The following is a 143287-nucleotide window of genomic DNA, read 5'->3' on the forward strand; positions in this document are numbered from 1 at the left end:
AGATCTGAACTAGAGGCTCCCAACAAGTAGTTCCATATTAGGTCTACACTTCAGTCTACTGGCATTTGAAGTTGGGAGGGGAATCCAGTCAATATAATCTCTTCTACTACACTGTGGGAACTGACTGTCAACACTCAACCCCTTCCCTCCCCATCTCATCTCAAGGTTCTCCTTTCTCACAAAAATGCCACACACACATCCCTGGAATACCATGCTGTTCCTCGCACAGAGCCAAGTACCCAGACAGGTACTTCAGTCTTGGAACCAGCCTACACCACATCTCTCCAGGGTGTAGGTGATAACCAGAATAGAAAGCTTTCTGAATCAGAGTTGAATTTTGTAGAAGCCTTTATTTCAGTGATCAAAAGAATGCAGTAAATGGAGTCTACGCTGATTAACATTAGGCATGCATCTCTACTTGAAACTGCTGTTAGTTTCTGACTGGCCTAAATCTTTATCACCTATTTAGGCACATCTTTGAATATTTTGGACTCTGATATACAGGGTAAGTAAGCTTCTTCCTTGTGGCAGTTTAGTAATGAGAATTATGCTCACCTGCTAGATTCCTTTATAACTAAAGATCTCTAGACACTCAGGCTACCTGTACTACCTTGAGACCATACCTTACACATTAAAGTAAGTCACAGCGTAAGGGAAGGAGAGAATCTAGAAAGCTCAGTGTATTGTTTAAATATCCCATAGATTTTTTTCCAGCACTGATAGTCAAAACACTAGATAAGGAAGCCTACAGTTAAGTACCAAATTACTCTTCTCCCACTGCTGCCCTTTCTGAGAGACAAAAGGTGTATATCCAATCTCCCCAGAAATCTGAAATGAATCCACACAAATGACAGATTTTACCTTATGTGGTCCCACAATCAAATTATAGAAAGCAGTTCCACTATCAAAATTATACGGAGCAGTTACTGGGACTTTTGAGAAAGCACAGTCCCACATACAGTAATATGCATCTATTAGAGTTTTCCATTCATCTGTCAATTGTTTTCACAAGATTAGCATTAAAAAACACAACCAAGTACACATATGAACCTCAAACCCCCCCCCACACACACACACGTGCGCGCGCGCGCACACACACACATATTGGTCTTTGTTCATTCTCAGATGACAGGATGTCCCAAGAGTGACAAAGGTGGGAGCCAATTCCCCCATAGCCTTTTCTTTAATTATCCCATCAACCGCTCTTCATTTCTTGAAGTACCTTCCTTTTCCAAAGACGTAATGCTGAGATTAGTCAGAAAGGCTTTCTGAGAAAACTGGCTTGGATTTCTGGGTCTGTTCCAGTCGATTCAAGATGAACTGGCTTGTATCAATGAAACGCTCAACACAGTTCACAAAACAGGCCTCAGCCCGACTGTCCAACTTTGGCCCAGGCTTGTCCATGCACTTCTCCTGCCCAGGACAAGATACAGAAACACAAAGAGAACTTGAGAAAAAAATCAGGAGGTGGGGAGGGAAAGGTTACTTCTTGTTATTTAGAGGAAAAACTTCACCTAAAAACAGTATCTGATATGTTACTATTTCACATTTGACATGTAGCAAGCAGTTATCTAGAGCCTTACATTAAATTCTCCCAACAATCCTATCATTAATCCTCATTTTACAAAGAGGGAAACCATGGCAGAGATATCTTACCCATAGTTATTGGAACAGAAAATGGGGGGGGGGCTATTATAGAGCCAAAAAAAAGGAGGGGCGGGGAGAAGCAAAATGCAAGTGAAGTAAACTTTCACTGAATTTGGTTTTAACTCCAGAATGCCGCCACCATTAAATGCCTTTAGAGTAACTGCAGGGGAAAAAAAAGGGTGAAAGAATAAATCACAGCAGTGACACCCCAAAACCTACCAAAGGAAAAAAGGAATCTATTACCCAAGATTCTATAACCTTTTCTACTTAAGCCAGAAATTCTTGAATGCTCTCAAGATGAATGGAAAATTATATATAAATTATTCCTAAAGGGCCCAGAGCTTACAAATTCTTAAAGGAGTCCTTAACCACATCCCCTCCCGGCCAAAATGTAATGAATCACATTAAAAAAAAAAAAAAAGCACCAAGGAGTATATAGGTAATCATCTGTCAGGGGTCAGAGTCCAACAATACCATAATCTTATGTGAAAGGGACTATAGAACTGATGACTACATTCAGTTCAAGATAAGTGGTTCAAATGAATTTTCTTCGTTATTATCTGCTGTGTGCACAAGTTTAACACTCTCCACTTCCAAGAAAATTATCCTTAGCCTCTGAATACGATGAGGGTTATTTTTTTTTACCCCCCCCACAAGGCAGGGCAGTTATGCTGTCCTTGGCAGCCAGAGAACATTTTGATCCCCAGCTGCAAATGCCTTTCCACCCTTCTGCCAAAGTCCCCTGACAGGGCATACTCAATTCCTCAACCTTCAGACCTGAAAGAGCCTGGTATTACACAACAAGAAAGCAAATAAGTGTGTGGGGGGGCTGGGGAGGGTAGATAGATTACGCCACTTTTACAGTTACTGGGCTAGAGCCACTCATTTCTCATGGGCGATGGTTAAAGCAACTGGGTAATCAGGTAAACCCCGAGTAGCCCAGGAACAGGAGACTCACTCCCTGGGACTCGGGGCTCCAAAAAAAAAAAAGAAAAAGAAAAAATCTCTGTGCTGGTGGCTCTCATCAGTCTTGGTGGCCAGCACTAGGCAGCTTCAGCCTCAGGTGCCTAATGAGCTGCTTGGGACAGGGGAAAAGTCGGCTGCGATTCCCAGTCCTCTGCAACAACAAAGCCAAGGTCTGGGGTGAGAGTCCCCCGAGAAGCGGAGTCACCTTCACCTTTTCTATCTTCCGGCTTGATCTGAGAAACCTGAGGAAACCAAGGGGGTGCTACCGGGTCCTCCCGCTCCCCGAATCCCAGACGTCCTGGGCAGCTCCGCCGGGCAAGAACAGGGGGAAAGTAGGTACAGTGGCCACGTCCCAGCCCCAGGCTGCTTACCCAACAAAGTTCCGTCATCTGGTGCACCAGTTGCTGGAAACGCTGCTTCTGAGTCTCCACCTCGATGAAATGTTGCAGCTGAGGGTCCACCGAGCCCAAACCCGCTGCGGACGAAGACGAAGAGGAATCCATCCCAGCGCCGCCACGCTTGCCGAGACAAACTCCGTACCAACTCACCGACCTTCACGTGTCTCCACGACGGAACCGGAACCACAACCTGACTGTCTCTGGGCCCGCCCCGTGAGCGCACTGCGCTGGCGCGCGGTCCTGAGCGTGGCCCCGCCCGCCGCTCCTCCCAGCCTCCTATGCGCCCGGCTCCCGCCCGCGACACCGCTGTGGCGCTTCAGGTGAGCCCTGAGGCCTCACGGCTTGCAGCCCAGTGCCGCGGTGCTGACAAGAAGCTTTCCGAAGAGAAAGGGAAAAAAGTAAAAAAGGAAGTTGCCTAACATCACGTGGCCGGTTTCCGCCGGCCCAACAGCCCCGCCCCTACCCACTTCCAAATTGGCCCGCGCTTTTCGTGTTACAGTGCTGGTTCTGCCAAGGCCCAGACACTTGCCCCATCTGTTAGCCGTCCCGGGGTTCCAGTTTTCTTTGAGGGTGTATTCCCATGTAACGGAGGAGAAAGAGACTCCAAAGGAAATTGCCCCCAACTTGCGGTAATATTCCGGTAATATTACATGCCTGCTGTGTGCCAGTTGCTTTGGTGCTGGTGCTTTGCTTGTGAGTTTGTCTCTGACTCAGAGCAGGGTTAAATTGCTGAGGATCTTGTGGAGTTCTTAAAGTAGAAATGTGCCAAACCAATGCTACACAACAGTTTTCTGGAACACTGAGATAGGGCGCTTCAGGGAGGTTGCATGACTAATCGAGATAGCAAGAAACCCTCATGCTTTCCAGTAATTTTTATTTTATCAAAACACCCTCCCCTCCCATTTTTATGACACCATTTTATTCTTGCCAAATTCTGCCTCCCTCCCCCCAAGCTCTAATGCCTACCCAAAGATCTGTTGGACCCCTTGTCAGGCTATTTACACCCCTCCCTCCCCCAAACTTTGCATCCCAAATTTCGTCCATCCTGACGCCTGGAAATTGGAAAATTTTCTCTCTCAGGTCAATACCAGGCACAGAAATTCCTTGGTTTTTGCTCAGAAGGTACTATCTCAGAGAATCAAAGAAGAGAGTCATTCTTAGATGTAGAGAGAGGCCCTTGTGTATTCACTGAGAGCATGGAAGCTCCAGGACCTGTAAGCCTGGGATTTCCTCTGAAGAAGTGAAATTGGGGCTTGTGGAGGAGAGGAATGGAACCAAGAAGCTTATTGGTGAGCTCAGGATTCTTCATCCATGACATCTAGGATGTTGCTCAGAAGAACTTTGAAAGTGGGCCGTTCCTCTGCTTTCTAAAACCAAAGAAAAAGCAGTGTGTTACAGTGGGCTAGAATCCAGAATTCAAGGGAAATGCAATGAGTAAGCAGAAATGTTTATTAAGTATATACTATATGCCCTTTTGTATACCGTGTCAATTACACACACACACACACACACACACACACACGAAAGAAAAAGGAAAAGAAATAGAAGTGCTCCATGAAGTCCTTGTTCACTTTTCATTTTTAGTAACTGAGGTTATTAATGTGATGATGACAATTTGCAGATTAAACTGACAAACACTGATTAAAAACTGAGGGTGAGGGGCACCTGGGTGGTTCAGCCATTAAGCATCTGCCTTCTTCCACTCAGGTCATGATCCCAAGGTCCTGGGATTGAGCCCCCATCCCATCAGGCTTCCTGCTCTGCGGGAAGCCTGCTTCTCCATCTCACACTACCCTTGCTTGTGTTCCCTCTCTCGCTGTGTCTCTCTCTGTCAAATTAAAAAAAAAAAAACTGAGGGCGAATTCATTACAGAATTGTACAACAGTGCATCATTATTTTGGATCCTCAAATGAAAAATGGCTACTAAACAAGTTTAAATGTTTGCCAGAACTGAAATCTTGTAAACTTTCAAACACCGTTTTCTCATCCCATAGCCGAAGTTTTACAGAGGAATTAACATTTCAAGACCATGGGCTGCATCATTGAGCAGGGATCCTGAGCACCTGGGACATTTTATTACCACTGTCTGGCCTGTAGACTGAGGCCCTTTGTGACAGTCATGGTCCATAAACCCCTGAGGTATTTAGTGATTCACAGCATCTTCATGCTAGAAGGGTCTCAATCCATCAGAACCAAAAAGTCATCAGTTTCTTGTTCCTTTGAATCAGTGGCTCTTAAACCTAGCTGAGTATCAGAATTTCCTGGGAAGCTTAATTTTTTTTTAGATTTTTATTTATTTATTTGACAGAGATCACAAGTAGGCAGAGAGGCAGGCAGAGAGAGAGGAAGGGAAGCAGGCTCCCCGATGAGCAGAGAGCCGGAGGTGGGGCTCTATCCCAGGACCCTGGGATCATGACCTGAGACAAAGGCAGAGGCTTTAACCCACTGAGCCACCCAGGCACCCCTCCTTGGAAGTTTAAAAGGGCATTTCTGGGTTCAGCTTCAGACATACCTAACTGGAATCTCTGAGGATAAGGCCCAGTCATTTGCACTTTTAATTAAGAGTTCCCCAGATATTCTGATATGCATCCAATTTCAAGAGTATTACTTTAAACAGGCTGTGGAGAAAGGGCCTGTCTGAAACAGTTAAACTAGCAGAGTGAGGATGTCCTAGCTGGGAGGGAGCATCATCAATCCCCCTTAATCCTGGATGGCACAGGAGAGAGAAAAGGGAAATGGTTGTCCCTTTCTCCATGCTTCCTTTGTGACCTCAGTCATTTGTTGAAGGGAAAGGAGCCATGCTCTGATCCAAGTACCCACTTTTCACCCCACCAAGAGGGCTCCAGATTCACATATGTGCTTGTTGGACACCGTCCTGCCCTGTTTCTACTGGTGCAGCATTCATTTCCTACTAGAGGTTTCGGTTGCCAAATTAAGGTTGCCAAGGAACTACTGAAAAGTGGAGAAAGCACCTCTGAAATAACCCAAGTTCAGAGCACCAAAACATTTTAGTAATAGTGGGACAGACTCCTTACTTTCAAAATACCACACCTACCCACATACTCCATGATGTACCCTATGTTAAAAAAATGAATAAAATTAATTTTAGTTCCCTTTCAGGAGGATTTTTTTTTTAATTCCAGTAGGACTACAGCCAGAAAAGTTGGCAGCTAGTTAGTAAAGTCGAAGAAAGGTCTAATGGCTTCCAAAGGAATTAACATAAATTCTAATGGCTTTTCTTTTTATGTGTCCATACATTTACCTGAGTGCCTTTAGCTGCCTGCTTATGCTAGGGGATGTGGCCTCACAACATCACCTCCCCTAAAGCTGAGTTGGTAATGGGGTCTGCTGAGACAACTCTAGTGAGAACTAGATAAACCTGGGAAAGTCTCTGGCCATCAAAGGAGTGGGGTACAGGCGGGGTTCCAGAATGTGTGTGGCTGTTAGTGTGTCCCCAGCTGCCACACGGCCAGGGAGAGTGGGGACTGGGGGCCTGGCTGGCTAAATGGGAAAGGAGGCTCAAGGAAATAAGTTAAAAGATCCCCCCCAAAACGCTTACCTCATGCCAGCAGCTGTACATGATGGTATATACCCTTTCTGAAGCCAGATGAGGCCTATACAGGCGTAAGCCTTGGGTGATATGTTCAGCGGTTTCACTGTTAGAAAATCTTTCATATGGCATCTTCCCCAGAGAGTAAATTTCCCACATCAAAACCCCTAGAAAATGAAAAATGTAGTAAGCTGATTTGCAGTCTCTTTGGGTAGTTGGGATCCTCGTCTTCCTAGATTAACCTCAAATACTAGATTCCGCTGATTCCCTACTCTGTGAATTTTACATTTCTTTCAAACTTCTTCTCTAGTACTGACCACACTGGAGGATAATCAGGGTTGTACTGGACAATTAGCTCCTCTGGAGTGAGACAGCCTCTTATTTGTCTTTGTAACTAGCCAGTCTGGCAGAGTCCGTTGGGACATAATCAGTATTCAGAATCTGTGGAATACTGAATAAATTGTTTGTTCCTCTCAATATATTGCTTAAGTTCTAAGAAAGCAGGGATCATGTCTAGGTTACTCTTTTTATCCTCAGGAACCCCTGTGGTGCCTGACAATAGTAAGCACTCCCTAAGGATTAGAAGCGGGAAAACAACACATAATAATCTCTCTGTGTGGTTACAAAGTGCCAATTTCCCCATTGCATTCTTCCTTTGAGCTGTGTAATTTGTATATTTCCTCCACTTACCAAAAGCCCAGATGTCAGATTTGCTGCTGAACTTGCTATACATAAGGACTTCTGGTGGAGACCACCGGACTGGAAATTTGGAGCCTACTGAGCTGGTATATTCATCATCCAGGACATACCTGCCAAGGGTTCAGGACTTGTTACTGTTACAATTTTGAAGAGCTTGACATTTACAATTTCTTGGCACAGTGGCAGGAGCCGCACAAATACATGCTTGCCGGCCCCACTGTCTTTTACAAATGTTTAATGTACTCCTGTTTTCAGATCTGATTTAGCTTTCCTGATGGACAATATGGTTACAGCAAGGATGACGTGAAATAAGATCTATTAGGTACTCCCTTCCTCTTCCCTGTCCCCCTCTCTGTTTTATCCTTCCTTCTATTCTGCCATTGCCAGTGGAATTAGACTGCTTAGGAAAGGAGGAGGCCCAGGTTGGGGTGGGGGTTGCTGGTAAAGACAACAGGATTAACAGATCAAGGTAAGGTATTGGGGAATATTCGCTTGAAAAAGAGGGAGGGAGAAAGGCAAGGAGAGGGATATTACAATAAACCAAGAGGAGGAAAGAAGTGACTTAAAGAATTCAGAGAAAGAGAAGGAAGAGAAAGAGGGTGAAAAAGACTAGAATGAGGGAGCAACCAGAAAGGGAGAGGATACAAAACAATAATGCTGTTTCATGTATGTACTGTGCTATTTTTCCTCTTAGAGGGAAAGATGAAAAAGGCACACCCACCTGGAGAGGCCGAAGTCAGATACTTTAACAACTCCTTGATCATTTACCAAACAGTTTCGAGCCGCCTGTAATAACAATAGGTACCAGTGAGACTCTGTCCCTGGCACACGGGTTAAAGGCACAAAACTCCTGCCCACCGAAGGGAATGAAGTCAGGGAAGCCTCATTTCTTTCAGCTCCAGACCTTTTCCCACCCAACAGGAGTCAGGTGATGCCACTGAGAAGCTCTGATGTGTTGCCACTACATCTAAAGCAACCTGCTGTCTAGACAGAAGTAAAGTACCAGAGCGCACGCAGAATGATTTCGTTCACACCGACAATTCTCCAACACCCCATCCTTTACTGAATTGCTGAGAGAATGAGGGAGAACCAAAGGCAGGTGTGTTTTGTTTGCTTTTCTGCCAGTGGGACTAAGACACTTTGAGCCTTGGTCTGGCTGAAATAAACAGGGCCACAAAACTCTGATGCCTCCAGAGGCCAGGCGGGCAAAGTGATAGAGGGACTCAGAGTGCAGGAAAATTCAGAGCACACCATTGGGTCTGTAAGAGAAGCTGCTCCTGGGCTCCAGGCGACTGTTAGCATGGCCTATGAGAATGAGCCTGGTGTTTCAAGATGGCCAAGACTGTCAAGAGAAGCTGGAAATTCAGGTTTTTTAAATGTGTTTTTAAGTGTTTGCTAGCTAATAAAAAAGAAATTAAAAAAAAAAAAACAAAAAACAACAAAAACGAATGACTGATGTAACCAAACAATGGCTCTGTGCCAGGAGCAGCCCCACTGAGAAGCGGGGTTGCCCTTCTGTCCTGGGTGGGGGACCCCACCATTTCCTTGTTGCCGTTGGGGGCGGGGCGCGAGTGATGGCTCCCACTCCCACTATGGCTCGACTTGTAGCGTTGAGGCTGGAGATCCTTCACTGGCTGACCACTGGGGCACAGGCCCACCTAACTCATAATGTTTTCTAGATAAAACTGAGATGATGATCCCGGCCACCCTCCTCATCCAGGTACGATACCTCTTCCACTGTTACTTCCACCCCCTCAGTCCTTGATCTCAGACCAGTCCTTCTGAGGTCCTACCAGGTCCCGGTGAAGGAATTGCTTTGACTCCAGGTATTCCATGGCTTCACAGACATCCTTGCACATCTCCAGCAGCTGCTGAGTCTGGAAGCGGTTGCGCATTTCCCTCAGGTAGTTCAGGAGGCAGCCATTGGCCATGTACTCAGTGATGATGAAGATGGGGCGCTGTTTGGTGCAGACGCCATACAACTGAACCAGCTTCTCATGGGAAAGATTCCTATGGGAGAGGCAAAGACCCAGTCCTCCCTTTCTGGCTCTCCATACTAATGAGAAAGGGGCTGGAGAGGAAAGGGGCTGGTCCGGAAGTAGAGCATCAGATAAGGGACCGTGATAACAAGTGGAGTTTCCTCCTTCCCACCCTAAACCCCAAAAGTGCCTAATATGTGAGGGCGGGGCAGGGATACAGAGCCCAAACAGAACAGAAAATAAGCCCAGGGCTAACTGAACACTAAAGCTAGTCAGAATCTGTCTTCTCTTTGAAAGTCTCATTTTTTAACACTTATCACCAAATGCTACTGAGCTAGTACACACCCAGTTCCGACACTGCTATCGCCAATCAAGGCAAAGAAATGGTTACCTTAGCAGTTAGTACTTCTGCCAATCAAAGATTGATCTCAGGCCCTGGCCCCAAATCTCTCTCACTCCAAGTCACCTTAAGCCACGGTGGAAACTGTTCCGGTAATTCCTAGACTCCAGCAACTGGATTGAAGGTTGAGTTTGGGCTGTAACTCACATCATGACTTTGGCTTCTTCAATGAATTCATCCTCGGACATGGAGCCTTCTTTGATCATCTTGATGGCCACGTCGTACTGGCCTCTCCATTTCCCATACTTCACTACCCCAAACTGTCCAGTCCCCAGCTCCTTCAAGAATGTCAGGTCCTTTGGATCAATTTCCCATGATCCTATAACAGCAAAGCCTAGATATGATTTTTTTGGGAATTGTGTATGTATAGTTCCTATAATAGTTAAGAATCTCTACTAGGGGTAGAAATAGGCAGGCAGTAAAAGGGAAATGCTCAAGAGTACTAATCTATCTTTGCTCAGATAAATGTCAGGGACAGGGTGGTTACTGGTTGGAGGGATTGGAATTTTAGGTGCCAGGCAGCCATAAAGGAAGGAGAAAGTGGACAACCTCTTAAAAGCCCTTTATGATTTTTTTTTTAATCACACAAGAAATAATCCCTTCATGAATCGATGTGTTTGCAGTGCCTGTAGGAGCCACCAGAGGGAGAAAAATTATTAAATAATTTGCTTGGCTCTGCCCTAATCTTCCTCGAGGCAGCTAGTGCAGAGCAGTGTGCTACAAGGTCTACTTGGGTCTGCCCAAGGAGTCCTTGTCACTGGCCCATCCACCCTCCCCTAGAGAAATAAGCAGTTACCGTAGCCCAGGCCTGCAGTGGAAGGTGCATTCTTGTTTTGTTGAGACACTGGATATTTGAGTCTAGATATGAGCCCTGAAACATACAGAGGAGACGGTCATGTTGCTGGTGCAGTGTAGGAGACGGGATGATGCACACACCCTCACATAAAGCCTCACACTTCTGACAGTCATCCTTCTGGTACATTGTGAATCCCAGAAGATCTCCATGAACCCAAATGTTTCTGGAAGCTTCTCCTCTCACAAAAGAATTTTCAGAAGAGAGAAAAAAAAAAGACAGAAAATACTCATTGATGTACACTCCTCAACTAAATATATCCCCACCTCCCAGCCCAGACTTAGCTCACATCTAGCTTCTGCTTTTGTTACTAAAATGACAGTCTTGACACTTGACACTTGACACTGCCTTGCGTGGAGGTAGCAGAAAGCAGCAAGTCTTCCCAATAAAGCTTATCCCATGTCTTCATGTCCTCACCAATCTCCAGGTTTTTAAATGTCTACCCTACTTAGAAACTGTCTTTGGGTATTTTCTAATCTGTATGTTCTCTGAGGGCAAGGACCTTGACTGATAATTTCACTGTGTTCTCCTCCGGTACCGAGAACATTGCTGTGTATACAGTAGGAGCTCAATGAGTACTTGCTGCTTTGTTAATTACCAGGATCTTCTATGTCTTTCCTTTGCACTGAGCATCGGTCACCAAATAAAAAGTCACTCACTACTTGCTGTAAAGTCATCCTTTGACTTCCCCTTTACTTGATCTTGACCTGGCATCCTACGGGTTTTCTTTCACCAAATTTGCACTGCCCTGTGAGGCTTTTTCTTCCCCTCACCACTTTGTCCGGAATTGCCTTTCCTGGTTCTTGACATGTGCTTCTTCTCTGGTGCCTCTGATACTCACCGGCAGAGTTATGCTGATGGTAGTTGATGAGCTCAGGTATGGTGCTGAAAAGGTGCTTCTCTGCCAGGTAATACTGGCTCTGAGGTGTGGAACACACAACATAATGGCGGATCACCCCTTGAGGGTCCCTGAAGAAGTGGAGGCTGGGTCAGTGACTTGGGAGCAAGGGTCAGCAGGACCCAAGAAGTAAAGTGAAATGAATTTTGCGTGTAAGGGGCAGAGACCATAGGAGGGGCACACCATGAAAACACCTCTGTCCTTTGTCCCCAGGGCCTTGACACAGTTAACACTCACCCTGTTGATTTTGCAAACACAGACACGGTATATTTTCCAGCTTTGCTGGAGTCTCTGACAATGAAACCTCCTTCTTTCCCCTGAAACAACAAAAAAGAAGCCAACTTTAAGGAGGAAGTGGCACTCACACCTGCATTCTGCCTGCCCGAACTTGAGAGAAAAATTGAAGACTGAATTTTACTGCTGAGTGAGTGCCATGTTTTAGCAGCAACATCACTGCTTTTGATAGTGAAAAGTCTTATTGAGACCACCACCCCCCATAATATGACAGTCTTGACACTGCCTTGCTTTGAGGGGACATAGAGCAGAAAGCCCTCACTTGTTGTGCAAGGAGAATGCCATTTGCCTGTGGTCACACCCTTACCTCTTGCTTTAGCAGCTGTTCAGCTTGACTCCGGGTCATGTGTTTGGAATACCACCTGTAAAGGGAGAATGTTTCAGTGGCTCTTAGGCCATGGCACTAGCTGCTTAGAGGTTAGAGCGCCTTCCACAGTTCATCTATGCCAGTGGTTCAATCCAGTTCACTCAACTCCTACTTATGGAGTACCTATCATGTGCATAGTACCCTGCATCCCTTTCCCAGAGCCTGGTTGGAATTGAAGAGTAGAGGACAAAAGGCAGGTGGCAGAGGGATGTAGGGACGAGATCAGGGACAGGGCACCCAAGGACAATCCATTTCCACAATTCAGGAGAAGGGACAGTGACAGAAGGTTGACATTTTCACCCTTTCAAATGCTTCCTATCCAGCCGTCAAATCCTTTTCCTTGGTTCTTCTGGATTTGGGGGGAGGGCATGATGATCTCTCCAGCTCTCATAAGCAAAGGGTGTTTGGAGTGAGGGTAAGACATAGCTACTAATTTAAGGTGGTGGCATCATTTGACCCAGTTGGTACTGACTTTAATAAGTATCTTGAAATAACATATTGAAAGTATAAACATGTATATACTGTATTCAGTTCCTCTGGGAAGACTGTGCGCTGGGCACATAAGCATACTCACTCATACATTTCTATGGAGTCTTCTGCTTCGGTGACATAGTTACTAGGGATGTAGCCTTCCTGCCTGAAGAGGAGACAATGTGGTAGATCACCCAGCACTTCCCATCCTTGTGGGTGGAGGGAGGACAGATTCATATGCACTCCATATCTCTGAGCTCAGAACCAATCTCAAATGGAGATCTATAAGCCACTCCCCTCCCTCAAAGAGGATCATGCCACTGATGCATGGCTAGGCCAGTGAAGTGTGTGGTTTCTGCACATGCGACACTGATTATATATGTACATGACAACATATGGCCCAGACCCTATAGGCTTAGAGATGTGGCCACAAGCAAAGCACTCTGGGAAGGATTTTGCAGGACAGCATATTCCCTTTGGGGTGGAAAGAACAACTGCTGACTGGGATACCACGTAGGGGAATTAAGCTGCAAGCTTCTGCACACGTGTGGAGAGGGTTCCAGAAGAGCTGGAGTGGACTCACCCATTTTTATCCCGTGCTCGCCACCAGGGTAAGTTGCTCTCCTCCAGGATAAAATACTCGTCACCCTTTCGTAGCTGTAGGTCATTTGCATTCATCGGCATGTAATCATAAAGGGCTACAACCTTTTTCAGCTCACTTGTAGAGACAGGTGTTGCTGTTGGCTCAGGGGGCAGTGGCTTTTTCAAGATCTGTGTAGTTGGGGGAAAAAGTAGGGGTGTTTGGCTAGATATGAAGCACCCACCTCTTATCCCACAACTCTCTGGCTTACTCGAAACACCATTCTAACCTAAATCAGGCATAAACAAAAAAGGTTTATTCAGCATTCATTCAACAATGATTCTCAAGTATCTGTGCTGGGCTCTCAGCCTCAAGTGCACGTTGGAATCATCTGGAGAGTGGTTAACAATCCCGGGCAGTTTCCTATACCAATCACGTCAAAATCTCAGGGGTGGGGCCCAGGCATCGGTATTTTTAAGGCTTCCTGGACAAAAACCACGAACAGCCACGATCAAGAAAGCTTGGCACTGAACTAGTACATGGATCTGCTAAGTGGCCCAGAATCTTGGTTTCCTTGTTTGTAAAATGAGCATAATAACTCCTACCCTGCTTACTTACAAAGTATGAGAAAGTGCTTTTTAGACTTCAAAAAGTAACCAAAAAACCAACTTTTAAAATAATATATTAGTGGTAGGGTCAAGTATTGGGTATATGGGTGTTTACTGTTAAATTCTTAAAACTTTGTTTGAAAAATATTTTTTATTTAAAAAACCAGGTTTTGTTTTGTTTTAAACAGGTGATTGGATTAAATTGTTGCCAAGAACATCCTAACAGACCCCTCTCTCACCACCAAAGAGTGGTAAGATTTGTCCTATTCAGGACAAATCCCATGTCTCCACATGAACATCAATTAACACTGCCAAGTCCCATGGGAGTTCTAAGACAGGTGTGTTTTCAGAGTGTTACTGTAAGATTCCTTTTTTTAATTTAAATTTTATTTTTAAAGTGATCTCTATACCCAACATGGGACTCGAACTCACAACCCCAATATCAAGAGTCACAAGCTCTACTGACTGAGCCAGCCAGGCACGAGTGTAAGTTTCTATTTAAGCAGTAACAGCATAATTTCCCTGTATACCTGGTCCTCCTCAGGCGTGGGAGGAAGGGGCTTTTTTGTCTTTCTGTGCGAACTCCCAGGTTTTAAGCCTGCAAAGTAAGAAACCAGTATTGATATAGAATGCATCTTAGGAAAGGGCCAGGGACAGATTTGCTCAGGGACTTAGCTTTTGTACACAGTTCCTTTAAGACAGTTCGGAGAAGTCTGAGGGGGTACAGCCTTGTGCCAAGTCACATGGTTTGGAGAGCAGAGCTCCAGTGGTATTTGCGCGCCGACTAATCCCCTTCCCCAGGCCCCTCTGTGCATTGGCCAACCCTTTAAAGAGTGACGGATAGAATCCAAAGAGACAGAAATTTATCTTGATCGTATCTCTTACTTCCATTCCGGTTCTCCAGAATTTGGCAGCCCATCGCATTTTTGGCTGTCTGAGAGCAGCAGAGATACTGCCCATCTATCCAGAAGCAAGGGTGGTATTTCTGTACCAGGTCGCTATTGTACCGGATTACTGTAAGAGGGAGAAAAGAGAGAAAGAGATCACATCTGATGTTCTGAAGAATTCACCATTTGCATGTTTTCCTCTTTGACAAAGTGTAGTGGTGAGCTTCAAATAACTCTCCCTTCCTCCCCCACCCTGAAGGAAAGCAGACGACAAACCAGTTAGCTCACATCCCTGGCCCTGGAAAGTTCGTATGCAGTTCTCTGCAGTGGGCTGTCATGATGACTGTCTCCTGACTACCAAGATAAGAATATCTGATGTCTCCAGAGCCCAAGAGAAAAACAGACACACACACACACACACACACACACACACACACACACACAGAGTCTGTTTTCCCAGTAAGCATTTCAATCCTCTTGTAAGGCAAAGTGTGGATGACGGTGTTCTTTTCCAGATACAGGAAACAATGTGCCCAAGCCAAACTCTTACTCCAGTTCTTAGCATACCAGTGTTCCAGCCACCTGAGTGATCTTTTATTTTATTTAAGATTTTATTTATTTATTTGACAGACAGAGACAGGGAACACAAGAAAGGGGAGCAGCAGGCAGAGGGAGAAGCAGGCTCCCAGCTGAGCAGGGAGCCAGACATAGGACTCTATCCCAGGACTCTGGGATCAAGACTGAGCCACGCAGGCGTCCCCTAAGTGATCTTTTAGAGATATTTGCTTTAGTGAGAATGTCTGCATCAGGCTTTCGGTGTTCAGAGAATAGTCAACAGAATGGAACTCAGGAGCAAATGAAGTGATTCTTCCTGGTTCCATTCTTCCTAGGGCCACTGAAGTGGCCTGAGCTCATTGTGGGAGACAAACACAGCACCTCCATTTCCTTCACAGAGTCATGAGGCTCAAAAGAGGTCCCAGAAGCCAGTCCTTTGTAAAGAATACAATGGTTTGCAGATAGGAGGAATTGGCATCACTTTTTTTTAATACTGTGGTATCTCTAGGATCTTAGCATGAAGTCAATTGGTCAAGTCCTCCTGGGATCATGTTGTCAGATAACAGAGAAGCAAAGACAACTGAAATAATTGACAACAGCTAGCATTAGGACAAAAAGACCTTAAATGGTCTAAGAAAATGCACATCTGAGGGGCACCTGGGTGGCTCAACCGCTTAAGGCATGTGCCTTCAGCTCAGGTCATGATCCTGGAGTCCTGGGGTTGGGCTCCCTGCTCAGTTAGGAGTGTGCTTCTCCCTCTCTCCCTGTCCCTCCCTGCCATGCTCTTTCTCTCTCTCAAATAAAAAAAAATAAAAAAATCTTAAAAAAATACAATGTGTACATTTGAGGACCTACACATTTCAGTGTTTACTGCTAAGAGGAAGTCCACATAACTTCTTTAAAACATTAAAAAACAAGTAAAAACTTTCCTCTATAGAGAACAACTCAAGTTCTTAAGAGCTTGCTAGTTAAGACTTAAGACTTTGGGGGAAGCCTAGAAGCTTCTGATGGCCCAGCGCATTTTACAGGCAAATGAACAAACGTGCTGGTTTTTTTTTTTTTTTTAAGTGCTATTTTAATGCTTTTCTAAGAGCATTTGAAGACTTCTAACCATCAGTCCCAGTCCATCCTCACCCCTTACTTTCTCAGCACTCCCTTTCACCATAGTACCAAGCACAGTGTGGTGGGAGCTATTCAGATAAGGAGTTGCATTGTCTGTAGAGAATTTTATTTTATTTAATTTTTTAAAATACTTTAAAGATTTTTATTTATTTATTTGAGAGAGAGAGAGAGAGAGAGAGCATGGGGGGTGCAGAGGAAGAGGGAGAAGCAGACTCCCTGCTGAGCAGAAAGCCCCACAATGAGAGGCTCCACATGGGGGCTGGATCCCAGATCCCAGGATCCTGAGATCATGACCTGAACTGAAGGCAGAGGTTTAACCGATTAAGCCACCCAGGCACCCATCTATAGAGGATTTTAAAACAATAATAAAACCAACCCAAAGTCTTTCTTTTATTATTACCAGCCACTGGCAATTCTGAACCATGTTCCAGATATCAACCGAACTGATTGCTCTATTTCCACTCTCTGCCCACCCTCCCCCCACCATTATTCTTCACTCAGGGATTTGAAGACCCTCTGGTCAGGCCTAGACGTTGGTAGACCTGTAAAGAATTGTTTCTCTCTCTCTCTCTCTTTTTTTGGGGGGTTGTATATAAGAATTTCTTTTTTTTTAAATTAACATATAATGTAATGTTTGTTTCAGGGGTACAGGTCTGTGAATCATCAGTAATACACAATTCACAGCACTCACTATAGCACATACCCTGCCCAAGGTCCATTACCCAGGCACCCCAAACCTCCCAGCCATCTCCCCTCTAGCAACCCTCAGTTTGTTTCCTGAGATTAAGAGTGTCTTATGGTTTGTCTCCCTCTCTGGTTTCCTCTTGTTTCATTTTTCCCTTCTCTCCCCTATGATCCTCTGTCTCATTTCTCAAATTCCTCATATCAGTGAGATCATAGGATAATTGTCTTCTCTGATTGACTTATTCTGCTTACCATTAATACCCTCTAGTTCCAACCACATTGTTGCAAATGGCAAGATTTCATTTTTTTGTTTTTGATCTGCCAAGAATTCCTCATCAACCCCTGGCTACTCTGATAAACTAAGGTATGCGAATAAGCTAATGAGGGCACATAATGCTTTCTGCCCTCTCTACTTCCAGCAGATCATAAGGAGCTCACCCTATGTTCCCAAATACTGCCTGCCTCTTAAGAGGTCCCTTGAAGATGACACCTTTTCCTTTTGTTGCCCAATCCAAAGCTGGTATTTCTAGCTACTTAGGTGAGAATTGCCAAAGTAGAGTGTTTGTCATGGACTGTGTCCCTCCCACCCCCGAAATTCATATGATAAAGCCCCTCAATGTCATGGTACTAGGAGATGGAGATTTCGGGAGGTACTTAGGTCATAAGAGCAGAGTCCTCATGATGGAAATAGTGCCCTTATAAGAAGAGACTTGAGAGAGATTCTCTCTCTCTGGCATATGAGAAAGTAGCCATTCTGCAAGCCAGGCAGAGAGTTCTCACCAGAAACCAAACCCACTGGCACACCGAACTTGGACTCCCAGCTTCCAGAACTGTGATAAATCAATATTTGTTGTTTAAGCCACTTGGTCTATGGTATTTTTTTTTATTAACAACCCAAGCTGACCACCACTGTGTCCAAGTGAGAGCGCCAGGAAAGACTACTGCACTGATGCAGAGGGCCAGTCCTGTCTGGGAATATTAATGGTTGGTGCACATATCCTAAGTACTTGATGGGCTGAAACTCTGCTTCAGGCATGCACGAAGTAGTCCTCCCTATACTGGTTGTTGGAGTTTTGCCAACGCCCCTCTTTCATTATTGGTGAGCTCACGCCCTTTGCTTATTTTTGATATTACAATTTGGAGAGCATCTATTGAGCTTGACCAAAGAAAGATTCTAGAGCAAATGCAGACACCTATCTGCGGTGCTATACCATTAAAAGTGTGCACTGCTGTGTTCAAGGAAATGGAAGAAGAGAGTGCATGGCTACGTCCTCAGGGATGCAACCTCTGCATGGAAGGTGCCACTGAAAAAAGATGGCAGCTGGATATGGGGCACCTGAAGCCCTACTTTTATTTTTTTATTTTTATTTAAAAATTTTTTGTAAAGATTTTATTTATTTGACACAGAGAGAAAGAGCACAAGCAGAGGGAGCAGAAGGCAGAGGGAGAGGGAGAAGCAGACTTCCTGCTGAGCAGAGAGCCTGAGGCAGGACCTGATCCCAAACTCCTGGGATCATGACCTGAGCCCAACATAGCCACTTAACCGACCGAACCACCCAGGCATCCTGAGGCTCAGATCCAGGACTGGGGAAGTTTCCCTCATGTACTTTCATAGCTAATACCCCTGCAGATGTAGCCAGTACCCTGATGAAGTCTCCTTCTCATGTTAGTGATTTGTAGTTGGTGCATTTCATCCTACAGTAGGAAAACTCAACCCCGGAGTAGGATTTTATGCTGGCTAGATTAGTTCATGACTGGCATTGCCAACACCTGGGGACATTCTGGTGTTGTTAGAACTTGCACCTAAATCTCCTAGCAACTGTGGTATTTGTTGCAAGGTCCTTCCTTTTTGGGTCATGTTGTTGGCCCAGGCAGGCTCAACAAGACACACACCCAGGTCTAGAACAACTGGAAATGAAATGCCTTCCGTCAAATGCAAGAGAGAGAAGGCGACATTGCACTGTAACCCACACTAACCATCCACACTCATAACCCAGTTGAAAGGGTGGTGTTTTCTGTTTGTTTTGGCTTTATTTTTACTGTTGTAAGTTTACCTGCCCAGTGAACTTTAATAATAGTGTATAACCAGAATGATAGGTTTGCCATTTGAGTCAGTAAACCAAGTTTACAAGCTGAATATTCTTATCCTCTGTCATTGCTCATACCTTGAATGTAGAGGGCACTCTAGAAGTATTTGTTAGGCTAATCTATGACTGGTTTTGAAATTCGTCGTTTAAGTGTAAAGGAGTTACTAACTTGCACATGTTACATTTTTTTTTTTCTTTTCTGGTTCTCCCTCAGTATGTCCCATCATCCCCTATCTCCAAACTAAATCCTAGCTGTCCATCAACATGGAGCCCAACTACCCATGGTGGTTGTTTACCCTTACAGAAATATCTGTTGATACAACAGATATGCTCCCTTTCTGTATGCAAGGCACTGTATGACACACTGTGAAGAAAATCAAGGAAGTGCAAATATACAGGCCCTCTGTGTACTCGTTTTGTACCCCTAGGGCTAAAGCAGGCCTCTTACTTTAAAACATGCCAAGAATTGGACTTCGTGGCACAAGATAGCACCAATTTGCAATCTCAACATGGCCTTCCTCTAGAATATCTTGCAGCCAACTACAGGTGTACTTTCTGGACTTGAGAACACCCAAGCAGCATGACCTAGGCAATAAGCTTAGGTTCTGGAGTCCTACAGACAAAGGGATGTGGTGAAGACCCAGGCTTCACCTCTCTGCAAGTCTCTGAGTGTGACCATGAGCAGGTTACTGAACCTCTCTGAACCTCAGTTCCCTCATCTGTAAATAGGGGAATGATACATACTTCATAGGCTTATTGTGAGGATTAAAAGCTAGTATACTTGAAACAGTGGGCACTGAGCCTGGAACATACTAAGTGCTCATTAAGTGAGTAATTAGTAATTACTATACGATTGTCTTGAACTCAAGGTAGCTGTGGGAATTCAATGAGATAATAAATGTAAGATATCTAGCTCAGTGTCTGGCATGTAGCAAGGATTCAATAAATGACCCCTTTCTTCCTTTCTCCTCTCCTCTTTCAGCTCGAAAGATTTGGTGATGTTTATTTTGGCCAATCAGACTTGCATTCAAGGGAGTGAATAAGGGTGGTACAGTGAACCACTGAATATCAGAATCTAAATGTTAAGACAAAGGGCTGTCGTGCAATAACCCAACCATGCTGTTATCAGTCTGCCATCCTTCCTGTTTCTCTAGGCAGCCTTTCCTGATGTCAACTCAACCAGTTAATCTCTCAGTCACTTGACATGTGGCTATATATACACACAAATATGTCTGCATGCATCCTGTGCTGCAAGCCTTTAGAGTCAAGTTTATCTCAGCACAGTGTATGGGCTATGTCAAGTGCTGAAACTGTGTTCAAGTTTAAGTCCTCACAAAGCAAGGAACATGAACATGTTCCTTAGAAAATATTTAGCCACAGTGAAGAGATATACAGTGCTTTCCTGTACAGTGTTTTACAGTTTTCTATGGCTTTCACACACATTACTTCATTGGATCATTCGGACAACCTTGGAGGTAGGTATGGCAGACATTGTTATGATTTCTCTTTCAGAAGAAGAAATGATGCCTTGGAAGAAGCTCCTTGGCCTACTTTCCAGAGGTCACCCAGTTTATTTGTGGTGGGAGAGGGCTTGGAAGGATATTCCCCACTGTAACTTCAAGCATTTTTATGATAATCTAATCACCGGAACTAGGTATTTTATATTTAGGACTTGAAATATTGCAATGACCATTGAATGACACACCACACCACCCTCAAAATTGGTGTAAAGTGTGGGACTGTTTTATAGATAGAGAAATAGAGGTGCCTACAATTGTAGAATTGCCCTAGAGAGATAGTGGTAGAACTGGGTTGAAACCCTAAGTCTAGCACATTATATTTTATTCATAAAAGGGAATATGAAACTCAATTGTATCACTAATAATGGAGAAAATGCATTCTACCATCCTTGCTCTCTGTCATCCTCCTTCCCCCTCCCTCCTCTCTTTCCTTCCTTCCCTTCTGCCTCTTCTCTTTCTCCTTTCTCTCACCTCCCTTTTTCCATCCATTCTTCTTTTCCCTCTCCTTCTCCCTCCATCCGTGTCTCTTTCTCCTTCCTCTCTTCTTTTTCTCCCTCCCCACTTTATTCCCTTCTTTCTATGGAAACTAGTTTCTTTTCCAAGTAGTTCTCACCATTTTTGAGCTGGTGAATCCAACGCTTCCGCAGTTCTTCAGTTGGGGAGAAGACATAAAGAGGCCCTTCATCATACACAACCTGAATGAAGCAATGGACACACAGACTTCAGCAGTTAGGATTCAGAAGAAAGAAGAAAGTCTTTGAAGGAACTAATCTTAAGCTACAATTTTGTATATCCATAGTGGAAAACAAAGAAAGGTAGGGTCTTATGTCAGTATCCAGGGTTGTAGGATTTAGAAATTCTTAGCTTTTTAAATAGTCCCAGATCCTCATGACTTATGTTTCAGTTTGTGTGTAAACTTAGTTCATAATATTTCCCCCAGCCTTGGTGGAGACAGGATTTGTGTTTATTCAACAAAGAATATTTTATGATCTTATTAAAACTTGAGTTTGTATAGAAGAGAAATGGAAGTAATGATTTGTATAACTTAAGTCTTGTTTGGTAGATGAGGGTTATTCACTTGGATAGTATGAAGCAAAATTTTAACTTATGGCAATTTTTTCTCCTACTGCCTAGTGGCCTCCCCTTGCCAAAACAAACCAAGTTTGAAACCACAAAAGAGTAAAGTATATATCTACTTCAAAAAGAGAAAAATATATATTAAGCATTGCCTTCAGATCAAACAGGCAGTAATTTTTTGAACATTTCACACGTACAAGGCATTGTGTTAGGCGTTCTGGAGGTTCATGAAACATGTGGTTCTAATCCTCACAGACTCAACAGACATTACGTACTGGATTCTGAAATCAAATGTAAATTAATTTGAATTATCTGGTATTTGGCATTACCCACTAGCCCAACCAAACAACATCTTGTTGAAAGACGGTAGTAAAAATTATGTCTAAAACACTCCTCCTTCACAGGTTTTGTCGACTTTGATATAGTCAGGGACATGAACAAGATCCTTGCACATTTTTCTCTTTGGTTCTTAATCTAGCTGTGCTCATAAATCCATGACAGAAAGCCCCCTCCCCTGAGACTTTCCACTTCCTTTTCTGGCTTTCACTGTTTGCAGAGGCTGCTATGTTCACAACATGTGACCTACAGAGTTTTTAGGACACAAGCAAACCAAATTGTAGATTGAATATGAAGCTTTACTCTCCTTCATGGGTTACAGTGCATCTCTGAAACAGATGTCTATGTGGCTATTCAGTTACTTCAGACTAGAATAGAATTTAGGTTTATGTGTAATGTAATGAGCCTTCCCCATACCGAACTTCCTAATAACTACTCCTTCCCTCTCCTTTTCTGTCTTTTCAATCCACATGACCACCACTAGACAGATAGGCAGAACCAGAAGGAAGTGAAATGCTCACCCAACAAACAAAGCATCTTTCTCAATGCAGTTACCATAGACAAGACACACTATAATAGAATTACTGCCATTATGGATTCTCTTTGAGGTGTAGGGACTAAAAGGTACCATGTTAAATAGGGAAAAAAGAAAAGAAAACAGTCTTAGCCCATGTCAGTCTCATTTCTCTCTTCAGCTTCCTTGTCTACCTCAAATTCTGTTCACTGGGACCTAGTATTCTTCACTGTGCCCTGCACCCCAACACTAATTATTACATTACAGGTACCTTTGAGAGCTGGTGAGAGAAAACACTTTACCTGGAATGGGTAAGGGAACCTTTCAATGATTGAAATCTGCTCCATTTCACTGGACTCTTCACCCCTTCTCTGCAATGAAAGATGAAAGCATATGCCACTGTAGAAAACAGTGTGGAAATTCCTCAAAAAGTTACAAATGGAGCTACCTTATGGCCCAGAAATTTCACTATAGGTACTTACCCGAAGAATACAAAAACACGAATTCAAAGGGATATGTGCACCCCAGCGTTTACAGGAGCATTACTTACAAGAGCCGAGATATGGAAGCAGCCCAGATGTCCATCAATTAATGAAAGTATAACGAAAATGTGATATATTTATACAATGGAATGTTATTCAGCCATTAAAAAGAATGAAATCTTGCCATTTGCAACAACATGGATGGAGCTAGAGAATATAATGCTACATGAAATAAGTCAGAAAAACACAAATACCATATGATTTCACTCGTATGTGGAATGTAAGAAACAAATCAAACAAGCAAAGGAAAAAATGAGAGAGTCAAGGCAAGAAACAGATTTTTGAGTATAGAGAACAATCTGATGTTTACCAGAGGGGAGGTGGGTGAGTGGGTTAAATAGGTGATGGGGATTAAGGAGTGCATTTGTGATGATCACAGGAAGATGTATGGAACTGTTGAATTACTATATTGTACACCTGAAACCAATATAGCACTGCACGTTAACAAACTAGAATTAAAATAAAAACTTAAAAAAGAAAGCATAGTTATTGGTTGATGCATTGTTCTTTTTTGGTTTTCCTTAGGTATTGGGAGTCCTCTGTAGTCGCTCCAGAAGAATTTCCTGCCTAGACAATGCTAATTATTAGAGATTGCTTTCTTTAACCCAGTAGGGACACATGTCCATAAGATCCAGCACATACGTGTTCAAAAAAAACCTCAGGCATCTCAAACTATCGAGGAAAGGGAGGTTACCACTACTTCTGGTGTGTGTGTGTGTTGGGGGGGCTATTTCACACCATACATGAAAGTAAATTCAAAAGCTTAATGGATGGATTCAAAGCTTAATATAAAAATGGGACAATGAGTGGACAGAGAAAAGAAATAAATGACTATATATAATTTTATGGGAGACAAGACTTCCCACTATAATGCTAAAGGTTAGACTCATTAAGAAAAGATGAACTAATTTGATGACATAGATTTTAAAACCCAGAATGGTAAAAATGAACAATTAAAAAACACCATAAAGAAAGTTCAAAGATAAATGAAAAACTAGGGAAAATATTTTCAACATGTATTATAATTAAGGATTGATTCTTTTAATATATCAAGATCTCTCTTTTTTAAGATTTTATTTATTTATTTATTTGACAGACAGAGATCACAAGTAGGCAAAGAGGTAGGCAGAGAGAGAGGAGGAAACAGGTCCCCTGCTAAGCAGAGAGAGCCCAATGCGGGGCTTTATCCCAGGACCCTGAGACCATGACCAGAGCCAAAGGCAGAAGCTTTAACCCACTGAGCCACCCAGGCGCCCCTATATCAAGATCTCTTAAAAAGTACTAGCAATAAGGTAAACATTTCAGTGGAAAAATGGCAAAAAATGAACAGGCAATTCACAAATGGAAAAACATAAATGAACTGTAAAACATATAAACAAACGTTCAACCTTATGAGTAACCAAATATTGAAAAATAAGTCAGCAATGAAATATCACTTTTCTTGGCTGTCAAATTAACAAACATATAAAATATCTGGTAATGGAAAGAATGTAGAGAAATAGAGATACTCTCATGTATAGCTTGTAGAAGTGTATAAAATTTAAATCACACTGCTAGAAAATAAAATTGAATAAAAAGATAAACATAACCAAATTGTGCAGATTTAATAAAGAGAAGAACAATATTTTACTTCTAGGAAGTTATTATAAGGTAAAGAATAGCAAAAGTTCGTAAAGATGTATGCAAGGATGTTCTCAGTGTGGTTATAATATCAAGTTGGAACAACTTAAATATGTAATAGTAAGAGATTGGTTAAACAAATTGCAGTATATTCATAATAGAGAATACCACACAGCCATTAAAATCACATTATTAAAGATTATTTATTGTCATGGGAAACATTTCCATATATTGTTAAATTGAAAAAGTACATTACAAATCAAGATGTGTAGTATGATTCTAAGTTTTAAATACCTAAGTACATAGGGGCACCTGGCACACTCAGTAGGAAGAGCATGTGACTCTTGATCTCAGGGTCCTGAGTTTGAGCCCTACATTGGGTGTAAAAATACTTAAATAACATTTTTAAAATATTTATTTATTTATTTTAGATGAGAGAGAGAGTGGAAGAGAGGGTGCGAGTGGGGGGGAGGGGCAGAGGGAGAGAATCTTCAAGCAGCAGACTCCCGCCTGGGCCTGGAGTCCATCACAGGGCTGGATCCCAGGACCCTTGAGATCACGACAGGAGCCAAAACAAAGAGTTGGATGCTTAACCAACTGAGTCACCCAGGTGTCCCCTAAGTAAATAAACTTTACAAAAATAAATACATAATATACATATTAGTGTGAACATATGTGTTGCAAGTGGAGAAAAACAACTGTAAGTCTGTATACCAACATACATTAGTCATTTCTTTTTTTTTTTTAAAGATTTTATTTATTTATTTGACAGACAGAGATCACAAGTAGGCAGAGAGGCAGGCAGAGAGAGAGAGAAGGAAGCAGGCTCCCTGCCAAGCAGAGAGCCCAATGCGGGACTCAATCCTAGGACCCTGAGATCATGACCTGAGCCACCCAGGCGCCCTACATTAGTCATTTCTAACTGAATAATGGAATTATGCATGATTTTATCATCTTCATTGTGCTTTTTTGTATTTTCTAGAGTTTCCAAAATAGGTACACACTACTCTTGTAATTAGGAAAAAATAATAAATTATATTTTTAAAAGACTCAACTCGGAAATCCATAGGCATTTTGCCTTGGAGAGGCTCTGAGAAATGAGAGGAGAATCAAGAGTGAGTTGTTAAAGAATCTCATGACTCAGGGGCGCCTGGGTGGCTCAGTGGGTTAAGCCTCTGCCTTTGGCTCAGGTTGTGATCTCAGGGTCTTGGGATCGAGTCCTGCCTCGGGCTCTCTGCCCGGCAGGGAGCCTGCTTACTCCCTCTCTGCCTGTCTCTCTGCCTGCTTGTGATCTCTGTCTGCCAAATAAATGAATAAAATCTTTAAAAAAAGAAAAGAAAAGAAAATTTCACATATTGGGACTCCTGGCTGGCTCAGGCAGTGGAGCATGTGACTCTTGATCTCAGGGTTGTGAGGTGGAGCCCCACGTTGGTTGTGGAGATTCCTTTTATTTAATTATTTTATTTTTTATTTTTAAAAATAATTTTATTTTTTTATGTTAGTCACCATACAATACAACATTAGTTTTTGTGTAGTGTTCCAAGATTCATTGTTTATGTACAACACCCAGTGCTCTATGCAATACGTGCCCTCTTTAATACCCACCACCAGGCCCACCCACCCTTCTCCCCCCTCCCCTCTAAAACCCTCAGTTTGTTTCCCAGAGTCCATAGTCTCTCATGGTTTGTCTCCCCCTCCAATCCTCACCCCCATATTTTCCCTCTCCTTCTGCTAATGTCTGGAGATGCCTTTTTAAAAATAAAATCCTTCCAAAAAAAAAAAAAAGAGAGAAAATTTGATATGTCTTCGTAAAATTGGTATTAGAACTTTTCAACATTAAGTGAGTTGTTCTGCATCTGGGGGAAAAATGCTGAAACTCAGTATAACCAAGAACAGAGTGAAGAATTTTGTGAGGGAGCTTTAACACATTGCACAGCATCACAGGTTTATTTACAGAGAGTTGAAGTGTTCTAAGTTTCTCACCACCTGTTCCTGCTCTGACAACGGGCTCTACTTACTGGAATCTGTCTTTCAGGGGGAGGATTTTTTTCAGGAACCACTGTTTCAACGCAGGTGATTTTCTCAACGTCTATCGAGCCCTTCTTACTGCCTCTTCTCTGAGAAAGAGAATGAGGAAGAAAATGGAGAAAGATTAGGAGTGACTAAGCAACCAGATAATTAGATTTTGTTATCTAATCATTCAACATAGTGAAGTGACACCCACACCCTATCCATCAGGACCTGCCATTGGGGGGGGGGCGGGGGGGGAGCAAGGACACTTCCAGATCTATTAATCTAAACTTCCTTGACTACCAGATAGAGGGCAAATACTATAGAAGAGTGGATGACTGTGTGTGCCTTTACCATAAAAAATAAATAATTTTTGAGACTTGGATTTCCTTCTCAACAATATTTAATGAATGATCACCAACTGTAAGATTCCAATGGTAAGATTCCCCCCTCCTTGCCCATGGCTTCTTAGCACCTTTGAATTTTTGCTCCAGTGTGCCTGCAGTTAGTTCTAGGCTAGGAAACATTTTTCTGAGTTTGAAATAGACCTAGGTCCCTACCCACCTCCCTCTTCCAACCAAAAAGTTATCTACCTCCTCAAGGAAGATCTAAGGCCAAATCCTAGATACTCAGGTTTCACAGCAGAGAAACTTACCCCACGTTCAAAGTCATACTCATAGTAGGAAAGTTTGTGCACAGTCAAGAGAAAGAGGCGCTTCTTGAAGTTTAAAGGCGAGGTCTTCTTTTTCTGTTGGGATCGCTTCAGAAAGATGCTCTCCAGTATCACGGCAGCCATAGCTTCTTCCTGGAGCTCACTTGTGTGCTGTTGATAAAGAAAGTTCTTGAGCACCCAGCACATAAATCCTCATCCCTCCTGGTTTCCCCTCAGCCTGGCCACTTAGTTTCAAATGGAACAGAATCGTGCAAAGCTAATGAAGAGCCTTCCTCCTACCTTCACATCCTTCTTCCACAGCCTCCATCTCGGCCAGTCTTCAGGTGTAATAGATGCGCATTGAATAGGGAGGATGGGTTCAGCGTGAGTTCATGTACACTGGTTTTTTGTATAAGATCATGGAATGCTCTGGAGTCAAAGGCCATGTACCTGTGTGCTTGGTAATGTCTGGAGGCCATTTTATACTAACCACCCTTTATTGTATGTGCAGGATCTGTGAACAGCAAAAGTCTCAGTGCAACTGTTGATTCTGATATCCCCAGAAGGGACAATGCAGGTGCTAGAATTCCACTGAGGCAGATATTGGACTTTCAGTTCCCAGTTTCCTAGACAGTGAATGCAGTTTTTCAAACAGTGTCCCACCGGGTCTGTAACCCAGGGGTCTAGTAAGAATATGGAGGCTGCACCTGCAGTTATGGACGTATACTAACTGCCGCCCAACCAATTTTGCCCATCAGCCACTGGCTGAGCTACAAAGGATACAAGCTTTGTTCTAAAACTGAAAAACAATTTTGAGGGAGGCAGTTATTGGTTGTTTTTGTTTTTGGTTTTGGTTTTGGTTTTTCCTCTCCTTTTTTTCTTAGATTGGTTCTTGTAGACATTGTCATACAGAAGTGATGTAACTGTCTTGCTCTTATGAATGCCATCTCTGATTATTTACAAAAAGTAACTTGTTTACCCTCTCTAAACTCACAATACTCTAGAAAGACTCAGTTTAGGTAACTGAAGTACAGAAGTGCAAAGAAAGTTATGAAAAATCACCACTGGCTCTTTTGATTCACGCAAAACATGCTTCTTATTAGTTATTCACTTAAAGTTTATGCACAATTGCATAGTACAAATTCCAAACCTTCCTTAGAAAGATAAAGTGAAAACATAAATACTGTCACAAAATGGGGCACTAAGTAAGTATTGAAAAAATCACCAGCTCACCTCAAATTTTGTTACATGTGGGTTTTTCTTAAGGGGGGAATAGATGGCATTTTGTAAATCTAAACTCCTTGTGCTTCTGGTGGCACCGTGGATTCTGAATAAATAAAGTCAGCATCATTTTTTACCTGCCAAGCACAGATTATTGCTCACACCAGGGAAGCAAGGGAGTGGTTTTTATCAAAGTCTGAGGCTATCTGCACCGTTATTTTGCTCTTTCCTGTGGTGTAGAAAATTCTATTACCATACTGGGGAGACATTAAAAATAGGTTAAAGGAACACCAGGGATGTTCAGAATGATCACTTTGCCACTTATTCACCATGTTGATGCAACTCTCTTCTGGTGCTGGATTCATTCAATGGTTTATAAATGATCTTTTGAGAAAAATTAGGCCACGGAGCGTACCTCTTCCCACACCTTGCCACACAGTTCCCTGACTCCTTGGTTTAAATGGTCTCCCGCAGGAGTGACGAACTGATAAGACCGAAGGACTTTCTAATGCTCAACACCCACAGAGATTTCTGTCAAACCTGAAATTATTCAATTATTCAGAAGTAGTGGTAACCAAGTAATGATACTGTATTCTCAAGAACTGTTAACTTATAGAGATCCTTGTAACAATACCATTTTTTTCCCACAGTGAATTCCGATTGAGTACCTCTTCACAATCAAAAAGACTCCGATTACAGAGGAAAAAATAAAGCCTTAATGAAAGTGAGTAGCATGAGCAGTAAATTGGATCAGAAGCCTCCCAACAAACTACATCCAGTTTTCTTTCTGTTAGCTGAATAAAGCATACCCATCATTTTACCTTCAGTTTTGTTGCAAGCTCTTGATGGACACATTCCCTGCTCTGTCCCAGCATCCGCTTTAGTCTTGGCCTCTGCTCTTACTTCCTATAAGATAGGTCCTTCTGGAAGCTGCCTCTGCTCTTTTTCTCTTTTAGAACAAATCCAGTTTGTACAAGAGGACGCCTTCCTCTCTTTCAAGTGTCTATTGGGTTAGGGTTCAGTGCTGGTCTAAGTATGAGGAAGTAAGCGAGTCTCTCAATAGCCATCACCCCTCAGAGCAAGGGGTGAAATGGCCTCTACGGTTAGACTATTGAGTTAAAGGATTGCCAGGATTTCCAAGGTCTGGTTGCCCCTTCTTTGACTGCTTTCCCCTTAATTCCTTGTGATCCAGTCCAGACACACAGCCTGAAAATGTGGTAGTTCCTTCTTAGCCATCACCGATCCATCCACCAATATAATGTGAAAGGAGGTGAATCTGTCTTTATGTCTTCCTGAAGGTTGGTGTGTGATGGACCCTCTGCACTGGAGGGCAGCTGCAACTTATTTGTGGAAGTTTCTAAATTTTTTTCTAACCATATCAGCAGCTGACAGTCAATTTGACCACAAAGGACGCACCGTGAGGGCTGACCCTCCACTTCACTCAGACAGTGGGGGTGGGGGTGGAAACCAGAAGTAACATGAATATTATACACACACACACTAACACACACACACACACACACACACACACACACACAGAGTTGTTCATATAAAGAAAGAGGAAGAAAAATAATAGAAAAACACAGAGCTCTTCATTTAAAATACAGAATTCCAGCATTAAAATGTTCTCTTTATTATACTACAAATGCAAGGATTTTCATGTAGCCACATTTGCAGCCTCCCAGCTCCCTGTGGAGCAGCAGAATTCATAAAGAGAATGCTTGTAAGAGCTCAAACATCTAACAAACTTCACTATGCCAAGGAATTGATACAAAAAGCACCTGCAGGATCAGTAAACTAAACCTTTGGTCCTATCATTTGGCCTTTGGCCCTATCATTGCTCAAGCTAAGAGAAACACTATCAGGGACAACACCAGAGCAAAATTCAGAAGACTGCACAGACTGTTTATCATTGGGAAGAGTCCTGGAGATGCTAGTTAGAAATAACCAGTCAGTCATAGTTCAGATAGCTACTTAGCCAGAATATCCAAGAAATATCATTCTCTCTTTATTTCTCCTTTAAAGCATTACTCAATTGCCCAGAGCCTATCTATTTGGTTTTCTCCCCAGGGAGTGGGAGGAAACTTGTGTTTCTTTCAGTGCAGTCTATACTCATTATTTATACTCATTATTTCATTTATTTCTCTCAACACAGAGCTGAGAAAATGAGACTCATGGAAGTTGTGTGACTTGCTCAACCTCATCCATTTATGACTCCATAGCCCTTGCTGTTTCTGTGATACCTACCTCATTGCCTCCCGGATATATAAGGCATATATATATATATATATATATATATATATATTCATATTATATGAATATAATTATTATTTTTTTGCCTTCAATGAGTTTTGATGCTATCTACTTCAGCACCCTGTAATCCCCCATGGTTATCATCAAAGAGTAGTTGGGAGAGACCCTCTGCATCTTCTAGGAACATTTGGCAAAAGAGGAAATGGTGGTAAATTCAGGGGATGAGAGAGATTGCAGGGTCCTGGAGCATTTTCCTCTGCAATAATCCTCCAAGTAAAAAGGATGATTTAGCCCTGTTAACTGTCAACTGTACCTTCTCCCACATGTGGACTCTTTTTAGTCATGCCAGATTTTCTTACGTTTTCTTTTAAATCTTCCACAAGGAGATCCTAACTGGTGTTACTTGCTGTTTTCTTTTCAGGATTTCTTTTCATTGTTGATGGGATAAAAGCATAAGATTAGGTGAAACACCCATCCACTCTTTGTCCCTAGGGTTGTTATTGCATCCTGTGAATACAAAATTTTGATCAAATGTATTTTCTTTTACACTATAAAATGTTGCAAATAGATGGTATAGAGAAGAACAGTACACTCAGGTACTCACCAAGCTCTAATACAGTCTTAACATTGTGCCATAATTGCTTCTGGTGTTTTCAGAAATAAAATACTACCCATAGAGTCAAAACCTCTTTGGATACTCCTCTTCAACCAATCCCCGTCCTTCCTCAGAGGTTAACAATATCTTGAATTTGGTGTTTATCATTCCTAGGCATGTTTTTACATTATTACTGCATATATAAATATCCACAAAAGATATTTAGTTTGGTTTGCATGTTTAACATTTTTTTAAAGATTTTATTTATTTATTTGACAGACAGAGATCACAAGTAGGCAAAGAGGCAGGCAGAGAGAGAGGAGGAAGCAGGTTCCCTGCTGAGCAGAGAGCTCAATGCGGGGCTCGAACCCAGGACCCTGGGATCATGAGCAGAGGCTTTAACCCACTGAGCCACATATTCTTCAGCAGCTTGCTTTTCTTCTCAGTATAATTTTTTAAGAAAGATTTACTTATTTATTTGAGAGAGAGAGAGAGAGAGAACACACTTCGGTGTGAGTGGGGCGAGGAGCAGAGGGAGAGAGAGTATCCCACACAGACTCCCAGCTGAGTGTGGAGCCCTGCATGGGGCTTGATCTCACCACCCATGAGATCATGACCTGAGCCGAAATCACAAGTGGGATGCTTACCCTACTGAGCCACCCAGGTGCCCCTCCCAGTATAATAGTTTATGATTTATTTATGTTCGTAGCTCTAGACTATTTCTATGTGTTTAAAGTATTCTGTATGATGAATTCATCACATTTGGTTTGTCCATTCTCCTACTGATGGATATTCAGATTGCTTGTTTTCAATTATAAGTGATGCTGCTGTGCACATCCTTGTGCAAGTGATCATGGTTTTCCACTCTCAGAATGAATTCTCAGTTACTCAGACGAAGTGGCAAACCCAGGTCTGGCTTATCTGTTGGCCTATGTGCTTTGTGTTATCCCTTGTTCCCGTTTCAGTCCTGTCTTCCTGAAGTTTTACTATGGAATCTGGCAGAATTAGCAACTGTCTGAAATTAGAATAGGTATGATGGGCTAAATTTAGCTTCTCCCCGAATCTCTTCTCAGTCCCAAGAAGCATCTCTCAGGTTCCGATTGAGATTTTCACTGAGAATTCCTTGGCCTGGGAACCAGAAGAGACATCTTCTTTAGAATATAACCATAGCAACAAAGAAACCAAATTACTCTTGCTAAATTCCCAAGAAGCTCTAGTCATTATTTGATAAACTTCATGGTCAGTGTAACAGGTGACCAAATTTGTGGTGAGGCCCTCCAGCCAAAATCAGTTTTCTGGCTGTGTGTTTCCCAGGGAACTTCTCACCTCCTGCAGTCCTCTCTAAGAGGTCTTGGGTCTCTGGTTCTTCTTCAGCTTCTTGTCATGTTAACATTGACCATGAGAGCCAGATGGTTAATCTGAAGTCTGCACTCAGCATCAGACTGGTGGTAATACTTTCAGCACTGTCCCTCTGCTCTGAGGGTGACTCCTGTGGTGTCCATTTTTAGCTCTGGACTTGAGAGGCACTTTGGCCTTCTCTTTAGGTTCAGTTTTTGTTTTCCCTGGCTTAAACATATGCTGTGTTTTCTCTTTCAATAGTAAATGAACACATTTAATTATAAAAAATGTTTCAAGGATAAGAATATTAAAAAGAAAATCTCAATTACAAGCTCATTTTGCAAAGGCATTAATCTTGGGGCATATTGCGTGCATTTTGCATTTTGAAATATATTGACAAAGTAGTTTCCAGAGGTATTTTATCAATTTCCACTCCAGACAGCAGTTTTTGAGAGTCTGCTTTTCCCATTCCTTTATTTATTTTCAGCTCCATTTCTAGTCAGTTTTTTCACTCTGTTTTTATTGCTGACTAGTCTGCTTTTTCATTGAGCCAGTGATCTGGAACTCCAGTGTATTCCAACCTACAACTTGTCTAAAATTTAACTTATCTTGACTCTCTAGAATCTTGTCTTCTAAGGATGAGCTAATTGACTATAGTTTATTGTTTTTAGGGATGCAAGGCTGTGAGATGAGCTTGACGTTCAGATAAGCAACATTAACTCTCAGGGCATCTGGTTGATGCTTCTCCGAGAGTAAGAAGGAAAGCCTGGGATTAAGGATTTTGTGTTTCAAACACCCTGTGTCAGTGCACATGAACCTCTATAGAAACTGAAAGTCACACGTGGCCTATTTGTTTCAGGGTCCTCAGAGGAGTTCTCTCTCTCCCTCCCCTGATGGTTTCATTTGCATAACCAAGCAGCTTTGGAGTGAATTAGGTCAATGTCTTGTTTCTAGCTTCTTGTTGAATACTGCCTCACTGAAAATTCTAGCTCTCCCTTATTCCCAGGAGTTAGCAATTGGCCTCAGCGTAGCATCTTTGGGCAAACAGCAGCAGGGATCTGGCAACTTTTTGGAGAACATCTGAACTTGTTTTCAAAAGGCATGTCTTCCCCTTACACCTAAGTCACTTCCTGGTATGGGTTGAGTCCGCTGAAAGGAAAGTCTCTGTAGGAGATTTGTTCAAATGGAAATAGTATATCATGGTGATGATAATTTAAAATTGCACTGAGACCCTTGAAGTGGATGGAAAATTGCACTGTTTCTCACCATAAAGAGTTCACAAAGGGCTCCAGACAAACACATCACTGGCCATAAGCAACAGAATTTGGGCTTTAACACAAACAGTTTAAACAGTTTGGCTATAAAGGAGGTCAGAACAGAGCAAACAGGGTTAGCCTTAAGGGATAGTGTTTTGGTTGAATGTTTTAGGTTCCATGAGTATTTGCATTTTGTGGCTTATTAGGAGGATGGCATTGTTTTATCAAATAACTGAGGCTCCCAAGAGGCTATAGCACCCTGGTTTCAGGGGCTTGGCATGCAAAAGGAGGGAAGGAGCAGAGCTAGAACACAGCTAACAGTACAGAGGACAGTCCCTCAGCTTTATAGAGCCCACCTCTGGGCTTTGCTGCTGTTCTGCGTCTGGAAACCCACAACATGCCATAGAGATTTGGAGCTTGGAGAACTGGGTGATCAGGACACTGGGCCAGGACTGGGGCGTCTGGGTGGCTCAGTAAGTTAAGTGTCTGCCTTTGGCTCAGGTCATGGTCCCAGGGTCCTGGGATCGAGCCCTGCATTGAGCCCCACATCAGGCTCCCTGCTCAGCTGTGAGCCTGCTTCTCCCTCTCCAACTCCCCCTACTGTGCTCTCTCTCTCTGTGGCAAATAAATAAATAAATAAAGTCTTTTTAAAAAAGTTAATTGGGGATGCCGGGGCGGCTCAGTTGGTTGGGTGGCTGCCTTTGGCTCAGGTGATGATCCCAATGTCCTGGCATCAAGTCCCACATCGGGCTCCTTGCTCCGCAGGGAGCCTGCTTCCCCCCAACCCTCTCTCTGCCTGCCTCTCTGCCTGCTTGTACTCTATCTCTCTGACAAACAAATAAATAAAATCTTTTTAAAAATAAAAATAAAATAAGAAAGGAAATTGGACCAGGATTCCATTTGGAGGTCTAATAGCTCATCCAAGGATGTCTTGATCAGGGCCACCAACCACTTTTATTCTACATGCCACACCATCTGCCCTAGGCAGAGCCGCTCAGGCAGTATAAAAATCAGAGCAAACATGGAGATATTAGCACTTACAATTGCCAGGCTTTAACCGTTTTGTATATATTAACAGAGTTACTATTCATGACAATCCTATGGGGAAGGTACTAGAAAGGGAAAGGAAAGGGCAGGAATAATCTAATGCAATTCAACAACTGTTCATTAAGCTCTGAACCTATTCCCGGGAATGCGGTAATGAACGAGATAAAAGGAGGGTGTATAGGAAGATGGAATACAAGTAGAGAGAGTAGGGGGAGAAAAAGGAGTAAGGGGACGGAGAGGGGGGAAAGGAGAGGAGGAGAGAAGAGAAAGGAAGAGGAGAAATGATGAAGACAAAAGAAAGCCGTGCACATGGCAGGCAGTGCTAATAGGAAAAACTGGCCCCATGACCTCAGGGGTCAGCCCCACTGTTTGGGCTGAGGATGAGGCTAATTTCTTCTGGCCCAGTCTGTCACCCACATCACCACGAGGCTGGCACACACAATCCTTCCAATAAGCCAGCTCTGCTCCTGGCAACAACGGCCCGAATTAGCCCATGGCAGGCAACTTCCCCCCAGGGTTAGCCTGGGCTTCTCCCCAGTTTACAAAGGCACGTGAGCTTTTACTGTTCTCTCAATGTGCCTCTTAGATTTTCTTTTCCTAAGGGCCTCTGGACACAAATCTACCTTTTGCATCTTCAGGCAGTATTTGACCAAATGGCACATTTGTATCCTCCTGCCATCGCCAAGATTCCTCTTTTGCCAAGGTTTGCAAGGGTGTCCACTTCCAACAGTTGCTACCTGTTCCAGTGGTACCCTCATGTCCCTCTTTGCTCTTCTTCTTCCCCCCACAACCTGACTCAGAAGGAACCCTTCAGTCCCTTCTGATCATCGGGAAGGGCTGCCAGGGCCTTGCACTGATGACATTGCTACCCTCTGTCAGCCTCCTTTTCGGGCAAGACTATATGGCACGAGCCATGCTTTCTCTCCTGCCTTGGGGGGCGGTCCCCATGAAAAGGATTTGCGGCGGCTGCCCAGCCCTTGCCATACCCCAGACCCACCTCAGTCCTGACTTAATGCAGGTAGCTTCCCAGATGCATTGAGATGCCAGGACTTTGAAGGTGTAATTCGATCTCAGAAGACACTGGCCCTGGAGACATATTCTTACAGTCCAGAGAGGAAGGACAGTCTGAGCAAACCCCACCCTTTCACAGCCACTCAGTTCCCTTTTTTTGTTTCCTGACTTAAACCAATGCCTTTTTTTTCTTCTTCTCAGCAGCATGGTATCTGGTTCCCTGCTGCTGTCCTTATCCCCCCACCCAACCCCCAACTGTCCCCGCCCTTCATTTGCTTGGGACCTCTGACACTCCTGTCTTGAATGTGCTCTTGAAAGTGTTCTGCTCAACATTACTGGGGCCACTGAGACTCTAGATGGGGCTGGGTTGGCAAACAGGTCACCATGCTGACCTCCCCAAGGTAAAGGGACCTGGTACCCTAAAGATCTGTGGGGATAATCAGCAGAGAGCGGAGACTTAGAGGAAGGACAAGAAATGCAGACCTGCAAAGACAAAACAAAGGGTCTAATGAGGGAGAATGTCTTCAGAGCCTCCTGTCCTTGAAGGCAGTGGACATTGGGGGGTCACACCGTTACTCTTGATAAGGAAAGATGGAGGGTGCTCACAAAAGGGACCCCAAAGTGCAGAACCTGAGAGAGAGAGGTAGAGACAAGACTTCCCCCTGCTGAGTCATTTTCTAAGAAAGCCTTTTTTCCCCCTACAGATAAAAATGTCTGAATGTAAGCCCACACAAAGACTTGTGCCCTTCCCCATTTTCTGTGGATGTTGATTTTCTCCCTTTCAAATTTGGCCTCAGGGATTAACTCTTCATGTACACCTTTCTCTTTAACTCTGTAAACCCATGAACCCAAGTAAACACGTCCCTCAAAGCCCGAATGTGTCCTCAGCTACTTCCTAGCCTATGTCTAGCCATAGTCATCTCTCGGAGCCTTCTCCTAGAAAATGCAGCTGGTCGTGGCTGCCGACCAGGATGGCAGCATGGCCCCGGCTGACTGGTCTGCAAGCCCACCTTGACACAGGGGGCATGGCCATGTTCTCGCCCCCAGGTGCTGGATCTTAACATAGGAACAGATCACAGATCTCACCAGAAGTCTGTCTGTCAGAGTTTTTAAGACAACAAGGTGTTTTTTTTTTTTTCTAAAGCATTTTGTAGGAATGGTAGAGTGGGTAATCCTCACATCTGCACAAGATAGATGGGCAATAAGTCTTGCATGATCTCACTATATCATTGACAACATACATCGTCTTACTAGCCACCTCTGAACAGCTGCTCTAGTCTCCTGTCTGAGAGTCGCCATCACAGACATTTTCCTTCCCTCCCCCTTTCTTCAGTCAGATGCTCACTGTTGTCACCTGGCCCATCTCTTCACAAGATCCATCTTGGGGTGGAGATTGGAAATTGATAGGCATACAGTGGAGGATCTGGACAAGGGAGAATGGGACAGGGGATAGGGTAAGATAGACCTAGGCAATTTTTTTAACCATCTTCCCACGAGCCCTTCCTTAACACACTTGTCTAGATGATCGAAGGGCTGCACCCAAATAGTGCAAATAAATGGCCTAGTGTCACCTCAAAAGAGTTCCAAGGTAATATAAGGTTCTGGTTTTGGTAGTATCCTGCTTAACATTTTTCCTAATGAGCTTTGAGGAAGATACAGAAAGTAGCCTAGCTAATTTGTGAATGCTACAACGCTCTCGGGGGCAAGACTGGGTGATGGAACCAGAGCAATCAGTTTGTAAAAAGATCTTGATCACCTGGTATGAAGAGCAAGTGTATTTTACCAGAGCTAAGGGTCATGTCCTGTAATGGGGCACTGAACTGAACTTTAAAAGACTCCAGGTGAAGGTGGAATAGCAGTAGGATTTGTGCAAATGGTTCAGAGGTTTTTGCTGATAGTAATGAAGAGAAACGTCATGTCAGTAACATGGCTGCCAGAAAATCCAAGGTGAAAATAGGCTTCCTGTAAAATATCTAGATAGAGGAAAGTAAATAGGCCACCTACTCTGCAAGGTCAGGCCATATCTAGACTCCTGTGTTCAGTTCTGGCGCCTCATGTTAGGGAAAATTAATGAGCAGGAGCATGTCCAAAACACAGACCAGGATTAGTGAAGGGAATCAAAGCCAAAGCCATGCCATACAAGGTGTGATACAAAGATCTAAGGTTGACTAAGAGGGGCCATGTTCACTGTCTTCATAATTCCATGTTACTAACATCAAAAGCCTCTAGAAGCCCCTCAAAGTCCAGTGAGACTGCCTAAGAGCCCAAAGAGAAGAATATGCTGAAACTATGGGCTGGCTGTCCGGCAAAGAAACTTTTAGGAAATGTAGTAGCAGGTAGGGGTACTGTTTTCATTATCTCCTTCCCAGAGACCACCCAACAAAAAGGGGATAATCTGAGAGTCAGCTCTGGACCCCTGGGTGTTCCTGGAGAATTATGCAAGCAGGAGACCCCAGGCTTTCATAGTTCCTTAGCCCCTAATCACTGGTACCCCTTCCTGAGTCCCTGCTCAGTTCTTCATCAACCTCTACCCTGGTTGCACTGTGTGATGACATGGTTAGGTGCAAGGCTGTGGTGCTAGAAACTACCTGGGATGAAATTCCAGCTCCACGAAATAAACACCTGTGTTGTGCCTCAGTTTCCTCACCTGTTAAATATTAGTAATGGCACACAGTGCATGGGGTGGTTTGGATTACAAGAGGTAGTAGATGAGGTGTTTAGGAAAACGCCTGGTATATATTAAGTGCTCAGTAATTGTTAACTATTATAATTTCCAGGCCACAACAGACATACTGTATAATGGTAAAGAAACCCAGGCTCTGGAATCAGATCACCTGTGTTTGTGTCCTGGTTCCACTAAATACTATCTACAGTGGGCAAAATGTTGATGATCCTACGGCCTCAATTTTCTTATCTTTAAAATGGGTATGATAGTACCACCTACATCCTGGAGTTACTGTGAGAATTTTATGAGACAATCCATTTTAAATACTCAGTACCCTGCAGTCTTTCTCTGCTACACTCTTGAAACCTAGCACATGACTTCTGCCAGGTATGCAGGGAAAGGAAGAGATGCTGGATATTTTTTTTTTATCTCTTGGCCTGTTGATTGTTATTGTGCGAGCTGAACAATTTCATTGTCACGTTTCAGGGCAGCCAACTTGTTCCTTCAATAAAAGGGGGCTGCTTGAATGCCGATCCTTCATACTGTTTTACAAAGTACTTTCTAATTATAAATTTATGAGACTGATTATTTTGTTACCGTGTCCCTGCCCTAGCAGCCCAACACAGAATAGGAATTCAATTAACATTTGTGGGATGATCCAAACAGCCATGTGATAAATGAATTAGAGCACTGGCTCCCTCCAAGCCTTCAGTTAACCAGTAGTTCCCTGTCAAAAATAGTCCCAGTGTCCTTGATATGAAACAGTAACAGAACCTGGGTGTGTAGGGCTCCTCCCTTTGATCCTAGTCCTCGCTTCCCTCGGAGATTGGGACAGGGACGCCCAAAGGTCTAGAACGAGCACTGTTTCCCTCGTTCAACGCTGCTCCCTAGCGGCGTCCGCCAGAAGCGATGAAGTGAGGAAGAACTGCAAAGCTTGGGCACCTGACCCAGGTCAAAGATAGGATCGGCCTCAGGCCTAGCCCTTCCTTAAGCTCCTATCCACGGCTCCGAAGCGAGTCCTCTCAGCCGCCAGAGGGCGGTGCTCACAGAGCCTTAGACTCTATGGTCCTTCTCGCCACTCCCATGAGCAAGAGCGACCAGAAACCTCCTATATACTTCCGTTTCCGGGCACGTCTCTTTCTTTCTGTGTGGATTGCGCTCTCGCAAACATGGTAGGATTTGGGGAGCGGGCCTGGTAACATCCAGCTTAATCTTTCCACCCCCTTCGACGGAGGCCGACCCAGGCTGGCTTTAGGTCCATTCGCGGACTCGTTGTACCAAAGAAACCCAGCGCTGCTGGGATCGGCCCCGAAGGCACTGGGCTTCGGGGTCAGGAAATGAAGTGATGGGATCAAAGAGGTAGACTAAGCCGGGGTTGGAGGGAACATGCACGCTCTCCACTTCGGGGCCCAGTGAAGGCCGCTGGACCTGAAGCACATGGCGGCTGTACCACCTTCTAGTCAGGTGGTGTGTGCTCGTGAGGACTGAGAGTCGAGCCTTCGGGGGAGGTCTTAGGTTCGGCTGGGTCGTTAAGGGCGTTGTGCAAAGGGTATCTGATAACGCTGCTCGTTCTGAACGGTTTCTTTACTAGGTGAACGTTCCTAAAACCCGCCGGACTTTCTGCAAGAAGTGTGGCAAGCACCAACCCCACAAAGTGACACAGTACAAGAAAGGAAAAGATTCTCTTTATGCCCAGGGTAAGACGGCCTGTATGTAATTTGGTTTTAATTATTCAGGAACTAGTGGAATACATACACCGTGCCGTGCCCCGTCCCTCACTGCCACTTGGGTATTGTTTTTCTGCTGGAAAACCCAAGATAAAACGTGTAAGAAGACTTCGTGTGGCAGTTGTGATTATCTTTGGTATGTTGTAACAAATAACCTCATTCTTCCAGGAAAGCGGCGTTATGATAGGAAGCAGAGTGGCTATGGTGGGCAGACGAAGCCTATTTTCCGGAAAAAGGTTAGTAGTAATTACCATTTGACATGCTTCTGTAGTAAAGACTTTGCATTTTTCTCTAGCCTAAATACAGTACAGGTGTGTGTTTTCATAGTTTCAGCGATTCCCTACGTTACCTGCAGTGACCCATCTAGGAGGCAGTGTAGCTATGAGCGCAACCCCGGTCTGACTCTAGTCAGACTCTAGTCTACAATCTTGCAATATCTTGGTGTTTTATTATTTTTGTCCTAACCTTTTTGAAGAGGCAAAATTAAGTTAAGAGGAATGTGCTCTAATTTCCCAAGGACTGAAGTTTCAGTACACCAGTGAATCCTTTCTTCGTTACCTTTCATACCCTAGTGAATCTTCAGCCCTTGCTTGCAGTGAGAATTGCTCTCTTACTTTGCTTCTCAGTTCAGAAGCCTGCATACTGCAACCAATCTCGTGAGGCTTTCAGAGTTCTTAAAATCATCATGTAAGCCTTCCACTGCACTTCTGAATTCTCCTGTCCTCATCCAGGCCAAATGAGTTTCTGTTCTGCCCTAGGTGATCTGGTGCCCCTTAAAGTACATAGTGCCTGGAACAGCATTCCTGTGAACACAGCATTTCTTTTGGTGCTTTGCTCATTCAGCCTCCTGCCAGAAAGTACTAAGGAATAACAGTTGTGTTCATTTAGGTGCCATAAATGGTTTGAGCTCAAGGTGGTAAAGATTGCCTTTTCGCATTTGGCTAACTTCTTTAGAAGGTGGGAAGATTTTGCCTAGGCTTTGGTTTTTTGGAGAACTGTGAATAGGCAGAAGTAGAATTCTGATTATAGGAGTAGTCTTAAAAAGTTGATTCCTGTACCTTGAGTTAAATAGATACAGTTGAATACACATAAATTGTAGACATAATTTTAGGTAGTCTCTAGAGAATTGATAAATCTGAAGTAACAATTATTAAATTCTGCTTATTGAGAAAGTTGTGTTCAGTTCATGGTTTCAGGGATTTGGTTGACCCATTTTTGTTTGTGGGGAATACAAGTATGTAGAGCTGGTGAAAGGCCACAAGTTCAAGGTGGTGTGATAAATGACCATTTGGAAAGAAGCTCTTCAGGGTGTTTGATGGGAATAGAGGATTTGATGGCAATTAGATGATCTACCTTTGCTATTAAATTTCTTCTTAAATGCACTGATTCTCACATTTCTGTTTTCTCCCCATAGCTAAAGACAAATTGCTAAAACTGTCATTTGCAAAGCTTCCCTTTAAGTAGTACTTAACCCAACAGTCCTCCGTTTTGAAGAAAGATTTTCTGCAGTGATTTATGAAAGGATTGACTTCATTTTTTCCAGGCTAAAACTACAAAGAAGATTGTGCTGAGGCTTGAATGTGTTGAGCCCAATTGCAGATCTAAGAGAATGCTGGCTATTAAGAGATGCAAACATTTTGAACTGGGAGGAGATAAGAAGAGAAAGGTATATAATTGCAGGTGGAAGGGTGCAATCTTTCCTGTTGGGTGAGGTGAACATTTCTCTCCACTTAACTGATGGTGGAATCCGGAACGGGGCAATCCTCATAAAAATAAGTAGATCCATAGCTGAAGGTATGAGGTTTTGGTATAATGGTTTTGGTGTTGGTTTTGGCATGAGTAGTAGAGGGATAATGAGGAGACTTAATTAAAAGGAGGTGATCCCTTTAGGGGGATAATTGTGTACTTGAGAGAGTAGAGGTTCTTTGCAAAATTAAAAAAAAACTCACTTTTTTTTTCTGTTCCATTACAGGGCCAGGTGATCCAGTTCTAAACTTCATATTTTTATATTATGAAGACAGTAAAATCTTGAGGTTATGTTCACTTCATTTGGTTGCAGTTGGTCTTTTAAGATGGAAATAAAGTACTGGCATCAATAAAATTCCTCTCATGGGGCAGTTTATGCTTGAGTCTTCTGGGTACTTTATTTTGGATTGAATTTGGTGGTTGAACATCCAGTTTGGCACTTAAGTTACATGAGCTTTCATGGGATTCCTTTTGCTGTTAAACAAGGGTTATTATCATGGGATGTAAGTAGAGTCCCATGGTAACTATCAATTATACCCATAGTGAACGTAAAGTTTACCTAGAGTGAAATAATTTCTCTCCTATACCCTTGCTACTTCAGTCCTTCAGTGAGGAATTTAGGCTGTTTTTATGCACAGCATACTGTATGGAGCACACTATATTCTATATTCTCAGACTTAACGCTAACATTGTTCAGACCTTTTGACATAACCCCCCAGATTTCAAAGTAGACATAAATTCTCATGTTGAAATAACAGCAGAAGATAAAATTTCTAGTGAATTAAGCTGCCTGGCAGAATTTAACAGGGATATATGCTGATTTTTAAAGACGTCTAATCATTGCAAATTTTATATTTTTTAAGATTGATTTTATTTGACAGAGTACCAGTAGGCAGGGAAGCAGGCTCCCTGCTGAGCATAGAGCCCGATGTGGGGCTTGATCCCAGGACCCTGAGATCATGACCTGAGCCGAAGGCAGAGGCTTAACCTACTGAGCCACCGAGGCACCCCTGTATACTTGATTCTTTTTTATTTCATTTTTTAATTTATTATTTTTGTATACTGATTCTTAACTGATGTTCAGCTTTTCATACTTGTGCAGCAAAACTGGAGGCAAAACATAGAAGCTATACCTTTTGGTGACCAAGTACATCTCAGTGGGATGGAGCAGTTCCAAACTGCCTTGTTTCCGTGGGTGATTAAGTCTGGGCTTGCCAGTTTTAGCAAATGATTACTCCAATTTTATTTACAATAAATGGAAATCACCTGACCGGCAAAGGAATTGTTAACAACATGCACTTTGTATTTGGAGGGTCCCTTGCTAATTTTGTGCTATTGCACATTCAGATGGTGGAGCTGCTGCCTTTGGTTCTGTGAGAGAAGGCTCATTGTGAATGGAGAGGGGATGAGCAGGCTTGAAGCTTTGACTACAGATTGGTCCTCAGGCAAATGGTAGGGAAAGAAGATTCTAATGTCTGGAAATGCCTTTAAAATGATCCATTCCCTGTGGCACCTGGGTTGTTCAGTCACTTAAGTGTCTGACTTGATTTTGGTGCAGGTCATGATCTCTGGGTTATGAGATCGAACCCCACATCAGGCTGGGTGCAGGGCCTGCTTGGCATCCCCTTTCCTTCTGCACCCCCTCTTAAAAAAAAGGATCCATTTCCACATACCCCAGGCTGAAGGTCACTGCCTCGTCACATCCTGGAAAGGAGGCAGCTTAAAGGGGAGAGGGTGTTCTGGCCAGAGATCATAATGGAGCAACTACTGCTTGTGAAAGTAAGCCACCTGCATTTGTTGGCTCTAGATTGCAAAAAACCTTAGGATTTAGAAACCTGTGTGGTGGAATGTTTGAGATGGTTCCATAAAGATTCAGTAATGTGGTCTCTTGGGTTGCCTCTGTAGGTTATTCCTGCTGGGGTGTTAGCTTTGTTTTTGTCTTCCCTTTGGGCTAAGATTATACTTAAAGAGTGCCATCCAAGCACCTCAGTAGGTAGTAGTTTAAGGGTTAAAAGTCTGGGCTGAAATCTTGCCTATAGTTGTGTAGTGGATAAGTACCTACCTCTGTTGGTGAGGATTCAAATGGCTCGATAGTTCATATATCTAGAACAGTGCCTGGCACATACTATAGTGCCCAATAAATTACAGCTATTATTTAGCAATTTGTTTCAAAAGCCTTTCCCCAAAATGTTTAGAAATACCTTTGCAAGTTTTTCTTACGGTCCACTGTGGAAAATTTTATTGAAGGAAAGAAGGACAGCTAAAGTGGGAATGTAAGGGAAGGGATACACCAGTGGGGGAGTCAGTTTGGCAACAAAACACACATTTTTTTCCCTTTTAAAGTAGGGGCTTAAACTCATGACCCTGAGAGAAAGACCTGAGCTGAGACAGAGTCAGACACTTAATCAATGAGCCATAGGAGCCACAACAAAATACGTTTTAAAGAAGGTTTTTTAGTGTAGTCTAGGTTGCTGCCAGCTGAAGTAAGACGGTGCCTGTGGGATTTATCTTGGTCTTTAAATCTGAAGTCCACTGATAAAACCCAAGCTCTCTCTTCTCAGGCAGGAGCTGTGTGATCATGCAGTCAGGAATACAGGCCAGCCCCTGTCCCAGCGAAGCAATAGAGATGGTATGAAAACGAGGTCCACCAATCTCCTGCAGGTTTACCATAGCCACAGCCCACGCTAAGTCTGAGAGAGGGCGTTCCCACACTTCAATGTTGTCTTCCTGAAAAGTAAGCCAAGAAAATAGGTGTGAGAGCTTGGTAACAGCAAGAAGCTGCCTTGTTGGTAGTGGTACTCAGTATTATTGTCAGAACTACTGAGCACTTCTGGGAAAAATTAAAATCCTACAGCATGCTTTGGCAATAAGGTAATGGTCAGCAAAAAAAGGAGCCTCATTACTGATTACAACATGAAGATTAAAAGTAAATATTCTCAAAAGATGAGTGCACATCCTCTTATTTAACAGATTTAGGCCCAGGACAATGTGGTACTTGGGCATAAGGCCATTCCATCTTAAAACGCACAAACATTTAGATGAACCGTAAACTAGAAGGCAAGAGTATGTTCCTGGCCAATTCCTATTTTCTCCCATACAACATTATTTACTGTACCTTTCTAAGCCGGTACCCCTGCTTGCCCAAGGGGTCTTGGTTGATGGCAATTACATCCTTATTCTGAAGGAGGGCTTTGGCTTGAGGGCTGATGTGTCGGAGGTCATTGGACATGAGTAATGGAGCGGCCATGATAGCCCACAGGGCCATCTGAGTTACCTGCTGATCCCAGCTGAGGCCAAAGTTACCAATCACTAACTGGGACAAAGAAGAGCAAGAATTTAAATTAAAAAAATGAAACATTTTCAAAGTTACCTAGACATAAGCCACTTTCTATGGCACCCTGCTCTGAGTATTCTCAGGTAAGGCCTGCTTCCAGGAATTTTTCCCTTCTGATTTACCTTGAAAAATCAAATAGGAAACAGGTCCACTGCATGGGCTTGAACAAGGAGGGCTCAGGTTCTTACCATATCTGGGTCATTCCAACCCCCTGGTCCTGCGACATCAACAATTCTCTTCTGGTTAGATGATGTCCAGGCCAAGATACTCTTTACACTTTGCCAAGAATCATATACATCCTCAAAATTTCTCCAGTGATTGCAGTACTGTCGGATTTCTGTGTAATTGGGCTGTGAAAACAGACATAACTCTTTTATTTACTTTCTACTACCATTCTTGCAACATGGAAACAGTCAAGTTTATAATGGAATTTCACTGTAAGAAGTCTACTTCAGAAGTAGGCCATATAACTTAAAATCTCTCCTTTAAATGGCTTTAATATTGTTTATGCTGGAAATTTGCCAAATGGTAACTAAGTATCAGGATTCTGAAGATTTTAACTTTTTTCACAACTTACTGGATTTTCACACTTTCTTAAAATAGACATGTATCACTTCTGTAATCAAATACTTAAAATGATCTGTATAAGTAAAAATAAAGGCTGCAAAATTACATAGGACAAATAAGCATAAGAGAAGGCAATCTGAATCCGAGGTACATACTTTATTAATGGAACGAATAACAAGTTTGTAGATAGGGAGAAAGAATATCAGGTTTACGATGCTGAGAAAGGGGAGAGTATTTTGCAGAGATTAGAAGCAAAGAACAGGGATTCATTCTATAAGTAATTATTAAACACTTACCATAAGCTAGGGATACAGTGATAAAGTCAGACAAGGTCCCTGCCCTCCTGGAGCTTACATTCTAGTGGGGGAGACAGACAATAAGCCAGTAAACAAATAATTCCATACAGTGCTAAGTTCTTACAAGGAAATTCAGCTGATCAATATGATAAAGAATAAATGGATAGAGGGCTATTTGAGAGTACAGAAGAGCTGTTTGAATATGTAGCATTTGGTTTGAGACTTAAACGTTAAAAGGAGACAGCCATTTAAAAATCTTGGATGAAGAATGTACCAGGCAGAAAACAAAATGCAAGTGTAAAGTCCCTGGGGCAGCAGCAGGCTTGTGTGTTTGAGGGAAAGAAAGAAAACCCAGTGCAGTCATGGAAAGAGGGAGGGTAGGCTGGATGAAGGCCAGGACCACATCAGTGGAGTGTGATTTTATTCTAAATGCAATGGGAAGCCAGTTACGGCTTTTTTAAGCAGGGGACTGATAGGATTTACATTTTAACAAGATCACTGTGGTGCTGCTTGGAAAACTGATGGCAAGATGATGGAGATGGACTAGGCTGAGCGGAGAGGATAGTGGCTGGAAGACCAGGGTGGATGCAACAGAGATGGAAAGAAATGGGCTGATTTGGGATGGGTTTTGTAGATAGTACTGACAGGATTGCTGGCGAATAGGCTGTGAACTGCAGAACAAAGGGAAGAATAAAAAATGACTGATTTCCGGGGCACCTGGGTGGCTCAGTGGTTTAAGCCTCTGCCTTCAGCTCGGGTCATGATCTCAGGGTCCTGGGATGGAGCCCCACATCGGGGTCTCTGCTCAGCGGGGAGCCTGCTTCCCTTCCTCTCTCTCTGCCTGCCTCTCTGCCTACTTGTGATCTCTCCCTGTCTATCAAATAAATAAAAATCTTTTTTTAAAAAAATGACTGATTTCCAAGATTAGAATTCAATTACAGCAGGGAAGAGGGTGAGAAGTGACTGGATCCTGAGAGAGATTGTAGGATGAGCCTGTTAAACAAGACTGGACGTTGAAGGAGACCCTTCAGTCTCCTTTGTTCTTAAGTTCTGAAAATCTATCAGCAAGGCTCTGTTGGATTGTGCGCTCACTAGCTCACCTTACGAAAAGGCCACATATAAAGGGGCCACTCACAGGAATACACAATGCTTCTGCCAGTCCTGTTCAGGGCCAAGGACATATGCTTATAACCTGTATGAGAAAACAATGGGTAAAATGAGGTAAAGAAAGGAATTTCCAGCTGGCGTTGTGTATTTTAAAAAGAGGCTGCCTGGAAGGGCTGTGGTTATATTTTAAACCAGGAGCAGTGATGGGTGGTTACTCTGTGATTAAATTGTGTTTAGTACCTCCCAGACTGCTGGGATTGTTCTCAGGAGGTAGTGTGGGATGGTGCATACACTGAGGAAAGGGAGGAATGTAGATGCTCTTTTCTCTGGAACTAACATTCCAGATGCTTTCCCAAGTGATGTTATGGAAAGTTATAATTACTATTTGTAATAAAGTCAGAGCCCTCCTGAATGAACTGTGCACATTATTAGCCATGATTAGGCATGCATGGATTTTACATGCATGCATGAAGGAATGCATGGACAAACTGAAAGAAAAGAGGTAGGAGCTCTGGCACATTGAGAATAATTATTTCCGGTGATGTGACTAAGCATTTAAAATGTGATGATGAGCTCTTTGGAATGCTCCAGTTACCCTGGCCTCCAAGTTTCTTCCTTTGCTCATGGGTAATTCATACCTTTTTCCAAATGTTCCACGCTGTCACAGTAACAACCATCAAATTTTAGCAGATCTACTCCCCAGTCAGCAAAGGTCTTGGCATCAATATCATAGTGTCCAAAACTCCCAGGGAAGCCTGCACAGGTTTTATTTCCAACATCTGCATAAATTCCTAGCTTCAGTCCTTTGCTATGAACCTGAAATGAGAGAAAAGGATCACCACAATAGAAGGGCAATCATGAATTAGAGAGAACCACTCTAGGCTGGGGGCACAGATAAGTATATTTCACTAGGAATCAGGGGCTTTTTTCACAAACCCCCAAAATTATCCAGATGAGTTAGCTGGGAGACAAAGTCTCCAATGTTGCTGAGTTCAAACTACATATGTAGGTTATGATACAGAACTAAAGGGAAAGCTATCACTCTTATCTTTTTCTAATGGGATCCTAAAAGTTACCTTTCCATGGCAGTGATACAATTATCTGGACAAAGACTCTCACCATGACCATACCTTAGGCTCCTCTGTGCCCTCTTCTCAAGTAGGTCTTACACTGTTTCAGCAAGAATCCTGCTAAGTCATCGCCTTACCCTTGATATCTAATCAAGTTTCTCATCCCCCTGCTCTTCATGTCTAACTCCTTGGCCTGCCTGCCTTTAGAGAGAACCCTCTTGCCCTTAATGTCTCCTCTTGGTAATTTTCCATCCACTGACCCCCTCAAGTCTGCTCACTGACTCTAAAACCCTACTCGTCTTTGTTGTATTTGAAATTGATCTTGGCTCTTTCCCTATTACAGTAGTCCTGAACACATCTGTCTTCATTGCCTTTAACTAGCATCCAGCTCTGTCACTCCTTAATTTCCAGAATATATTCCTTCTGTCTTTGACTTTATACTTACAATTGTAATAGCTTCACAAAGCATATGGAAATATATGCACACATTTCAAGACCCAAGTTCCCTTTTCCTCCTAGAGAATTCAGTGGTTTCAGAAAAAGGAGAACTTCTTCAATACTGGCCTCAAGTGCTACTGAAAGACTGGGATCTGCTGATGGCATGAAAATTCCATCTGAGAAACCTTACAATTTGATATTTAGATAATAGATGCTATTTTACTTTCTCAGTTTTTCTGAATAAGCTTCTGTAGAAAAGTGCTTACAGTCTCCTGAATGAAAGAGCATTATCTGTAAACTCACATAATCAGCAAGGCCTCGGATCCCACTTGGAAAGCGTTTAGGGTCTGCCTGAAGTCTGCCTTTTGAATCCCTTTTGGGAGCCATCCAACAGTCATCAATGCAGAGGTACTCATAACCTACATCCTTCCAGCCATCTGACTCCATGAGTTCTGCCATCTGCATGAAGAGCTTCTCACTGAAAGAGAAATTCCAAAAATTGTTGTAATTCATTGAACAAATAATAAGGCATCTTTTGCTTTTGCAAGTTTTTTTTTTCAACCCAGTTACTACCCAGTTCAATAGTAATCAGCAAGGTAAAATGGACTGGGGCCTTTTTAAAATTTCCCCCTGGCCAAATACTTCCATCCTAAGAACCTCAAACAATTAGGAATGAGAAATACATGAAATTGAAAAGATAATTAGAACTAAGATGAAAGTTCAGTAAAGTAAGAAACCACAAAGTTACTATAATCAACAGCTTCTTAGATATTAACAATAACCTGTTTGGAAAAAAAACCCAACAACAAGATACCACGCACAAGAGCAACTGAAAAAACAACAGAAAAACCTAAAACACCTAGAGATAAATTTAAGACATGTGCAGGATCCATATGAATAAAACTATAATGCTCCCAAATGATTTCAGTAAATGGAAAGATGTTATTTTGCTCTGGGATAAGAAAACTCAATATTAAAACACACTTTATACATTGTTTAAAATAGGCTCAACGCCAGTGTGGATCCTAACGTGGTGCTTGAACTCACGACCCTGAGATCAACACCTCAGCTGAGATCAAAAGTAGGATGCTTAATCCTACTGAGCCACCCAGGCATCTCTTATACATTTAACAAAATCCTGAAAAAACCCCAAAAGGACTTTTTTAATAAAAGATTTTATTTATTTATTTGACAGATAGAGAGAGAGAGATCACAAGTAGGCAGGCAGAAAGAGAGGGGGAAGCAGGCTCCCTGCCAAGCAGGTAGCCCGATGCAGGGCTCCATCCCAGGACCCTGAGATCATGACCTGAGCCAAAGGCAGAAGCTCAACCCAATGAGCCACCCAGGTACCCCCCCAAAAGGACTTTTTAAGGAACTTGGCAACATGGTTCAAAATTTCACCAGAGAGATAAAACATATGAACATTCTACAAAAGATAAATGAAACTGGTACAGTACCTGTAGCATTAGAATACACAAATCAATGGAATTAAAGAGAAAGTTCTGAAAGAGATCCTTCCAGCCATCTGGTATCATGGAATCTAGTATATACATATTTTTTAAGATTTTATTTATTTATTGAGAAAAAGAGTGAGAGCATATGCAGGGGTGGACGAGGAGGGGAGGGGCGGACAGAGAGGGAGAAGCAGGCTCCTCACTGACCCTGGAATCCTCACCTGAGCTGAAGGCAGACCCTTAACCAACTGAGTCAACCAGGTATCCCAGGAATTCAGTATATATCAAATGTGGCGTTCCTTATAGGAAAATAAGGTCCAGGTGGATTAATGTTTAAATATTTTAAAAATCCATTAAAAAAAAACTACTAGAAAATGTAGGTGACTATATTATCTTCGGGTAGGTAAAGACTTTCTCAACATGATGCCAGAGCCAGAAATCATAAAAACCAACATAAGCTGGAACCACCATTTTCATAATATATGATAGACCAAACACCCATACACACACAGCCCCAAAACCAAACCCAAAACATTTCAACTAAAAAATAATTAAGTGGAAATAAAAACACCAGATTGGCAAAGTTTTAAAAGAATGACAAAAATGCAGCGTTGGCCAGGGTGTGGGGAAATAGTCATTCTCATACACTGTTCTTGGGAATGCACATTTGTAAAACTCTTGGGGAGGATAGTTTGATATGTAACAAAATAGTTTGATATGTAACATACCTTTGGATCCAGTATTTACACTTTCAAGAAAGAATCTTACAATGTAAAAGGATGATTAACACAGCTTCACAATAATAAAAAAGAAATTAAAAAAGAAATTTGAAGAGCTTGAATAGCTATCAAGAGGAGGTTGCTTAAATAAATTATATACATATAATTTGCATTTGTGAAGCGCTTATTCTGTGCCAGGAAAACTTTATTTTCACTATAATTTTCTTTACTATCTACATTTATTTATTTATTTATTTATTTTTAAAATTTTTTATTTTTTATAAACATATATTTTTATCCCCAGGGGTACAGGTCTGTGAATCACCAGGTTTACACACTTCACAGCACTCACCAAAGCACACACCCTCCCCAATGTCCATAATACCACCCCCTTCTCCCAAACCCCCTCCCCCCAGCAACCCTCAGTTTGTTTTGTGAGATTAAGAGTCACTTATGGTTTGTCTCCCTCCCAATCCCATCTTGTTTCATTGATTCTTCTCCTACCCACTTAAGCCCCCATGTTGCATCACCACTTCCTCATATCAGGGAGATCATATGATAGTTGTCTTTCTCTGCTTGACTTATTTCGCTAAGCATGATACGCTCTAGTTCCATCCATGTTGTCGCAAATGGCAAGATTTCATTTCTTTTGATGGCTGCATAGTATTCCATTGTGTATATATACCACATCTTCTTGATCCATTCATCTGTTGATGGACATCTAGGTTCTTTCCATAGTTTGGCTATTGTGGACATTGCTGCTATAAACATTCGGGTGCACGTGCCCCTTTGGATCACTACGTTTGTATCTTTAGGGTAAATACCCAATAGTGCAATTGCTGGGTCATAGGGCAGTTCTATTTTCAACATTTTGAGGAACCTCCATGCTGTTTTCCAGAGTGGCTGCACCAGCTTGTATTCCCACCAACAGTGTAGGAGGGTTCCCCTTTCTCTGCATCCTCGCCAGCATCTACTATCTACATTTTTTTGCATTTTCATGCATTAGTTTTATTACCACATATAAAAATATAAAAATAAACCCACCACTACTTAGAAAAAAACGGAAAAGACAAAAAGAAATATGTGATGGGAAGTACATTCAGCATCCCTGTATTAAGCCACCACAGCTTTGAACTGTGCCTGTAAGCATCTGTGATTTATCTCCATTTATTTTGTGCATCATAGCCAAGAGAGGTTATATTTTGGGCCTGGGAATGCTCAAAAAATTCTCCATATAAATTAATGGTAATTCTTCACTTTAAGCCATTTCCGCTTATGGAACTCTCAACTTTTGGACACCAGGGGAAACCTTCATAAAGTTCCTCCAGGTCAATCTTCTAGCCAGATGCCACTAGCTAGGGTGGCTGGGGGTGGGGTATTTCAGAGACTCCCTGGTTCCTCTAAACTTCCTCCAGTTACAGCCAAGGAACCCCTGGCCCCCAAAGCAGAAGAAACAGCACGTGTCTTAGTCCTCTGTCTCTCCTACTCACCCCAGCTGTGGTCACTACCCGTGCGTGGCAGACAGAGGCCGAACATCTGTTCACAAGAAGGGCCTGAACAGAACTGGATGGTGAATGGATCAAGTTCCTAGTTGGGTGATCCAGCACGGAGAGATGGAGAAGCAGGGGCTGCTGGCCCGACTCCTACCGCAGGAGGGGTCACGCCAGAGAAAGTTTAGTTCTCGTTTCCAACCAGGGCAATTTGCTGGGGATAAAAAAGCAGCAGCAGGGGCGCCTGGGTGGCTCAGTGGGTTAAAGCCTCTGCCTTCGGCTCAGGTCATGATCCCAGCGTCCTGGGATCGAGCCCCACATCGGGCTCTCTGCTCAGCAGGGAGCCTGCTTCCTCCTCTCTCTCTGCTTACTTGTAATCTCTGTCAAATAAAGAAATAAAATCTTTAAAAAAAAAAAAAAAGCAGCAGCAGTAGGGCGGCCCTCCCTCAGGCTCAAATGTTCTCTCTGCGACCCTCTATCCTCCCAAATAGAGAAGATAAACTCACAGAAAGGCGAATGCAAGGGGGTACTCAATATCTCTCATACCTGATACAGGAATCCGGCTCTCCTTGGCAGTCAGTGTTGCACATGAAGCGCTCCCAGTGCAGCCAGCCCATGGTAGGAGTCATCGCCAAGCCATTGTCCAGGGTCCTGGCACCAGGGAAGCTCCAGAGAACCAGGGCCAGGAAGCGAAGTACTAGCAAGAAGCCTGACTGCGGCACTAGGCTTTTCAGCTTCATCGCCACCGTAATGCAGTATAAATTTCCACCGGTAATCTGGGCTTTTAAGTTTAACTTTAGAAGCGGACCAATCACCGGTGAGTTATTAAATACTGACGTTATTGTTTCTCAGGCAACTGGGACGGTTATCCCCAGAGGCGGACCAATGATCAGTCACGTAAAACACACCGGAACCAATCACACTCTGCCTTTCTCGATATTGGCCCGCCCTGTTTCTATACCAGAAGGAAGTGCGGCACTTTAGAGATCCCGAGTCTAAGCCGAGAGTTGCTCACGTGACCGAGATCTCACATGACGTAGGCGGTCACGTGATCAGTCGCTTACGTGAGCAGAAGTAGTTCTGGTCGTCGTCTACCGTCTCGCTATAGCCGTTTGAGGGAAGAAGGAGGAAAATTATCCGGTATCGTTAGAGGTTGGTGTGTGGGTGGGAACTGGGGGCCCTAGGGTGGTGATGCTGAAGACTAAAGTAGGATCCGCGGGCCGCCTCCGCCTTTTTCGTTCCCCGCTTTCCCCTCCCCCGCTCCCCCTCCCCACCCCCATACCCCCCCCCCCCCGCCGCCCAGTGCCGGGAAGCCGCCTTTGCTGCGCCTGGTGGGGAAATGGTGGACGTTCGTGACTGTGTGTGTGTTTTTGTGTATTTGTCTGTTTGGGCGGGTCTCAGGGGACCCTTAAGAGAAACTCTGAGGTGAAAACGCTTGAAAACCACGTCCCTGGATAAGGAAAAACAAATATTGAGACCAGTGGCTGGAGTGCCGGTCCATCCATTCAGGCACTTACTTCCCACTGATTGTCTGTCTGTAGGGGAGGCACCAAGTGAATTTATCTGTAGAGTCACATCTAGGCAGATGCTGTGTGCCTGACAGAGGCGCTCAATAAATGTTTCTACTAAATTGAACATTTAAATAACGTCTGTTTTTCTACTTACCATAACAAACTACATGTTCAGTTTCGGACATTCAAAAAATAATAGTATACTATAAATTTTTTAAAAATTAGACGTAATTAATCACCGGGAGATAAGTACTCAGTATTTTGGTGTATAAAAAGTATGTGTATAACACACGTAGAAATACACAGTTTCTTGACCCACAAATGGAATCCTGGTTTCTACTTTAGCAACTTAGTACTGGTGGCCCAGGAGATACAGTAATGAAGCAGAACCTCCCTGCCACTATAGAGGGGATGTTAATTTCTAGAGTGCTTAAGGCATGCAAAAAACCAGTCCATAAATCATCACTCAAGCCTGAAGATGGTTTATAGGGAGACTGTTATTTGTAGATTCAGTGTGCCAGGCATATAATAGGCAATTAATACGTGTTTGTTGACTCCTCAGTGTAGTTTTATGGCAGTTATTACACTTTGTACTTTCTTTCCAAGATGTCCAGTGTTTCCAGACCATGTCAGATAAGCCATCCACATACACAAAATTAGAAAACTTTATAAAAGCAAACATTTAAATTTAATTTTTTGCTAAAATAAAATGCATACAGAAAATTAAGAATGCACAAGAAATTGAAAAAATAACATTGAAAAAGCCAGAAACCTGCCACTATTAACATTTGCTGCATTCCCCATGTATATATATTTTTCTAACGTTTTGTTCCAGTGACAGTGATTTTTAAAAATTAAAAACTGTAAAGAAGTATCTTGGGTAAAGAGTGAAAATTTACCTCACTCTACCTTCTAGTTCCTGTTTTCTCAGAAAACAAACTTATATTATGTGCTTTCAGATCCTCTGTGCATTTACATGCATAAACCGTGCATGCTTATATTTTAAAATAAGTAGGATCATAACTATGCACATTTTACTTAATACATGTTGGAAATCTTACTAGGTCATGGCAGATCTTTTTCCTTAACAGCTGCATAGGATTACATTTTAAGGATACAGTATATTGTAATTCATTCAACCATTTCCCTATTGATGAATAGTTAGGTTCCTAATTTTCAGCCATTACTAACAGTGCAGTATCAGTGAACATAATATGAGTATTTCTGTTGACCAGGTTCCTGGAAGGAATTTTAGTAGGGTCAAAGGATGTGTGAACATATATATATATATTTTTTTTCTACCTAGTTGAGATTATGATGCAGCCATGATTTTGGCTCATAAGATTATCGCCTCATGTTATTAAATATTTGTATAATTTTAAAATTAAAATTAATTTTTAAATAAGTAATATTCTTTCTTAATAAAATACCTTTTGAAGAATATATAGCTGCATAAATCTTTGAATTTCAGGTCATCTCTTAGGGCATGTAATCTGAATGGATTTACTGTATCAAAAAGTGTGATACGTGTTTCCAAATTGCTTTCCAGAAATATTGTATCTACTTTCGCTCTTCTAGGAGTTTTCAAGAGCCTTGAATATTAGCACTGGCTTATCCTTACTGTTTAATTTTTATTGTCTTGGTGGGTGAAAAATATTGATTAATTCTGGTTTTAACTTGGATTTCTGATGATTGATGAGGTTTTTCCTAGACAATTCTCCTGTTCCTCACATCTGTATTTCCCCTGTATTTAATCTGTTATCAAGTCCCGCAGAATCCACTGCTTTCTTTTTAAATTTTTACTTTATATTTTTTAAGATTTTGTTTATTTGAGAGAGAGAGAGAGTGCATGCACAAGCGGAGGGGTGGGGGAGGATAGAGGGAGAGGGAGAAGCAGACTCCCCACTGAGCAGAGAGCCTGACCAGGCGAGGTTCCATCCCAGGACCCCGAGATCATGACCAGAGCTGAAGGTAGCCAGTTAACCCACTGAGCCACCCTGGTGCTCTCCTTTTTTAAAGCTGCTGTTGTCTTAGGGTGCCTGGGTGGCTCAGCTGGTTAAGCCTCTGCTGCCTTCTCCGGTCCTGATATGGGGGGTGGGTCCTCACTCAGTGGGAACCCTGCTTTTCTTTGCCCCCTGCCTGCTGCTCCCCCTCCTTGAGCTTGCATGCTCTCTCTCTCTCTCTCTGTCAAATAAGATCTTAAAAAAGCAAACAGAAAAAACTGCTGTTGCCTTAGGTGAATCCCTTATATCTGCCTCAAAGTGATTAGGTTTCTAGCTGATCTTGCTGGTGTCATACCAGCCCCCTCTGTTTGAGTTCCACACTGTTGCCAGGGTGATCTATTATTTGAAAGGGCTTTGATTACATCATTTCCCTCCCCTCACTCCCCTGCCCACCTCCCTCTCCTCACTCCCTTACCCTCTCCCCACCCCTCACTCCCCTGCCCTCACTCCCCTGTTTAAAATCCTTAGAAGGGCCTTAGTGTTTGTCTATCAAGTAAGGTCTTTGGGATCTTATGTCTGCCTTGCCAGCCTTACCTCTCGCCGAGCCTTATCCTGTTTTATGCTCCATCGTAATTTTTAAAATTTACTTGTGGATCCCTGAACTGGTGAGTCTGTTTTATTTAACAATTCTGTACCAACTGTTAGAATTGACCAATTAGTCCCTGTTTTATACCACCTTTTCACCTTGCCCAGAATTTTGTCATAGCAGGGATACTGTTTATTTGCCCGTTTGCCTTTAGGCAAAGATGTATAATGCCCCTGTAGGACCATAAACCCTTTCTGGGCTTATTGATGTTTGTATCCCAAAGACAAATACTGGACTTTGCAGTTAAAAAACATGAAAGTAAAGTGTGAATTACCCATAATGTCTTTTTTTCATTTATCTCTTAGGCCTTAATATTTCTGTGATTTTTCTAATTGGCATGAGTTTTTAATATAACAAGGATAGTAATGTATTGGTGTATGTATTTTTTCAGGTGTATTGTTTTGTATTGTCTTTTAATTCTTTTGAATCTTATCTTTGATGTAATGGAGTTTTTCATTTTTATGTAATCAGGGATAACCATCTTGTATTTGTTCACATCTTCCAGTGATTTTGTTGCTGTTTTTATGCTTTTATGTTCTGACTGTGATGTTAATATATGTTCAGTGTAGAAAACTTAGAATATACGTGATGTTAACATATGTTCAGTGTAGAAAACTTAGAATATACAGAAATGTCCAAAGAAAATATTCCTTTAGTCAAAAAGTTCCCATAATCCTACTGCCCAAAAATAACAACTGTTAATGGTATCCAACACATAATAGGTATGGAGTAAATAATGGTTACATAAACAACATAAAAATTTGGTGTAGTTTTTTTATTTACATGAATGTTTTAGAAAAAAGCAATACATGTGAGTTTTACAGTACTAGTTTGCTTTTTTCTCTTACTATACTGTGGACATTTTTCCATGACAGTAGTCTTCTAATTTTTTTCAGCTACACCGAAATCGCATTGAGCCAAGCTTGCCAGTAAGAGCCCAACAGTCACCATGATGCTGAGCACAGAAGGCAGGGAGGGGTTCGTGGTGAAGGTCAGGGGCCTACCCTGGTCCTGCTCAGCTGATGAAGTGATGCGCTTCTTTTCTGATTGTAAAATCCAAAATGGCACATCAGGTATTCGTTTCATCTACACCAGAGAAGGCAGACCAAGTGGTGAAGCATTTGTCGAACTTGAATCCGAAGATGAAGTGAAATTGGCTTTGAAGAAGGACAGAGAAACCATGGGACACAGATACGTTGAAGTTTTCAAGTCCAACAGTGTTGAAATGGATTGGGTGTTGAAGCATACAGGTCCGAATAGTCCCGATACTGCCAACGATGGCTTCGTCCGGCTTAGAGGACTCCCATTTGGCTGTAGCAAGGAAGAGATTGTTCAGTTCTTTTCTGGGTTGGAAATTGTGCCAAATGGGATGACACTGCCGGTGGACTTTCAGGGGCGGAGCACAGGGGAAGCATTTGTGCAGTTTGCTTCACAGGAGATAGCTGAAAAGGCCTTAAAGAAACACAAGGAAAGAATAGGGCACAGGTACATTGAAATCTTCAAGAGTAGCCGAGCTGAAGTCCGAACCCACTACGACCCCCCTCGAAAGCTCATGGCTATGCAGCGGCCAGGTCCCTATGATAGGCCGGGGGCTGGCAGAGGGTATAATAGTATTGGCAGAGGGGCAGGGTTTGAAAGGATGAGGCGTGGTGCCTATGGTGGAGGGTACGGAGGCTATGATGACTATGGTGGCTATAATGATGGGTATGGCTTTGGGTCTGATAGATTCGGAAGAGACCTCAATTACTGTTTTTCAGGAATGTCTGATCATAGATACGGAGATGGTGGGTCCAGTTTCCAGAGCACCACAGGGCACTGTGTACACATGAGGGGATTACCTTACAGAGCCACTGAGAATGATATTTACAATTTTTTCTCACCTCTTAACCCCATGAGAGTGCACATTGAAATTGGACCCGATGGCCGAGTTACTGGTGAGGCAGATGTTGAATTTGCTACCCATGAAGATGCTGTGGCAGCAATGGCAAAAGACAAAGCTAATATGCAACACAGATATGTGGAGCTCTTCTTGAATTCTACTGCAGGAACAAGTGGGGGCGCATATGACCACAGCTATGTAGAACTCTTTTTGAATTCTACAGCAGGGGCAAGTGGTGGTGCTTATGGTAGTCAAATGATGGGAGGGATGGGCTTATCCAACCAGTCTAGTTATGGGGGTCCTGCTAGTCAGCAGCTGAGTGGTGGCTACGGAGGTGGTTATGGTGGTCAGAGCAGTATGAGTGGATACGACCAAGTTCTGCAGGAAAACTCCAGTGACTATCAGTCAAACCTCGCTTAGGTGAAGGAACACTAAACACCTGTTACAGAAATAAAAGCTCTGCATTTATGGGAGTTGTAGAATGAGAGTGATGTCTAGTATATCCAGTATGATTGGTAAATGGGAAATATCATTGATTCTGATCACTCTTGGTCAGCTTTCTCTTTCTTTTTCTTTCTTTCTTTCTTCTTTCTTTTTCTTTCTTTCCTTTTTTTAAAGAAAAAAATTAAGTTTAACAGTTTTGCATTACAGGCTTGTGATTCATGCTTACTGTAAAGTGGAAGTCAAGGTTTTACAACTTCAAGCTCAGTAATTTCGAACACTGAAACATTCATCTAGGGTATAATAACAACGTTCAGTATTGACCATAACTGTTAAAACAATTTTCAGCTTTCCTCAAGTTAGTTACGTTGTAGGAGTGTACCTAAGCAGTAAGCGTATTTAGGTTAAAGCAGTTTCACTTATGTTAAATGTTGCTCTTATACCACAATACATTGAAAACTTTGGATGCATGTTGAGAAACATGCTTTTCTGTAAAACTCAAATATAGGAGCTGTGTCTACGATTCAAAGTGAAAACATTTGGCATGTTTGTTAATTCTAGCTTTTTGGTTTAATATCCTGTAAGGCACGTGAGTGTACACTTTTACTTTTTTTTTTTTTTAAAAAGATCTGGGACAGTTTTGAGATGTAATACCAATACCTTAGGAGTTTGGTCATGTTGTTTGTATGAGATTCTGAGGCTTTGATTTAAATCTTTCCTTGTATTGTGATTTCCATTAGATGTATTGTACTAAGTGAAACTTGTTAAATAAATCTTCCTTTTAAAAACTGGAAAAACAATCTTGTACAGTGTGACTTTTTAAAAATGTTCTGTTGGATGAACCATTTCTTTTTTTTTTATGTTCAGTTAGCCAACATACAGTACATCAGTAGTTTTTGATGTAGTGTTCATTAGTTATTGATGTAGTGTTCAACGATTCATTAGCTGCATATAATGCCCAGTGCTCATCCCAATACATGCCCTCCTTAATACCCATCACCCAGTTACTGTATCCCCTCAGCTCCTTCCCTTCTGTAATCCTCAGTTTGTTTCCTGGAATCCAGAGTCTCTCATGGTTTATCTCCCTCTCTGATTTCTTCCCATTCATATGAACCATTTTTTTAAAAAAGATTTTATTATTTGCGAGAGAGCGCACAAGCAGGGGGAGAGGTAGGCAGAGGGAGAAGCAGACTCCCCACTGAGCAGGGAGCCTGATGTGGGACTTGATCCCAGGACACCGGGATCATGACCTGAGCCAAAGGCAGACACTTAGCTGACTGAGCCAGTTAGGCAGCCCAAACCATTTCTCTGATACAAGTCCTCTGCCCTTTAAGTTGTTTTTAATTTTTAAATTTTTATAAATGCACATTAGTATCTTTCTACATACCTTATTGTGTATATCAGTAATTATTTCTAAACTGTATGTCCAGAAGTGGAATTGCTGAGTCAAAGATACCCACATTTTTTAAGGCTTTTGATTTTGCATTATTAGAAAGATTATGGTAGGGTTATGGACATTGGGGAGGGTATGGGCTATGGTGAGTGCTGTGAAATGTGTAAGCCTGATGATTCATAGACCTGTACCCCTGGAGCAAATAATACATTATATGTTAATAAAAATAATTTTAAAAAATAGGTTATGGTACTTTGTGTTTGCACCAGAAGTGTAGCCCCCCTCTGCCGCAGTGATGCATATTATTATTCTTGGTCTTGGCTAATTTGTTAGTTGAAAAATGGTATCCCATTGCTATTTTAATTTCTGTGCTTAAGATATAGGTGGAGTATTTTTCTGGTTCTAAACCTCTCATTTCCATCTCAATGTGCACAGGACTGTTGAGTTACTTTGGAGACTGGACTTCATCAAGACAGCATTCTCTAAAAGCCAAGAAGTAAAGGCAAATAAATCCCCTTCTTTTCATTTAATCATAAGTGGAAAATTTAAGGCACCTTTATATGTTTTTAAAAAAGAAGGAAGCCTCTGTTATATAAATAATTCAGTTTCCTCCATGAATTTATTAATAGTCTCTAACACCCTTTAAGGTTTTTCAGGGCAGTTAAAAGCTTGTTCTTAACCATTGGTTCTCAGAATCTGATTCCCAGAATCATCTGCAGGGCTTGTAAAAACATTGATTACTGGACCTCACTCCTAGAATTTCTGAAATTCGGTAACTCTGGGTTTGTGTTTAGGAATCTGCTGATGCTCTTGGTCTCAATGACCGCATTTGTGGCCCATTCTTGTCTAATAGCTAAAGGCTCAGAATGCCAGCTTTAAGCAACTTCCTTTGTGATTATGCTTGCCTCCCCTAAAGTACAGATTGCATATGATTGTTTACAATATCTTGCACCTCCCAGGAGGACTTCAAACGCCTGTGACACCAGGGGTTATCTTACATTTCTGCATATGTAGTTGCTGTTAGCAATTACACCTCTCAGTGATCTTCGGCAGGGATGCCCTCAGGTCACTACCGGCTGCACCTGACTTCTACAAGTCAGTTTTGTGATCTCCTGACCAGCCAGGGCATAGATTGTTATCTTTGGCTCTGCTTATAGCTTGGGGCCCAGAGAAGGGCTCTGAGAGGGGAAGCAAATACCAAATTGGTATTACCCATTTATTCAAGGACATTTTTTATTGAGTATCATTTCTAGTAAATCATTCACACTGGGGGTACAGTGAGAGGTAATTTGAGATTCTTTAATGACTTATAATTTCTGTCACAGCTTCCAAAAGAGCGAGAAATCCATTTTGACTCATGTCATACTGAGCCAGTCATTACCTTGCCCTCCCAAGTGACTTCAGGAAGCCTTTCTCAGGGAGTTGACAAGTAGGTGTTTTTGCTTCTACTTTGCTCAATTTTCCAGAATGTTCTCGAAGTATGAGCATAGATTCTCCAGTTAGCCACTAGATGGCACCAAATGCCAGGAAAGGACTGGCTGAGACCTGTGCTCAAAGGTGTTTGTGGCTCTTGTTGGGTAAGGAAACTCCAGAACATTTAGGGAAGAGAGAGAGAGAGAGAGCGAGAGCGAGAGCGAGAGAGCGCGAGCGCGCGATCCTGGAGAAGTTCAGCAGTCAGCACTAGAGGTGTGGAAAGGGACAGCAGTACCTGTGAGGGGAGCAACGCTGATGTGTACACACACACACACACACACCCTTCTAACTCTCAAATTTAACACCCTAACACTACCCAGGAAAGTTCACTGGGGGGTAAAGTGGGAAACCCACTCATAGCTCCCCAGCCACCAAATCAGGAGCTACTTTGGCAGGCCCAGGCTGAAAGTCTGCAGCCACAACAATCATGGCCTAAGGGGGTCTCCACTGATGGCTGATGCCTGTGGTTTTCAGAGTGTGCTTCCTGCACCAGCATCCTGACCTGGAACTTGTTAGAAATGCAAAGTCTCAGGTCCCTCCTAGACTGACTGAATCAGAAACTGGGGGTGACATCCCAGATCTGTGGTTTAACACGCTCCGCAGGTGGTTCTGATGCACAGAACCATTGGCTGATGTAGCCATCCTGTTATTCACCCATTCGTTTATTTCTGCATTCATTTATCCAATCCTAAAGGAGGTCATAAACCAGAGACAATCTTAGCTGTACGCCTAGCGCAGCTTTATATCTTCCCCTCCCAAACTGGTATGAAAACACATGGCAAATTCACTTACAAAGCAAGGTTCTTTCTCTTCGGGGAGAATTTCTAAGTTGTCAGCAAAAAGGAAGATTTCTCCAAGACGGGCCTCCAGGGCTGTTGCAAGAACAGATTGTCGCTGTTGAAATGACATTCCACTCACTGCACCTGACACTTAGCTGGGAATGTCACAGGGTCTGTTTCACAACCTGCTCTTACAGGGACCAAAATTCAGTCTTGTGAAGGCAGGGCAGTCATGTCCATGGGGTCCCCAGGTTAGCTGGGTCCATGGAGCCCATGCAGAGGGTTAGCTTGTGCTTGGAGTCTGTCTGTGGGAGGCGTCCTATCCCCTGGCAGCGATCTGCTCAGACAGATGCACAGAACGCACCTCCTGCCAATATCTGAGAATGGCTCTAACTTATTCAGTAATTATTTTGTGAACTATTTACCTATTCCAATGTTCTGTCTGACCAGTATACTAACTAGCACATCTACCTGTGTATCGTGAGGACCCTTTTCTAAGGTCCTTTTTCTCATTCCAGCTCTCCCTCTTCCTGCCAGCCCCCCGCCCTTCTTTGCAGGGAGCTTGTTTCTCTTACACGCGAGGCTGTTACATGTCAATGCCATCCCCACTATAGAGATGCCCAGACTGAGTTTCAGGAAGGGTGAAGACCAGTCTGTGTTTGGGAAAGAAGCAGAATACTGGAGGGGAGGAGGAAGTGACATTTAACCAGGGAAAGAGGTATGGCTCAAAGCCGAATAGGATGGTATAAGAGTAGCCGCGTCCTGGGACCTGTGTGGTGAGGGTGGCGGGGACGAGCGCAGAGTCCAGCTCCTCCACTCTCGCTGCTCAGCCCGTGGTGGTCCCCTTACCCTACCGCAAGCCTGCCGAGAGGCAAGCAAAGGGTTGAGGGTGGGCGTGAGGCTCAGGAAAGCGGAAAGGGAGTTCGATAAGATTCGAATCCTTCCTTTCCCCTCCCGGTTTCCGGAGACCCTCACTCCACATCCCCCGCCACCACCCCACTTGTGTTATTTCGTTTTTCCGTGGAAGGGAGAGGGGCGAGGCTGCGCGGGTAATGGCTGCCGGCTGGGCGGGGACTGGTGCGGGCGGTAGTGGGGGTGTGGTTAGCGCGGCTTTAGTCGGGGGACCGAAACCCGGGGCGGGGGAGTGGGGTGTTAACGGAGCTCTGAGCCGCGAGCCTAACGCTTCAATAACTGCGGCTGTACTAGTTAAGACTGGTCCGGGCACCTCGCTCCCCCTCCCAGGGCCCTCTCACTTCATTGGGCCCAGCTGGGAGCAGGAGGCCATGGCCGAACCGGACTTTGGGGCACTGAAGGAACAGCCTCGGAACCTTGCTGGGCGCCCCTTCCGTGGGTCTGTTTCCTGGGGAGTGGTACTTCCTGTGCCCCGAGCTCCTCTGCCCCTGGGCAGCCCTGAGAGCAGGCGGGAGCTCGCCTCTGGTGGGTTGCGGAAAGCCGCTTTGCCCCTCTGTGGAGCCCCTTGCCGGGCACACGATAGGCGCTCAGTACACCTTCATTTCAGTTGAGTGTTGATTCAACTTTTATGGCCGGTGATTAATCCTTTTCCTTCTTTTATTGAAACTCCCATTGCCACTGGATCACGGACAAAGAACCTGCCAACTGTCACGACATCGTATTGGAACTTTATTTTTTTTATTTTTGCAAAGACATATTGCTTTATTTTATTTATTGTGTTATGTTAGCCACCATACAGTACATCATTAGTTTTTGATGTAGTGTTCCGTGATTCATTGTTTGCATATAACACCCAGTGCTCCATGCAATATGTGCCTTCTTTAATACCCACCACCGGGCTAAACCCTTCCTTCCCCCCTTTTCTAGAACTCTCCCTTTGTTTCCCGGAGTCCATAAAAAGTTCTGAAGACAAGTTGCTTATTTTGTTTATTTCTCAACTCATAGTATTTTGCTCTTTGGCGGTGGGGGGAGGAGGGAGGTTTTCCTCTGCAGCAAAGCATTAAAATACTCTGCAGTCTTCCTTGAAACATCCTCCCACTCATCAGTTCACACCAGTTTGTCTTTTCTTTCTTGTTTTTGAGCAAATAATCAGGTGTTTCTTGGTGATTCTCTTGTTTCTTGGTGATTCTCAAGTTATTTCAGGTGTGGCCGTTTTGATTTTTGCTTGACTAGATTGTAGACTTTTTAAAAAGTTTTTTTTTTTAAGATTTTATTTATTTGGGGCGCCTGGGTGGCTCAGTGGTTTAAGCCACTGCCTTCGGCTCAGGTCATGATCTCAGGGTCCTGGATCGAGTCCCGCATCGGGCTCTCTGCTCAGCAGGGAGCCTGCTTCCCTATCTCTCTCTCTCTCTCTGGCTGCCTCTCCGACTACTTGTGATTTCTCTCTGTCAAATTAATAAATAAAAGCTTTTAAAAAAAAAAAAAAAGATTTTATTTATTTATTTGACAGAGAGAGCACAGGCTGGGGGAGAGGCAGGCAGGGGGAGAGGGAGAAGCAGGCTCCCCACTGAGCAGAGCGCCCTGCATGGGGCTTGACCCCAGGACCCTGGGATCATGACCTGAGCTAAAGGCAGAGGTTTAAACATGCAGCCCACTGAGCCACCCAGCAACCCCTAGGCTGTAGCTTTTATCCTTGGGCAAATAGGAGGGTTTTCAAAAGTTCCTATGCAGTGGGAACAGGGGTGATTGACCACAAATGGGCATAAAGGTCTTTTGGAGATAATGAAAACATCCTCAACTCAGATTGTGAAGTCTTGCACAACTCTAAATTTACTCAAAACCATTGAATTGTAAACTTAAAATGGATAAATATTTGTGAATATAAATTATACCTCAAAGAAACTTAAAGTGCCTATGGAGTAACAAGTAAAGAATAGTGAAGATATGATATATCTCTATGATATAGACTAGTGGGAAAGGTAGGTTATAGTGCTAAAGAAAAATACAATGGCCTAAAGGGAATGACAGGTTTAAATAGGTTTTTCTAACACCTCATTTCACCTAGGCCTTAGACTAGAGCCCTGTCCTGGGATTTAATCTGTGAAATACTTTGTTCAGTTTTAGCAAGAATTTTGCTGTCATCTCCCTGCCCTTGACATCTGATCACCTTGGCCTGCCTTTAGCAAGAATCCCCCTCCCCTTGATGTGTCTTAGTAATTTCCTATACACTGACTCACTCTGTTTTTTGGCTACAAATCTCTACTTGCATTTGTTGTATTCAGAATTGAGCCCACTTCTATATTGAAGTCAGGTTTCCCTCATCATAATAGTACTGGAAAAAATCTGTCTTTACCACCTTTAACTAGTGTCTGGTTCTCTTTTTCTTTGACAGAAGGCATTCTCAGAGCTTCTGGTAGTATATATATCAGTCGGGCCTGCTAGGAGGGCAACTCCTTTTTAAAAGACCACCTAAAAGTGCCCACCCACCCATTTGTTCATGAAATATTTGCTGAGTGCCTACTTATTGCCAGGCACTGTGCTGGGTGCTGAGGAAACAGATGGGAGCAAAAATCATCTACATTGTCCGTATTTGCATGGTGCTCATACTCTAGTGGAGGAGCCAAATAGCCTGCAAAGAACCATACAAGTGTGCACTTGCATTAAGAGCAAGTACCAGGAAGAATGGGTCCATGGAGTTATGAGAATCCATAAATTAGCAGGAGTTGGCTTGGTCAAGGTGGTCAGGAGTGCTGCCCAGAGAACATGATTATCGAGCTGAGGTGAGGGGTAAAGATAAAGGAAGAGTAGAGATGAATTAGGTTGGAAATAGGGCTTGGGGAAGAAGGTTTAAAGCTATTTGTTCAGAGATAGCATGGTGAGTAAAAGAGACTGAAAGAATGCCAGTATGGCTGGAGTTCAAGAGAGTGGAAGAGCAGCATCGGGAGAAATGAGACTGTGCCCAGATGTAGGGGTCAGGACATACAGGACATTGGAAGTCAGCTTGAACCATTTCATCTATATCCTAAGAGCCATTGGAAGCCCCGTGGGTTGCAGATAATGAATCAGATTTGTCTTTTGAATACAGTATGGACAAAGGAGTGGGAAGGGCTCAGAATGTACTGAGAAGTCCCGTTAGGAACCATTGCAACAATCTAGAGTCAAGGAGATGATCAGCTTGACTACAGTAGTCTTGGTTTAAATGGAGGGAATAGGTATATTTTACTCCCAAGTAATTTCCCAATTACTTGTGAAGTAAAATCCATGAAACTCGGTGATAGACTGGAATTGGGAATGAGGGAGAGTGAGAAGTCAAGGAGGACTTCCCAATTTCTGGCCTGTACAACTGGATGTTTGGAGGTATTGATCAGAGAAGATAGTAAGTTCAAGGATGACGTTTGTGAGTTTGGTATTAGATATGCTGTGTTGGAGGTGCCTTTGAGAACACCAAGAGAGCCATGCAGATAGCTCAGTGGATGGATCTGGAGCTCAGAAGAGGAATCTAACCTGGAGACATAAATTGCATATGGGTAGTGATTGAAGCCTTGTGCATAGATAACATTGTCCAGGTCAGAGAGTACGAGAGGAAGAATGTAAGAGAGCATAGGATAGAAAGTAGCCTTGAGAAACTCCAGGATTTAATGTGGAGTAGAGGAGGATCAGCTTGCAATGAAGATAGGGAAAGAGCAGGCCGGGAGGTTAAAAAGAATAAGAGGGGCTCGTGTCATTGAAGCCAAAGGAAGAGACTGTTCCAAGAAGTAGGGAGTAGACTGTCAACAGAGTCTGCTGGTGCTGAAGGGTCAAGTAATATGCAGAGTGGTAAGCAGGTGTTGTATTTAGGAATATGGAAGGTCATTGGGAACCTTACCCAGATCTATTTTCGTAGAGTGACAGGGCATGAACTGAAGTGTGGTTAGTAGAGTGGGAAAGGCAAGGAAATGGAAACAGAGAGTATAGGCAATTATTTGAAGCAGTTTGGCTGAGAAGGGCATGGGAATGTCAGGGTAGTCACAGGATTGGGATTAGAAGTCCAGAGAAGCCTATTTATTTAAACAAGGAGAAATCTTGTTGATGTGTCAAGTTTATAATGCAGAATCTATTGGGAGTTGTGTGGTTGAAAATATAATGGAGAAAAGGGATAAATTATAGGGTACCTTTGCTGAGAAAGAGGAGGGTCTGGGAGCCAAAGCAGAGGTGGAGAATGTAGTGTTCAGTAGAAGAGAATACATCTGTCTAAACTGAGGGTACTGCTGACGTAATGTCAGCTAGTGTCAGATGTTTGGTGTTAAGGAAGATGAGGGAACTCCCTTCTGAAAGCTCCGCCTATTATTATTTCTGTCAATGAGAGTGTGGTCATCTGTCTGTAGCGAGAATAGAAGACGAGGAGGAGGAGGTGGAAGTTCAAAGAGAATGGAGAAGGTTTAATCAGTTGTAAGGGTGAGAGTGGCTTGAACAGAGAATTGTAGAAAGAATGGGGAGTAATGTTGATGGCCAATTTCTTTCAGGTTGTTGATGGTAAATTTATCATGAAACACGCTTTACTTGTTCTAAGTGCTTTTCTGCATGTCCCAGTATTTTATCTTATTTAATCCTCAAAGCAGCCCCACAAGGTAGATATTGAAATGATGAATGATGATGAAATGGATATTTCAGATGATGAAATGGATATTTCATCCATGAAATGGTTACAGCAAAATGACGTCACTTGTTTAAAGTCAAAGATCTTACATTAGAGCCAGGTATCAAACCAAATATTCTGTCTCCAAAACCCGTGGTCTTAACTACTACACTAAGGTAAGTCTCCCAAATAGGTCCTGGTCACACTTTACTATTGCTAAATATAAATGTATAAAATCGTATTTAATGACTGTATTGTGTTCCATTGTATGGATATAGCACATGTTAGGATGTGACGTATACATTTTTCTCTTAATAGGTACAAGCTCAGTTTCCAAGACAGGAAGGAACTCTGTCATGTGTTTCTTTACCCCGACTGCCATGTAGTAGGCTCAGGAAGGCTGGGAGAGAACATGTTTTTTGTTTTTGTGTTTGTTTCTGTTTTTACATTCTGGGGCTGAATAGAGGCTCCTCCAAACTATTCATCACAGTATACTGGGCCCTGACTCTCTCATAGAGGGAGACTCCATGGATTTGTAAATTGGTTTTATGCTTGACGGTCTGCTCAGTTAATTTTCCAGAAATTCTCCAACTACAATTCTGCATTCTCAAGCCAGACAATAGTTGACCCTCAGTTCCAGAAAGAAGATAGCTTATTTGAGGCTGAGTTACAGGAGCAATTCCCCCTCTTTCTGCTTTGCTGGATTTTCCAATGTTTTATAGGGAGTATATGTAATTTTCATTTTGTGGGGAAAAATGAAGTTAATTTGCCTAAATAAAAAGCCAAGTTATGCAGAGGATAGAGGTCTAAGATTTGGTGCTTTTGAATCTACTATAGCTAAACTTAATGCTTACTCTGTGATCCAACAATTTCTTCCTTAAGTACATACCCAAGAGAAATAAATGCATATGTGTACATAAACGTGTACATGAATATTAATAGCAACTCTTTTGTAATTGCCCCAAATCAGATACAACCTTAATATGAATAAATAAATGAGTAGATAAACAAACTACAGTACAGCCATACAGTGAGATTCTACTTAACAATAAAATAAATAAACCCCCAAATAATAATGCTGAGTGAAAGAAGCCAAACAGACAGGAGTATATACTGTATAATCCCATTTATACAACATCCTAGGAAAGGCAAACTGATGTGTATTTACAATAATTAGATGTGTGGTTAGTTCTGGAGGTTGGGATTAACTGGGAAGAGGCCCAAGGGAGCCTTATGAGGTGATGGAAATGTTGTATATCTTGGTCTTATATGGGCAGATACACATGTAGAGTTCACTGAGCTGGTCATTTAAGATTTGTGCACTTCACTGTGTGAAAGTTATACCCCAATAAAAAGGTTAAAAGAAAATGCAAATGCTTTTGTCAGTCCCCTTCCTACTTCTTTTGACCTTTTCTTCTCTTTCTCCTTCTCTCCATCCCACACTCCATTTCTTGTATCCTTTTGGGAGAGAGTTGATGACACATCTAGGCACTGATGCCAATCTACCCATAATCCTGCCTATCAAATGTTCACATCCCCCTCAAGTGGAAAATATAGAGGATAGTTTATTCAGGGAGTAGGATTTAAAAAGTTTGGGGTTGAAGGATGGCTCTTGGGAATGAATGCTCTTTCCTCTTCCCTTGCATCTGGATTAGATATGTATCTTTGGACCCTCGTGTCCATTGCGGTTTTTCTTGAAGAGCTAATGTCTTTGGAGTCAGGCAGATTTGCCTTTGAATCTCTGCTGCAGCACTTATTAACAGTTTGTCTGTGGGGGAATGACTTAAGTTCTGTGGTTCTCAGTTTTTCCCATTCAGAACATGGGTGTAGCAATCCCTACTCCCTGAGCTTGCTTTAAGAATTCAGTTTTGGTAACTACACTTATCATGGTGAGCATTGTGTATGTATAGAATTGTCAAATCACCATATTGTACATGTGAAACCAATATAACCTTGTATGTCGACTGTACTTCAATTTAAAAAATGCAGTGAGGTAATACACGTAAAACACTGCCTGCTACAGAGAAACCTCTTGATTTTGGAAGTCTTTCTGATTTCCCCATTTGGTTGTGAACTTGTGCCTTTTGAATTTCTGGTGACATCTGGCCCTGCTCTGTTGGGACTTTAAACCATCTCTCCTGTTGTTACTACTACAACAACCAGGAGGAAGACTAATACCTACAGTATGATTCTTTAAAAAAAATTTTTTTAGGGGCGCCTGGGTGGCTCAGTGGGTTAAAGCCTCTGCCTTCGGCTCAGGTCATGATCCCAGGATCCTGGGATCAAGCCCCATGTCGGGCTCTCTGCTGAACCGGGAACCTGCTTCCTCCTCTCTGTCTGCCTCTCTGCCTACTTGTGATCTCTATCTGTCAAATGAAAAAATAAAATCTAAAAAAAATTTTTTAAATTTTTTTCAGTGTTCCAAGATTCATTGTTTATGCATCATACCCAGTGCTCCATGCAATACATGCCCTCCTTAATACACACCACCAGGCTCACCCATCCCCCTACCCCCTCCCCTCTAAAACCCTCAGTTTGTTTCTCAGAGTCCACAGTCTCTCATGCTTCATCTCCCCCTCCGATTTCCCCCAATTCACTTTTCCTTTCCTTTTCCTAATGTCCTCCATGTTATTCTTTACGTTCCACAAGTAAGTGAAACCATATGATAATTGACTTTCTCTGCTTGACTTATTTCACTCAGCTTAATCTCCTCCAATCCCATCCATGTGGATACAAAAGTTGGGTATTCATCCTTTCTGATGACAAAGTAATATTCCATTGTGTGTGTGTATATATATATACACATTATATATATATATATATAATGTTTTTGCATTTATTGATTTTTTAAAATTTTCAGCATAACAGTATTCATTATTTTTTCACCACACTCAGTGCTCCATACAATCCGTGCCCTCTATAATACCCACCTTGTACCCCAACCTCCCATGCCCCCACCACTTCAAACCCCTCAGATTGTTTTTCAGAGTCCATAGTCTCTCATGGTTCACCTCCCCTTCCAATTTCTCCCAACTCCATTCTCCTAACTCCCCTTGTCCTCCATGATATTTGTTATGCTCCACAAATAAGTGAGACCATATGATAATTGACTCTCTCTGCTTGACTTATTTCACTCAGCATAACCTCTTCCAGTCCCGTCCATGTTGCTACAAAAGTTGGGTATTCATCCTTTCTGATGGAGGCATAATACTCCATAGTGTATATGGACCACATTTTCCTTATCCATTCGTTCGTTGAAGGGCATCTTGGTTCTTTCCACAGTTTGGCGACCGTGGCCATTGCTGCTATAAACATTGGGGTACAGATGGCCCGTCTTTTCACGACATCTGTATCTTTGGGGTAAATACCCAGTAGTGCAATGGCAGTGTCATAGGGAAGTTCTATTTTTAATTTTTTGAGGAATCTCCACACTGTTCTCTAAAGAGGCTTCACCAACTTGCATTCCCACCAACAGTGTAAGAGGGTTCCCCTTTCTCCACATCCCCTCCAACACATGTTGTTTCCTGTTTTGTTAATTTTTGCCATTCTAACTGGTGTAAGGTGATATCTCAATGTGGTTTTAGTTTGAATCTCCCTGATGGCTAGTGATGATGAATATTTTTTCATGTGTCTGATAGCCATTTGTATGTCTTCATTGGAGAAGTGTCTGTTCATATCTTCTGCCCATTTTTTGATATGATTGTCTGTTTTGTGTGTGTTGAGTTTGAGGAGTTCCCGGATTATAGATCATGGATATCAACCTTTTGTCTGTACTGTCATTTGCAAATATCTTCTCCCATTCCATGGGTTGCCTCTTTATTTTTTTGACTGTTTCCTTTGCTGTGCAGAAGCTTTTGATTTTGATGAAGTCCCAAAAGTTTATTTTCGCTTTTGTTTCCTTTGCCTTTGGAGACATATCTTGAAAGAAGTTGCTGTGGCTGATATCGAAGGGATTACTGCCTATGTTCTCCTCTAGGATTCTGATGGATTCCTGTCTCATGTTGAAGTCTTTTATCAATTTTGAGCTTATCTTTGTGTATGGTGTGAGAGAATGGTTGAGTTTCATTCTTCTACATAGAACTGTCCAGTTTTCCCAGCACCATTTATTGAAGAGACTGTCTTTTTTCCACTGTATATTTTTTCCTGTTTTGTCAAAGATTATTTGACCATAGAGTTGAGGGTCCATATCTGGGCTCTCTACTCTGTTCCACTGGTCAATGTGTCTGTCTTTATGCCAGTACCATGCTGTCTTGGTGATCACAGCTTTGTAGTAACGCTTGAAATCAGGTAACGTGATGCCCCCAGTTTTATTTTTATTTTTCAACATTTCCTTAGTGATTCAGGGTCTCTTCTGATTCCATAGAAATTTTTGGATTATTTGCTCCAGATCTTTGAAGAATGCTGGTGGAATTTTGATCGGAATGGCATTAAAAGTATAGACTGCTCTAGGCAGTATAGACAATTTAACAATGTTTATTCTTCCAATCCAAGAGCATGGAATGGTCTTCCATCTTTTTGTGTCTTCTTCAATTTCTTTCATGAGTGTTCTGTAGTTCCTCGAATACAGATCCTTTACCTCTTTGGTTAGGTTTATTCCCAGGTATCTTATGGTTCTTGGTGCTATAGTAAATGGAATTGATTCTCTAATTTCCCTTTCTGTATTTTCATTGTTAGTATATAAGAAAACCACTGATTTCTGTACATTGACTTTGTATCCTGCCACGTTGCTGAATTGCTGTATGAGTTCTAGTAGTTTGGGGGTGGAGTCTTTTGGGTTTTCCATTATTCCATTGTATATATGGACTGTATCTTCTTTATGATTCTTAGCCCTGTCCTTGGCCTCACACAGCCTCTTTCTTACTAAAGAACAACAGAGAGGGCGTTTTCATTGGCCTCCACAACATTCCGGGATGGTTGATATGAAAAAGCTAGTTGTTGCTATCCTGTTAAAGAAGTGAAGACAAGGGAGACATCTTGATTTCTCCAAGATTCTATATAGTTGGCAATAGGTCTAGCATGGACAAGTCTTCTGTATCTTGCCTTTTTGGGGGGCATGTTAAGACACTGAAGTCACCAAAGTAAATAAAAATAGAGTTAGGATTTTTTTCTCTACCCCAGACTCTGTCAGACTCCCCCAATTCATTCCTAGCACATGACCATGAAAGTCAACTGTAACACATATACCTATTTATTTCCCTCCTTGCTGACCCATTTTAGGCATCCTTGAATGCTAGTTATGCTAGTTAGTCGATCTCCAATTCTCTCTCTCTCTTTTAAAAAAGATTTTATTTATTTATTTGACAGAGAGAGAGATCACAAGTAGGCAGAGAGGCAGGCAGAGAGAGAGGGGGAAGCAGGCTCCCTGTGTGGAGGCCGAGAAAAATTAAGGCCATCCCACCTCAGGTTTAGCCTTAGCATAAGTACAGCCATCTTAGCTTCGGCAGCCATCTCAGGCCCCTGTCACCAGGGCTGAACTTTCCCCTACTTTACTTTAGTTCCAGGGACCCCCACCCTGCTTTAGTTCCAAGAAAGTACCCCCACCCTGCAACACCCCGGCAACAGCTAATCAGCTTACTGCAGAAAAGTCTGAAACTTCTCCTTCTCCCCCTACCAAGGGCTGAACTTTCCCCTACTTTACTTTAGTTCCAGGGACCCCCACCCTGCTTTAGTTCCAAGAAAGTACCCCCACCCTGCAACACCCCGGCAACAGCTAATCAGCTTACTGCAGAAAAGTCTGAAACTTCTCCTTCTCCCCCTGCCAAAACTCTTGTAATGACCCATAAAAACCCCTGCCTTAACTAGCCTCGGGGTCCAAGTCCCTACTCCACTGGGCCAGGTATACTTGGGTCCAAGCTTAAGCATGTCCCCTTGGGGTCAAAGTCCCTACTCCACTGTGTCGGGTATACTTGGGCCCAAGCTTAAACTTGTCAAATAAACCCTTGTGTGATTACCTCCGTGTTGGCTCCTTGGTGGTCTCTCAGATGCGAAAACTCGGGCATAACACCCCGCTGAGCAGAGAGTCCAATGTGGGGCTTGATCCCAGGACCCTGAGATCATGATCTGAGCCAAAGGCAGGGGCTTAACCCACTGAGCCACCCAGGCGCCTCTCCAAGCTGCCTCTTTTAGGGAAGGTGCAGGGAAAAGAGAATGGATGTTTGGTAAATACTTCTCTGTGTCAAGCAAGGAGCTATTTGTTTTATAGGGGTCTAAACAATCCTGTGAGAGAAGTACTACTATTGGATTTTGGAGATGAGGGGACTTGATTTTGGAAAAGACAATTAGTTCCTAGAATAGTCACTCAGCTAATATGTGGCAGAGGCAGTATTCCTTATCCTCATCCATCGATTTGATTTTTTTTGCTTTATATTTGAATAAAGAACATGTGACAAATAGGCCAGCCTTTCTCTGTGTCAGCCCCTTTGTAGTCACCATCAGTCAAGATGTCTGCTTGAAACCAAAACCATTCACCTTAACCATAGAAACAAATCACACATTGATGGCCCATAATTTCCACCAAAGCTTTGGGCAGATATTCATCTACATATTAATCCCTTTATTTATTCCTTCAACAAATATTTATTGAGCAGTGACCTATACTAGGCCTCCTGTGAGTGTGACTGTTAACCCCCAAGTGGAATCATCTCTCTTTTACAAATGAAGCATGGCCCTTATTGGGACCTGTGTTAGCAGTAAGCAGTTTTGGGTTTAGGGTAAGTGGGGATAGAGTCTCAGAAAGAAGAAAAGAAATATTGTGTCAGATACGTGGGATTCTGGGAAACTTACTAACCCCAAAAGGATTCTTGTTTTCAGCCTCAGGCAGCAGTATTTTGGATGGCTTCCAAATGGATGGGAGCCTGGAGGTGGAGTTCTAAAGAGTCTGAGGCTCAGATGCTCCCCTTTTAGGTCCCTCTCCTCACATTCCCTGTACTCCTGGGTCTCAGATGGTCATGCATGTCTCTGTATCCGAAACCTACTTTTTAGCATCTGTATATTTCCTCCCATGCTGTAAGGATATCTTCTTCACTTGGAATGGTCAGATTTGGAACTGGAAGTCCTCCCCACTTTAGAGGGGCTGTCAGGGTATATAGTGCATCTGGGAGAAAGAATGAGTTGGGTGTAGAAATCTATCACTATGACCAAGGTTTGGATGAAAGATGAACTATGCCTTGCACATAAGTGCCCCTTAATACATGTTTTCTATATTTAGTCTTGAGCAGAGTTTTATGGCTCTGTTATACTCTGTACTTCCTTCTCAGAAGTACACAATGTTTCCTAAACCACTGATAAGAAGTTAAGGAAATGGGATGCCTGGTTGGCTTAGTCAGTCAAGCCTCTGCCTTTCGGCTCTGGTCAGGATCCCAGGGTCCTGCCCAGTTGGGAGCCTGCTTCTCCCTCTCCCTCTGCTGTTCCCCCTGCTTGTACTCTCCCTCTCTGTCAAACAAACAAATAAAATCTTAAAAAAAAAAAGAAGTTAAGGAATTGACCCACATTGAGTCTCATACAACTTTATGTACTATTATGTACCCAAATCCTTAAAGGCAGATTACTTTTTTCTAGTTTTGTGAACAGTTATTATTTGTTCTCTGTAGAAATTTATGAAAGTATATAAATATATATGCCAAAGGAAATTACTGTTTACATTTTGGCATATTGTTTCCAGTTTTTTAAAAATATTTTATTTATTTATTTGACAGAGACCACAAGTAGGCAGAGAGGCAGGCAGGGAGAGAGGAGGAAGCAGGCTCCCTGCAGACTGGAGAGCCCGATGCGGGGCTCGATCCCAGGACTCTGAGATCATGACCTGAGCCGAAGGCAGAGGCTTTAACCCACTGAGTCGCACAGGCGCCCCTGTTTCCATTTTAAAAAAACAAATCTTCAATATATAATCTTTCTTCTTTCCCCTGAGCTTTACTGAGATAACGTTGTGTAAATTTAAGCTATATAAGTTTAAGGTCTTGATTTGATATATTCACATATTGCAAAATGACCCTTGAGACCGCCTCAGAAAGCATTTTACCTGAGTCTTAAAAAACATCAAAATGAGGAGAGTGGAACAGAGGGTAGGAAGGGAACTAACATTTTATGAATGGCTTCTATGTGCCTGGTGCTGTGCCAAATGTTTTCCCCAGGGTTTCTCATTTAATGCTCTCAACATTATTGTAAGAGTCAGAATCCTAACTTTTTACTGAAAATGAAGCTAAGGGAGCCTGGGTGGCTCTTTCTGTTAAGGCTCTGACTCTTGATTTTGGCTCAGGTCATGATCTCAGGGTTGTGAGATCAAGCCCTGGACTAGGCTCCGTGCTGGGCTTGGACCCTGCTTAAGACTCTCTTCTACTCTCTCTGTCCTCCACTTGCTCTCTCTCTCACACTCTCTCTAAAAAAAAAAGAAAAAAAAAGAAGCTGAGCCTCACACTGGTCCCTAAATTTTAAAAGTTCACACAACTGCTAAGAGAACCTGCATACAAACCCTCAGAGTGCCTGGCCCCAAGCCCATGGTTCCCCCACTCTTCCATGAGGCTAAGGTTTCTGAAAGGCTCAGGGAAACAGGCAACCTACCATTTCCTTCATCTTGGTAAATCCCACCAAAACAGGGGATTTATTTTAGACTATAACCTGAGAGCTACTTGGCTGGCCCAGGCTGAAAGTCTGCAGCCACAACAATCATGGCCTAAGGGGGTCTCCGCTGATGGCTAATGCCTGTGGTTTTCAGAGTGTGCTTCCTGCACCAGCATCCTGACCTGGAACTTGTTAGAAATGCAAAGTCTCAGGTCCCTCCTAGACTGACTGAATCAGAAACTGGGGGTGACATCCCAGATCTGTGGTTTAACACGCTCCGCAGGTGGTTCTGATGCACAGAACCATTGGCTGATGTAGCCATCCTGTTATTCACCCATTCGTTTATTTCTGCATTCATTTATCCAATCCTAAAGGAGGTCATAAACCAGAGACAATCTTAGCTGTACGCCTAGCGCAGCTTTATATCTTCCCCTCCCAAACTGGTATGAAAACACATGGCAAATTCACTTACAAAGCAAGGTTCTTTCTCTTCGGGGAGAATTTCTAAGTTGTCAGCAAAAAGGAAGATTTCTCCAAGACGGGCCTCCAGGGCTGTTGCAAGAACAGATTGTCGCTGTTGAAATGACATTCCACTCACTGCACCTGACACTTAGCTGGGAATGTCACAGGGTCTGTTTCACAACCTGCTCTTACAGGGACCAAAATTCAGTCTTGTGAAGGCAGGGCAGTCATGTCCATGGGGTCCCCAGGTTAGCTGGGTCCATGGAGCCCATGCAGAGGGTTAGCTTGTGCTTGGAGTCTGTCTGTGGGAGGCGTCCTACCCCCTGGCAGCAATCACACAGACAGAGGCACAGAACACTCTTCCCACCAGCTGTCAGCCACCAGCTGCTGAAAAGAGAATGTTAGCTTTCTGAAAAAAGAGATGTGTCCTGGGAGACAACATCCGAGAATCACCATGATTTATTCAGTAATTATTTTTGGAACGTTTACCTATACTGGACTATGAGGTGTTGGAATAGGTACTATCAGGAGTCCTAGTCCCTGTGTTGTCATTGGAATAACCCTACCTCCCTAATGACAAGACTTTGTTTCTGGGCGGACATCTCTTCCTACTCAGGATGAATTTCCTTTTGCATCAGACCTCTCTACCCCCACTATGACCTGAAATAGTCTTACAGCAAGCCAATTCTTCAGATGCATCTTGTCTCAAGCAGTGGACATAGCTTGAGTTCTTTCCTGGAGGTTCCTGAGCCTCTACTGTGAGTAGAATTTGATTGGGTCCATTTCATCTCCAACAGCCACTAACAGTCTCCTAGGTTCACCCCAAATACATATGAATCAAGGGTACCTTCCAAGGAGTCTCCTCAGCCCACACACAAGTGGACTTGTGCAAGTCTTTTCTGCAGTCTTGCAAATCTGCCCAGTTCCAGTAGATTCCTGAGTATGCCCCCTCTGTATCTTCTTCACCCTGGGCACATCCCACCCAGCCTGCTTAGTCCTGACTGCAGGGGGCCTGCCTCAAGTTTTTGCAACTCATTGATGGAAGAAGGGATATGTTCTAAGAATAAACAGGGTCTTGTTCAAGCCCGACCATAAGGCAGGTTTACCTAAGCTACATGAAGGACAGAAGAGAGCCAAGTTAAGCTATGGGCAAACCCAGGTTTGCGTCCATGGCAACTAAGAGGGGCAAGAGGAGACCATGGGTGCTGCACAGTTGGGGGATAAGCTGTTGTGAATGTAAGGACCTATATAGCCAGAGCAACTCCATCTCAGTTAAATAGCCATTTTGTTGTTTGTGCAGTAAACTTAAATTGACCCTCCCCCCCACCCCAAGAGAAACTTACTTAGAAGCAAGTCCAGGAAACCAGTAAAATGTAGTCAGCTAGTTCCTGATAACAGAGCCCAGAATACAAGGATGAGTCAGGCCAGATAGAGACATCTAATCAGTATGAAGTACTGTTTGTAACAGTGAGAAGGTCTTGCCCAAATCAAAATGACTCCATCTTGGGAAGGACGACGATCTCATTATTCACACTGAATATGTTCACTGACTAAGCCTTCCCCAAAAGTACTATTTGTAACAGTTCCCGATATGGGGTAATCTTGAATAACATGTCACCAGACCGGATGGAACTAGCCAATCAGCAAGAGACACAAACCTGGTGGGTTGAGATGCCAAAATATGGGTAGCAGTCTTACCCAATAAAAGGCAGCCTGTAAGATTGGGAAGGGGCGCTCTCTTTGGAGGCGGCCCTGACCGGTCAGTCAGTCAATTCTTGAGCCTGTGAGCTGGGGGTGGTCGCTTTTTTCAGAGATGGTCCTGGCCGGTCAGTCTGACTTCTAATGCTTGGCATAGAATAAAGCTTCGCATAACTTTAAATTTGTTTCAGTCTCATTCCCCTGGTCAATCAATCTGACTTCTAATGCTTGACATAAAATAACGCTTTGCGTAACTTTAACTTTGTCTCAGTCTCGTTTGTTTGATCACTGACCTAACAGTGAAAGCTGCCATGCATGTTTGTAGGAGGTGGGGATGGAGCTGGGCGTGGGGCAGAGCTGGAGTTACAGCCAATCAGCATAGTTGCTTCTGTATCCCAGGCTTCATGCTTGGGGGTTTTTTGGTTCTGAAATCCAGATATTGGGGCAAGTCAGGGTTGCACATGTGTGAATGGAGGCCCTGGGTAGCAGAACCATGGCTATTGCAATTCGTTAGACCGGCGGACTCCATTTTAGAATGAAATACATAGGGCTTAGCAATTAGACAGGTCTAGGTCAGCATCCTGCTTCAATCTTTTATTTGATTTGTGATTTTGGACATGAAACCCTGTTTGAGATGATTTCCTCACCTGTGATGTGGAGGTAATAATGTTGTATGATATTATTACAATTTGTAATTTGCTACATGTAGCAAGCTGGAACAGTAGCTGTCACTTCTGAAATAAATTCCAAATTCACCTAATAACATTCATCAACTTGCCATGGATCCATTTGCAAGGCAGCTGTCATTTTTTAAAAAATTAATATATAATGTATTATTTGCTTCAGGGGTACAGGTCTGTGAGTTATCAGTCTTACACAATTTACAGCACTCAGCTTAGCACATCATACCCTTCCCAGTGTCCATAACCCAGCCACTCGATCCCTCCCCTACAACCCCCCAGCGACCCTCAATTTGTTTCCTGAAATTAAGAATCTCCTATGATTTGTCTCCCTCCCTGGTCCCATTTTGCTTCATTTTTTTCCTCCCACAGCCGTCATTTTTGTGTCAGTGCTGGTACCCACCCCCCACCCCCAGAATTGCCAGGTGCCAGTTTGGATTCAATTTCCTATATCCTATAAATCTTTGGACTTATACCCGAATTTAGAGAGATAAGGAATGGACCAGGAAGGAAGGGCAGGCATGACTTTGCAGACAGAAAGAAGAGGATCAACACAGGGCAGGCAGAGATCACAACCCCAGCTGAAGGCAAACGTTTCACTGACATCCACCCAGGCACCCCCTTTTTAAAAGATTTTTTTTTATTTGAGAAAGAGAGAGTGAGTGAGAGAGAATGAGCACAAGCAGGGTGAAGGGCAGGGAGAGAGGAAGAAGCAGACTCCCAGTTGAGCAGGGAGCCCGACACAGGGCTCGATCCCAGGACCCCAGGATCATGACCTGAGCTGAAGGCAGATGCTTAACCAACTGAATCACCCAGGCACCCCTTCTGTCATATTCTTGAGAGCCATTTCCCCAAAAGCCTCAGCACAGAGAAAACTCAATTCAATGCTCAGGATGGGAGGCAGGGTTGTGTTTGTACTTCTGCGAGGAGCCTGGCTCAGAGTTTATATGGGAGAAAGGTGGCAGACTCCTGAATATGCTGCCCTCTGACTGTGAAGCAGATGGCCTCCCGTGGCTGTGGATCAGAGGCACTAATACCCTGCTTCCCGAAAATCTCCTGCATGAGAATGTGTGTGTTCACCCAGAGACTGAGCCAGGAGTCAACTCCATTCATTCAGGACCACGTACTGAATGTGTGTATCAGGATAGGGTGACAATGCTGATGTTAACAATGAGGTTGCTCTGCCTGACTGTATGAGTTTCCTGAGACTGCTGTAACAAGTTGTCATCAACTTGGTGGCTCAGAACAGAAATTTACTCATTCTTACCTAGTTCTGGAGGCCAGACATTCGACATCAGTTTTACTGAGCTGAAACCAAGATGTTGGTAGGGCTATACCCAATCCAGAGGCTCTAGCGAGGTATCCATTCTTTGCTTCTCTCAGCTTCTGGTGGCTGTCAGCATTGCTTGACTTGTGGCCAGGTTACTCTAATTTCTGTTTCCGTGGTCACATTGTGTCCTCTTCCTCCTCCTCACCTCCTCCTCTTCCTCCTTCTTCTTTGCAAAAATGTAACTTTATTTCTGAATAACTAAAGTCAGTTTATCTCACAAGTACACCCCCACCATCCTAAACCTTTTTAATGAGACCTGAAAGCTGAATTTGCCAATTCAGGATAACCTAGTCATTTCTGGGTTAGAACTTAGTTTCTTTATGATAAGCATGCTGACAAGATTCTCTCTGCCCTCTTCATAGTCCAGCCTTTTTCCCAGTGAATAATTGCAACTGAAAGTAGAAGATTCATGTGAATATCAGGGAATACCCTGTATTTTTCCCCCTTCTGTTTGGTCTTCTTCTTTTTTTTTTTATTTAAGTTTTATTTTCTTTGTCCTCTTCTTCTGTGTGCAAGTCTCCCTCTGCCTTCCTGCCTCTTATACATTCATTTGTAATGGTATTTAGGACTTCTCCAGATAATCCAGGATAATCTCCTCATGTCAAAATACTTAATATAATTACTTATGCAAATTCTCATTTTACAAATAAGGTAACATTTACAGATTCCGGGGATTGGGATGTGGACATATCTTTGGGAGCCATTATTAGACTACCTCACTGGCCAGTGCTTCTTGACTGGAGGCTTTACCTACAGGTCATTGGTAGGACATTCTCCCAGATGATCTGCTTCTTTCCTTTCCCACATCAAGAGAGCCATCCACACAGTGGGGAGGGCTCATCAGAGAAAGCAACCCATCCATATTCCCAGGATTCTTCCTCTATTAAGTCTTTCCAGGCTTCCCCTCACCCCCATCTTTCTCTTCTGAGTAACTGTGCCTTGACAAAGACACTCTTCTTGACCAAACTTTAGTCAAGCTCCTCTGAACCCTCTTCTGAACTAGGCCATGACATTGGCCTTATGCCCTTGGCCTGTCTTTAGCAAGAATCCAGGGGGATTCTTGGGCGCTTGGGTGGCTCAGTGGGTTAAGCCTCTGTCCTCAGCTCAGGTCATGATCTCAAGTGTCTTGGGATTGAGCCCTGCCCTGCATCAAACCCCACATCAGGCTCTCTGCTCAGCAGGGAGTCTGCTTCCCCCTCCCCCTCTGCCTGCCTCTCTGCCTACTTGTGATCTCTCTCTCTGTGTCAAATAAATAAAATCTTAAAAAAAAAAGAATCTCTTCCACCTTATCTCCTCTTAATATCTCCTCTTAATAATTTTCCATCCCCTGACCCCTTCACTCTACTCTCTGGCTGTAAATCTCTAGCTGTCTTTGTTGTATTTGGAGTTGGGTTCAATTTCTCCCCCCTACTGCAGTAGTGTTAAATGAAGTCTTTCTTATTGTTCTAACAAATGTCAGAATAATTTCTCTTTAATAGTTCATAGTTGCTCAGATTGGTTTTCCTGAAGCTGGATGCAATCATATCACCTAGACACTCTCAGAGGCATCCTACTGCCTATCAACAGAACAACACACTGCTTGCCCTGGCTGTCACCTCCCTCCATTCTGCATCCCCTAAGGTCTTGGAATAACATTGCTGTCAGAAAGTTGTGAGTAAAATATAAGTATTATATATGTTCACAGTTTTATCTGAGATTAAATTTAGGAGTTGGGATTCTAAAAAATAAGACATGATGTATATTAACCACAATAAATAAAATCTTGAATAAGTGGAAGGAAACAAAATAGAGCATGTGTATGTCATTATCACTTGAAATAATACCATTATTCTTGACATTCTTATACCAAAGTATCCCTACTCCTGCCCCAGACAACAGCCACTGAGCCAGGCCGGATTTTCTGATATGATTTATAGAGTCCTGAGCTGGCACTCAAAGATCCTCATGCCATGGATTCAGAGTACATTTCCAGTCCTTTCTCCTAAGCCCTCTTTGCTCTTGGCAAACTGCACCATTTTCTGTTTCTTGAAGGGGTTCCTGTATTTTATACACCCCTTTAGCATGCTGGCATTTAGTTTTCACAGGGCTTGGCCCTCACATATGATGTCATAATGACATGGTATTATTACAAAATCAGATCAACCCTGCAAGGAGCATTGTTATCCTCATTTAATGAATGAATGAATGTAGAGGGGGGGGGGAGAGAGAGAGGGAGAGAGAGAGAATCTTAAGCAGGTTCCCAAGCCCAGAGTGGAGCCCTGTGAGGGGCTCAATCTCACTATGCTGAGATCATGACCTGAGTGGAAATCAAAAGTTGGATGCTTAACTAAGATACCCAGGTGTCCCATTATCCTCATTTTAGAAAAGAAATCAAGTCTCAAAGAGGGAGAAAAACTTTGGTAAAGAAGCAGGTTTCTGGAGATGAGAGAAGAGTGGAGGAAATGAAGTTATTCTGGGTTCAGAAACAAATGAATATAAATCTTTAGTTTATATAAATTACATAAATGATATTTATTATTATGAAGTCCCATTAGCAGCAGTGGCAGGAATTTTATCTTTTCTTCTAGCTCTATTTTTAGATCCCTTGCCTTTACACTTAAGTATTTTGTGGAGAAAGAGTGTTGAGGATGGAGAAGAGGAGAGGCAAGCCTGGGGAGGAGGGGTCTATACGTGGGCAGGAGCTACCAAATAGAGGGTAGTTAAAGAAAGCCACTTTCCCCATGCAGAGTTCCTTGCCTGACAAACAACAGGTGCTCAATACAGGTTTATTTCCAATAGACAGTGACTTTATTGTTTGTGGATTGTGATGACATGTTTGTATTTTGTTCTAGAAACTCTCATTGCAGAGTGTATCAAGGACAAATTGTTTATCCACTGTTATAACACTATCTTCACATTTATAGAAGGATATGTGAATTGTATAGGAAAATTTGCTACATATGATGTTGGCTTCTCCATTTGTTTCCAATTTAGTATTTTTAAGTTTTATCAGTTTACTTTTTGTTGGTTAGAAAACACAACTTTATTCTCCACAGAATATACTGCAAATGTTTTAACTCCTCTTTGAAGCCACTTTTACCTCTTAAAAGTTAGACACCTTTTGACTTAGAGGTAAACTAACTTAGAGGTAAAAGGTAACTAACTTAGAGGTAAAAGTTAGACCCTTAGACACCTTGATTTCTTGTATCCTGGTTATTTTTAAGCAGATTTTGGTCCTCTTTCTTTGGTCTCTTATAGTTTCCAATGTGCTAATTTTGCCCATTCGATTTCACCCCTAAACAAATGCTATAGCCGTCACAAAAGTTGATTGAATAATACATTAAGAAGATTGAGGAATTTGAGATGCAGGATGGGGGGAGTTGTTTGGAGTAGGGAGAGAAAAACAAAACAAGATGGGACTGGGGAGGGAGACAAACCATAAGAGACTCTTAATCTCAGGAAACAAACTGAGGGTTGCTAGAGGGAGGGGGTAGTGAGGGCTAGGGTGGCTGGGTGATGGACACTGGGGAGGGTAAACCTGGGGAGGATATGTGCTATGGTGAGTGCTGTGAACTGTAAGACTGATGATTTGCAGAGCTGTACCCCTGAAACAAATAATACATTATATGTTAATAAAACAACAACAACAGCAATAAAATAGATTAGATATGGTGGTGCCTGGGTGGCTCAATTGGTTATGCATCTGACTCTTGACTTTGGCTCAGGTCGTGATCTCAGGGTAGTGGGATCGAGCCCCATGTCTGGCTCTGCACTTTCAGTGGGGAGTTTGCTTGAGATTCTCTCCCTCTCCCTCTGTCCCTACCCCTGATGACACACCATCTCTAAGTAAACAAACAAACAAACAAACAAATAAATAAATAAATAAATAAGATTTTAAAGAGGAAGAACAGATAAGTGATGTCTCTTATGGAAAGAATTGCTAAGCAAAACCTGGGGATATAGAGTAGCAACTTCATACATTGCTTCTAGTAATATATGTTAGTCTACTGTTTTGAGGGGAGCAAATTATTTGAAGTGTCTTATTAATTATCTATTGTTGCATAACTATTTCCCCCCAAATTTAGAAGTTTAAAAGAATAAACACTTATTATCTCACATGCTTCTGAAGGTCGGCTGGGAGTGGCTAAGTTGGGTGATTCTGGCTCTGGGTCTCTCATGAGGTTGCAATTAAGATGTAGCACAGAACAAAAAAATCTTTTAAGAAATGTTGGGGAGCATCTGGGTGGCTCAGTCGGTTAAGCATCCAACTTGTGATTTCAACTCAGGTCATGATCTCAGGGTTGTGAGATTGAGGCTTGCATTGGGCTCCATGCTCAGCAGGGAGTCTCTTTGAGATTCTCTCTCTTCCTCTGCCTCTATTCCCCTCACATGCTCTCTCTCTTTCTCTCTAAAATTAAAAAAGAATCAAGATGTAGGTCAGGAATGCAGTCACTTGAAGGTTTGACTGGAGTTAAAGGACACACTTCTATGATACCTCATGGAGCTGTTTGCAAGATGACTCAGTTCCTCACCATGTAAATACCTTCATAGGGCTGGCTGACTGTCCTCATGACATAGCTACTGGCTTCCTCCAGAGTGAATGGTCTGAGAGTCATTGTGACCTAGTCATACACTACCACATAGGGCATAGTTTTTTAGTTGGAAGCAAGTCATTGTTGAGGTTGTCATGGTCTTTTTTTTCCTCATAGCAGAAGCAACAACAACAAAACTCTGACACAACTCCTCGGGGGTGTTTATAAAGCAGGGTGGGAGGTGGTAAGGGGCTGTCAGAGAACAATCAGATGATGAAATAAATACAAAGTGGAGAAGCTTTAACGGTGGTGGCCCTGGATTCTGAAAGGCTGTCTAGGAGCTTCGCTGTCCACCTGCCAGGTACTCAGTATTTCTATCTGTCTGTGCTTATGTTCATGTTTTGGTAGGGAAAGAATACCAGGCTAAAATATGCTTCCCAGAGAGCATGGATGAATACAATATGCACCTCTGATAGTAGCCTAGAATCCAACAACTGAAACGGAATGTCACCAATTCATTGAAAAGAACAGAACGTCTTTTCTTTCAACCCTAGTTCAATCAGAACAATTCATTGTACCACACAGAGATGGTACTGAATGTACATCGATGTACGAATAGTGTTTACTTTTCTTTTTGCTCTTAAATTTCCAAAAGCTATTTGTGGCATGTTTTTTTTTCTTAAGAATTCATTTACTTGAGATAGAGAGAGAGAGCGCAAGGGGAGGGCCAGAGGGAGAGTGAGAAGCAGGTTCCCCCGCTGAGCTGGTAGCCTGATGTAGGGCTCCATCCCGGGACCCCAGGATCATGACCTGAGCTGAAGACAGACACTTAATGGACTGAGCCATCCAGGTGGCCCTGGGTTGTTTGTTTTATTCTGAATTAATTTGTTTTCAGAAAGGATGTAGTAGGGAAGGAGGAAACTAATATTTAATGAGTAATTACCACATGCTGGAGACTTTATATAGGTTTCCTCTTTTAATTTTTATCACCACTCTGAAAATAAAATACTATTATTTTTACTGTTAACTGATTAAGAAATAGATATTTAGAAAAGTTAAGTAGCTCTTTCAGGATCACTCAACAAGTAAGTGGCATAAGTAGGACCGAAACCCAGGCTTTGTTTAACTCCCAAACCTATAGTGTTTAGAGTGCTTTCTTTTCAGATGGTGAGCTTTCAAACTTCAGGATCAGATTGATTAAAATTGGCTATGTTGTAGAGTTGGTTTTTTTGATTTAATGGTAAAGTGAATGTAAATTTTTTCATGTTACATAAGTAGTATTTGTTATCATGAAGTGCCATTAGCATTAATACCCAAAACTCCATGACTCTAAGGGGCTAACTGCTTAGTTTCAGAAAATTCAGTGTTCTGTAGACCAGTGGTTCTCAAACTTAAATATGTATATGTATGACCTGGAGGATCTGTTTAAAATGCAGATTTTGATCCATTAGATCCAGACTAGAGCCTAAGATTCTCCAGTTCTAAGAAACTGACAGGTGATGCTGATGTTGCTTGATCTCAGATCATACTTTGAGTAGCAACACTAAAGAGTAGTCATTCATAAATATTCTTGGAATAACCAGGGGTGCTTCTGGTTGTCCATGAATTTGTAGTCACAGATCAAGAATGGCTAGCTAAGTTAGAGTTCAAACTTCTGGCCAGAGCTCTTTTATGGTAGTTCTTCTCTGCACCAGAGCTCTGCTTATGATACCATTTCTGTCTCTTGTATATGAGCAGATTTGAAAACATGCTATGCTGAGTATTACTGGATCCATATGCTCTTGCAGGCCCTTGATATTAACTGTAAGAGGTGGCTGATGAACAATGGCAGCCAAGAGCAGGGTGAATCACAGAGGCAAACACTATGGTCTTTTCTGTTGCTTGATAAGATGAAGATGGAAGAAGCCCTGGACTGTGAATAGCATGGTCTATTCTGTAGGACAGACCTATGTGGTGTAGATGAAATACCTACATCAAGTCACAACTTGATGGCACAGTTGATAGAAAGCATCCAACTCACTCCCCTTGCTCTGAGTCCATGTTTTTCAGGCAAATATGTGATCATTGCAGATGGCGGCCAGGAGCTGTCTTCTCTGCTAATGTTTCTCCCAGGGTTTGCAAATGTTTAACAACCATGGATTCTGAAAGCCATTCATTCAGATGAACAGTCTTGTCAAAGAGTAGTAATACTAATTAGTACCTTCTATGAGCCACATAGATAAGATTCTAGAGATATAGTATCTCTATCCTCAAGAAAATTTCAGCCTGGAGGGTGAGATAGACAACCTGCAGTAAGTAGTGACGGGTGTTAGGATATTATCAGAGCCCATAGCACAGACATATAACACAAATTTGGGATATGTGGGGAGGAGGCAGGGCAGTAGTGTGCTGGTAAATGCTTAACAATCAGTTCTCTGGAAAAATAAAAGTCCTGATTTGTAGTGTTTTCTGATTTTCATGTTGTAAGTGCTTTCATTATGGCCAATTTCAAGCTGTCAATTTGATGACACTGAACACAGAGTTGGGAAGACATATGCATAATAGGCTCATGAAAGTCAGGGCAAGCTAACTCTAGTATGCCATTGGGATATAGAAGGCTTCCCAAAATAAATTATGTCTAAGAAAAGATTTGAAAAGAAAGCAAAAGTTCATCCATCAAATGTGGAGGTCGGACAGGATTCCAGGTAGAAGGAACAGCAGATTTGAATGACTTAATGTGATAGGAAACTTGGTTGCTTTGGCAGTAAGCAATGATAGTCTTAGTTAAAGAATGGGAGTCAAACTGTGGAAGGAACTGTGGAAGGAACCGAGATGTCCTTGAACAGATAAGAAGATGTGGTTCATATATATAATGGAATATTACTCAGCCATCAGAAAGGATGCATGACATGGATGGAACTGGAGGGGATTATGCTAACTGAAATAAGTCAAGAAAAGAAAAAAAGTGATATGCTTTCACTCCTATGTGGAATATAAAGAAGAGGACCACAAGGGAAGGGAGGGAAAATTGAATGGTAAGAAATCAGAGAGGGAGGCAAACCATGAGAGACTCTGGACTCAAGGAAGTAAACTGAGGGTCACAGAAGGGAGGGGAGTGGGGGGGGATGGGGTAACCAGGTGATGGGTATTAAGGAGGGCACATATTGTGATGAGCACTGGGTGTCGTACAAAACTAATGAATCGTTGAATGCTACATCAAAAACTGATGATGTATTGTATCTTGGCTAATACAACATAACAAAAAATCAAAAAAATTTAAGATAGCACAAAAATGTCAAAAAAAGAGGAGTGGACAGTGTTAGATTTCCCATATAGCATATAGCATGAGTAAGTGGGGAGTCTTAGCCAAGGAGTAGGTAGGATGGAGGCCAGTGGATGACAAATTAAAGGAAACATCAGGGTTAAGGGGACTTGGACAGGATCAGATATCACCTGGAGGGGTGGTAGAAAATCAGAAACCTAATCAGATATTAAAGGGGGAAGGTTCTGGATAAACTTAGCAGGGCTCTTGCTAAAAGTGGATTTTACAAGTAAGTGCAAAAATGGACCTAGAAGGTTCAGGAACCTAACTAAAGTTTGGTCAAGCAGAAACTCTTTGTAGTTACTCCTCTTGTTCAAGGAAAGAAGAGACATTTTTCTATAACTTGAACAATGTAAGTTCACTTCTCATTTGATTGCCTTTTGTTCATTAAGGACCAGCTGAATCATCTCTTGGGACTTGGTAGTAGGGGCTTTTTGCTGGATGGTACTAGTAGGCAAGCATTTAATGAAGAAGATTTCTATGAAAATAAAAGGAAAACAAAGATTAATAATTTGAATTCCACTTTCTAGCAGGCAGCTAGTTGAGAAGATTTCAAGATGTTGGACTCAAAGTATTTTTAAATGGTGGAAAGACAGCAGAGGTAAATCAGTGGATCTTCTGGTTTGCAGTTTTAATGCTCACGGCATTGTGTTTCAGTGAACTTTCTGAGTAGCCCACAACAGTGGCAGGCACTGAGGTTGCTCGTACATACACCATCTGTGATGGTGATTTCCTTGAAGGTCTTACCATGTCATCCAGCTTCAGCTTGCAGGGTCTTGGGAAAAGGACAGTTTTTGTTTTCAATGATTCCACTCAGAGGGAGAAAAATTGGAAATGTTAATTTGGAGAGTTGTAATATGACATTGAATGAAACTAAAAAGAATTCAGAACCAAATCCAGTTTACAGGTAGATTTAAAAAAAACCCTTAAAGACAATGAACAGGGCTATAATTTAATACCTACAAGGGTATGCTATAGTTTTCTATTAAACATAATTTTTTCCTCAGTACTCACCCCCTTTGCTATCAGAGATCATTACAATAATTAGTTTGCAAAATAATCCTAATCTCATTAAACTTGGCCTGATTATTTACCTAAAGTGCAAGTATAGCAATTGACCATGTAAACTCTTTTTAAGGTTGCTTTGCTGAAACTTTTCAAAAGTGTCTTAGATTGGACTTTTAAAAGCCTTTCAAGGCAAAGAAGCCAAGCCAAGGAATAGCCATCAGACTTTGCATGCAATACCTATGGATTCAGGTGAATTCCTCTTTTATGAGGTCCTCCAAATATTCTGAGGTTCCTGGGCCTGCCAGGAATTGACCTTCCTTATTCATATTGTAGGACGGGGAACACTTACAAATACCAGGTGGCTTTTCCAGGGGCTTTATTGGCTCTGTAAGTTTCCAGGTGGCTTTTCCAAGGGGGTTAATTCTCCATAAAGTCAACCTTAGTTCCTTAAAGCTGTCTGATCATATCTAATTCTATGCACATTCTCAAATATGACATTCCAGCCATATATATATATTTATATAAATTATACATATATCCAATATTTTCAATTTTTTCCTGTTTCAAAGGACAACAGATTCTTATTGAACTTACACAACTAACTATATTGAGATAAAAATAAAAATACCCATTAAAAGTTTCCAAATTCTGGAGGGATCAAAAAGAGGGAAAAAGTAATTGTTTCATTTTGTTCACAAAGTATACTTTCTCAAATTGCTGTAAGCTATAGATAACTTAAGAGAAAAGAGAAAAAGTTTCCTTAGAGATCTTAAAACAAAAATTATAGAACCAGCAATGTTTCAAAGACTCACAAAAAATTATAATTATCCTCATCTGTTCATTAAGTCCCAAGTAATTATAATTCAACTCTGGTTTTGCTTACACTTGAGTTAACAGTTTTATGACTCTATCAACTTCTTAAGTAGTTCTAGAAATTCTTAGTCCAGTGGTATCATCTCAAGGTTATTCAAGTGATGTCATCACAGAGATTCTTGCAGTAGCTGACTGAGAAGAATGCCTTCTGAGAACAATCAAATGCTCTTAGAGAAGAAAAACTGTGAATCATAAGTGACTTAAAATAGCCATGGGTACAGATCTGATGAAAGTAACTTTGGGGGCGCCTGGGTGGCTCAGTGAGTTAAGCCGCTGCCTTCAGCTCAGGTCATGATCTCAGGGTCCTGGGATCGAGGCCCGCATCGGGCTCTCTGGCTCAACTGGGAGCCTGATTCCTTCTCTCTCTCTCTGCCTGCCTCTCTGCCTGCTTGTGATCTCTCTCTGTCAAATAAATAAATAAAATCTTTAAAAAAAAAAAGAAAGTAACTTTGGTAAAGAAATTTAGTTATTTCTGTGAAATACATTTTAACATAAATAACTGGACAAGGAAGGTATAGAAAAATTTCTGTGAACTTTACAATTTCTGCAGCATCTATATTTGTAATATATATTCATTCACATATAAACTGAGAAGGTTTATCATCACTTATTTGACAAGGCTTCCCATGTAATTAAACATACCAAATAAATCTAATTGGCTTAATATCTTTCTTTTACAAGGTGAGAGACAAAAGCCTTTTGAAAATTTCCAGGAACTATCTGGGAAACTTCAAAATTAGTTTCAACTCAAAAATACTCCATCTAGAATTTTATTTGGGAAAGTTGTCAAAATGTCAAAAGGTTTAGACACTTGGCTATATAGGATCACAGATCACTGTGAAACAGTACTTAGCTATCCATTTAACCAAAATGATAATTAAAATATTTCAAAGACAAATAAAGAGAGTCACACAGCTATTAAAAATCTTAGCTCTTAATATGAGAAATTCAGTTTTCTTAAGTAATCAAAGACTTGATAAAGACAACACGAAGCACAGGAAATTATTTTGATAAGACATAATATCTTGCTTTCCCAAGAAGATTAGTTAAAAGGTAAAGAAAAACATTTATATGATCTCTTTTTAAAGAGAAGGCCAATAATCTAAGAAACCTCTGTCATTTTTAATAGAAAACCAAATTCTAGTCTTGCACCAGTGTTCTTTGTATATTGACTCAGTTTTAAAAAAACGTATAAATTTACTCTACCTTAGCAATTTGACCACACATAAAATTCCTTTTCCTCAAACTTCCTACAACTTATTTGTTAAGTATCCATTCAGTTTTTATCCTACCCTTTCCTCTTTCTCATTCTGGAACAATCAGTTGTTCTAATTTATGACAAAATTATTTTTTTTTCCTTATAAAAACACATCCTCCTTTCCTTGCACACAGAGGTTTTTTTCTCTTTCTAATTTATTTTTTAAAAATATTTACTTTAGAGGTGGGAGGGGCAAATGGAAAGGGAGAGAGAGACTCCCAAGCAGAGCCCCCATTGAGCATGGGACTTAATGGGGGGCTCCATCCCACAACCCCAAGATCACAACCTGAGCTGAAATCAAGATTCTGATGCTCAACTGGCTGAGCCACCCAGGCGCCCCAAGTGTTTTCTTTACTTTTATTTTTCCTAGTAGTTTCACGTACATATATTGATTAAAATTTTTAAGCATTTAGTAACATCCTCCTTTTCTCTGGGAGAGAAAACTAGGAAGTAAGCGATTGTAAACTGTCTACCATTCTGCAGCAAATTTAAGGATACTTCATTTAATTATTTCCAGAGGCATATATCTTTTTCATAGTACAATTTCTCGTGCTTATTAGCAGACTCAAATATAGTTAGCTTCTTTAAATCATATAAAAACAAGATGTCAAAACAGCGCCTGGGTGGCTCAGTCAGTTTTGGTTTCAGATCAGATCATGATCTCATAGGTCCTGGGATCTAGTCTTGTGTCTGTCTGTGCTCAGCTGGGAGTCTGCTTGAAGATTCTTTTCCTCTGCCACTCCCCACTCAAATAAATAAATAAATCTTAAAAATAACCAAGATGCCAAAAGTAAATAAATTTAATCTTATGTTCAGCAATTACTGTTTTAATATTTCATCTTACTTGGAAATGACCTAGATATTTAATGAATATCCATCATTTAGGTTTCAAGTTATCAAAAAGACTTTTGAAACTATTTTTAAGCAGATATAAAGCATAATTATTGTTGAAAAGTTCATTTATAAACTCGTATCCCACTTATGTGGATTTAATTTACTTGTTCTTAACAATAATGCTTGAACTTGTCGTGAAACTTTCATGAGACATTAAAGTTAGCCATCATCTTCAGTTATTTTTCTTGTTGACAAATCAGAGAAGTGTTAGAAATATAATAGAAGCAAATATCCTAGAAATTTAAGTAGATGGTTCTTCCATTCTTCCCCCTTTTTTACTGACATGCTTGACATGTATCATGTGATTGATTTATATTTTACATTTTGTTCTAGCTTAGATTTTTAGTTTTATAATTTTAAACATTGAGCGTTTAACATATACTTGTTTGATTAGTAAACCTAGGCAGAAAACCTTTTTATGTCTGCATCATATTTAATGCTGACAATTGTGAAGACACGCTTGTTTTGATTCTACCAGTGATTTTAAAACTAGCTTTATTTACCAACAATGATCCTAGATCATGTGAACTTTAAAAACACATTTGGATTAGTTTCTACATTTCTGAGAGTTTTGGGCATACTTAATTTATTTAAATGCTCATTTATCACTAAGCCAATTTGAACAGAAGTTCTTTAAGTGATTTTATAAATCATTTTGGTAATACCTCCCAGAGGCAAAAAAAAAAAAAAAACACTTATGCATAACATACATGCATAGAGACATAAATATACAGACAGACACAAACAGAGGTCTTATATCTTTTCCTCTAAAATTATAACCATTAATCAGTAAAACCTAGTAATACAAACTCATTTATTTATATAAAATAGTTACCGCTCATCTCCACCTTATATTTTTATTTAAATAATGTTTCTGGCAAACAAGACAAATTAAGGTCACCTGTTTACTAATATTTTGAAGCAGACACTTACAGTTTTATTTTGCCATTATATGTAATTTCATGGAGGCTTGTGACCAAATTTTAGGCTAGTGACTGAGGAGACACCTAGCAGCTGTCTGGATATGTCTCTACAACCATCTGAGGGATAAAACATCTAGTTCTCTTTCCAAGTAGCCTTCCCCCTCCCCATTCAGCCTCAGGTGGTTACTTTTGGGAGTCTTTGAATTCCTTGAGGGACCTCAACAGAAGGTAAGGAGCCCACAGTTCAAGTGACTGTGGGGAGCTTAAGTGGGAAGGTAAGTGAAGTGGGAAGGTAAGTCTGTCAGAATGGACAGAAGGATGGAGGAGGTAAGAGTTTGAAAGGGGACATAGCAAAGGATTCAAGGGAACTAGAAGGAAGATCAAAAGAGAAAGACAATTATCGTATGGTTTCACTCATATGTGCAACATAAGAAATAGCACAGAGGACCATAGGGGAAGGGAGATAAAACTTAATGGGAAGAAATCAGAGAGGGAGACAAACCATGAGGGACTCTGGACTCTAGAAAACAAACTGAGGGTTACACAAGGGAGGGGGATGTGGTAGCTGGGTGATGGATATTAAAGAGGTCATGTGTGTTGATGAGCACTGGGTGTTATATGCAACTAATGAATTATTGAATACTACATCAAAAACTAATGGTGTACTATATTTTGGCCAACTGGGCATAATAAAAACATGATTTTAAAAAGGTGAAACGGGGAAGGAAGAGCAGAAGTGATGGTCAGGTAAAGGCTTTAGAGGAACAAATCTGGGGGAGATCATAACTTTCCCAAAGAAGCCTTTGAAGTTTCAGATTATCCTTAGTAAAAGCATGCCATTAGGAAAAGAAGGAGATAGACTTGATGGAGCATATTGTTAGCAGGATTTAAAAACATTTTTTTAATTTAAATTCAGTTTAGTTAACATATACTATGTAATTAGTTTCAGAGGTAGAATTTAGTGATTCATCAGTTGCATATAACACTCAGTGCTCATCACATCAAATGCTCTCCTTAATGCCTACCACCCAGTTACTCCATCTCCCCAGCCCCCACCCATCAATCCTTAGTTTGTTCCTTATAGTTAAGAATCTCTTATGGTTTGCCTCCCTCTCTGTTTTCATCTTATTTTATTTTTCCTTTCCTTCCCTATGTTCATCTTTGTTAAGTTTCACATGTAAGTGAAGTTGTATGATATTTGTCTTTCTCTGACTGACTTGTTTCACTTAGCATAATACCCTTTAGTTCCAATGACATCATCGCACAGGCAAGATTTCATTCTTTATTGATGGCTGAGTAATATTCCTATATATTGATGGCTGAATAATATTCCTATATATCTCTATATAAGAATATATAGGTATATATATGTGTATATAGGTATATATATATGCATATATATGTATGTATATACCATTTCTTCTTTATCCATTCATCTGTCAATGGATATCTAGGTTCTTTCTATATTTTGGCTATTATGGACATTGCTGCTATGAACTTTAGGGTGCATATGTCCCTTCAAATCACTATGTTTGTATCATTTGGGTAAATACCTAGTGGTGCAATTGCTGGATCATAGGATAGCTCTATTTTCAACTTTGTGAGGAACCTCCATACTGTTTTCCAGAGGGGTTGCACCAGTTTGCATTCCCACCAACAGTGTAAAAGTGTTCCCCCTTCTCTGCATCCTCACCAACATCTGTTGTTTCCTGAGTGGTTAATTTTAGCCATTCTGACCAGTGTGAGGTGGTATCTCATCACAGTTTGACTTGTATTTCCTTGATGCCCAGTGATGGTGAGCATTTTTTTCACGTGTCTATTGGCCATTTGTACGTCTTCTTTGGAGAAATGTCTGTTCATGTCTTCTGCCCATTTCCTGACTGGATTTTTTGGGCTTTTTTGAGTGTTGAGTTTGGTAAGCTTTTTTTTTTTTTTTTAAAGATTTTTTTTTTTTATTTGACAGACAGAAATCACAAGTAGGCAGAGCAGCAGGCAGAGACAGAGGAGAAGCAGGCTCCCTGCTGACCAGAGAGCCCAATGCGGGGCTCGATCCCAGGACCCTGGGTTCATGACCTGAGCCGAAGGCAGAGGCTCTAACCCACTGAGCCACCCAGGCGCCCTGAGTTTGGTAAGTTTTTTATAGATCTTTGATACTAGCCCTTTATCTGATATGTCATTTGCAAATATCTTCTCCCATTCTGTAGGTTGCCTTTTAGATTTGTTGACTGTTTCCTTTGCTTTGCAGAAGCTTTTTATCTTGATGAAGTCCCAATAGTTCATTTTTGCTATTGTTTCCTTTGCCTTTGGAGACGTATCTAACAAGAAGTTGCTGCAGCCGAGGTCGAAGAGGTTGCTGCCTGTGTTCTCCTCTAGGATTTTGATGGATTCCTGTTTCACCTTGAGGTCTTTCTTCCATTTTGAGTCGATTTTTGTGTATGGTGTAAGAAAATGGCCCAGTTTCATTCTTCTACATGTGGCTGTCCAATTTTCCCAGCACCATTTATTGACAATACTGTCCTTTTTCCATGGGATCTTCTTTCCTGTTTCATTGAAGATGAGTTGACCATAGAGTTGAAGGTCTGTTTCTGGGTTCTCTATTCCAAACTGCCGTTTTTATGTTGCCTCTCCAAAGACTACTGTTTCTTTAAGGGCAGAGGCACAGCTGTCAGTGGCTCTCCTGGCTCAGTTCTACTGACTTTTAAAGCCCCAGGCTCCTAGTCCCACTGGTTTTACAAACTCATGGAATTCCACCCTTCTGGCATTTAACGCCAGAGTTATGGGGATTAGTGTTCCCCCTGTGAACTCCCTAGTGAGAGTGCCTGTTTCTCTGTCCTCTCTGTACACATAGCTTCCTTCCTCCTGTAGGAAGCCTCTCTCTGCTTTTCTGGCCTTCCTAACCTTTAAGATGGAGCTTCTTCTCTATTTTCAGTGTGGAGTTTGTTCTGTCAGTCTTCAGATCTCTCTCTCGTTTGTTGACTTGGATGTGGATGATATCTAGTTGTAAGCAGAGGATGGAGTGGGCTCAGGGTCCTCCTACTCTGCCATCTTCCCAAGCTCTTGCAGTTATTATTTTTAATGATACTGAAATTGACCATTGTGACTCTTTTCAAATTGGTTGCTGAATGCTTTTGACATGATCCCAATTATCCTTGAGAGCTTTCTTGATTTCTGACATAATTAATACAACAACATGAATAAGTAATTTGAAAAATGTGTGACATGTTAACTGCAGGACTGTGACTCAACTCTACCATTTAGTTGTGACTTTTATGACAGGATGTAAAAACTACCCTTGCTTCCAGTCTATGGGATGCAGTCAAAGCCTCTTTTAATTCAATAACCCACTGATTTCTGGCTTTACAGAGAAACAAGCAGACAGCACATGATTTTGCTTCCTAAACAAAGCATTCATTTACACTGATCTAAATATATATTTTAGTACACTAGTATTAGGTTGAATTTAATCCTTTAAAAATGTGTTTCTGGAGCTGCTAAGAAATTTAAAATTTCAAAATGGTTGATAGAAACCATTCCTCTGTACTGTAAAAGATGAGATGTACTGTGATGTCTGATAAGACTTAGTATAGGTATGCCAGTTCTAACTGGCATACTTCAACTTCTTTCTGTCTTGCTAGGTCATAGACCATGCTTTCCTTTCTTTTTTCTTCTTTCCTGAAGTCTTTAGTGTTTTTGTTAGCCACTCTGGTGGTTCTTCTCCTTTCTGTCATGTTCACACATTTTCCCTAAAGGTTTATCTTCTCTTGTTGCCTTTTGTTTTTGTCTTAGTTTCAACTTTTGCAGAAATGGGTTTGGCTGCAACCTGTGGCTCTCTTGGGTTCTTTCTTTACTGTTTCTTCAGCTGAATTGACTTTTTTCTTAAAAAACTGGGTGGTGGCCTAGGGACCCCAGGGTGGCTGAGTCGGTTAAGTGTCAAAGTCTTGATTTCAGCTCAAGTCATGATCTCAGGGTTGTGAGATTGAGCCCCACACTAGGCTTCACACTGGGTGTGGGGCCTGCTTAGTATTCTCTTTTTCTCTCTCCCTCTGCCCCTTCCCACCTCCCTCTCTAAAAAAAAATTCTTGGTCATGGTCTTATTGGAAAGATGGGTCACTAGGGGCCTGTGGATCTTCACAAATCTGGACCACCTAGCTGTTATCACTCCCCACAGCTTGAATTCCAGATAGAATTGGATTGAGAGTCTACCTATTATCTTGATTTGATATAAAAGACCTATTTTTCTATCATTTCCTATCTCTATCATCTGTGTACTCATCCCTCCCTCTCTCCCCTTTTAGATAAATGGTAGCATGCTATTTATACTTCACTTTATCTTCCTTTTTTCTTTTTTTTTTTCCTAAAGATTTTTAAAATTTATTTGACAGACAGAAATCACAAGTAGGCAGAGCAGCAGGCAGAGACAGAGGAGAAGCAGGCTCCCTGCTGACCAGAGAGCCCAATGCGGGGCTCGATCCCAGGACCCTGGGATCATGACTTGAGCCGAAGGCAGAGGCTTTAACCCACTGAGCCACCCTTGCTTTTTTCACCTTAGTAATATATCAGCAGATCACTCCATAGTAGCATATAGAATACGTATTCCTCATTCTTTTTACAGCTGCATAATACTCCAACATATGAATATATTAGAGGTGATTCAAGCAGTCACTTATTGATGGACTTTTTTTTTTAACCTTCTGCTATCACATACAGGACTGAAATGCATAATATAATACATATGTCTTAATTTTTGTCAATGTATTCTTGGGATAGATTTCTAGAAGTGGGATTATTGGGTCAAAGTGTAAATACTTATGTAATTTTATTAGATTTGACCATTTCCTTTCCACTGGGTGGTACTATTTTATATTCTCACTGTCAAAGCACAAGAGTTCCTGTTCATAGCCTCACCAGAAGTCTATGTGATCAAACCTTTGAATTTTTGTCAATCTGATGAGAAATTGCATCTCATTTTACTTTTAATTTATATGCTTTTTATTATGAGTAAGGATGAATATTTTTTCACATATTTAAGAGTCATTTATTTATCTTTTTTGAGAAAGATCTTTATAGTTTAAAAATTATATTCAATGTGTTTTCATCTAATATAGCCCTTAAAAAAATGCTCAGGTTCCATCTTTGGTCAGTAGAAGCCTTTTCAGGTTATCTCCTGTTTCCTTTGGCTATGACCTCAGTATTTTAATTTCCACCCCCCCCCCCAACACACACCAGCAATCTTTGACAGCTTCTTTGCTGAATGATATGACAAGATAGCCTAACCTTATCTTATATATTAAATACCCCAGAATTGGCATCAGCCATTTCTCCAAGCTGTTTACGGTATAATAATTGCATATTTTTTTAAAAAGATTTTATTTATTTATTTGACATAGATAGAGCAAGTTAGGGAGCAAGAGAGAGTCTGAGACCAAACACAAACAGGGGTAATGGTAGGCAGGGGAGAAGCAGGCTCCCCACTGAGCAGGGAGACTGACATGAGGTTCAGTCTCAGGACCCTGGGATCATGACCTGAGCTGAAGGGAGACACTTGAGAGAAGGAGCCACCCAGGCATCCCTAATAATTCCATCTATTAAGCCTCATATCCACATGCATATTCATAGCACACATCACTACCTCACATTATAGCGCATATGGTATTTTGTTGTTTACTATTTGTTTCTTCTTCTATATTCTAAGAATCTAGAATATAAGCTGCATGGGGGGGGGCAAAGACTTAGTTTTGTTCACTAATGTATCTCAAACATCCAGAACAAAGCTTGATGCACAGAGGTGCTCAGAACCTGCTTCTTCGCATTTACCCGAGATCGTGACTGTGGCCCTTTGCCTGTTCCCCCTGCTTGTACTCTCTCTCTCTCTCTGTGTGTGTGTGTGTCAAACAAATAAATAAAATCTTTTAAAAAAAGAAGTTAAGGAATTGACCCACATTTAGTCTCATACAACTTTATGTAGTATTATGTACCAAAATCCTTAAAGGCAGATTACTTTTTTCTAGCTTTGTGAACAGTTATTATTTGTTCTCTGTAGAAATTTATGAAAGTATAGAAATATATATGCCAAAGGAAATTACTGTTGACATTTTGGCATATTGTTTCCAGTTTTTAAAAAACAAATCTTCAATATATAATCTTCCTTCCCTCCCCTGAGCTTTACTGAGATAATGTGTAAATTTAAACTGAGACTGAGCCTAGAAGTCACTATTATTTATTTATTAATTAATTCATTACAATGTACTGAGTGGCTGGTGTATTACAGAAGGTGTTCTAGGCGGGATGGTAATGTTTGCATTAAAGCCTTGAGGCTCAGATTTGCTGCTGTTGACTGGACATTGATAAACCTCTAGCCACAATGATCAGTCAGGAATAATTCCCCTCCAGTGTCAAACTGGTGCTAAACTACTAAGGCCCAGTAAGCACCTGGAATAAAAGGAAATGGTGGGAGTATTTTTTCCCCTCAGAACGCACATCCATCAATGAAGACATGGCACCAAAGTTTTATATATTATGCAAATGTATGCATAATTTACTTCTTGCTTACATCTTCAGATGCTGTCTATGATAGCTGTGTTCCATGTAGTTTATGTCAAAGTAATATTTTTTTAAAGATTTGACTTATTTATTTGACAGACAGAGATCACAAGTGGGCAGAGATGCAAGCAGAGAGAGGGGAGGAGGCAGGCTCCCCACTGAGCAAAGAGCCTGATGTGGGGCTTGATCCCAGGACCCTGGGACCATGACCCGAGCTGAAGGCAGAGGCTTTAACCCACTGAGCCACCCAGGTGCCCCCAAAGTCATATTTTTTATTTGAGAGAGAAATTAAGATAGGCCAGGACTAGTATTTGTTGAAATTTTATTCTGTGCCACTCATTATAACATAGTTTTCTCACTATATTTTTATTATAGTCGCAGTGAAGGAAACATAAGAACAACAGAGTACATTTTTAAAAGTATTTATTTTTAGGACAGTCTCAGGATATTTAAAAAAGGAAATGGCGTAAGGATTTTTGTTCTTTTCCCAGCTCCGGGAGGTAATTCATCTTCCAACACAGGAGTATCAACAGATACCATTTGCAAAGGATTTCCCATTTATTCCTCATACCACTGTGATGAAGTGGTGCAATTTTTCACACTCACTGAAGAGACTGAGGCTCTGAGAGGTGATAACATATAAAACTGTCAGTTATTTCTGGATTAAAGCCAAGGGTTTTCAACTTTGCCCTTTATCACCTGTAGGACGCTCAAAGGCTGATTGCTGGACTGCGTCTGGGTGAGGCCCAGGGATAAACATTTCTAACAAGTTCCCAGGTAATGCTGATACTGTGGGTTCAAGGACTAGTCAGACAACCACTAATGTGGCTCATAGAAAAATAAACAGAAGTGTCATTTAGCCTTTCCAGAATACCTAGAGAATCACAGTGACCTGAGAGGGCGGTGGATGTAGGTGGCTTTGTGTCAAAGGGGATGCAGTATACGGTGTACCCAGGCCCATTGTCTGGGCCATATACTCAGGCAGTGAGTGATACTATGTCACTCCCCTAAAGTATAAGGGGACCGGTCACTGGTCTATAAAATAGCTCATGTGGTGTTGTGATTTCATCCTGCCTCTCACCCTGGAAGGCCCTGTGTGTGAGGGACTGAGCATCAGGCTCCCAAGATCTCTCTTGATCTTTTTTTTTTTTTTTAAGATTGTATTATTTATTTGACAGAGAGAGAGAGAACCCATGCAGGGGCAGAGAGAGAGGGAGAGGCAGGCTCCTCACAGAGCAGGGAGACTGATGTGGGGCTGGATCCCAGGACCCTGGGATCACAACCTGAGCCGAAGGCAGGTGGCTCAACAACTGAGCCACCCAGGCGCCCCAAGATGTCCCTTGATCTTAACAGCTATGTGAGCTACTTGTTATTATATCACTAATTCAGATCAGGCCATAGGAAATTAGGAGAAGTTAAGTAAATTCGTAAATGCCTGCTTAGTAGTCAAGCCTGGAATTAGGCTAAAGATTTCCCCTTGGGTCTTGAACCAGCCAGGGCTTCAATAAACTATTTTTTTAAAGATTCTATTTATTTATTTGATAGAGACACAGCGAGAAAGGGAATACAAGCAGAGCAAGTGGGAGAGGGAGAAGCAGGCTCCCCACTGAGCAGGGAGACCAATGCAGGACTCCATCCCAGAACCCTGGGATGATGATCTGAGCAAAGGCAGACGCTTAACAACTGAGGCACCCAGGCACCCTGATAAACTATTTTTTAAAATGACTTTCACCTATTTATTTGAGAAAAGGGGGAGAGAGTGAGCATGAGTGGGGTGAGAGGCAGGCTCTTTGGAGAGGGTCTGATGTGGGGTTCAATCCCTGGACTCTAGGAGCACAGCCTGAGCTGGAGGCAGACGCTTAACAGTCTGAGTCACCCAGGTGACCCTCAAGTGGCCAAGGCTTTGAATGCTCTAATCTCCTTGGGCAATCGATGCTGGCCAGGGTATTGCTTTTTTTTTTTTTTTAATAGTGACTTGTATTACTTTTAAATTATAATATTACTGAAAAATTAAAAATGTTCTATGGCAAATAAACCCTCAAAGCTAGTCTGAAATGGCTAGAGTAAATATTTGCAAATTATCTGGGACTAACCGTCACGCTATAAGAAAACATTCCCAGTAATTCATATAGAGAGATGGGGAAATGATATTGTAGTAGCAAGTCCTTAAAATGGCCACAATGACCCAGGCCTCTTGGTATTCATGCATATGAGTAATGCGCAATTCCTATCACTGCCTGTGGGCTGAGTTAGCAGAGATAAGTAGTTACAGCTGGAATTACTCTAGAGCTTTGCCCTGTGTCCTGAAGCCTCCAAGGCTGAGTGCTCAAATCTCCCTGGCGGTTGGCGTTTGATGCTTGGCAGGGTAGTGCTCAGTTTTTGTTAAATAGACTGTATTATGTACTTATGTATGTATTTATAAAATAGACATTACATAAATTTACTGTTTGAATCTTTTTTTGAAAGATTTTATTTATTTATTCATGAGAGACAGGGAGAGAAAGAGAGAGAGAGAAAGAGAGAGAGGCAGAAGCAGAGGGAGTAGCAGGCTTCCCCCTGAGCATGGAGCCCAATGTGGGACTCGATCCCAGGATCCTGAGATCATGACCTGAGCCAAAGGCAGATGCTTAACCATCCGAGCCACCCAGGCACCCTGAATCTGTGTGTGTGTGTGTGTACAGTTCAGTGGTATTAAATACATCCATTTTTTTGTATAAGTGTCACCACCACCCATCTCCAGAGCTCATTTCATCTTGCTCCATACGCCTATACAGTAATTTCCTATGCTGCCATCCTCCCAGCCCCTGGAAGCCATCATTCCACTTTCTTTCTCTATGAATTTCACTATTAGAGGTATCTCATAAGTGGAATCATACAGTGTTTGTCCTTTTGTGTCTGACTTCTTTCACTTGGCATGTTTTCAAGGTTTGTCCATATTGTAGCACGTATCAGAATTTCATTTTTTTAAAATTTCTTTTCAGCGTAACAGTATTCATTGTTTTTGCACCACACCCGGTGTTCCATGCAATCCATGCCCTCTCTAATACCCACCACCTGGTTCCCCCAACCTCCCACCCCCCCGCCCCTTCAAAACTCTCAGATTGTTTTTCAGAATCCATAGTCTCTCATGGTTCACCTCACCTTCCAATTTCCCTCAACTCCCTTCTCTTCTCCATCTCCCCTTGTCCTCCATGCTATTTGTTATGCTCCACAAATAAGTGAAACCATATGATAATTGACTCTCTCTGCTGACTTATTTCACTCAGCATAATCTCTTCTAGTCCCGTCCATGTTGCTACAAAAGTTGGGTATTCATCCTTTCTGATGGAGGCATAATACTCCGTAGTGTATACAGACCACATCCTCCTTATCCATTCATCCATTGAAGGGCGTCTTGGTTCTTTCCACAGTTTGGCGACCGTGGCCATTGCTGCTATACATTGGGGTACAGTTGGCCCTTCTTTTCACGACATCTGTATCTTTGGGGTAAATACCCAGTAGTGCAATTGCAGGGTCATAGGGAAGCTCTATTTTTAATTTCTTGAGGAATCTCCATACTGTTTTCCAAAGTGGCTGCACCAACTTGCATTTCCACCAACAGTGTAAGAGGGTTCCCCTTTCTCCACATCCTCTCTAAGACATGTTGATTCCTATCTTGCTAATTTTGGCCATTCTAACTGGTGTAAGGTGGTATCTCAATGTGGTTTTAATTTGAATCTCCCTTATGGCTAGTGATGATGAACATTTTTTCATGTGTCTGATAACCATTTGTATGTCTTTATTGGAGAAGTGTCCATATCTTCTGCCCATTTTCTATATGATTGTCTGTTTTGTGTGTGTTGAGTTTGAGGAGTTCTTTATAGAGCCTGGATATCAACCTTTTGTTTGTACTGTCATTTGCAAATATCTTCTCCCATTCCGTGGGTTGCCTCTTTGTTTTGTTGACTGTTTCCTTAACCCCAAAGACTCCACCCCCAAACTACTAGAACTCATACAGCAATTCAGCAACGTGGCAGGATACAAAGTCAATGTACAGAAATCAGTGGCTTTCTTATACAATAACAATGAAAATACAGAAAAGGAAATTAGAGAATGATTCCATTTACTATAGCACCAAGAACCATAAGATACCTGGGAATAAACCTAACCAAAGAGGTAAAGGATCTGTACTCGAGGAACTACAGAACACTCATGAAAGAAATTGAAGAAGACACAAAAAGATGGAAGACCATTCCATGCTCTTGGATCGGAAGAATAAACATTGTTAAATTGTCTATACTGCCTAGAGCAGTCTATACTTTTAATGCCATTCCGATCAAAATTCCACCAGTATTCTTCAAAGAGCTGGAGCAAATAATCCAAAAATTTGTATGGAATCAGAAGAGACCCCGAATCGCTAAGGAAATGTTGAAAAATAAAAACATAACTGGGGGCATCACGTTACCTGATTTCAAGCTTTACTACAAAGCTGTGATCACCAAGACAGTTTATGCCAGTACCATGCTGGTTAAGGTACTGGCATAAAAACAGACACATAGACCAGTGGAACAGAGTAGAGAGCCCAGATATGGACCCTCAACTCTATGGTCAAATAATCTTCAACAAAACAGGAAAAAATATACAGTGGAAAAAAGACAGTCTCTTCAATAAATGGTGCTGGGAAAACTGGACAGCTCTATGTAGAAGAATGAAACTCGACCATTCTCTTACACCGTACACAAAGATAAACTCAAAATGGATATAAGACCTCAACATGAGACAGGAATCCATCAGAATCCTAGAGGAGAACATAGGCAGTAACCTCTTTGATATCAGCCACAACAACTTCTTTCAAGATATGTCTCCAAAGGCAAAGGAAACAAAAGAGAAGATGAACTTTCACTTCTTTTTAAGGCTGAATAGTATTTCATTTTATGAATATGCCGTATTTTATTTATACTCTTACCCATCGATGGGCATTAGGATTTTTTTCATCTTTTGGCTATTGTCGTTAAAGAAAAACAGAGCTGGGGTGCCTCGATGGCTTGGTTGGTTAAGTATCTGCCTTCAGCTCAGGTCACAATCCCAGGGGCCTGGGATTGAGTCCCCGATCAGGTTCCCTGCTCAGAGGAGAGCCTGCTTCTCCCTCTCTCTCTGCCTGCCGATTCCCTTGTTTGTGCTCTCTCTCTGTCAAATAAATAAATAAGATCTTAAAAAAAAGAGAAAGAAAAACAGATCTGTATAGTAGTTAAAGTGGTAATGACAGATTTTATTCAGGAACTATTGTGATGGGGAAAGAGACTTCAATGTAAAACTGGGCTCAGTTCTGAATACAGCTCTAAATCTTCCTTGAGAAGATTCCACTGAGCCTGGGTGGCTCAGTGGGTTAAAGCCTCTGCCTTCGGCTCAAATCATGATCCCAGGATCCTGGGATGGAACCCTGCATCGGGCTCTCTGCTCAGTGGCAGCCTGCTTCCCCTCCCTCTCTCTCTGCCTGCCTCTCTGCCTGCTTGTGATCTCTGTCTGTCAAATAAATAAATAAATATATTTTTAAATCTTCCTTGGAGATTTATAGCCAAGGAACAGGGTGGAGATCAGGGTGGAAAATAGAAGAGGAAGCCTCAGGAGTATGGGAGGGATTCTGGTTAAATGACCTGACCAGGATCCTTGCCAAAGGCAGGCTGGGTGATCAGACATCAGAGGTGGGGATTCTTGGGGAATTGACTTAGTGGGATTTTTGCTAAAATTAGGCTAGGCAAAGATGAACGTGAAAGTCCAAGGTTGAGGAGAGGGTTCAGAGGTGCACGATTAAAGTTTGGTCAAGGAGAGAGTCTTGTCAGTTTGAATAATATTGCTATCAACATTGGTGCACAAATATCTGAGTCTCTGCTTTCCACACCCTCACCAACACTTGTTATTTTTTGCTTTTTAAAAAACAATATCCTTCCTAATGGATGCGATTATTTCTTTATTTAAAATAGGAAGGCAGGGGCGCCTGGGTGGCTCAGTGGGTTAAGCTTCTGCCTTCCACTCAGGTCATGATCCCTGGGTCCTGGGATTGAGCCCCTAATTGGGATTGAGCCCCTAATAGGGTTCTCTGCTCAGTGGGGAGTCTGCTTCTTCCCCTTTCTCTGCTTGCCTCTCTGCCTGTCAAATAAATAAATTAAATCTTTAAAAAAATAGGAAGGCAAAGTTTTATTTTATTTTAAAAAGATTTTATTTATTTACTTGAGAGAGAGAGAGCAAGATAGAGAAGAAGAGAGAGAGAGATAGAGCATAGGAGAGGGGTGAGGGGTAGAGAGAGAAGCAAACTCCCCACTGGGCAGGAAGCCTGATGCATACTCCATCCTGGGACTCAGGGAACATGACCTGATCCCAAGGCAGACACTTAACCAGCTGAGCCACCCAAGGGCCACTTATTATTTATTTTTAACATAAATGTTATTTTGTAGTAATTTTAGATTTACAAAACAAATTTTAATTAATAATATTCAAAATTTAAAACACTGTGTGGCAGGAAAAACTGTAAAAGTTATGTGAAAAGCAGAGATAATATTTGCAAAGTCTATAGGGTTCATATTTGTGATATGTTAGATGGGTAGGTCCATGATGTCAACAGAAAATTCACATAAGGGCAATATTTGTGCACAGTAAACACTAGCTAATGAAATGCTAGTGAAAATCAGAGATTTTCACATTTTAATGAAATGGTCAAATTGCAGAATACATGTAACATCATTACAGCTTTGAAGAACATGTGTACTTTAGTACATTTTATGCAGTTTTCTTTATGTGTAACTACATCAGTAAAGTACATACAGAGAAACATAACTGGAGATCATTCACCTGCCTATTTTCAGTGAATATCTTTGGGTCAGGGAGTGAGGGTTAGGTAAATGGGATGTAATTGAATGTACACATATATGTTTTTGTCATGTTTAAAATTTTGTAATTAGGAAAATTCATTAAGATAAAATTGTAAAGAGCAAAAATACGTAACCCAAGTGACAAAATTTATGTGCACACATATTGTGTTTTGGAAACGTGCTCACAATATGGCTGTTTGCTGGGAAAAGAATAAAGCAAGTGATTTGACGGTGTATCTGTGAATGTGTACTTCTATGTCTCAAAATTCTTTCCTCCAGATAATACACTCATATATGCAGCTTTCCCTTCAGCTCAGGCAGGAGACAGATGTCTAGTTTTAGGGCCACAGTAAGTCCTATAGTCAGAGATTGTTACCAGTAGATGGTAATTCTAAGAAAACCTGGCTGAGGCCAAATGCAAGTCCCTCCCTAATTTCCTCCTCCTCTGCAAAGCATCCTGTCTTGTTTTTCAGTACTGCAATTCTGACTCTGATCACCAGGTGGCATCTGTCCTCATTTTTCCTCTTTTTAAATGAAAAACATTAAAAAAATTTATTATTGGAGTATAGTTGACAAAATGTTATATCAGTTTCTGGAATAAAACATAGTGATTTCACCATTCTCTACATTATGCATGCTTGCCATGATAAACGTAGTTACCATCTGTCACAATACAGTGTTATTGCAATATTATTGACTATATTCCCTATGCTGCCCTTTTAACTCCCATGACCTTTTTACTTTATAACTATAACTAGAAATTTGTATCTTTAATACTCTTCAGCTATTTCACCCATTCCTCCAAGATGTAGTGTGTACACTCTCTCTCTCTCTCTCTCTCTCTCTCTCACACACACACACACACACAGGAATATTACCTAGTCACAAAAAGGCATTTTTAAAGAAACAAAAGTTATTTTTATGTTTTACTTATTTTTGAAAATATTTTATTCATTTATTTGTCAGAGAGAAAGAGAGAGGGAGTGCACAAGCAAAGGGAGAAGCAGGCTCCCTGCTCAGAAGCATGCTCCCTACTCCTATGCGGTACCCCATCCCAGGACCCTGGGATCATGACATGAGCTGAAGGTAGATGCCTAACCACCTCCCAGACATCCCCAAAATGTTATTTTTAATGTATCTTATTAAATAGTATATATAAGATGGCATAAATTGTGCTTGAAAATGTTTTTTTCATATACAAAGACTAAAAGACTATCAATGTGGTTTCATATATACTTTATTCATTGATTTCTCTTTTTCCTTCCCTCTCTCCCTTCCCTCTTTCTCTCTCTATCTCTTCATCAAGGTCTACTAACCTGTCTACATTGTAGAGAGGACGCTTTGGGGAAAAAGCAGGTGGCTTAAGCCCCAAGTACCAAGCCCATGTAATGGCTTCCCAAGTCTTCCATCTGCCTCTTTCCAGGCCACTTTACACACAGATGCCCAGAACAGTTTCTTTGCCACTAGCTCTGGTATTACCACACAAACACCCTCAGAGGCAATCTGCTACCTACCAAGAGAACAGTAAACTCCTTTTCCCACCTGGTGGATCCAGACTACATATCCAGCCTTGTTTACCAAGTGGTTTGTGTTCTGAGCAACCTGAACCATGGGCTGCTCCCTCAAAGGACCCTTGTGTTTCCTGTGCACCTCTTTAACTGGGTGGGGAGCAACTTGCCCTGAGCATTCCCTTTGCATGTGCATGGTGATATTACATACTGAGATCAACCTTTTGAGGGGGGATTGTTATCCAAATATTAAAGATATAGAAACATGAAGCCCAGAGAGGGTGAGAACCTGGCTTATCTTTGGAAAAGATACCCGGGTTACAGAGGTAAGATATCCAGTTATAGCTTAGTAATGATAATGAGCTTTTTTATTTTGCTCCTTAACAAAGAGGAATAAGTATGGTGCTCACCACCATTAAGTGCCTGCTATGTGTAATAGTTTTATTTGTATTGAATTTAAGTGATACACGTTCTCTGTAACATTTAGAAAGTACAATAAAACAAAAATAACTGGAATAAACACCTACAATCTCACAACAGGAACCGCCCAACCCTTTCTAGGATTTGCTGACATCTAGTGGTAGAGTCGAGGATATCAAACACTACCTATACAGGAAGATAGGATAAAAAGCATTTCCAGGTGACATCCACCCAGGGTTCTTACCCTGGCTTCGATATGCCTAACTTCCCAATTTTATCCCATTGCTTCCTCTTTTGGATGATGAGCTTCTAGGGATCAGGATTTGGCTATGTTACAACTGTTTCAAACGGTGCACATATATTACGAAATGGTGCATACATATGGTTACAAGTTCATTAACTTTTCTTGATAGAGATGAGGAAAGGGAGATAAAAACCCTTTCCTTGTGGTAAAGGGACGAGGCATAGAACCAAAATCACTGGTTTCCAAGGCAGTGGTGTGTTGAGGGAAAAAGCACAGGCATTTTGAATCACAGATGGGAGTGAGGAATACAGCCAAGAGATTGAAAATTTATTTAGGAATGCTCTAAACTAGATAGAAGGAAATGGAATTCTAAAAAAAAAAAAAAATCAAGCAATACAAAAGAGGGCAAGAGAAAAGAGAAAAAGTAATATAGTATAGGCAGAACAAATAGAAAGCAAATAAGATGGTAGATATATGTCAAAATATGCCAGTGATCACATCATGGGTAAACAGCCTAAACATTTCAATTAAAAGACAAAACTTTTCCAAATGGATAAAAGAAAACCTACAGAGTGCTGAAAAAAATCCACCTTCAATATAAAGCCACTGTCTTTTTCTCTACCTCTACACAAATACTGAGAATTTTAATTCTGCTGAGAGCATATAATATTTCACTGTTGTTCAAATTTGCAGATTCTTGATTACTAGTAAGGTTAACTTTTTTTTAAAGAGCCTTTGACACTAAATTCATATCTCTCAATAGTTACCCTGAATGTAAATGGACATGATGCCTGAATCAAAAGATACAGGATACCAGAACAGATAAAAAAACAAAACCCATGAATATGGTGTATACAAGAAACTCATTTTAGACCCAAAGACACCACCAGATTTAAAGTGAGGGGGTGGAAAACAGTTTACCATGCTAATGGACATCAAAAGAAAGCTGGGGTGGCAATCCTTATATCAGATAAATTAGATTTAAGCCAAAGACTATAATAGGAGATGAGGAAGGACACTATATCATACACAGAGGGTCTGTCCAACAAGAAGAACTAACAATTTTAAATATCTATGCCCCTCACATGGGAGCAGCCATCCACATAAACCAATTAATAACAAAATCAAAGAAACACATTGACAATAATATAATAATAGTAGGGTACTTTAACATCCCCCTCACTGAAATGGACAGATCATACAAGCAAAAGATCCATAAGGAAATAAAGGCCTTAAATGACACACTGGACCAGATGTACATCACTGATATATTCAGAACATTCCATCCCAAAACAACAGAATACACATTCTTCTCTAGCGCACATGGAACAGTCTCCAGAATAGATAACATCCTGGATCACAAATCAGGTCTCAACCAGTACCAAAAGATTGGGATCATTCCATGCATATGTTCAGACCACAATGCTCTGAAGCTAGAACTCAATCACAAGAGGAAATTTGGAAAGAACACAAATACATGGAGGCTAAAGAGCATCCTACTAAAGAAAGAATAGGTCAACAAGGAAGTTAAAGAATTGAAAAAATTAATGAAAACAAATGATAATGAAAACACAACTGTTCAAAATCTGTGGGACACAGCAAAAGCAGTCCTGAGAGGAAAATGTATAGTGATACAAGCCTTTCTCAAGAAATAGGAAAGGTCTCGAGTATACAATCTAACCCTGCACCTAAAGGAGCTGGAGAAAGAACAGCAAAGAAAGCCTAAGCCCAGCAGAAGAGAAATAATAAAGAGCAGAGCAGAAATCAATGATATAGAAACAAACAAACAAAATAGAACAAATCAATGAAACTAGGAGCCTGTTCTTTGAAAGAATTAATAAGATTGATAAACCCCTGGCCAGACTTCTCAAAAAGAAAAGAGAAAGGACCCAAATAAATAAAATCATGAATGAAAGAGGAGAGATCACAACCAACACCAAAGAAATACAAACAATTATAAGAACATATTATGAGTAAATATATGCCAGCAAATTTGACAACCTGAAAGAAATGGATGCATTCCTAGAGACATATACACTACCACAACTGAACCAGGAATAAACAGAAAACCTTAACAGACCCATAACCAGTAAGGAGATTGAAACAGTCATCAAAAATCTCCCAACAAATAAGAGCCCAGGGCCAGATGGCTTCCCAGGGGAATTCTACCCACGGATTTAAAGAAGAATTAATTACTATTCTCCTGAATCTGTTCCAAAAAATAGAAATGGAAGGAAAACTTCCAAACTCATTTTATGAGGCCAGCATTACCTTGATCCCCAAACCAGACAACAACCCCACCATAAAGAATTATAGACCAATATTCTTGATGAACATGGATGCAAAAATTCCACCAAAATACTAGCCAATAGGATCCACCAGTACATTAAAATGATTATTCACCATTACCAAGTGGGAATTATTCCAGGGCTGCAAGTTTACAAATCAGTCAAAGACAAATCAGTCTTTAATAAAAGAAAGAACAAGAACCATATGATACTCTCAATAGATGCTGAAAAAGCATTTGACAAAGTACAGCATCCTTTCTTGATAAAACTCTTCAAAGTGTAGGGATAGAGGGTACATACCTCAACATCATCAAAGCCAGCTATGAAAAACCCACAGCAAATATCATTCTCAATGGAGAAAAACTAAGAGCTTTTCCACTAAGGTCAGGAACACAGCAGGGATGTCCATTATCACCACTGCTACTCAACATAGCACTAGAAGTCCTAGCTTCAGCAGTCAGACAACAAAAAGAAATTAAAGGCATCCAAATCAGCAAAGAAGTCAAACATAACTCTTTGCAGATGATATGATACTATATGGGGAAAACCCAAAATACTCCACTCCAAATATGCTAGAACTTGTACAGGAATTCAGTAAAATGTCAGGATATAAAATAAATGCATAGAAATCAGTTGCATTTCTATATACCAACAACAAGACAGAAGAAAGAGAAACTAAGGAGTCAATCCCATTTACAATTACACCCAAAGCAATAAGATACCTAGGAATAAACCTAATCAATGAGGCAAAGAATCTATACTCAGAAAACTATAAAGTACTCATGAAAGAAATTGAGGAAGACACAAAGAAATGGAAACATGTTCCATGCTCCTGGATTGGAAGAACAAATATTGTGAAAATATCTATACTTACCTGAAGCAATCTATACGTTTAATGCAATCCCTATCAAAATACAATCCAATTTTTCAAAGAAATGGAACAAATAATCCTAAAATTTATATGGAACCAGAAAAGACCTCAAATAGCCAGAGGAATGTTTAAAAAGAAAGCCAGAGTTGGTGGCATCACAATTCCGGACTTCAAGCTCTATTACAAAGCTGCAATCATCAAGACAGTATGGTACTGGCACAAAAACAGACACATAGATCAGTGGAACAGAATAGAGAGCCCAGAAATAGACCCTCAACTAATCTTTGACAAAGCAGGAAAGAATGTCCAATGGAAAAAAGACACACTATTCAACAAATGGTTTTGGGAAAATTGTACAGCCACATGCAGAAAAATGAAACTTGACTGTTTCCTTACACCACACACAAAAATATACTCCAAATGGATGAAAGACCTCAATGTGAGAAAAGAATCCATCAAAATCCTTGAGGATAACACAGGCAGCAACCTCTTCAACCTCAGCCGCAGCAACTTCTTCCTAGAAACATCGCCAAAGGCAAGGGAAGCAAGGGCAAAAATGAACTATTGGGACTTCATCAAGATCAAAATCTTTTGCACAGCAAAGGAAACAGTCAAGAAAAACAAAAGACAACTGACAGAATGGGAGAAGATATTTGCAAATGACATATCAGATAAAGGGCTAGTATCCAAAATCTATAGAGAACTTATCAAACTCAACACCCAAAGAACAAATAATCCAATCAAGAAATGGGCAGAGGACATGAACAGACATTTCTGCTAAGAAGACATCCAGATGGCCAACAGACACATGAAAAAGTGCTCCATATCACTCGGCATCAGGGAAATACAAATCAAAACCACAATGAGATACCATCTCACATCAGTCAGAATGGCTAAAATTAACAAGTCAGGAAATGACAGATGCTGGTGAGGATGTGGAGAAAGGGGAACACTCCTACGCTGTTGATAGGAATGCAAGCTGGTGCAGCCACTCTGGAAAACAGCATGGAGGTTCCTCAGAAAGTTGAAAAATAGAGCTACCCTATGACCCAGCAATCGCACTACTGGGTATTTACCCAAAAGATACAAATGAAAGATACCAATCTTTCAAAAGATATGAAGGGGCACATGCACCTGAATGTTTATAGCAGCAATGTCCACAATAGCCAAAGTATGGAAAGAACCTAGATGTCCATCAACAGATGAATGGATAAAGAAGAGTTGTATATCTATACAATGGAATACTATGCAGCCATCAAAAGAAATGAAATCTTGTCATTTGCGATGATGTGGATGGAACTAGAGTGTATTATGCTGAGCGAAATAAGTCAGAGAAAGACAGTTATTATATGATCTCCCTGATGTGGGGAATTTTAGAGGCAAAGTGGGGGGGTTCAGCGGGTAAGTAAGGAAAAAAATGAAGTAAGATGGGAGCAGGAGGGAGACAAACCATAAGAGGCTCTTAATCTCACAAAACAAATTGACGGTTGCCGGACGGAGGGAGGTAGGGAGAGGGTGGTTGGGTTATGGACACTAGGGAAGGTATGCTATGGTGAGTGCTGTGAAGTGTGTAAACCTGGTGATTCACAGACCTGTACCCCTGGGGACTAAAAATATATGTTTATAAAAAATTTAAAAAAATGGGGAAAAAAATAAATTGGGAATTGCTATGTGTTTTGAAATGAAGAAGTACATTTTTAAATAACCTATAGGTCAAAGAAGAAATAAACATGGACATTGGAAAATATTTTGAACTAAGTGTTAATGAAATAATAACATTAGAATTTGTATGGTGCAAAGTCCCAGCAGGCCTTTTCTTGGATGAGATGCTGACAAGCTGATTTTAAAATTTATATAGAGGGGCGCCTGGGTGACTCCGTTGGTTAACCATCTGATTTTGGCTTAGGTCATGAACTTGGGATCCTGAGATGGACTCCTCCCAGCCCCTGTGGGGCACCCTGCTCAGTGAGCAGTCTGCTTCTCCCTCTCCCTCTGCTCCTCCCCCCACTCGCTCCTGTGCTCTCTCTAATAAATAAATACATAAAATCTTTACAAGAATTTCTATGGAAAACAAAGAAACTAGAACAGCCAAAAAAAAAACTTTGGAAGAGAACAAAAGTGGGGGGCTCACACTACCTGAAGTTGAGACTATATAAAATATAGTTGTCAAAAGAGTATGGTTTTGGGTAGAAAGGGTAGACAGTGGAACAAAATAAAGAGCTCCAAAAGATACCCACAAAAATGGGCAATTGATTTTCAGCAAAGGTGCCAAGGTAATTCGGTGGAAAAAGAATAGTTGTTTCAACAAAGAATGTTGGCACAATTGGACATTCACATGGAAAAAAATAAATCCCATTCCTTACACAAAAATCAACCCAAAATGTATCATCTACCTAAATGTATGGGGTCAAACTCTAAAATGTCTAGAAAATATAATAGAAAATCTCTGTAATCTGTGTCAAGCAAATTTTTAATCTTTAAAGTACTTTTTATTAAAGTATAATAAATGCAGAGAACTGTGAAATTCTTAAGCATGCAGCTCAATTAATTTTCTCAATGTGCAAATACTCATATAATAAGTAGAGCAAGACACAGAAGAATAACAGGATCCCAGAAGTTCTCCTGTGCCCTTCTTAATCTCATCCTGTGTCTCCTTCCCAAAGACAATCACTGCCTAACACCAAAGATTAATTCTTCTCTCCTGATAAAGGAAGACTTTATACACAAATTTTATGTGAGTGGAATTATATGATGTGTATTATTTTGGGTCTAGCTTTGATCCAAATCTCATAAGTCTGAGATTTATTCATGTTACTGCATATAGGTGCAATTTATTTTCATTGCTGTAGAGCAATGAAATAAACTACCATTTATTTATCCATTCTACTGTTGATGGACAGTTGTGCTGCTATCAGGCTGAGGTTTTCATGGATAATTCTTGTGCATTCATGTCATTTAGTACACAGACATACCCCTTGTTGGAGCATAAGGTATATGTAATTTCAAATTCAGCAGATACTGCTGAAATGTTTCCAATATGGTTGTGGTGATATTTTCTTCAATTTAACCAGTAACAGTTCTGGCTGCTTCACATGCTTACCTACACATAGAATTTTTTGTCTTTTTCTTTGAAATCATGGTATTATCATCTCATTGTGGTTTTCTAAAACTACCAAAGTATAATTGACATACAGTGTAATAGTAGTTAAGGGTGTAAAATATATTCATTCGACAATTCTGTATATTACTCAATGCTTACCATGGTAAGTGTAGTCACCCTACAATGTTATTGCAATATTATTGACTATTTTATATGCTGTACTTTTCACTCCCATGTCTTCTTTAGTTTATAGATGGAAATTTATACCTCCTAATACCCCTCATCTATTTCTCCCAATCCATGCCTCCCCCACTTTCCCTCTGGCAACAGCAGTTATTCTCTGTATTTAAGAGTCTGTTTTGTCTGAGAGGAAAATATATAGCAGTACAAGCCTTTCTCAAGAAACAAGAAAGGTCTCAGGTACACAACCTAACCCTACACCTAAAGGAGCTGGAGAAAGAACAAGAAAGAAACCCTAAGCCCAGCAGGAGAAGAGAAATCATAAAGATCAGAGCAGAAATCAATGAAATAGAAACCAAAAAAACAATAGAACAAATCAACGAAACTAGGAGCTGGTTCTTTGAAAGAATTAATAAAATTGATAAACCCCTGGCCCAACTTATCAAAAAGAAAAGAGAAAGGACCCAAATAAATAAAATCATGAATGAAAGAGGAGAGATCACAACTAACACCAAAGAAATACAAACTATTATAAGAACATACTATGAGCAACTCTACGGCAATAAATTTGACAATCTGGAAGAAATGGATGCATTCCTAGAAACATATAAACTACCACAACTGAACCAGGAAGAAATAGAAAGCCTGAACAGACTCATAACCAGTAAGGAGATTGAAACAGTCATTAAAAATCTCCAAACAAACAAAAGCCCAGGGCCAGACGGCTTCCCGGGGGAATTCTACCAAACATTTAAAGAAGAACTAATTCCTATTCTCCTGAAACTGTTCCAAAAAATAGAAATGGAAGGAAAACTTCCAAACTCATTTTATGAGGCCAGCATCACCTTGATCCCAAAACCAGACAAGGATCCCACCAAAAAAGAGAGCTATAGACCAATATCCTTGATGAACACAGATGCGAAAATACTCAACAAAATACTAGCCAATAGGATTCAACAGTACATTAAAAAGATTATTCACCACGACCAAGTGGGATTTATTCCAGGGCTGCAAGGTTGGTTCAACATCCGCAAATCAGTCAATGTGATACGACACATCAATAGAAGAAAGAACAAGAACCATATGATACTCTCAATAGATGCTGAAAAAGCATTTGACAAAGTACAGCATCCCTTCCTGATCAAAACTCTTCAAAGTGTAGGGATAGAGGGCACATACCTCAATATCATCAAAGCCATCTATGAAAAACCCACCGCAAATATCATTCTCAATGGAGAAAAACTGAAAGCTTTTCCGCTAAGGTCAGGAACACGGCAGGGATGTCCATTATCACCACTGCTATTCAACATTGTACTAGAGGTCCTAGCCTCAGCAATCAGACAACAAAAGGAAATTAAAGGCATCCAAATCGGCAAAGAAGAAGTCAAATTATCACTCTTCGCAGATGATATGATACTCTATGTGGAAAACCCAAAAGACTCCACTCCAAAACTGCTAGAACTTATACAGGAATTCAGTAAAGTGTCAGGATATAAAATCAATGCACAGAAATCAGTTGCATTTCTCTACACCAACAGCAAGACAGAAGAAAGAGATATTAAGGAGTCAATCCCATTTACAATTGCATCCAAAACCATAAGATACCTAGGAATAAACCTAACCAAAGAGACACAGAATCTATACTCAGAAAACTATAAAGTACTCATTAAAGAAATTGAGGAAGACACAAAGAAATGGAAAAATGTTCCATGCTCCTGGATTGGAAGAATAAATATTGTGAAAATGTCTATGCTACCTAAAGCAATCTACACATTTAATGCAATTCCTATCAAAGTACCATCCATCTTTTTCAAAGAAATGGAACAAATAATGCTAAAATTTATATGGAACCAGAAAAGACCTCGAATAGCCAAAGGGATATTGAAAAAGAAAGCCAACGTTGGTGGCACCACAATTCCGGACTTCAAGCTCTATTACAAAGCTGTCATCATCAAGACAGCATGGTACTGGCACAAAAACAGACACATAGATCAATGGAACAGAATAGAGAGCCCAGAAATAGACCCTCAAATCTATGGTCAACTAATCTTTGACAAAGCAGGAAAGAATGTCCAATGGAAAAAAGACAGCCTCTTCAATAAATGGTGCTGGGAAAATTGGACAGCCACATGCAGAAAAATGAAATTGGACCATTTCCTTACACCACACACAAAAATAGACTCCAAATGTATGAAGGACCTCAATGTGCGAAAGGAATCCATCAAAATCCTTGAGGAGAACACGGGCAGCAACCTCTTCCACCTCTGCCGCAGCAACATCTTCCTAGGAACAACGCAAAAGGCAAGGGAAGCAAGGGAAAAAATGAACTATTGGGATTTCATCAAGATCAAAAGCTTTTGCACAGCAAAGGAAACAGTTAACAAAATCAAAAGACAACTGACAGAATGGGAGAAGATATTTGCAAACGACATATCAGATAAAGGACTAGTGTCCAGAATCTATAAAGAACTTAGCAAACTCAACACCCAAAGAACAAATAATCCAATCAAGAAATGGGCAGAGGACATGAACAGACATTTCTGCAAAGAAGACATCCAGATGGCCAACAGACACATGAAAAAGTGCTCCATATCACTCGGCATCAGGGAAATACAAATCAAAACCACAATGAGATATCACCTCACACCAGTCAGAATGGCTAAAATCAACAAGTCAGGAAATGACAGATGCTGGCGAGGATGTGGAGAAAGGGGAACCCTCCTACACTGTTGGTGGGAATGCAAGCTGGTGCAGCCACTCTGGAAAACAGCATGGAGGTTCCTCAAAATGTTGAAAATAGAACTGCCCTATGACCCAGCAATTGCACTATTGGGTATTTACCCTAAAGATACAAATGTAGTGATCCAAAGGGGCACATGCACCCGAATGTTTATAGCAGCAATGTCTACAATAGCCAAACTATGGGAAGAACCTAGATGTCCATCAACAGATGAATGGATCAAGAAGATGTGGTATATATACACAATGGAATACTATGCAGCCATCAAAAGAAATGAAATCTTGCCATTTGCTACAACATGGATGGAACTAGAGCGTATCATGCTTAGCGAAATAAGTCAAGCAGAGAAAGACAACTATCATATGATCTCCCTGATATGAGGAAGTGGTGATGCAACATGGGGGCTTAAGTGGGTAGGAGAAGAATCAATGAAACAAGATGGGATTGGGAGGGAGACAAACCATAAGTGACTCTTAATCTCACAAAACAAACTGAGGGTTGCTGGGGGGAGGGGGTTTGGGAGAAGGGGGTGGGATTATGGACATTGGGGAGGGTATGTGCTTTGGTGAGTGCTGTGAAGTGTGTAAACCTGGTGATTCACAGACCTGTACCCCTGGGGATAAAAATATATGTTTATAAAAAATAAAAAATTAAAAAAAATATTAACATAAAAAAAAGAGTCTGTTTTGTTTGTTTGCTTGCTCTGCTTTTTAGATTCCACATATTAGTGAACTCATATGGTATTTGTATTTCTCTGTCTGATTTATTTCACTTAGCATATACCTTCTAGGTCCATCCATGTCCCAAATGGCAAGATTTCATGCTTTTTTAATGGCTGAGTAATATCCTAGTGTGTGTGTGTGTGTGTACCACAATTTATTTATTCATTCATCTATCAGTGGACATATAGGTTGCTTCCATATCTTGGCTATGTAAATAATGCTGCAATAAGCATAAGGTTGCATGTATCTTTTCAAATTAGTGTTTTCATTTTCTTTGGGTAAATAGTCAGTAGTGGAATTACTGGATCATATGGTATTTTTATTTTTAATCTTTTGAGGCTCCTCCATCATTTTCCATAATCATTGCACCAATTTATATTCTTACCAACAGTGCCAACCTTTTTCCTATCTACATCCTTGCCAACAAGAATGTCTTTGTTATTTTTTGTCTTTGATTCTAACTATTCTGACTGGTGTGAAGAGTTATCTCCTTGTGGGTTTGATTTGCATTTCCGTGGTGATTAGTAACATTGAACATCTTTGTGTGTCTGTTGGCCATCTGTATATCTTCTTTGGAAAATGTCTATTCAGGTTGTTCATTTTTAAATTGTGATTTTTTTTTAGTGTTGAGTTGTGTAAGTTCTTTTTTTGTAAAGTAGGCTCCATGTGCAATGTGGGGCTTGATCTCATGACCTTAATATTGAGAGTCGCATGCTCTACCAATTGAGCCAGACAGCCACCCTGAATTGTATAAGTTCTATATATATTTTTGGATATTAACCCTAGATAGATCATTTGCAAATATCTTTTCCCTCTCAGTAGGTTGCCTTTTTGTTTTGTTGGTGGTTTCCTTTGTCATGCAAAAGCTTTTTATTTTAGAGTAGTCCCAATAGTTTAATTTCACTTTTGTTTCCCTTGCCTCAGGAGATATATCTATAAATATGTTGCTAAGGGTGATATCCAAGAGATGACTACTTATGTTTTCTTTTAGGAATGTTATGGTTTTAGATCTTACATTTAGGTCTTTATTCCATTCTGAGGCGAGTGTATGGTCTAAGAAAGTGGTCCACTTTCATTCTTTGGCATGTAGCCTTCCAAACACCATTTATTGAAGCAAAAATTTTTGATAGGACACAAAAAGTATAAATCATAGCCAATAAATAGGTAAATTAGATTTATTAAAATTAAAACTACTGCTGTTTATAAGATGCTGTTAAGAAAATGAAAAACCAAACATCAGGTTGGGAAAAAAAAAATATTTGTAAATCAGCATAGCTAATATGATTCTGGACTTGTATCCGGAATATACAAGAACACTTTCACAGTTCAATAATAAGATAACACACAACTCTATTGAAAAATCTGGGCAAAAGATTAGAATAGCTACACTTATTAAAGTGGTTTTTAAAATATGACAGAACCAAGACAAAAATGACAAAACCAAGATCGAAGTAACTGGAACTTTCATATAATTCTGGTGGGAATGTAAAATAGTGCAGCCACTTTAGGAAATAGTTTTTAATAGCGTTCAACATATCCTTACCATATCACCCAACAATCCCACTCCTAAGTATTTTCCGAAGAAGTGAAAACAAAACTTCACACAAAGACTTGAATGAAAATATTTCATACAAGTTGTTTGGAAACAACCCAAATGTTCAGAAACTGGAATGGATAAAGAAATCATGCTACATACGTACAGTGGAATACTGTTCAGCAACAGAAATAATTGGGTTGGGGCACCTGGATGTCTCAGTGGGTTAAAGCCTCTGGTTTCCGCTCAGGTCATGATCCCAGGACTCGGGGATGGAGCAGCACATAAGGCTCTCAGCTCAGCAGGGAGCCTGCCTCCCCCCACCCTCTGTCTACTTGTGATTTCTGTCTGCCAAATAAATAAATAAATAAACAAACAAACAAATCGTTAAAAAAAAAAGAAAGAATCAGGTCATTAATACAAGTAAGAACATGGACAAGCTCAAAAGCCCTATGTTAATTGAAACTCAGACACTTCAATCTGATTCCATTTATTTGGCATTCTGAAAAAAGCAAAACTAGAGGTACAGAAATCAGATAAGTGGTTTCCAGAGGCTGAGGTTGGGGATACTTGATTATAAAGGTACAAAGGAGCTTTTTGAGGATGAGGATAATATCCCATATCTTGATTGTGGTGGTAGTTACATGAATGCATACGTTTGTCAAAACTCACAAAAATTTACATGTAAAGAAGTGAATTTTACTGTGTGTAAATTTTACTGCAATAAACCTGGACAAAACAAACAAACAAAAAACAAACCTGTGAAATTAAGAAAAGTTGGAAATAAACCATCAAAGCATCTACTTTAAGAAGCTAAGGAAAAAACCCATAAACAAATTAAGCTGGGTTAAGCTGGTGATGACATAATACCTCTTTTGTAAAATTACACTTTTCCGCTCATGACCAGCATCTGATGATTTAAACATCTATAGATGATCCTTGCCTGAATCAATGATTTCACTGGGGATCACAAAGTGATAATTTTTGAATTCTTTCTTCTGTGCTTATTAGCTAACATTCTTCCAATCTGTAAGCAAGTGTTTTCGCTCATTAAGTGGCCTATTTTGTTACTTGAAATACGCTTCCTGACAGAGAGGTAGGCAAATACCCAGTTCTTTTCCTTTAATGAAACGGATTGCTCCCAAGGCTTCTCTGCCTTGGTTTTGCTCAGTCTTAGTTCTGTTCGGTCTAATAGTTTTAGAAAATAAAAGAAATTCTGTTCCAGTTCAAACTGTTGTTCTGACTGTCATTTAAAAAAAGAATAAGTTTGATTGTATAGTGCTAAATTTATAAATTAAAGTGAAGAAAAACATAGTACAGAAAAGTCTGTATAAGATGACTTTGGTGTTTAACCTACATATTTTCATATAGATCCAAATATATATGGGAATTAAATATATGGTCAAAGTTGTACTTCAAATCAGTGGAAGATGACAGATACCATATGACTTCATTTACATGTGGAATCTAAAATACAAAACAAAAGAATAAACAAACGGGCAAAGCAGAAACAGATGCATAAATACAGAGAACAAACTGATGTGTTGCCAGATGGGGGTGGGAAGATGGGCAAAGTGGGTGAAGGACATAGAATATACAGGCTTCCAGCTATGGAATGAATAAGTTACAGGGGTGAATGGTACAGCATAAAGAATATAGTCACTGATATTGTAATAATGTTGTATGGCAACAGATGGTAGCTACACCTGTGTTGAGCATAGCATAATATACAGACTTCTTGAATCACTATGTTTTACATCTGAAACTAATGTAACATTGTGTGTAGACTACATGTTAATAAAAATATCAGTGGGAGAAGGGAAAACTCTTCAGCACATGCATTTGGGAAGCTGGGTATCTATTTGGAAAAAAGTGACACCAGAGACTATCTCATGTCACTTATTAAATTCTAAATTGATTTTTAAAAATTTATATTCATATCATAACAATATATGAGAGTATTTTTCATAAGCTTTAGTTGGGGAAGAAAGAAATCCTTAAATGAAAAGATGCATTTGATTACCTTAAAGTTGAGAAATTTCAGTCTATGGAAAGACAGGATAATATCAAAACAAGCCACAGACTGGAAGAAAATATTTGCAATGTACAAAACAGAGAAGCAAGCGCTATCCACACTAAATGTAAAAATAATAAGATAAAGATAATACAACAGGAAAATATGAAAAAGATATGAACAGGCAATTTTTGAAGCTACAAATGACCAATAAACATGTGAATGGATGTGTGATTTCACCACTTATTAGAAAAATGTAATCTACAACATTGGTATACCAGTTCTCAGTTTTCTGAGTTTTCTTTCTCAGTTTTCTTTGAAAATTTTTGCAACATTGTTATTGTTAAAAATTAAAGAAAAGCTAAATGTCTATCAGTAAAGGAATGGCTAGATAAACCATACTATAGCCACACTATGGAATACAATGTAAGAGTTAAGAAGATCCACATTTGGGACACCTGGGTGGTTCAGTTGGTTAAACATCTGCCTTTGGCTCAGGTTATGATCCCAGAGTCCTGGGATCGAGTCTCACATTGGGCTCCTTGCTCAGCAGGGAGCCTGCTTCTCGCTCTGCCTATTCTGCCTGCAGCTCTCTGAGCTCCTGCCCTAGGAGGATAAATAAATAAATAAATAAACAATCTTAAAAAAAAAAGAAGATCCACATTTATTGACATGGAAAGAGCTCCAAGATATGTTGATGAGTGAAAACTAACAAGTTGTGAAATGTATGTACAATATGATGCCCCCAACAACATTTCCATAGGTCCATATATGTGTATGAAATTCACAGAAAAAGGTGTGGTATGTAATATCCAAACTAATAAAACGACTCTTTCTGGGGAGGAAATTGGGGTGTATTGAAATATAATTTACATGCAGTATATCACACATACCTTAAATGTTCAGTTTGAAGAGTTTTTTTTTTTTCAGTTTGAAGAGTTTTAACAATTGCATACAACCATGCAAACACCAAACAAAATAAGCCATAGAACATTTCCATCATTCCAGAAAGGTCTCTTATACGTCTTTCCAGTTAATTCTTCTCTATTCCCCAGACAACCACTTGCCGATTTTTATCACCATGGATTGTTTTTGCTCTTATGTTTCATTTAAATAGAATCCTGTAATACTCATTTGTGTCTGACTTCTTTCATTCAACATACTGCTTTTGAGATTTATTCATGTTGTTGCTGAGTAGTATTTTATTGTACGTATGTGTAACAATTTGTTTATCCTTTCTCCTATTGTTTTCCTGTTTTGGATGATTATGACTTAAGCTGATACAAATATTCGTGTGCAAGTCTTTGTGTTGATATATATATAAGTTTTCATTTTTTTTTTCTTGATGAACTACTCAGAAATAAACCGGGTATTTCTCTAGGTCATATGGTAAGTGAATGTTAGACTTCATAAAAGGCTGTGAAAAAGTTCTCCAAAGTGGTTGTACCGTTTTACATCCTTAATGGCAATGCATTAAATTTCTGGTTTCTCCATTCTCACCAACTTGGTGGTGTTAATCTTTGGTTTTAGCCATTCTAGTGAGTGTGTGGTGATTTCAGTGTGATTTCAGTGTACATTTCTCTGATTACTAAAGGTGTTGAGGACTGGATATCTTTCTTTGTGAAATGTACATTCAAGTTTGTGTCTCATTTTACATTGGATTTTCTTTTGATTGTTGATTTGTATGTCATTATATATAAGCAGGATACAAGTCCTTTGTCAGGTATAAGTTCTGCATATATATTTTTTCTAAGTCTATGGCATGTCTATTCATTTTGTTAATAATGTTTATAGATGAACAGAAAAATTAAATTTTAATAACATCTGATTTTCTCTTTTTGTGACTAATGTTTTTATATCCTGTCCAAGACATCTTTGCCTATCCCAACGTCATGAAGATATTTCCCTATGTTTGATTCTAGACTAGAAACCTTATGGCTTTGGCCATGTCTCCTGACACTGCCAAATGTCTCATGGTGGATAAAATTGTCCTAATTTAAGAAACATTGATCTAAAAACTGATATGTGCTGGATTTCCTATCATTAAAAAAAAATAAACAAAAATAAATTAAAACAAAGAAAACTTTGAGAGGCTTATATAAAAATGTCAACAATGATGGCCTCAAGGGTGACTTTTATTCTTTCCCTCTGTGTATCTGTATGTTCTCATTTTCCACAATAAATACATTTATTTTCCAAAAAAATAATAAAGCTAATTTTATGTAACAGAAAAAAGAAACGCTGATCCAAAACTGATATATGCTAGACTTCCTATTACTATAACATTGAAAATTATAAATAAAATAAATAAATAATTGAAAATAAGATTTTAAAAGTATGTCTAATAAAATTATCTGGAAAAGAAAAAAATTTCATGGCTGATGAAAAGGGTGGAATAAAAATCGAATGTGATAGCCTCCAGACCACTATAGGTGAAATAAACTGGTTCAACATAAAGCAGGGTGGGAAAAGCAACAAAAGCATGGTAAATAGAGAATGTAAAAACAGGTGACAGAAATAAATCTAAATATATCATAATTAATCAATTAAAGTCACTTTTTAAAAAGCAAAAGAGACTCTCAGATAGTTTTGAACCTGAAAATAAAAATCCACTCTATATTGTATTAAATAAAAATACAAATGAGGAAAAAACAAATAAAAAAGAAAGCAAGTGTAACATAATCTCAGGTAGAGTAAAACTTCAGAAAGCAAGGACTAAAAGGATCAAAGAGAGATATTTAATATTAACAAGCATGGTTATATTACCTAGAAAACAGCACTTACAATCTTTTGTGTAATTAGCCATATAGGTTCAAAATACTTAATGCAAAATATAATTTAAATAGCAGGAAAAGTTGTTACATCTACAGCCATAATGAAAAGCTTACCATACCTCTTTCAGTAATCCACAGATTAGCAAGTATAGAGGGGATTTGGATTACACAATCAATAAGCTTTAACTAATCTCCTGAATATAAACAACTTTGCCCATAACAGAAAATAACATTCTTTTCAAGTGCACATGATTCACAAAACTTGTTCATGTGTTAGAACATGCTCATTCAACAGTTAAAATCCACCAATTTCATTAAAAAGAAACAGAAATAATAATCATAGGTCTCATAATTATTGGCCATAATTTATTTATTCAGCAAATATTTATTGAGTGCCTATTGTGTTCCAGGCCCTGTTTTAGCTACTGAAAATGTGGTGTTGAATAAAAGACGATGTTTCTGTTCCCAGAGAGTTTATATCTTAAAGAAAGGAATCAAATAATACCTAAACATATAAGCAAGTGATAAATCCTTTACTGGAAATCCAACTGGATGATGTTATAGAAGCGGGGTGGGGGGATATTTTAAATTGCATGTTTAGGGAAAGCCAAAAGAGGAGGTGACATGATATGATCAATAAAATTGGACATTAATACAAAAATTTCTCACCCAACCCAAAATGAAAAACAACTTCTCTAAATGACTCTTGGGTTCAAGAGGAAATAAAAATCAACACTTCTTATTATGTGGGGAAGAATGAAAATGAGAACATCATTTGTAATACCTGTGGGATGTGGTTAGAGCAATATCAAGAAGGTAATTTATAGACTCAAATACATATTTGAAAACAAGAAAGATTTAGGGTAAATGAACTAAGTGCTCAACTCAAGAGTATGGAAAAGGGACAATAAACTGAATCCAAAGGAAATAGAAGGAAAAAAATAAAAATTGAAAACACGATAAGAAACAAAACAAAAAGCACAGTACAATTGATTGATAAAAACTGACCTTGTTCTTAGAGAAACAAATTTGGCAAATCTGATTAAGAAAAGAAAAGACGAGGTGCCTGGGTGGCTCAGTCAGTTAAGCTTCTGCCTTCCACTCATGTCATGATCCGAGAGTCCTGGGATCAAGCCCAGCATGGATGCCCCCACATGGAGCTCCCTGCTAGGCAGGAAGCCTGCTTCTACCTCTCCCACTCCACCTGCTTGTGCTCCCTCTCTTGCTGTCTCTCTCTGTCAAATAAATGAATAAAATTTTTAAAAAAAGAAAAGAAAAGAAACATTAGGAACCATAGTTGCAAATATAGAAGACATTTGGAAAAAAAATACAAGAAAATGTCATATCTTTGTACCACTAAATTTAAAATTTCAGGCAAAATGGATATTTTACGAAATATTATAAAATATAAATATAATATATAAATATAAATATATTATCAATGTTTCAAGAAGTAGAAAATTTGAATAGATCAAAAACCAATGAAGATGTCTACAAATAATTGAAGACCTACTACTTTAAAAACAAACAAAAAGGAAAAAAGTACAATTATCATTCTCAGACTGTTTTCTTGCAAAGTTCTCTCAACCTTCAAGGAGCAGAAAATTTTCTGATTATATAAACAATTTCCAGAACATAGACAACTTTCTAATTCATTTTACAAGGTTAGTATAATCTTAGCAGCAAAAACTAGAAAAGGATGATGCACAAAAAAGGAAACTATAAACTAAACTCATCAGCAAACATGTACAAAAAATAGGAAATTAAATATTAGCAAATTGAAATCCAGCAGTGTATAAAAAATAGTCACTACCATGTGAGATTTATCCCAAGAATTCAAGTGCACTTTATTATTAGAACAGTTTTATTATAATCCACTGTAGTAAATCATTTAAAAATTATGTAAAATAATATTAAATAGTAGTGTGATATTAAAATAATAAAGTATGATTATCCCAGTAAGTACCATAAGGTCATTTGTTGAATTAAGCACCGATTCCTTTTTTAAAAAATATTTTATTTATTATTTGACAGAGAAAGACACAGTGAGAGAGGGACCACAAGCAGGGGGAGTGGGAGAGGGAGATGCAGGCTTCCCCCTGAGCAGAGAGCCAGATGTGGGGCTCCATCTCAGGACTGAAATACCTGAAAAAATGCAAAACAAAAGGAGTAAAAACCCAGCAGAGGTGGAGTGGGAGTCATCATCAACAACCGAAGAAACGGGCACATCTTAATTACGCAAACTTCAAAAAGTCACAGGCAAGTAAAGAAATAGAAGATCCCAGAGCTGAGAACAGTGGGGCTAGGCAGTCAGATCCTTAACCTTGCCCTTGCCCCTCAGAATCCATATAAGATATGGCATGTGAAAAGCCAAGAAACTAAAAGAGAAAAAACATACCCCAAAGTACAGAAGGAAATTTCCAATAAGTACTTTAAGCTATAGAACAACTTAATAAAAATATAGACTTAAAAAGAAACCCCAGGGGTGCCTGGGTTAACCCCAGTGGGTTAAAGCCTCTGCCTTGGGCTCGGGTCATGAACTCAGGGTCCTGGGATCGAGCCCTGCGTCAAGCTCTCTCCTCGGCAGGGAGTCTGCTTCCCTCCCTCTCTCTCTGCTTGCCTCTCTGCTACTTGTGATCTCTGTCTGTCAAATAAATAAATAAAAATCTTAAAAAAAAAACCCAAAGCTCAAAGATGAGATGATAAGACAGCAGAATTAGATAAAAAGGAAGATTGCAAACTAAGGAACTAATTAGGCGCAAAGAACATTGTCATAGAAGTAATAAATTATAAATAACTGAACTGGAAAAACGTGGCTAGGAATTGAATTACAGACAGAAGAGCTTGAGATGATTACATTGACTAGAGATAAGAAAGACAAAAAAAATTAAAGGAAATGAGATATAGTATATGTTCACAGATATTAAGGATATATTCCTTTTATTTTTATTTATTTATTTTATTTGAGAGAGAAAGAGAGAGAGTGAGAATGAGCGGGAGGGGCAGAGGGAGAGAATCTCAAGCATACTCCATGCTGCGTGCAGAACCCGAGTCAGGGCTCCATCCTAGGACTCTGAGATCATGACCGCAGCAGAAAATCAAGAGTCAGATGCTTAACTGATTGAGCCATCCAGGCATCCCAAGAATATATTCTTTTGTTGTTGTTAAAGATTTTTTTAAAAAATTTATTTGACAGGGAGAGAGAGAGAGAGAGAGAGCACAAGCAGGGCAAGTGGCAGGCAGAGGAAGAGGGAAAAGCAGACTCCATGCCGAGCAGGGAACCCCACGGGGGTTGAGGGGCTCAATCTGAGGACTCTGGGATCCGGACCTAAGCTGAAGGCAGACGCTTAACTAACAGAACCACCCAGGCACTCCCCCCAAGAGTATATTCTTAAAGAATGAAATGCTCAGATCTAAACATATACTTTCCAGGGAGTTTGACTGTTCTTTGAAAATTTTATGGTTATTTCATGGTGTTGGAATCTGAGTGATAGTTTACCTTTTCTTCTTTGTACTTTACTGCATTGAATCACTTAGTTATAATTAGCATGCAAGATTTTTAATTTTTTTTATTTTTCAAAGATTTTATTTATTAGGGAGAGTGTGTGTGTGTGTGTGTGTGCGTGCGCGCGCGCGCACACGCATGCACAAGCAAGGGGAGCAGCAGGCAGAGGAAGAGGGAGAAACAGGCAAGGAGCCCAATTCGGGACTGGATCCCAGGACTCTGGTATCACGACCTGAGCTGAAGGCAGATGCTTAACCAACTGAGCCACCCAGGAGTCCAGCATGCATGATTTTTATAAAAAGCTAAAACTGTTTTCCTAAAAAACAAAAAAGAATATCATGTGCAGAAAGCCACCATTCACAATGTTAACCAAAACTTAAATATTTGGGAATACAGCAAATAAGAAATAATAAAAATCTACATGAAGGAAACTGTATAATTGTACTGAAGGGCACAAAAGGTGTAAATAAATTTAAAAAATATTGGGGCACCTGGGTGGCTCAGTCCATTAAGTGTCTGACTCTCGATTTCAGGCCAGGTCATGAACTCAGGGTCTTGAGATTTAGCCCTGTGTTGGGCTCCTTGCTGAATGTGGAGCCTACTTGAGAGTCTCTCTCTCCCAGTCCACTCTGCACATCTCTCACACGTACTCTCTAAGAAAAAACAAAACAAAACAAAAAAACCAAAAAAAAACATGACTCTGGATGAAAATAATAATTTATTATTATGATTTTAATTATTCTCTAAGTTAATCTATGAACTCAATGCAATTGTAATAGAAGCCCAACAGGATTTTTTAAAAATGAAACTTGGGGGGGGGTGCCTGGGTAGCTCAGTGGGTTAAAGCCTCTGCCTTCCGCTCAGGTCATGGTCTCAGGGTCCTGGGATAGAGCCCTGCATTGGGCTCTCTGCTCAGCAGGGAGCCTGCTTCCTCCCTTTCTCTCTGCCTGTGTCTCTGCCTACTTGTGATCTCTGTCTTTCAAATAAATAAATAAAATCTTAAAAAAATGAAACTTGGAACTTTGTTTGAAATGTCCAAACATATCCAAAAACAGTTTGAAAAAGCAGAGCAATGAAAGATTTTTCCTCCCAGACACCTAAACTTGTTACAAAGCTATACTGATTCCAAGTGTGCTATTGAGGCAGTTATATACACATATATACATACATAAATATACATATATACACACACATATGGACACACATGTATATGTACACACACACATATATATCAGCAGAACAGAAAAGTCAATCCATGAAACATGTCTGAGTATAAATAAGAATTCATCATAAGTAGTTTCTTTTATTTTTTTAAAGATTTATTTATTTGAGAGAAATATAGCGATTGGGGGGAGGGGCACAGGGAGACTCCTCAAGCAGACTGCCCCACCTCCCACCCCTCTGAGCAGAGTGTGGGGCTCAAAGTTGGGCTTGTGCCCAGGATCCTGAGATCATGACCTAAGCCAAAATCAAGAGTCAGGTGCTCAACTGACTGAGCCCTCTAGGCACCCCTAGCATAAGTCATTTTAAATTAGTTGAGGAATAATGGACTGTTACATGAATTGTATTGGAATTTGGCCATATATTTGAATATATATATATATATATATATATATATATATATCCCCACATATATATCATATCTATACATATGTGTTTATATTCAAATATACATAGCTTATATAACCCAGAAGCTATACAGGAAAAAGTTGATATATTTGACTGCATCAAAATATAAAAATTCTGATATCAAAAAGTACCATAAAATTAAAATGTCAGTGACAGGTTGGGAGAATTATATGTGCAACTTATATAAGAGAAAAATAGTTATTGTATAGGTGTATGCACAAGGAACTACAAATAGTGAGAAAAATATTGCTGAATGAAAAAAACACTCAAGTGATATAAACAACTAATGCTCAATGAAGAAATGCAAATGACCAATAAGCATATGCAACAATGCTAAAGATTATAGATATTTAGGAAAATGTTAATTAAAAGGACAACCTCATACATTTTTTTGTCTCTTAAATTGACACTAATTATTAATTTACAGTGTGCATGAGAGCATGGGGATGGAGTGCTTGTCATGTGCTTGACAGGAGTGTAAATTGCCCGGTGTCTTTGGAGGGCAGTTTGGTGGTATACCGATTAAATATATAACAACTCTCTTCCTTTCTTGGGCAGTACTGAATGTATAAAATCTCATACCTTTAAATGTAAGTAAATTTTATTTATATCAGAATAGCCTAAAGAAATCCTTCCATCTGTGGATATCAGATTTCTCACTGTAGCCTTGATTTTGTTAGACCCAGACCCAGAATAATTTTATGTTCATAAATGGGGTGTTGGGAAATGAAATTAGATAACCAATAGCATAGCTAAGCTATGGAATAGTACATAGCAGTTAAAAATAATAAAACATATTTCAATGTACTGGTATGTGGGTGTGTCTGGGTGGCTCAGGCCCTGATCTCAGGATTGTGAGATTGAGCCCTGTGCTGGGCTCTGCACTCAAGGTATATTCTGTTATACCTAGGGTATAGTCTGCTATATCCTGCTATATTCTTGCTTCCTCTTCCTTTGCACCTCCACCTCATGCATGCTCATGCATGCTCTCTCTCTCTCAAGTAAATAAGTAAATAAATAAAAATATTAAAAAAATAAAAGTATTGGTATGTAGAGCTCTCTGAGATATAATTTTAAATGGAAAAAATGAGTTCCAAAACAGTATGTTAAATATAATCCCATATATATTTAGTAAGATATGCATGTATATATAATGTATAGAAAATAATTAAACATAACAAATTTATAGCAATGGGAAGGTAACTGTACTTTGGTTGAGGATAGTGGAGTTAAAGTGGTACTAGTGTTTTTCTGGGTTTGACTCTTATACTAGAATATATTCTTCTGAAATTTGCGTGTAATTACAGAAAATAAACAGCAAATAATAAAATACCCTAAGTATATTTCCATCAGGATACAAAGAACTAAATCTTTCTTTTTATCAACCATATCGTATATTTAACATAATGTATTTACCCTTTCCCTTTATGTTTCTTCAGTTTTTTTTTTAAACCTTTATGGGTACTGCAATAGATATCCTTTATGAAATGCGCACATATCTTTGAGAAACTGTGCAGACATATACACTGGTTAAATCCTTAGTAATAGCATTGCTGGGTCAAAGCATTTGTGTGATATTATATTTATCATTTAATAGATTTTTGCCAACCCCAAAAAGGTTGCAGTTGAGTAAACTGCCTCCAACAGAGTGTGGGAGTGCCCATTTCTTCACAAACCAATCAACAGTATTATCAAAATTCTATCCATCTATATTTTTAAGGATTTAATTATCTATGAGAGGTAGAGAGAGAGAGAGAGAGAGAAAGGAGGGTCAGCAGGAGAGGGAGAGAATCTCAAGCAAATACCCTGACATCATGACCTGAGCCTGAACCAAGAGTCAGATGCTCAAACAGCTGAGCCACCCAGGCATCCCTCGCATTTCTGTATTCTGACAAATGCCTAGCTGAAACAATATAAGATATAATTGTTTGGATTTGCCTTTCTTTGAAGTTAGCATCTTTTCCTGTTTATAAGTCATTTGTGTTTCATTTCTGTGAACAAATCCATTGAGGTCTTTGGCACATTTTTCTACTGGGTTATCATTTACTAGTGATTTGTAAGTTTTTAGATTATTACAAATTAGCCACTTGTCAGCCTATGCTTATGGGTTTTGTATTTTACTTGCCTAAGGTTTTAAAAGTTTATGTAACCGATTTCTGAATCTTTCCCTTCGATGGAGAATTTAAGTTGGTTACGGGCGACTGAGCTCAGTAAAGTCATTAGCAAGGTCCTTTGGCACTCTGGGCTCCCTGGCTCCCTTCCTAGTGGGGCCTCCCCCACACAGGGGCCCCTCACAGGGAGAGCTTCCTGCTGGGGTGTCAGATTTCAGCATTCAAAGAAAGAGGCTGCCTAAAGGGTCTATATTTAGAGTATGACTCCCTAGCAGGGACAGCTGAATGTCTGGGGACTAACTTCTGCATACTTTGTCCCTGAGTTCTGGGATTATTCTGAGGGGCTTGTATGGGTGGTGCTGTGAACTTGTATCAGAAGACAGGGAGTGAAAAGGCCTCTCTCCGCCAGTGGTGACTGCTTGGCATCCTGTCAACTATGCTTTTCGTGAGGGAAAAATGGCACAGATTTCAGGGGTGTCGAAGTGATTCACAGTCACCCACAGACTCTCAGCACTGTCTCCGCTGGAAGACGCTGAGCACTAGTGGCTGTTAGGGTGACAGACATACAGTACCTGAACAACAGATTCCGGAGCTATCTCACCAGTGTCATGATTAAATGAAAATTGCACCTGCTAAGCCTCATTTCCATCAGTGGGAGAGCAGTTGGTCCTGTCCAGCGTGTGATGAGACCGAATTGATCTCACGCTTGTGTAACATCCAAATAAAGTCCCTTGAATGGAAAGCAGGTTAATCTGGGAAGTCATCAGTTTTTAGGCACTGGGTTCATCAGGAGTTGGGTCTTCACTCAATCATCCAAGAGTCATCTGTGAGGAAGTTCTCAGACATCTGACAGAAGATCATAGTAAGTTCAGCCAGAACTTCAAAAGTTTGTAAATTTCTTGTGGGGAATTGCCAGTTTTAGAAAACGGAATGTCTTTCCGCAGATCAATTAATAGATTACATTGAAAACGTGCTGGTTTTGTTTAGGAAAATTTTGTACATAAAATGTCAATAATTACTAGTATGTGTTGAAAACTGAAATCGTTTATAGCAATTAACAAGGCACAAAATAATGTGAAGAAATGAGTCTTTTGTTATTTTTATGACCTAATTTTTAAAAATTATTTTTTAATTATTTTTTTAAGATTTTATTTATTTATTTGACAGAGAGAGATCACAAGTAGGCAGAGAGGCAGGCAGAGAGAGAGGAAGGGAAGCAGGCTCCCTGCTGAGCAGAGAGCCGATGCGGAACTCGATTCCAGGACCCTGAGATCATGACCTGAGCCGAAGGCAGTGGCTTAATCCACTGAGCCACCCAGGTGCCCACGACCTAATTTTTTTAAAAATTTTATTTATTTATTTGACAGAGAGAGAGATCACAAGTAGGCAGAGAAGCAGGCGGGGGGGGGGGGGGGGGGGGGGGGGGGGGGGGGAAGCAGGCTCCCTGCTGAACAGAGAGCCCGATGCGGGCCTCGATCCCAGGACCCTGAGATCATGACCTGAGCCGAAGGCAGCGGCTTAACCCACTGAGCCACCCAGGTGCTCACGACCTAATTTTTAAATGTCGAATGAAAATAACTTGCCTGCATTTCCCAATTACAAAAACAATGAATGCGATTTTAAAAGCGGGGTGGGGAGTTGGGGGGGTGGGGGCGGGAAGAACATTTAAAAAAAAGAAAGTTAAGCATCTACTTGCACTCTCTGCTTCCTTTCCCAACACCCCTTCCCTAGCCCATTTTGGTGCAGCGACGACGTACCCGATGGGGAGTGTTAGTCTTACAGCCTAAGAGAGAAAGAGAGGATTCCTCTAAGCAGAGAAAAGGCCAGAACCAAGGCCTGGGGAGGGTGATATGCAGACCCTCTCCAGTAATCAGAGAAGGGCAAAACCCAAGCGCAAGAGGTGAGACCACTCACTAGTCGCGCTTCAGATTGGAGAGGACAGAGCTGAGTGACTAGGCGCTCTGGGGCTCAGCTCGAAGACTGGTGGAGGGGGAGTTGGGAAGAACGGAGGTGGGGGACAGGGTCCGGTAGAGCTCCCCACAGGCCGAAGGGGTGGGAATGGGTGGGCAGAAAGCTCGCTGGTGACGCGGGGCCCTCACGTGACCTGGAGCTGCAGAGCGACGCAGCCTTCGGTGCAGTCGTCACTCGCGTCTGGGTACCGGTTCCCCGCTGTCCTGCGCCTGGCGGGCTGGCATTGGGCCCGAGGAAAGCGGAGCAGGTAAGGGCTCCCTGGCCTGCGCGCCGAGACCAGGGCAGCAGTGGTGGTCGGCCTACCCCGGTAGCCAGTTCGGTGATGGGGGACAAAGCGGGTTTAAGTTCCAGGAACCTTCTCTGTGATTGTCCCTAGTCCCCTCCCCCTGCCTCCGTCCATGCCGGGGAACCTTGGGCTCTGACCAGGCGGATGGCTGGGGAGTGGGGGGCGGGGAAGTGTCTCTAGAGGGAAATGCACAGATTGGGATGTCCCATCCTCTCTGACTCTAATCGCTGACCGCACACGTCCGCCCAGCTTCCTGCTCATTTCAGTGGAAGAGACATGCCACCGTGGCATTTACAGAGAAAATGGTGGGCCTTGGTGACTGGACTGTGGAGTTGGTGGGGGTGGCGTCTGGGAATGCCGGGAGGGACGTTTGATAACCGGGATTCTGAATCCCGAAAGGTGGGTATTGGGATCTGTGTCCGGCGTGCTGGTCCAAGCACTCAGTGCTTTTACTTTCTCCTATCTGATGGACAGTAGTTCCGTGTGGCACTGTTTGTGGCGAGGCAAGGGAAGAAGGAGAGAAGAAAACTGCACGGGATCTGTGGAGGTTAGTGTGAGCACGGCCCCGCCTGTGAACATTTGAAGTTCTTTAGGAATTCTCTAGCACAGGAACTTAGGCGCCGCTGTCTGGTTGGGACATGGGCTGGGGCTAACTAGGGGGGACTTTCCCTAAATCACGTTTACTTGCTAAGCTTAGGGTTTTTAACTTAAATTGTATGTTGAAGACCAGTAAAGACAACAAACTTTTACATGGATGCTTTCATTTGCACTTCAGATACTATTAAGAAAATACAAACTGTTGTATTAAAAGAACATTACTTGTTCTTTGAGATAGCCTTTGCCAGGAGGGACAGCGATTTTGCAGAATAAAAAGCCTTCTCTCGCCTTGTTTCTTCTGCTGGAGACTCCTAGAGATGGGTTTAAGGGGAAATAGATGGCAGTAGGCTCTGTTTGATTCTAGAGTAGTGGATGGGGGGCTCCATCTCTTTCTCCATTTTCCAGATTCTCCCGCCTGTATGAACACCTTGGTGAAGGAACTGATGGATTTTTGGGACAAACCTTAGAATCCTACAGGTGGTTTAAAAATAATTTGCCCTGTCCCTTCCCTTTTATTTCTCCTGCCCCCCTTTTACATGCTGCCCCTTTCAGTGCTGGGAAAGCCCCAAGTTCTGCTTTCCAGAGAATGTGTCTCTAGATCTAGTAAGGCAGGTGCCGGAACCCCTGTTTTAGATGCTGGGATGTCACAAGCACTCAACAGTTACCCTCCCCCTTTTCTCTGTTTGTTCCTAGGTCTTCTCCCATAGACTTACAGTAAGGCTGGAAGCCAGGGAAAGGGGGAGACTCACATGGAACCATGAAGGTTTGTGTGAAGGTGGGCAGCACCTGGGGATAACAAGAAGGTGAGCACAGAAGGTGGCTGAGACTTGAGAGGGTCTCAGTATGGTACTTCTGCCTCTTCTACACTCTGCCCCATGTCCACAGTGTCGCTACATCCCTGCTGATTTCAGGGCAGGAAACAGGAGGCATATTGGGGTAGGGGTGGGCTGGAGTGTGACTGAGAGAGGACTAGAGGAGGGCTTTCAAGATGGGACACAATAGCAAACTGGACATGGGATCTGCCAAGGCAGGTACTGGGATCAGGGATCAAGGTGCTTGTGTGTTCTGTGAGGACTTGGTGTCTATTACCCCCTGTTTGTTTGCTTGTCCATAGATCTTCCTGCAGGTCTGCTGTAGGGCTTGAGATTACTGGAGGCAAAGAAACAAGGAGGAAATTGCCCCTGATCAGTATAGACTGGTAAGAGGATGGGAACTGCCTGGGTAGACCTCTACGGTGGGTTGGTGGAGATCAGCGTGCATCTAGTGTGGTCAGTGTCCAGTCTGGAGGATCCTTTGCCTCTCCCTTTCCCACCATCCCTGTCATGCTCTTGCCTGTATTTTGGTACAGAGAGTGGGGTGAACTGAGAGAGATAGAAAGGTAGTTTGATAATATGCCTGTCACATCAAGAACAAAATCTCCAGTACCATCTGTCCCTCCGTCTGTCTGTCTGTCTGTCTGTCTGTCTCTAGGTCCACTGATCTCATGAGTTAATAGATCTACTTTAGGGTATATCACCAATCAAGAGAAGGAAAGAGGAGGGAACTGCCTTGATCATTACAGGTTGGTATGAGGATGGGGACCTTCGGGAATGGTGACGAGAATAGGTCCAGTAAAAATCAAGGTCTGAGGGCTTCTCAGTCTCTCCCATTCATAGTTCCTCCCCCACCATCTTTTTCATTTTTCATTTGGTGTAAGGAAATGTGTGGATGTACCTTAGGGGAAAGTTGTTGGGCACTAGGGAGAATGGGAGGGGAGAAAATAAAAAGGATGGAGAGAGAGTTGGCTCATCATCCTCTTCTCACACCATGAACATCATTCCTACACTTTCCTGTCCTTCTGTGTATCTGTCTGTATGAGACACAAAAGTAGAAGAGAAATTTTAGTCCATTTCCTTCCTCCACTTCTAGGTCCACCTCCAGTGGCAGCTGTAGTGGCCTTTAAGTGGCTGAAGACCAGCGCCCTCACAGGCCTACACCCAGACCTACTACCCTCTTTCCCCATCCTGATTGAGCCCCCTGTGCCTTGTTCGTGACTTTACTAGGGGTGATTACATGGGCCGCGTTCAGGAAGTGTGCTGGGTGACTGCAGGACTGGTGATTTGGGCTGGTACCTGCTACTACCTTTACAGATTAACCAAAGGAAGAGTCCAGAGTGTGAGGACACTTGCCAAAAATGGGTCCAAGGTCAAGATGGGGACTGTTGTTGGGGTACAGAACCAGACCCTGGCCACAGGTGAAGCCATGGGTGGGACAGAGACTGAGACTACACCCAAGGCCACGTCTGGAGCAGAAGCTGAAGCAGGAGGGAGGGCTGGGGCTGAAGTAGAGATTACCACCACTGCTAAAGCTAGACCCAAAGCCAGCTCTCAGGCCATGATAATGGCCGAGGCAGAGGCAGAGATACAATCTGAGGCCAAAACAGTGGCCAGAAAAGTGAGCATGACAGAGGTAGTGACTTTGACTGAAGCCCAGGTCAAAGCCGGGGAAGTAGCTATGAAAGAAGCCGTGACCCAAACTGATTCTGAGGCTGGGAGAGTAGTCAGGAGAGAGGCTGTGACCCAGACCAAGGCTAAAGTTTGGCCACTGGCTGCCAGGGCAGAGACCAAGAAAGAAGTAATGACCCAGACCAAAGTGGAAGCTCGTATACTGGCTGAAAAAGAGACGAACAGAGTGACGGTGACCCAGAGTGAGGCCTTAGGAGTGACCAGAGAGGTGGCCAAGATGGGTGCCATAAATAAGACTGGAATTGTGGCTGAGACCAAGGCAAGAGCCCCGGAAGAGACTGTGAGTGTGGCCAAGAGTCAGTCTGAGGCCAGGCCTGGTAACACAGTTGATGCTAAGGGAAATCCTAATGCCTCATCCAGGGCAGAAGTTGGAGCAGACATGAGGTTCTGTACACCATCTCAGGCTGTAACCAAGAGCCAGGTCAACAACGTGCCTGGTGCTGGGGTTGAGGTCAAGGGGAAACACAAAACCGTGTCTCGGGCAGAGTCTAGGGCAGACACGAGGGCTTCTGTCCAGCCTCAGATTATAGCCAAGACCCAGGCTGAGGCTATGCTTGGGACAAAGGTTGATGCTGGGGCTAATACCAATGCCCTGTGTAAGGCAGGGGCAGGGGCAGATATGAGAGTTCCTATGCAACCTCAGACTGCGGCCAAGAAACAGGTCGAGACAGTGTTTGGTGCCAGGGTTGATGACAGGGGAAATACTGATGTCACATCTAAGGCAATGGCAGGAGGTGACATGAGGGCTTCTGCTCACCCTCAAGCTACAGCCAGTGCTCAGTCTGAGGCTACACTGGAGACCAGGCTTAAAGGTAGAGGCAACTCCAATGCTCTGTCTAAAACAGGGGCCAGGGCAAACCTGAGGACCAGTTCCCAGGCTGAGGCCTTGCCTGATGCCAGGGTTAAGACCAGAGACAATCCCAATGCCATGTCTAAGATGGGGGCTGGGACAGACATGGAGCTCTATACACAGCCTCAGCCTGGGGCCAATGTCCAGGCTGATGCCTTGCCTGATGGCAGGATTAAGGCTAAAGGCAATGCCAACACCATGTCTAAGGAAGCGGCTGGGACAGACACAAAGGTACAGTCTCAGGCTTCCACCAAGAGCCAGGTTGAGACCTTGCCTGGTACTCGAGGTAAGACAAGGGGGAAAGGCAAAAGCAAGCATAAAGCAGGAGTCGGGATGGAAATGAAAACCAGCGTGCAGCCTCAGGTTGGGCCCAAGACCCAAGCTGATGCTTTACCCGATTCCAGGGTTGATGGCAGGGGTGATCCTAATACTATTTCTAAGTCAGGAGCTAAGGCTGAACTGAGGGCCTGTGGGCAGCCTCAGACTATGGCCAGTTCCCAGGGTGAAGCCTTGCCTGGTGCCAAGAATAAGGTCAGGGGCAATTCCAATACTATGTCCAAGTCAGAGGCTGGACCAGATACAATGGGCTCTGCCCAGCATCATGCTGTGGCCACTTTCCAGGATGAAATGTCACCTAAAACTAAGAATAAAGTCAAGGGCAAGCCCAACGCTATGTCTGAGGTAGGGACTGGGCCAGATTCAATATGTTCTGTCCAGCCTGAAACAGATACAGCAGGCTCTGCTCAGCCCCAGACTAAGGCCAGTTCCCAGGGTGAGGCCTTGTCTGGACCTAAGAATCAGGTCAGGGGCAATCCCAATGCTGTGTCTAAGGCAGGGACTGGGCCAGATACATTGGCCTCTGGACAGCTCCAGGCTGTGGCCAGTCCTCAGGGTGAAGCCTTGTCTGGTAATAAGAACAAAGTCAGGGGCAATCGCAATGTTGTATCTAAGGCAGGGACTGAGTCAGATACGATGTGTTCTGCCCAGGATGAAACAGATACAACAGGCTCTGCTCAGCCCCAGGTTGTGGCCAGTTCCCACAGTGAAGCCTTGCCTGGTACTAAGAACAAGGTCAGAGGCAAGTCCAATGCCATCTCTAAGACAGGAACTGGGCCAGATACATTGTGCTCTACCCAGCTCCAGGCTATGGCCAATGCCCAGGGTGAAGCCTTGCCTGGTACCAAGAATAAGATCAGAGACAAATCCAATTCTTTGTCTAAGGCAGGGGCTGGGCCAGATACAGTTGGCTCTGCCCAACTCCAGGCTGTGACCAATGCCCAGGGTGAAGTCTTGTCTGGTACTAAGAATAAGGTCAGGGGCAATCCTAGTGCTGTGTCTAAGGCAGAGGCCAGGGAAGATGCAATGGGCACTGAAGAGCCTCAAACAGATACAACAGGGTCTGCCCAGACCCTGGATATGGCCACTTCCCAAGGGGAATCCTTGCCTAGCATCAAGAATAAAGTTAAGGGTAAATCCAGTGCTGTGTCTAAGACAGGGGCTGGACTAGATACAGTGAACTCTGTCCAGCCTCAGGCTGTGGCCAGTTCTCAAGGTGAAGTTCTGCCTGGGACTAAGAACAAGGTCAAGGGAAATTCCAGTGCTGTGTCTAAGACAGGGGCTGGGCCAGCTACAGTGGGATCTGCCCAGCTCCAGGCTGTGGCAAATGCCCAGGGTGAGGCCTTGCTTGGTGTCAAGAAAAAGGTCAAGGGCAACCCCAGTGCTTTGTCTAAAGCAGGAACTGGGCCAGATTTAGCAGGTTCTGCCCAACCTCAGGTTGTGGCCAATTCCCAGGGTGAAGTCTTGCCTGGGACTAAGAACAAGGTCAGGGGAAATTCCAATGTTGCATCTAAGACAGGGGCTGGGCCAAGTACAGTGGGCTCTGCCCAGCTCCAGGCTGTGGCCACTTCCCAGTGTGAAGCCTTGCCTGGTGTGAAGAATCAGGTCAGCAGCAATCCTAATGCTGTGTCTAGGATAGAGGGCAGAGCAGATACAACAAGCTTTGCCCAGATTCAGGATGAGTCTAAGGATGAAGCCTTGCCTGGTGCCAGGAGTAAGGTTCGGTGTAATCTTAGTGCTTTGTCTAAAGCAGATACTGGGCCAGATATGGTGGGCTCTGCTCAACCACAAGCTGTGACCAGTTCTCAGGGTGAAGACTCCTCTGGCACTAAGAATAAGGTCAAGGGCAATCCCAATGCTGTGTGTAAGGGAGAGACCAGGGAAGATGCAGTGGGCTCTGCCGAGCTCCAAGTTGTGACCAGTTCCCAGGGTGAAGCCTTGTCTGGTAATAAGAGTAAGGTCAGGGGCAATTCCAAGGTTCTGTCTAAGACAGAGGCCAGGGCAGATGTGAAGGGCTCTGCTTGGCCTCAGGCTGTGGCCATTTCCCAGGGTGAAGTTTTTTCTGGTACTAAGAATGTCAGCATCAATCCCAATGCTGTGTCGAAGGCAGAGGTTGGGGCAGATACAGTGGGCCCTGCCCAGCCTCAAACAGATACAACAGGCTCTCCCCAACCCCTGGCTGTGGCCAATTCCCAGGGTGAAGTCTTAACTGGTACTAAGAATAAGGTCTGGGGCACTCTCAGTGCTGCATCTAAAGCAGGGATTGGGCCAGATACAGTGGGTTTTGCCCAGCCCCAGGCTGTGGCCAGTTCCCAGAGTGAAGCCTTGCCTAGTGTCAAGAATAAGGTCAGAAGCAATCCCAATGCTGTGTCTAAGGTAGAGGCCAGAGCAGGTACAACAAGTTTTGCCCAGCCTCAGGCTGTGTCTAATTCCCAAGGTGAAACCTTGTCTGGTGCCAGGAGTAAGGTCCAGGGCAATCCCAGTGCTAGGTCTAAGGCAGGCACCAGGCCAGATATAATGTGTTCAGACCAGCCTCAAAGAGATATAACAGGCACTGCCCAACCCCAGGCCATGTCTAATTCCCAAGGTGAAAACTTGCTTGGTGCCAGAAATAAGGTCAGGGACAATCTCAATGTGGTATTTAAGGCAAGGGATAGGCAAGATACAGTAGGCTCTCTTTCACCCCAGGCCATGGCCATTTCTCAGGGTGAGGCCCTCCTTGGCGCCAGAAGTAAGGTCAGGGGAAATACCAATGCTGAGTCTAGGGTAGAGGCTGGGGCACATATGATGGGCTCTGGCCAGCCTCAGTCTGCAGCCCATTTCCAGAGTAAGATCTTGCCTGAGACAAAGGACAAGGCTATACCCAAGTCTGAGGCAGAAGCCACAGGAGATGAGGGTTATGCAAAGCCCAAGGCTGAGGCCATGCTCACTTCTGAGAGTGGGAGTGGGACAGGTACTCAGACCTGCAGTAAGACTCGGCCTAGGGTCCATGACTATTACTGGAATGGGATTGGTATTGAGGATTGGATTGCTTCTGAGCGATGGATCAAATTTAGGTTTCAGGCCAGGGATGGATACTGGGAGAATAGCATGTCTTGGGCTGATGATGAGAACGAAGCCAGTATTGAGTCCTGGAGTGGAGCTAGTAATAAGTCTGATATTAGGTCCTGGACTGGAGCTAAGGCTGAGAATGAAGCTGGTTTTCCATCCTGGGCTGCAGCTGGGGACCAGGCCTGTGGTGGGCTCTGGGGTGGGAGTCAGGCCAGTAGGGGTTCTTTGTCAGAGGCTGGGGACATGGCCATTGGAGCATCCTGGATTGGGACTGAGAACCAGGTCAGTGAGGGTTCTTGGGCTAGCACTGGGAACCAGGCTATTGGGGAGCCCTGGGCTGGAGGTCAGGCCAGTAGGGTGTCCTGGGCTGGAGAAGATGCCATTGGAGTGTCCTGGACTGGAGCTGAGGAACAGGCCAGTGGAAGGTCCCAGGATGGTGCTGGAATTCAAGCTAATGGAGGGTCTTGGGCTGAAGCTAAAGCTGGGAATGTGGCTAGTATTGGGTATTGGCCTGGGGATATGGACCAGGCTAGTGGAGGGTACTGGGTTGGGACTGGTGGTCTGTCTGGTGGATCCAAGCCTAGATTTGAGGATCAGGCCAGTGAAAATGTGACCTGGGCTGACACTGCAGACCAAGCTAGTGGAGGCTCCAGGCTGAGACCTATGGACCAGTCGGGTGGTGAGTCCTGGGCTAGGGGTGGGGAACAGGCCAGCAAAGGTTCTAAACCAGGGTTTGTGGACCAGTCTAGTGTTGGGTCCTGGACTACCATTGGGAATCAGGCCAGTGGAGGATTCTTGGTTGGGACTATGGAGCAGGCCAGTGACGGGTCCTGGGCTGGGACTAGTGATCAGTCTGGTGGTGAGTCCAAGCCAAGATCTGAGGATCTGGCAAATGAAGAAGCATCTTTGGCTAGGGTTGGTGGCCAGCCTG

General features: G+C 41.6%; 6 protein-coding genes across 17 annotated transcripts in view; 3 read left to right on the plus strand and 3 right to left on the minus strand.

Annotated features, from left to right (window-relative positions):
* Positions 1–330: 330 nt before the first annotated feature.
* On the minus strand, positions 331–3384 carry TIMM8A (translocase of inner mitochondrial membrane 8A). Its single transcript, XM_004777152.3, has 2 exons — positions 2985–3384; positions 331–1413 (listed from the first exon to the last, which is right to left on the minus strand). Exons 1-2 carry the CDS (start codon positions 3114–3116, stop codon positions 1252–1254), a joined length of 294 nt encoding a protein of 97 aa, XP_004777209.1. The 5' UTR covers positions 3117–3384; the 3' UTR covers positions 331–1251.
* Positions 3385–3868: 484 nt separating this feature from the next.
* On the minus strand, positions 3869–36172 carry BTK (Bruton tyrosine kinase). 6 transcript variants are annotated; one of them, XM_004777151.3, is made up of 20 exons: positions 36024–36172; positions 31150–31297; positions 27320–27487; positions 26673–26771; positions 22795–22863; positions 21179–21260; positions 14596–14724; positions 14241–14308; positions 13106–13293; positions 12626–12688; positions 11992–12046; positions 11628–11707; positions 11334–11461; positions 10436–10510; positions 9787–9958; positions 9054–9270; positions 7982–8046; positions 7252–7370; positions 6571–6728; positions 3869–4378 (listed from the first exon to the last, which is right to left on the minus strand). In XM_004777151.3, exons 3-20 carry the CDS (start codon positions 27458–27460, stop codon positions 4307–4309), a joined length of 1980 nt encoding a protein of 659 aa, XP_004777208.1. In that variant the 5' UTR covers positions 27461–27487; positions 31150–31297; positions 36024–36172; the 3' UTR covers positions 3869–4306. The 6 variants fall into 6 exon arrangements, with proteins under 6 accessions (XP_004777208.1, XP_004777207.1, XP_004777206.1 ...); XM_004777150.3 differs by lacking the exon at positions 31150–31297; XM_004777149.3 differs by lacking the exons at positions 31150–31297; positions 36024–36172 and adding an exon at positions 29359–30005.
* Positions 35973–42551, plus strand: LOC101694119 (60S ribosomal protein L36a). The gene is made up of 6 exons (XM_045085345.1): positions 35973–36044; positions 39695–39874; positions 40294–40399; positions 40598–40665; positions 41973–42095; positions 42402–42551. Exons 1-6 carry the CDS (start codon positions 35973–35975, stop codon positions 42420–42422), a joined length of 570 nt encoding a protein of 189 aa, XP_044941280.1. The 3' UTR covers positions 42423–42551.
* Positions 42552–44391: 1840 nt separating this feature from the next.
* Positions 44392–53468, minus strand: GLA (galactosidase alpha). The gene is made up of 7 exons (XM_045085308.1): positions 53197–53468; positions 49291–49465; positions 48118–48295; positions 47473–47564; positions 45698–45859; positions 45291–45488; positions 44392–44902 (listed from the first exon to the last, which is right to left on the minus strand). Exons 1-7 carry the CDS (start codon positions 53388–53390, stop codon positions 44639–44641), a joined length of 1263 nt encoding a protein of 420 aa, XP_044941243.1. The 5' UTR covers positions 53391–53468; the 3' UTR covers positions 44392–44638.
* Positions 53469–53660: 192 nt separating this feature from the next.
* On the plus strand, positions 53661–59867 carry HNRNPH2 (heterogeneous nuclear ribonucleoprotein H2). 3 transcript variants are annotated; one of them, XM_045085311.1, is made up of 3 exons: positions 53683–53802; positions 56693–56769; positions 57647–59867. In XM_045085311.1, the coding sequence occupies exon 3, from the start codon at positions 57700–57702 to the stop codon at positions 59047–59049; it is 1350 nt and encodes a 449-aa protein (XP_044941246.1). In that variant the 5' UTR covers positions 53683–53802; positions 56693–56769; positions 57647–57699; the 3' UTR covers positions 59050–59867. The 3 variants fall into 3 exon arrangements, with proteins under 3 accessions (XP_044941244.1, XP_044941245.1, XP_044941246.1); XM_045085309.1 differs by lacking the exon at positions 56693–56769 and having other exon boundaries at positions 53661–53802; XM_045085310.1 differs by lacking the exon at positions 56693–56769 and having other exon boundaries at positions 53662–53790.
* A 74641-nt stretch (positions 59868–134508) lies between these two features.
* The window catches only part of ARMCX4 (armadillo repeat containing X-linked 4), an 11636-nt gene continuing 2857 nt past the window's right edge, over positions 134509–143287 (plus strand). The window contains exons 1-7 of one of the 5 annotated variants that reach the window (XM_013048185.2): positions 134509–134979; positions 135493–135565; positions 136021–136092; positions 136309–136378; positions 136730–136813; positions 137086–137176; positions 137524–143287. The exon at positions 137524–143287 is cut by the window's right edge and continues 2857 nt beyond it. In XM_013048185.2, coding sequence (XP_012903639.1) covers positions 137668–143287 — 5620 coding nt within the window. In that variant the 5' untranslated portion in view covers positions 134509–134979; positions 135493–135565; positions 136021–136092; ... (2 more) ...; positions 137086–137176; positions 137524–137667. Of the gene's footprint in view, positions 134980–135492; positions 135566–136020; positions 136093–136308; positions 136419–136729; positions 136814–137085; positions 137177–137523 lie in introns of all 5 variants that reach the window. The other 4 variants (XM_013048183.2, XM_013048186.2, XM_013048184.2 and 1 more) reach the window with 4 other exon arrangements.

This window comes from Mustela putorius, unplaced genomic scaffold (genome assembly GCF_011764305.1).
Source record: "Mustela putorius furo isolate JIRA1106 unplaced genomic scaffold, ASM1176430v1.1 tig00000842_pilon_pilon_pilon, whole genome shotgun sequence".
NCBI classification, from domain to species: Eukaryota; Metazoa; Chordata; class Mammalia; order Carnivora; family Mustelidae; genus Mustela; species Mustela putorius.

Coding starts and splice junctions, on each gene's coding strand:
- BTK (XM_004777149.3), bottom strand. CDS start 29,412: ATGCTGGGACAGAGCAGGGAATGTGTCCATCAAGAGCTTGCAACAAAA. Junction 11,708..11,991: donor AACAGCTGCTAAAGCAAGAG/GTAAGGGTGTGA, acceptor TTGTTGTTTCAG/GGGAAAGAAGGAGGTTTCAT. Junction 4,379..6,570: donor TGTACAGCTGCTGGCATGAG/GTAAGCGTTTTG, acceptor CTTTGGTTTTAG/AAAGCAGAGGAACGGCCCAC.
- GLA (XM_045085308.1), bottom strand. CDS start 53,390: ATGAAGCTGAAAAGCCTAGTGCCGCAGTCAGGCTTCTTGCTAGTACTT. Junction 49,466..53,196: donor GAGCCGGATTCCTGTATCAG/GTATGAGAGATA, acceptor TTTCTCTTTCAG/TGAGAAGCTCTTCATGCAGA. Junction 47,565..48,117: donor CGTGGAACATTTGGAAAAAG/GTATGAATTACC, acceptor TTTCTCATACAG/GTTATAAGCATATGTCCTTG.
- HNRNPH2 (XM_045085309.1), top strand. CDS start 57,700: ATGATGCTGAGCACAGAAGGCAGGGAGGGGTTCGTGGTGAAGGTCAGG.
- LOC101694119 (XM_045085345.1), top strand. CDS start 35,973: ATGAAAAGGATTTGCGGCGGCTGCCCAGCCCTTGCCATACCCCAGACC. Junction 36,045..39,694: donor TCAGTCCTGACTTAATGCAG/GTAGCTTCCCAG, acceptor CCCTTCCTTAAG/CTCCTATCCACGGCTCCGAA. Junction 40,666..41,972: donor AGCCTATTTTCCGGAAAAAG/GTTAGTAGTAAT, acceptor CATTTTTTCCAG/GCTAAAACTACAAAGAAGAT.
- TIMM8A (XM_004777152.3), bottom strand. CDS start 3,116: ATGGATTCCTCTTCGTCTTCGTCCGCAGCGGGTTTGGGCTCGGTGGAC. Junction 1,414..2,984: donor AGATGACGGAACTTTGTTGG/GTAAGCAGCCTG, acceptor TGTCCTGGGCAG/GAGAAGTGCATGGACAAGCC.